Source organism: Equus asinus, chromosome 28 (genome assembly GCF_041296235.1).
Source record: "Equus asinus isolate D_3611 breed Donkey chromosome 28, EquAss-T2T_v2, whole genome shotgun sequence".
NCBI lineage: Eukaryota > Metazoa > Chordata > Mammalia > Perissodactyla > Equidae > Equus > Equus asinus.
The window spans coordinates 21,906,134-22,049,396 of record NC_091817.1 but is presented as its reverse complement, the minus strand read 5'-3'; the positions used below and the strand labels follow the sequence as shown (position 1 = coordinate 22,049,396).

Below are 143,263 nucleotides of genomic sequence, written 5' to 3'. Positions count from 1 at the left end.
CAATTAGCGGACAACAGATGAAATCTAGCTTTATTCCACAAAGACAAAGGCGGTCACCTGTTGCTTCAGGCAGCACCAATGGGTGATGTCAGTGTGTGAAGATTATGGGGAAGTCTCAGGTGGAATTCAAACATGATAGGACCCGAAAAAAAGTAAAATGGTTTTAACAACCAGCAAACCAATGGCGCATGATGAACTTCGTCAGGATCACCGCAGCCCAGGTTTCTCCACCTCGGCGCTGGCGCCATTTGGGGCCAGCGAATTCTTTGTTGTGGGGGAGCCGTCCTCTGCACTGTAGGATGTTTAGCAGCATCCCTGGCCCCTACCTGCTAGATTCTAGCATCACCTTCCTCCCACTGTGACAACCAAAAATGTCTCTAGACATTGCAAATGTCCCCTTGGGGGAGCGGTGCAGAGTCGCCCCAGTTGAGAACCACAGTTGTAGCCAGAGCACTCTGTGTCGTGTGCTGCAGGGGACACTGCTGTTGGGTAAGCTGTGACAGTCAGGTGACAGTAAAACTGAACCATCTGAGCTACAGCCAACTCGGGGTCCCAGAGTCAAGAGCGTTTGCAGACAGAAGCACGACAGAGGAGCACGTGGGTCCGGGGAGGGCGCTGCTGAGGCCCCTCCTGTGCTGCCCTGAGAATGGACATGCAGCGTGAGGCCTGTGCACGAGACTGCAGGGGGCAGGTTTGGCTTTCAGAACAGAACCAGCTTTCCAGGGGCTTTGCATGCAAATCGCGGCTGCCGCGTGCTAGTTATGAACGATGATGAATTACTCTTCGTTGCTCCTGAAGGCAGGTCTGCATCAGAGCTCTAGCTCCATGATTTGAGATATATAAGCCTGGATTTGGGGGACACTTTAAACAAGGAAGTCCATTTCCATACCCACGACCGAGTCAATTACACCCTGGGAACAGGGTCTTGGAGGCAGGATGCAGAGGGCTTGACATGGCTCCCTCCTCGGTGGATTGCCGGATCCCGCAGGGAGGGGAGTGCGGCTCCTGGTGAGATGGGCCCACTTGACTCCCATTGATCCGTCTTCCACTTGTGACCCAGCCTTCAGCACCTGTGCTACGTGAGGAGAAGGCAGTTCTCTGAGAAGTCGGTGTACCACAGCCAGCCTCCGTTTCTCAGGGTAAGGAATCCATACAGCTTCATTGGGTCCCAGCTTTGCCGCCAGGCCCAGCTCGGTCTGTGCACGCGTTCTGCCAGGGCGTCCCCTCCTTACCCAAAGCCCTGTGCCGCCAAATTGCCAGAGCCAACGCTCCGGCCCCTGGTGCCACGGTCTGGCGGTGATACCGCCTCAGGCGTTTGTCATCCAACAGACATGTGGGCCCTCTGAGCCTTCCCAGCTGGCGGCCGCACAGAGCCGCATCGAACATTCGCTTCAGCAAGCACTGGGATGGGCCAGAAATCAGCCTCTTGTCAGCTGAAGCCACTGTCTACACGGCCCCCAGGAGAGCAGGGCGCTCTCCCCATGGGACACGAAGCAGGGTGGAAGGGGCGCTGGAGCTGAGATGGCTGGAGTTGAACCCCGAGGGTTCCAGACTCTGGCACCCCCAGGGGGTTCAAAACTGGTTCAAAACTTGTATGGCCACTGTGTGCCTCTGAGCAGGCCACTTCGCTCTCCACACCTCAGATCCTTGGCCTGTAAGGGGGGCTGATGATAGACCCCATCCCATAGAGCCTTGTGAGGAGTGGATTTGCACATGGAAAGCACTAGAATGTTCCTTAGCATTCAAGAAGCACCATGTAAGTCTTTCTTTCTTACTGCAACGCAGCCTCCAGCAAGTCACTTGTTCTCTGAGCCTCAGTTTTCCATTGTGTAAGGCGGAAACAATCTTGCCTTCTGGAGAGGGAAAATGAAATAAGAAAACACATCTGACTTGTTGAGTGCAGGGGCTGGCACCCAGCAGGTGTGCAATAACTGGCAGGAGCTATTTTTATGTGAATGAGAAAACCACGTCCCCAGCTTCCAGCTCCTCTTCCTCCTCGTCGCCTTGCTCCCGCTCGCTCTGCTGGACTGGAGGAGCAGCGGGCTGCTTCCAGCTCCTGGTCACGCCTTCCCGTCCACGGTCTGTGCAGGAAGGCGTCTAGCTGTCAGATCACTGTGCTGGGTGAGCCCAGAGAGGGTCGCCCCTTCCCACCACCTCCTTGGCACTTACCTATCCAGTGACAATTTCCATGGAAAGCGATTAGGGTGCTGAGCAAATAATTAGAGAATGGCTCCATTTTCCTCTTCCAGCTATGCAAATGTGCAGCTGGTCTCCGGTCCCTGAGCACACAGCGAGTTATCAGGAGGCAATCAAGCCTATCGCTGGGGCAGAGATAATGCCTTCTAATCGATACCCAGGGCTCCCAGCTACTCCCTCTGGGGGTCGGTTCAGTCCCCAACTTTCTGGATGACCCCGGGCCAGGACTTAATCTCTCTGGGTTTCAGTTTCCTTGGAAAAGTACTAATAATATGAGATCTCAAAACTGTGTTAGGACTTTTAGGAGCCAAAACAAAGCACAGGGCATGACCCCTCTGGTGTCATTCAGAGGAGGGTGAACCGGCCTGGAATTCAAGGGCCGTGGGTTCTGGCCCTAGCTCTGTGACCTCAGACAAGCCACCCCACCTGCCCAGAGCTTGTATTGCAGGTCTGTAAAATAGGCATGACACACATGAATCAGTTGTTTGTGTTCCTAGTTATTTATACTCTGCCTGCTTCCAAAAAGGATTTGAGACAGCTTGTAATCAGATGCTGTGAAAATAGACACGGAAAATCAAAGACCATGAGGAAGGAGGAGGAAGAGGCAAATATACCAGCCACATGGACCAACATAGTTTCTGTGGTTAATCTGACCCTTTTGCCTTGGATCCCAGGAAGCTTGGGGCTAAATTTATTATTCCGGAGTTACACAATCCAGACAATTACCTGTTCAAAGAAAATCCACTCTTACCAGTTGTTCAAGGGAGACAACCTTTTTCCTGGAATTAAACTCTGAAAATAATCAACAAAGATACCAAGCCTCAGAAAACGCTCTACAAATATTAGTCTTTACATTGATTCACTCAATAACTATTTATTGAGCAAGATGCCAGATGCTAAGGATGTTGAGGATAGGGGTGAACAAAGTGGCTGCCCTCACAAAGTTTATTTTAGTGAAGGAAAACATACGATATATAATAAACAATGCTAAGTAAATAAACAGGAAAAGATGAGGTAATAGGGGCAACTCCGAAAATGATAGGGTCGGGGGTGGGGAGGGTGACGTTACCTCGGAAGGTCAAGAAAGCATCTTTGTGAAAGTAACTTTTGAGCTGAGAGCTGAACGACAAGAAAACAGAAGCCTTGACAACATTTGAGGAAAGACAATATTCTAACAGAAGGAACAGCAAGTGCAAATGTCCTGGGGGCAAGGGAAGAACACTTTGGAGGAAATGAAAGAAGAGTGGTGAAGCATGAGATGAGGAAGAGACGGATATGAGATGAGAGATGAGAGGCTGGATCACGGGGCTCAGAGATGCTCACTCTGGGCTCTGCATTAAGATGACCTGGGGAGCACTCCAAACCATACCATACTCTGGTCCCATTCCTAGAGATTCTGATGCAATTGCTCTATGATGGGGCCCAGACCACAGTATGTTTCAAAAACTCCCCAAGTGATGCTGCAGAGGACCAGGGTGACAGTGAGTGATGTAGGGCCTCGTGGAAGTCTAGGAAGTCTACCCAAGGTGATGAGAAGCCACAAGAGGATGTTGAAGGTCTTCTTTACTGCTGGGTGGAGTGTAGATCGAAACAGGGCAAGAGTGGAATGAGGGAGTAGGTATGTTTAAGGAGCTGGGGGTACGTGGGGCCTTGGGCAAATATTTTTTCAGGGCCTCTGTCTATATAAATAATTTGAGTCATGCAAGATCAATGACTCAGCACCATTCAGGTGGCCAGAATTCACCAGATCCTGTGAGAAATACAGCGCTGGCTAAGATGAGCAACATGCTTGCCACGCAGCACTCCTGGAGCTGTGGCCAGGCCATGGGCCCCAGGATGACCCCATAGGAATGAGTTCTGGAGCTCCTTGGGGCATCTGGTCTACCCAGCGTGTGTGATGGGCAGGGACAGAGGACTGCAGAGCACAGAGGAGGAGAGCGATGGGGTCCAGCGTCTAAATAAGGCCCTCTCTGGACACCGCTGGCCCCAGCTGGTCCCAGCCCTAGAAGGGGGACTTCGACTTACAAACCTTCAAGAAAATGGCTCCAAAGCACAGGAGCTGCTGAAGCCCAGGGCCCAGAACAGGTCTAAGGACGGCATTGGGAGGGAGCACAGGGAAGGGAGGGGACAGACGACGGCACCCGGGTGAAGCGTGGGCAGAGTGTGGAGCAGAGTGCACGGATCCAGGAGCCAGGATCCTCCAAGGAGGCAGAGCCGGTCTCAGGGGCAGAACCGGTGACGAGAGCAGGCATCAGGACTGTTGATAAATATCTGGCTTTCTTGTTTGCGGGCACGTGGCAGAATCACAATTCTTTGGCCACCTGAACTTGTGTGTGGCCGTATGAGCAGCTTTGGCCAATCAAATGTGAGAGAAAGTGGCATGCTCCTCGTTTGTGCCCTTTCCTGCCTGCCTCTGAGAGCTGGAGCCTCCGGGAGCTGGTTCCCAGGCTGGCTGTGTTGAGCAGCACCCTCTCCCTCCTGCAGTGGACGTGCCCCATGGGTGAAAACCCAGCTTGGTGGTTGGAAGCCCCTGAGCCCGGGAGTGGGAGCTATTTGTTACTGCAGCTCAACCAGCCTGTGCTGACTGATGACTCTCTCCGGCCAAGGCTGGGATCTTGCCCACAGTCTCCTCTCGTCCCTGGCCCACTGGGGGGCCCTTCTCAGCTTTATGCACGGTGGCAGGACCTCAGCCCCACTGGCCAGCCATTTTCTGGGCCTTCGGTGGTCCCCGCCAGGAAAACAGGCCAGCAGCAACTGTGTGTGCGGCCCTCACCCCGCAGGCCAGCTGGGCTCAGCACCCCCACCCTGGCTGTGGGCTCATTAGATGAAAGTGCTATCACCTGTCAGACAAACTACTAGAACTGTGATAAATTAATGATCAAATGGTACAGTCGGCAGCCACTGTGCTGCCGCGGCTACTTACACACCGGCCGGGCGCTTAAAAAATGCAGCCGGCATTAAAGAAAAATCAGGCGTTGAAGAAAAATGTCACCCGGCCTTTCAAAAAGGATCTGTTTTAAAATGACCACAGATGGCTGGGTTTCGGAGTCTTTATTTGATTCTTGCTCTTTGTATTTTGTTTTATTGCTCACAAGGAAGGAAGGGGGCGGGGGCCTGGAGTGGGGAGAGGGCAGAGAGGGGGCGCTTTCTGACGTTCTCACCAGCCTCCAGCCTGCGGAGCTCCGACGGGAGAATTCAGCCGCTCTGACCAGCGCGGGGAAATTCTTCCCAGGGCCCGGCTGGAACGAGCATCTCAGCGGTGATTACTACACAAATATAATAGTTACAGTTTGTACTAAGATCGTTGCTTTCTTCTTTCATTTCTTTATCCTGATAGCAACATCCCCATCTGTCAGATAAGAAAACTGACACTCAGAAGTTACTGTGGCCAACGTTCTTTGACTGCTGACTGTGTATACATTACGTGCACCTCTCGTACAAGTGCCACCATAGCCTGAGTGGACACTAAGATGATCTCCATTTTAGAGGAGAGGAAAGGGGGGATCAGAGAGGTTAAGCAACTTGCCCACAGTCACACAGTCAATAAGTAGTAAAAGGAGGAACTCTACAGTTGTTGCTTGCTCCCGGGACCCCGGAATCTCATCCCTAGGGGCCTCTGGGGGGCAAGTTCCAAAACAGAAACAGGGAAAAGACTGATCTTGACTTCAAAGCCCAGGCCCAAACCTGGACTCCCCATCCTGATGGATACTTGTTACATAAATGTATAGGTTTCCTCTGTGAGTGCGTCAGCCCCGCTTGGCCCTTCCACCTACAGTTTTATGAGCTTAATTTATTCTTTTTAATATAAAATCTCATTACCTGAACATGATACCACCGCTTCCACTTTATCTTTGATATAAGAACAGAGAGAAACCTAAATCAAACCTTTAAATAAAGTCTATAATCATGCTGTACTTTCACTTGCTTTTCAAATTTCTAAACAAAATTAGGGCGAAATACCTGGAGGAGAGTGGTGTGGAAGGAGAAGGGGAGTCGGAGGGAGGGGACATGCACTCCGCAGCCACAGGGGACACAGTTACTGGGGGCAGGAGAGCAGCCGCCTGATGCCGGGCTCCCGCTATTCTCTGGCTCCCGGGCCCGTGTTCCGAGAGGGAATCAGATGCCGGCCGCCCCAAACCTGTGTGTGCCCAGGATTGATCTCAAAAAGCCATTTGCCTCGCCTTGATGTATTTTTCAAGGCATTTCCTAGCCGGCGTTAATTTTCATAAAGGGGAAATTGACGATCAGTTTAAAGAAGCACAGTCAAGGGTTTTTATTCCCCAGGAGCCTGGGGTCGGCAAGTCGAGGCCGAGGGGGATCTTGGGAGCTGAGGGTGGCAGAAGTTCCTGAGAGCCCCGTCCCAGCCCCGGAGGCACAGGTCTGTGGATGTGGAGGAGGGGCCTGCAGCCCATCAGCCTCAGGGGGCCTAGGGGAGGGAAGGGGCAGCGAGCTCCCAAAGCCACTTGGACGGGCCAGTGGGGGAGGGGCTGCCGGCTCCTTGGAGGAAGCTGGAGCTTCTCAGGAGGGAAGTCACCTGGTCCGACAAGCTCACGTTAGTGGAGGAGGACCCAGGCCCCCAAATCTGGCCACTTGTCTAAAGTGGCACAAATTCCACCAGTGTTGGTCACAGGAGCAGAAAAATGTCACAGACAAGGATGTAGTTGGACTGGGGGCTTGCCCGGGTCCCAGGACCCAGACCTTTGAATTTTAGCTGTGCTGCTTGCCTGTCAGGTCACCCTGGACAAGTCCCATCAGTGCTCTGGGCCTCCCTCAGTTTCCTCATCTGTGAAATTGGGATGAACACTCCCCACTGCACGTAAAATTACAATACCCTGTGGGAAAGCACCCAGCGCTGCGTCCACACCAGGGTGAGTGAGAACCACTGTCGGATCTGAGCACGAAGAGCTGGATTCCTTCTTTCTTTTCTTCAGCACGGCACTTACCTTGGGACCTGGCCGAAGTCTCCCCTGTTCCAAGAAGCCTTCCTTGATTGTTGATCATGGATCTAAAATTTCCACGATTTCGCTTTCTTTAGACCTAGGTAAATAGCATGCGTCATGGCAGCATGAAGGGAACAAGCAGGCTCTGGGGTCGGCCGGCCTGGGTCCAGCCCCAGCTCTGTGTGTCCTCACTCGTGACCTTGGGAAAGTCATCTAACCTCTGCCGCCTCAGTTCCTTTTCTATAAAATGGAAATTTTCTTTAAAACTCCCTACTTCATAGTTGTTCAGATTAAATGAGTTAATTAACGTGAAAGAGCTTAGAAAAGGTAGGAAATCTCGATAAGCGTTAACTAAGAATGTTATCAATATTATTGCTCTCATTTCTCAAAGCAGCTCAGACGCCGATTGCTCTGTGTGTTTGTGTGCCGTGTGTGTGTTTGTGTTAGGCTTGTGTGGGTGATGCTCTTACTGAAGCATCTTATACAAACAGAAATACAAACCAATCAAAATGCACAGCTCCGAGAATTTTCATAAAGTGAACACACCTGTGTAACAGATCAAGACGCAGGACATCGCCAGGCCCTCGGAAGAGCCCCTGTGCCCTCTCCCAGGGAGCAGCGGGCTCGTGGAGGACACGGCTAGAGTAGATAGAACGCTGGAGAAGCCAATGGGGTGGTCAATGTCACAACAAGACCTGAGCATGGCGTTAGATGGACAGAGCCGAGAGGGGCTGCAACGAAAGTCCTCACTGGCACCCCCAGGGACAGACCCCATAGGTCTAGGCTCTGTCTCCAACTGGCTGCCTCTCTCTGGGCCTCAATGTCCGGTCCACACAGAGGCAGTTGGTTGAGATGACCTCTCACAGCTCTAAGGCTGTATCATCATTCAGGTACTTAAGTATTTCTTGAGCACCTATTATGCTGCTCTAGGCACTTGAGATACAGCAGCGAACAGAGCGAACGACACCCATCCCTTCCTCACAAATTCTACCTTCTGGCGGGAGGGAACGGACAGTAAACAACAGACATCACGAATAAGTAAGTACCTGTGATTCCGCGATTCCAGAGGGAGCCGCCCGCCGCAGCTGTCTTCCTTCTCCGCTCCCCCATGGTCTGTGTCACACCAGGCCACAAGTGGCTTCAAAACTGATTTTCCTGAACCCTGTTCCCTGGAGTGTGAGCGTCAGAGTCTCTCCCTAAGGGGCTGAAGGTGCCGGGAGAGATTTTCCCATCCTCATCATTTTTTCCAATTTGTCCAAATGAGGACAAAATATTTCAGACACACAAAAGGGAGAGTCATAGAAATGAGCAACCCCAGCTTACAAGACAGCGCTGAAGCTCTTTGTCCCCCGCCCCGGATTGCATGGAGGGGTGACTGCTCCTGATCAGGGGCTCTGCCCCCACTCCTGTGCTCTGCGCATTTGAAGGAACCCCTTCCCACCTCCCCACACACCTGCCATTTTCCTGACAATGAGCAGTTTGCCTTAGGGTCCCCTGCTGTCTGCCCAGAGAGAGATCTCATCAAATGTATGGGGGCCTTGGAGAACATCCTCTCTGCAGGATGAAAATCCCGCTGCCTACCTCTCCCGCAGGTAGGAGGTGGTGAAGATGGGCTGAGCTGGGCAGATGCAGCCCCTTGCTCTGACCCAGTCTGGGTGGAAGGGCAGATGGGAGGCTGGTGGGTGGTGGAAACGAGTCAGGGAGCCCAGGAGAAGGCTGGCCTTAAATAGCTTAGGGAGGAGCCAGCTGATAGACATAAATGGTCCTCAAGTAACAGGATCGGGCTGATATTCCAAATACTTAACAAGGGCATTGTGCAGGCCCTAGAGGGCTTCTGGCGCATGTTCCGGGTGGCCCCTGCTGGGCCCGGCTTTCCCCTTGACTTGCTTGAATTGTGGCAAATCCAGGGATGCTAAGGGGGGGCTGGAGCCTCAGGGAGGGAAGGTCCTCAGATGCTGGAGATGGCAGCTATTCACCAGCTGGTTGAATATATTTCAATATTTTAACAACCAATGTGACCTGGGCTAGAATGGCAGAAAGAGCTGGGGGCCTTGATCACAAGGAGCTATCAACGGCCTTGCAGAGAGAACTTTCATGTAGGCCACATCCTTGAGTGCAGGAACTTCTATTCCATCCTGAGTATGAGGGTTCAGCTTTACTCACAGAGGGAGAAGGCGGTTTCCTCGACACGGGAGGCCGATCAGGTGTGGTGTGGGCATGAGCTCTCCAAGGCTGCAGGTTGGTGGCCCATTATCCACAAACTGATTTGTTGGAAACATAGAACGTTTTCTTTAAAAACTGTCATTAGTCGTCAACATTTCTAAATGGGGAAATTACACAGAGAAATGTGAACTCCTGGTTTCTCTTAGGAAATCAGAAGATGGGGCAGCTGTCTGGGCCCAGTGCCAGCCCCACCCAGGCGCGGGGACTGCTACCCCGGATGGTGTTCCCTCCAGGTCCCCAAGTCCCTCTGCAGCCCACTTTACTCATGTTGGTTTCCTGCCTAACCCTAAGTGTGCCACCTCAGAGAGAATGGAAAGAGAAGAGGATTTGAAGCCCGAAGATCTGAGCTGACGTCTTGGTCCGGCCCTGCCGGAGCACATGCGGCCTCTCGGAATCTCAGTTACTCCATCTGTAAAAGGCAGGTCACCACAATTTCTCATCCGAGGGTGGTTGGGAGGATCAAATAAGATTGTTCAAATCCCTGAGAGGCAGGACCACACGGGGAGAAAGAGCAGAGGCATCAAATCAGACTGCATTTAAATCCTGGATTTGTCCCGACCAGGCTGAATGCCCCTGGGCAAGTGCCTTAACCTCCCTGTGCCTCGATCTTCTCATCTGTAGAAGGGGTATGATAAATGGTCAAGCAGCTAGGCTGTTGTGAGCATTCTGTGCCTAAACACACACGAAGTGCTTAGCCTGGGGCTACATCAAATGTGTTCAAGAAATGTGCATTATTATTAATAGTATGATTACTATTCTATGACTTACTGTTTTTGTGCAGCCAAAACTTAGCCCCCTGGATGGGGGCAGGAGATGTGTCTGCAGAATCTCACAAAAGCAATCTCTTTTCACCCAGAATATTATCCCAAGGGTGGATGAATCTTAAGTTGGAAAATTTTGGTTTACAATCATTGTGACGTCAAGGAAATAAAAGCCAGTCCATGAATGATAATTCTCACGTTCCATGGGGCTCTTTTGGGGTAATTTTTATACAATTCTCCAAAATGCTCCTGGAATCAGAAAATCCGCTGGCGTAACCCCTCACCACTGATCCTTTAAACATCTTCCTAGGACGTCCTTCTGCCATGAGAAGACTATGGGGCTGTCAGCTGGGGACCAAAAAAACGGCTTAAGCCACCAACCCTGGGCATCTCCAGCAAGTGCCAGCGCTGTGCTGGGGAGTGAACACTGGGCTCAAAACCACTCTCGTTTTGCAGCAGCAACATGATGATGTCTCTCGAATTCTGCAGCAAAAGCGGGCTCCCTCCCCTGCCAGAAGAAATCGGAGGAGAAGGCATCTTAATGGCCCACCTCGGACAGGAATAAAACGAACAGGATGACAAATGCAGGTCAGGCACCGAGAGAAGTGGCCAAGGAGGGAAACCAATCAGACGCCTCCCTCCGTGATGAAAATCCATTCCCCTCCCTCCTCGGGGTCCCTGGGCCTACGGTGGGTGCTTTTGAAGTCCAGCCAGTGGCCTCCCAGTCTCCACTTGTTTAGCGCTTACTGCAAAACATGCCAGCCCCAGCAGTGTGGCCATTATCATTTTTGCCCTGGGAGAGAAAAGCAGAGATCTAAAATGGCTCTTGGGGATGCAAACGGGGAACATGTAAAATACCAAAGAACAGGAAGTGGGATCGGGCATCTCTTTAATTTGCCTAGTTTGTGGCAGCAACAGGAAGAGTTCTGAGCACCCTGGGCAGAAGAGCTGAGGGCACAGGGATGGTGCGAGGAGGGGTGGCGCAGGTGCGACAGTGCTGCTGGCCTGAGGCAGGATTCAGAAGGCCATGAAGAGCAGGGTGTTCAGAAACATCCCCTTCCACCAAAGCCGAAGCCACTCAGGTCACAGTCACAAACTCGTGTGCGTGCCCTGGCATCCTGTCTCATGAGGGTTGGGACGCAGCAGGTCTGGGGTTCGGCCCAAGCCTCTACATTTCCCACCAGCCCCCGTGCTGCTGGGGCTGCTGCTCTGAGCACCCTGAGTCAGCAGAGATCGTGGGGAGGCTGCAATCCACCATGACTTCCCTTGGCCTTCAGAGACAGCTTCCAACTCCTTTCCAAGGCTGGCGAAGCTGCAGTGCCCGCCACGGACCCCTCCTGGACTCACCGCAGCCCGGGCCCCTGCCCTGTCCACCTCGTCCCTGCAGTCCACACCCAGCCACCTGCACTGCTCGAGGCGTCTCGACATTTCCATGCTCTGGCTTTGCACATGCTGTTCCCTCTGCATGGAACCCCTATCCCCATCTCTCCATGTGGTGAACTTCTCTGCTTTCAGCTTTCAATGTGGAGGACTCTTCCTCCAGGAAGTCTTCCCTGACTGTTATGTAACTTTATGTGTCAACGTGACTGGGTCACGGGATGCCCAGGTATCTGGTCCAGCATTGTTCTGGGTGTGTCTGTGAGGGTGTTTCTGGGTGAGATTACATTTGAATCAGTAGACTGAGTCAAGAAGATTACCCTCCGCAGAGTGGGTGGGCCTCAGCCAATCCTGAACAGAACAAAATGCTGACCCCCCTGGGAGGAAGGGGCAACTTCTCCTGTCTGACTGCGTGCTGTCTGTGACATCAGATTTTTTCCTGCCTTTGAACTTGAACTGAAGCATCAGCTCTTCTTGGGTCTCCAGCTTGTCGGCTGTCGTGCTGGAACTGCCATCGGTTCTCCGGCGTCTCCACCGTGCCCCCACAATTGTGTAACGCAATTCCTTACAGAAACTCTCCCCCGCCCCTACGCTCCCTCTCTCTCTCTCCTTCTCTTTCTCTCCTTCTCTCTCTCTCTCTCTGGCTCTGTCTCCCACTCTTGCTCTCTCCCTCCCTCCCTCTCTCTCTCTCTCTCCCCCCTCTCTCTCCCTCTCTCTCTCTCTCTCTCTCCCTCTCTCTCCCTCTCTCCCTCTTTCTCTCCCTCCCTCTCTCTCTCCCTCTTTCCCTCTCTCTCACTCTCTCTCTCTCAGTTCTCCTCCTACGGCTTCTGTCTCTCTGGAGAACCCTGACTAGCTCATTGACTCGCCCAGGGCCTTCTCTCTCGTTCCTGCATTTTCATCCTACACCAGCAAATAGTCCTCTAGGCCTCCTGAAGAGCTGCACACCCAATAACACAGGCACCAGCCGTGTGTGGCTGATGAGTGCTGAAAATAAGAAAGCACGAACTGAGATGTGCTCTGATTATAAACTACGCATCAGCTTTTGAAGGCTTAGTATGTAAAAAGAACATTAAAAATTGTATTCTTAATTTATTGTATTGATTACCTGTTGAAATCCTAATAATTTTGATACAGTGGGTTAAATCAAATATATTATTCAAACTAATTTTCCTGCTTTTTTCCTTTCTAATATAATTACTAGAAAATATTAAGTTATGCGCACGCCTTGTGTTTCTATTTCTCTTAAACAGTGCTGCTCCGGAGCAAGGCACAGAGAGGACAGTCCAGACCTGACGGTGCTGGAAAGGCTGAAAGTGACTGGAAGCTCCCAGGTTCCAGAAGCTGACCTCCCTCAAGATGGCCTCATAATGAAATGATCTCTGGGCACAGAGTGGGGTCGGGAAATCGCAGCCAGCACCGGACCCAGCCTGCACCTGCTTTTGTAAATAAAGTTTTATTGGAACCCAGCCACGCGCACTGACCCATCTCTGCCCGTCTCTGACGCTGCCTCCATCTGCAGTGGCGGAGGGGAGGAGCTGCGACAGGGCCCGCCGTTCTGCAGCTTAGAACACGGCATCCGGCGCTCTGTGAGAGTCTGCCAGCCCCTGGTCTAAGGCAGAAAGGTCTCGGACACTGCAGCTCTGGGAGGCGAGGCCAGGGCTTGGGGGCAGCTCCGCTGTTCACTGCCTCGTGACTCGACCTGGGGCCGTGGCCCTCCGAGCCTCAGCGTAGTTGTCTGGAAAGTGGGACAACTGTAGTAGTTGCTTCATGGGTTGCTAGGAGGATGAAGGGAGATGCACCTACAGCGGCCCGCTGGCCGATACCTAAAGAACAACAGTCCATTACCGTGCGCCTTTGTCTGTCTGTTTGCTTTGCCTCCACCAGCCCTGAAGGGCTCTCCTTCTGCAAGACCGTTGTCGCTCCCCTGGCCGGCTCCTCCCCCAGGCCGTGAGTTTGCTGAGACCAGGAGAGTCTCTGTCTGCTTGTCCCTTGCAGCCACAGAGCCAGCGTGGGGGATTCTTGCTGGCTCCCTCGAGTGGACGTCCCTCCCTCCCCTTGGGCTGTGGACAGCTGAGAGGGGCCTTCTCGGAGGAAACTGGGTGAGAAGGTGGCGCCATGAGGGCCCCCCGACACTGAATTCTCCTCGGTGGTCTCCCATTTGGGTCTGGGGGCTATGGGACCTTGAGGGGCTGAGGGAGGCAGCCCCTCCCTGCAGTGCTTTGCCAGGCCTGTCGTGTCCAGTAGTGTCCACTCCAGCTCCTGATGGGGTGCCTCCGAGTCACCAAGGGACCCCAGCGGGCACCCGATGTGATGGAAGCCTGTTTTCAGCCTATTGATCTCTCTTGCCCAGAAGCCCTCGTTACCCTGGTGTGAAATGGCAGCTCTCAATGGCAGGGACCTCTTGGCCTCTCTGGCCGATGGGTGCCCAGCAAATTGCTCCAAGCCGCCAGGCAGGGAAACCAAAATAACTTCTCGAGACAGCCGGCCCGGCCCTGCTGGGGCTCTCGAAAAAGGGCTAACTCTGACCTTTTCTAACATTATCCGCAGCTTTTCTTGTCTTGCCTTTTTTGAAACAAAGATGAAGCTAGTCTCTAATTGATCTGTGTCTGCTGTTCTCAGCTCTTGCCTGGCAGCCAGACAGAGGGCCGGGGCCTCTGCCAGGGGCAAGCCTGGCGGGCGCTCGTCCTCGTGGACGGTGGGGGCCCCTGGCTCTGGGCTCACAAAGAAGTAACAAGGCCCTCTGCACACCAAGGGCAGCGGGGCCAAGGGAGAGGGGGTCTTGTCCCCATGGAAGTTAAAGCCAAACTCCCCTCTGCTTTCTAAGAGCCTGGGAATCAATTCCTGCTCTTCTGAGTGGACAGAAGAGCAAGCTGGCCTCTTACGCGCCCAGGTCTGCCTGGTGGTGTGGGAGTCTGGGGGGAGATGCCAGCTGCCCTCCCCCACACGTGGGGAGCACAGACCTGGTGGTTGGACAGTGTGAGTCCAGGCCCGCGGTGGGCCGGTAAAGGGTTGACAGCCAACTTTCTGGGACAAGGCAGTACCCCTTATCCGTGGCATTTACTGATACCCGTGGTGTAAATATTACCACCATGGCCAGTGTCAAGGCACCAAGGTGACTAAATGGATAGTTGGGAAAAGGTGCATGTGATCAGCTCTCACAAGCCATTACACGCAAGCCCCAGCTCACCATGGGCTCCAGCACTACCACGTGCTGCTCTGTGGCTTCAGGCAGGTCGCTTAACCTCTCTGTGCCTGACTTTTCTCAAATGTAACAAGAGAATAATAACAGTACCTACTTCCTAAGGTTATTATAAGACTTAAATGATAAATGCCTGGACAACATTTAGTGCAGTGTCTAGTACATCGTTAGCACTCAGTAACACTGGGGATAATTATTACCACTGAGATTACTGTTACGGTTCAGTTCAGAGAGGAGTTGGCAGAGCAGCACTCATGTATACACAGACATACGTATACATGCTCTCACTTAGAAATGGGTGCAGGATAGTGGATCCCTAACTTGCAAAAGGCCACCAGGAGAGACAAGTACTAGGTGGAGCAGTCTCGGCAGACTTCCTGGAGGAGGCAGGATCCGGATCTGGAGGAGGTGAGAGAAGAGGCAATGGAGAGAGGTGAAGATTGGGGGCCAGGACACAGAGAGAGGGACACATGAGGGTTCACAGATGAACAGTAGGAGTCAAGGAAGGAGAGGAGACTTTAGCAGAGGGAGCAGGCCTGAACCCACCGCTGTGGGCTTCTGGAGCCTCCTGGGGCTCCCATGGCAGGGCCCGGAGCAGCAGCCCAGGGGGGAGTCTGGAGCAGAGTGCCAGGGCCCCTCAGGGTTCCTGTCGCAGGCCTTGTCCTGGAGAACTGGCCTGAGCAGCAGGTACCGGACCCCAGACGCCCAGAGTGTTCTGAAGCGCCCCCTCCGCACCCGCGCCCCGCACGGCCTGGCGGCCCTGACTCGGGTAATTGCGAGTGATAATTATTGAGTGTGCACAAAGGCCTGGCTTGTTTTCTCCTGCGGGTGGGGCCCGGGGGCTTTGTTTGGGCCAGGGATTGTCGTGGGGCCTCTGTTTAGCCAGCACTGTCTCCTCTTTGTTAACATTCCTCACTAACGGTGGCTCCTCCAGGGCTGGAGCGGAGGGAGCAGGGCGGCACACAGGCCCTCTGCGCGCTCCCCGGGCCCCTGGGAAACCTCGGCCCTGCTTCCTTCTCGCCAGGCACAGGGGCACGGGGGGGGGGGGGGGGGGGGGGGGGGGGTGGGGGGGGGTGGGGGCAACAGCAGGCGGCTGCCAGGCCCAAAACAATCCAGCCCACCTGGCAGGTGCAAGGCCCCCGCTCAGGCCATCGCCCTAAACACAGGGCCCTTCCCGTGACCCAGTGTGGCCTGAAAACAGTCATTAGGTGTCACTTTCTATGGCGGCCCTCTCTCTCTTTGGGGCAGAGGGGATAATTACACACCTGGCCCTTCCCTGCCTTGCACAGCCCCCAGGACAAATGCTACCTAGGTCCTCTCGGCACTCGGAGCCCATTCCCACCCAGCACTTACACGGCCGACAAATGAATGTTTTCGCCTGTCCTCGGTTCACATAAATAGCCACAAATTCCTATAATTAACTACAGTGAGCTGGGCTGGGATTAAAACAAAGACGGGCTTGTTTACTGGGATGTTCTGAAACAAGCAATTTTCAACATTACAGTGTCAACTGCTGCCTCTGTCTTTGTTAAGCAAGGCTTCGGGGTAAGGGGGGCAGACGTGGATGGTGAGGGGCCCCGGCTGGGAGCTGGGAAGTGGTAGGGATGGCCGCTTCTGATGTTTCAGCCAAACACCCTTTGTCCATGGGTCATTGGACCCCTAAGGCCCCAAGACCCACTCAGCTACACGAGTGGAGCCAGGCACAGCCACGAAGACACTCTCTCCTCTGCCCGGATAATGGGGTTGGAGGCCCCCAGAAACGCTTCCTCCCTCACTCCTGGCCATTCCTTCCACCCACCCAGCAAAATTTCTGAAGTTTCCACCATTAGGTGTTAAAGTGGAACAGGCCTTTGGAGAGCATCGGGCCCAGGCCGTCCTTTCCCATACGGGGGAACTGAGTCCCAGAGAGGCTCTCATAGCCACCTGCTCAAGTGACACGGCCAGCTGGTGATCAAGCTGGACTCGAACCCGGGTCTTCTGATTACCACCGGGGGACCAAAACCAGGGCCCACGGGCCAAGACCGCCCAATGCCTGGTTTTTAATGGACTGCAAATCAAGAACAATTTTTTACATTATTAAATGGTTGAAAAAAATGAAAAGAAGGATAATATGACCTGGCATGTGAAAACTACGTGAAATTTAAGCGTTCATAAAAACAAAGTTTTACTGGAACCCGGCTTCTCATCTGCTTCCACGCGGCTCTGGCTGCTTTCGAGCTACAGCGCAGAGCCAGGTGGCTGCCAGAGACAGTGGCCCGTGGAGCCTAAAGCACTTCCTCTCTGACCCCTCACAGGACAAGGCTGCTGCTTCCTGCGCTGGTACATTACGTGCTGCTCTATTAAAAAAAAAAGAAAAAAGCAGAAGCTTTTTTTCAAAAGTTTATTTTCTGTTCTGTGGAACTCTTTCCTGAAACAAAATCTTGGGCAGACCCTCAGTGTGTAATGCTCATCAAAGCGGCCTCTTCTGTTCCGTTCAGCCGGGCGGGAGCGGGGTGACGAAGACCCCTGAGGACCCTTGGTGGGCTCCCTGAATAGAAGGACGAGTGTCTGAAACCCCAGATGGGAAGAGCAGTGGCTTATGCACAGCCGTCCCGTCCACAGCAGAGTGGGGGCGTCCACACGGCTGTGAGGAGCAGGTCTCCCGCAGACCCTGAGATATGAAACTGCCAGGAGACCTTTCGGATGGGGTGGCCTCACCCCACATGTGTTGGGCAAATGAGTTTAGCATTCAACAAATCTTCCTGATCTCCTCCTCGGTGCCAGGCGCTGGGCTTGGCAAGGAGGCTACCCAGGGGACCAGATGGGACCAGGTCCCGCCCTCACGGAGCTGACACTCCAGCCCGAGAGACAGCGGGAAGACGCCCAGTAGTTCATGTGAAGCAGTTACTCGTCATAAGGAAGAAAAATAGGGTGGAGCGAGAGTGGGAGCGAGATGAGGGTGGGCACCGGATAAAGGAGAAAAGGAAGGACTCTGAGGAGGGGACCTCTGAGCAGGGAACGAATGAATGAACGAATGAGAAAAAAGGAAAGGGGAGAGCAAAATCCAGACCGTGGACAGGGCTGGAGCAGGCTGGCCCACAGAGGCCACTAGACAGAAACCTCAGGGAACTATAGAGAGAAGCAGGTGAACACTGAAAGACGACCTTGAAAATTTAGAGATCTGTGCTGGGTAAGTGGTGGGGCCTGTGCCCCCTGAAGGCACAGTGTTAAGACCCCATGTCCTATTGCTTGGGCTTCTAGCCAGACACCTGCCAAAGAACCCAAAAGCCAGATGCTTGTCCCCATTGACAAGATCAGCTGTTGGAGGCACGAGGAAGTCAGTGGAGAAGACCCCAGCAGCCAGGCCCCTCGGCTCCTGGGGAAGCCCCACGAGTGATCCCCGTTTGCATCCTGCCACAGTGGCGTGTGTGCAGCCTGGGCTCTTGGATGGAACTCTCCAGCATCCACCTCCATATACGTCTATTTGTTCATCTTGATGATTTGCCTTAACGGTGCTGCCATCAAGGCAACTCAGCTCGCGGCAGGGTGACAAAACTCACAAAAATTCAAGGTGTTTAACAGCCACCCAGTCAGAGCTGTCCCCCGGGCCAGGAGGCCAAGCAGCTGCAGATGCGTTAGTCCGGGCAGAGTCAGACCAGGGCAGAGGGGCAGAGGGGTGAGAGGCGGGCCGACGGGGCGGGGCACTGTGAAAGCGAGGACGCTGGGAGAGTCTGCCCCAGGTGACCTCTGGGAGCCTTTGTCTCCACCTCTGAGAAATGGGCATGGATGGAGCGATAACCATACAACCCCTCAGGGTTGCCATGAAGAGCAAATGAGGGGACACATGTGGAGCGCTTCAGAAACGTGACGAGACGTGCAGGCGCGCCGCTGGGGCTCCTAACAGAGGGGGGTCCCGCCGGGCTGAGGGAAGGTCACGACCTATCTGAGTGGCAGGGGGCTCGTCAGACTGCGGGCTGTGGCGCAGAAACTGGGGCAGGGCCTCCGCGGCCAGGCTGCCTGCGGTCAAATCCTGGCGCCAAGACTTGGGGCTCAGGCCACTTGGGCCAAGTCGCCGTATTTCCCAGGACCTCAGTTTCATCACCTACAAAATGGAGATAATGATGGGTCTCGCTTCTCAGGATTCCTGCAGGACTGCCTGTGTCAGTTAATAAACGAAGCGCAGAGCGAGCCTGCTTCACAGTTCTTGGCAGGGCCCGTCTCTGCTCCCAGGGCTGGGGGAGCGGGGCTCTGAAACCCCTGGGTAGCTGGGCACACAGGAGGGGCGTCCTTAATGGGTCGGGGGGACTGGTTGGGGGAACTGGTGCTGGCGGGGACCTTGCTTCTCGCTTCTCCCCTTTCTTCTGGCTTCTCACCACACGGCAGTCAAAAGCTGGCTGGATCTGCTGCATGCTGTGGTTTTCTTCTTCACCCGGTTATTTGCTAATGCCGAGTGTACTGAGTGGCAGGCATTGGTCTAGGTGCGGAGGACAAGATGGGGATCGAACAGACCATGTCCTGCCTCGGGAATCTGGCTTCTAGGGGGGATGCAAGAAATGCGGACAAGGCAGACCGCGATATCATGCCGAGTGGTGACCGGGACTGGGAAGAAAAACAGAGCCGGTGAGGGGCTAGTGACAGTGCTGTTTCAGCAGGGGTGTCAGTGAAGGGCTCCTTGCAGAGGTGACGGCTGGGCACACCGACTGTCTCTGGTCCTCGGGCCCCAACCTGTACGGCGAGCGTGACACGGAGCCCTGAGCAGACTTTGTCTCTGATCACCTTGCCCACCTTGCTGCTGCCTTCTGGGAGAAAGGCCCCCTCCAGACCCTGAGGCATCTGTCCCCAGCAAGCCCCGGGGCACCTGGCTCCTGAGAACCAGTGCTGCCATCAGCCCCAAGGAGAGCTATTTTCTTATTCGGGCCAAAGGTACAATTAACAGCCTCCGCTTGGGCCTCACCCAGCCCCGGGGCCTCTGCTCACGCCTGACCGAAGGCAGGAGGGAGGGGACCCTCCCAGTACCCCTCAGTCAACTGCCAGGGCTATTCTGGTGACTGTTATTTGGGCAAGGAGTGGGCTAGTGGCTTGTGGGAGGGAGGACAGGAGGGAAGACGCTAAAAATACCGAGGCCAGACTGAGGTGACGGCCTCTACCCTCCCTGGCCCGGCCGCCCTCCCTGGGGGAGCAGACCCCAGTCCCTGTCGTCTCCTGGGGACAGGCCCCTGAGGGCTCAAACCCACCCAGGAGTCCTCAGGTTTCGGCTAATGGGAGTCACAGCCACCGCCAGGCGGGAGGTTCTAGGGGGTAGGCGACCGGCCGGGGTCATGTAGTTGGGGTGGAGGACAGACGCCTGGGACGTTGAGAAGCAGCTGTCAGCGGAGCAAAGGCAGCCCAGTCAGAGGCGTCCTGCTGAAAGCATGGTGTGGGGGAAGGCTGCACGATGGTGTCGCCTCCCCAGGCCCCTCCAGCCCTTTCTTCACTGAAGGAAGACCCCAGCCACCCCCCACCTGTGCCCCTTGCCCGCACATCTAAATCCCACAAGCCAAGGCCACCTCCTCCGGGATGGCTGAAGCAAGGCCCCCAGTCAGCTGTGCGCTCTCTCTGCTCTCCCATTTGCTCTACACGAGCGAGCCCTGGGGCCCCGAGCAGGAGGGCCCTTCTGAATCCTGGCTCAGTCACACCTTGATCTCGGGTGATCTCGGACACGCCACTCGACTCCCCCGGCCTCAGGTCTCTGGCTCTGACCACCTTGTAAACAGCCATCTGGGCCACTCCTCACGGCTTCCACCCGATGGGAGCTCCAACTGAGCAGGGTCCGCGGTTTACTCAGCTTGAAGGCCAAGGGCTACTGCATGAGCAAGCCCACCTCCACCTGGGGGGCTGGGACACATCAGGGGAGGGGACTAAGGGGCCCTTCGTATGGGGCTCTAGTCACTCATTCATTCGTTCACTCGTTTGTTCCTCTGTGCTCTCCTTAAAGAGTTTCTGAGTGTGCTCTATCTCCACGTGGGCGTTCCTCTGAGCACTCGGAATCCAAGGGGAGCAAGTCAATGCCCCACGTCCGTGCGGAACTTACGTTGTAGGAGGAACAGACAGACAGGCACCAATAAATGAACCCGTGTGTTTGCAGGTGATGCAGGCTGTGACGAAGAGGAAAGCAGCGTTAAAGAAATAGGGAGAGTGTGTGTGTGTGTACAGGTGCGTGTGTGTGCGTGTGTGTATATGTGTGTGCATAGGTGTGCATGTGCATGTGTGTGCATGTGTGTATATGTGTGTGCATAGGTGTGCATGTGCATGTGTGTGCAGGTGTGTATATGTGTGTGTGCATGTGCATGTGTGTGCAGGTGTGTATATGTGTGTGTGTGCATGTGCATGTGTGTGCATGTGTGTATATGTGTGTGCATAGGTGTGCATGTGCATGTGTGTGCAGGTGTGTATATGTGTGTGTGCATGTGCATGTGTGTGCAGGTGTGTATATGTGTGTGTGTGCATGTGCATGTGTGTGCATGTGTGTATATGTGTGTGCATAGGTGTGCATGTGCGTGTGTGTGCATGTGTGTATATGTGTGTGTGCATGTGCATGTGTGTGCAGGTGTGTATATGTGTGTGTGTGCATAGGTGTGCATGTGCGTGTGTGTGCATGTGTGTATATGTGTGTGTGCATGTGCATGTGTGTGCAGGTGTGTATATGTGTGTGTGTGCATGTGCATGTGTGTGCAGGTGTGTATATGTGTGTGCATAGGTGTGCATGTGCATGTGTGTGCAGGTGTGTATATGTGTGTGCATAGGTGTGCATGTGCGTGTGTGTGCATGTGTGTATATGTGTGTGCATAGGTGTGCATGTGCATGTGTGTGCATGTGTGTATATGTGTGTGCATAGGTGTGCATGTGCGTGTGTGTGCATGTGTGTATATGTGTGTGCATAGGTGTGCATGTGCATGTGTGTGCATGTGTGTATATGTGTGTGTGCATGTGCGTGTGTGTGCATGTGTGTATATGTGTGTGCATAGGTGTGCATGTGCGTGTGTGTGCATGTGTGTATATGTGTGTGCATAGGTGTGCATGTGTGTATATGTGTGTGCATGTGCATGTGTGTGCAGGTGTGTATATGTGTGTGCATAGGTGTGCATGTGTGTATATGTGTGTGCATGTGCATGTGCATGTGTGTGCATGTGTGTATATGTGTGTGCATAGGTGTGCATGTGTGTATATGTGTGTGCATGTGCATGTGTGTGCATGTGTGTATATGTGTGTGCATAGGTGTGCATGTGTGTATATGTGTGTGCATGTGCATGTGTGTGCATGTGTGTATATGTGTGTGCATAGGTGTGCATGTGTGTGCATGTGTGTATATGTGTGTGCATGTGCATGTGTGTGCAGGTGTGTATATGTGTGTGCATAGGTGTGCATGTGTGTATATGTGTGTGCATGTGCATGTGCATGTGTGTGCAGGTGTGTATATGTGTGTGCATAGGTGTGCATGTGTGTGCATGTGTGTGCATAGGTGTGCATGTGCATGTGTGTGCATGTGTGTATATGTGTGTGCATGTGCATGTGTGTGCATGTGTGTGCATAGGTGTGCATGTGCGTGTGTGTGCAGGTGTGAGATGATTAGGGGGCTGGGAATGGTGACCAGGGAAGGTCAGATTTGAACCAGGACTCCAAGGATGTGAGAGCATGAGCCCCTGAAATACCTGGGGAAGAGCATCCTGGGAGCGGTCCGGGGCAGAGGCAGCCGGCACTCCCCCTGCCCCTCTCAGCGCCGGCTCCCCAGGGCGGTCCCCTCTCCCCTGTGAGCCCCCGTGAACCTTCACCCTACAATTACCATCCTCTGCCCAGGGCTATTTCCTGCAGACTTGTAAATAGAACCTCTTTCAGCTCCACACACATTATGGTTTGTCTAAAACGGTGTCACAGGAGCCAATTTTCCTGAAGGACGACTGATGCCTAGAGGTAAGGTTTACGGAGGATTCCCGCAGGACCCCGGCCTGCCGGGGACCGAAATGAGGGCCTGGGGGTGACACGACCCCGCCAAAGCCACTCACGTAGCCAGGTGGACCTTGGGCTTCTCTGGAGTGGATTTTCTTGGGGACACGGAAATAAATAAGATGGTTGGGCCACAAACTGACCAGCACATCAGGGCGGGGCCGCAGCTCAGGCTCAGGGAGTGAGAGCAGCGGGGAGCTAGGCCCAGCTCCCTCCTCTGCACCTGCTCACCCTTTGTGAGCTGACGCCAAGGCACCTGACTAGCCAGCTGTGACAGGTAGTGGCCATCTTGCAGAAGTGAAGGAGGTTTATTACCAGAGAGAGGGAAGAAGCACAAGGAAAAGGCCAGACGGTTCCAAGGCTTCTCCACCCTCCACGCCGCCGATGGTGCTGCCCAGGCTGCCGCAGGCCCCGATGACCGGTGCGGATGGAGAACCGGTCCCTGCTCAGGGGAAGCAGCCCACGGGCACAGGGCTTGGCGGAGTGGAAAGCAGGCTGGACGGGGCCCCATGTGAAGTTGGGGTTGTCATCTCCACGCCACCAACGAAGAAGCTGAAGCCCAGAGAAATGTCATGCGTTAAATGCTCAGTCGCACGTTTGCTGAGTGGCAGAGGCGGGATTCAAACCCAGGCCTGCTGGACCCCAGAGCCCACGAGGCCTCCACACTCACGGACACCTGGAACCCTGCCCCCGCTCTGCCTTAGGACGTCTGGGCAGGGCCCTCTGACCAGGAGCTTCTCCAGGCCGTGACCTTCCCGCAGCCCCAGGGGAGCGTGCCGCGCAGCTCTCTCCAGGGCTCAGGCTTGAACCCCACAAGCAGTGCTGGCCGCGTTGGCCCAGGTCCCTGCCGCACTCACGCTTCTATGAATAAAGGTTCAGAGAGCATTTTAGGAACCAAAACCACCTAGTAATCTTCACTGTCTTGTCGCTTTTTTTTAACAAAACAAAAAGCTTGAACAGATGTTCAAGGAACAGCCTAACTAGAAAAGTACTCAACTTGGGTTATTTAAAGAGGACTCAGGAAGCGGAGGTCCAGGGCCAGGTCCTGAAGCCAAACTGACCTCTAAGTCAGTTAGCTTCTCGGAGCCTCAGTTTCATCTTTCACCAAATGAGGAAGGTGTTAATATCCACCCTGTTAATATCCCATTTGCCTCGAGGATGAGAAACAAGGCAAAGCGTTAAGAACACAGCTTTTAGGATCAAACACACCTGGGTCTGAATTCTCGGCTCCACCATTTCTAGCTGTGTGACCTCGGTGGTTGAGAGTGCCCTCTCTGGGCCCCAGTTTCCTTAGCTACGAAAGGGAATTAACAATCCTTGTCCTGCCTCTCCTCCGGGCTGAGTGTGAGGCTCCTGAGCAGCCCCTGAGTGTAATGCAACGCAGGGTTTTCCTCCCCCTCTGGGGACTTTTAGTTGTTAAAGGTTTATATGTATATATACGGTAAAATCATGACTCACTCACACAAATATAAGACGAACACGTGTCAAAGATTTTACTTAACTCATTAATTAAGGAGGCAATTAGTAAGATACTACAACTGTTCAAAGGAGAATTCAAAGAACCCGCACACGCGGGCAATCGAGAAAGCTGAAATGAATTTACAAATAGATGCAAAAGTATCCACCGACCAACCCACAGGCATTGATCAACTGCATTCCTGACCAAACAAAACTTATTTGCATTCCCACGGACAAGGACCATTAGAATTATTATCAGTTTCTGCAACTTTCGGAGATGAGAAATAGCTCAAAGACTGAGAGCTGTGGAATCATCCAGAAGGAGGAGAGGACACACAGCCACTTTGTTTTCTGCCTGTTTCAAAGCCTTTCACACTTTCTCCCAACACAGTGATGGGTCCCTGCCCCCACCCGCCTCCCCACTCCAAAGCAGAGTAGAAGAAGACGTGTGTTCTTGACCCGCTCAAATCAAGTGGCAGAAAATTTCATCTTAGGTGTCAACTTCAGTGAATAGTAGCGACTTTCTACAGGGCTAGATGGAAAAGGTTCCAAAACTACTCAGCGCGGACGAGAACAGGTCTGGGCCAGGGTGAGCGGTGGGCAGAACTCTCCCATGACCCTCACCCCTGCACCTGTGACTAGAAAGGCCCCCCTGTCACAACCGGAGTCAAGTGCTGCAAAGGAAAGAGCCACCAGAGGGAAGGTGCCTGCGCCCCTGGATTGTAGGAGAAACTTCCAATCGGAGACACTGGACATAAGTGAGAAATAAACCTTTTTCTTCATTAAACCACTGAGAGTCTGAGGTTTACCTGTTGTAGCGCTGGTGTTACCTTACCTTATGCAACCTTTACCCGTCTGGATTTGAAATCTTGCTTACTTGCTGTGTGATCTTGGAAAGTGACTCCACTTCTCTGAACCCTGGATTCCTCAAATGCACAAAATGGGGATTATGATACATTCATCACAGGATAGGTGGGAGAATAAATAAGGAAGTGGGTATGGCAGGAGCCCACCCCTCCTTTCCGGGAGAGACTTAAAATCAAAAGCATCTGCTAGGAATTGGTCTTCTCCTCCTGGCTTGCACAGACAGACCTCTTTACGGTTGACATGACACTCTTTATAAGCAGGAACAGAAAGAGAGAAGTGAATGCTTCTAAGCACAATAAGCCTGGGGTGGAGTAAACTGACTGACTCCAAAGAAGATGAATGCTCGCTGTGATGGGACGGGCTGGCTTTGCGGGTGATCTAGAAAGAACGTTGGTGCTCATCTCTTGGGTGGGAGAGTGAAGCAGAATTGGAGGGCCCACCTTCACCCTCACTCACAGCACCTGGTCCCATCCCTAGTTCCCTTCGGGGGCTTGAAGTGGCTGAGCTGGGAGGGCCCCCAGAGGGGGCTGTTAGGGACACAGGAAGCAAAGTGTGGTGGAACCCCTTTCTCTTTGTCCTGTAGGAAGCAGAGTGTGTCGAGGACGGGGTGCGTTCACCATTTTGAAGAACTTGGAAATGCCTGCATGTAGGGAGACGTAGAAATGTAAGGGAAAAAAGTGAGGAGTCAGGAGGACAAAGATCATCCACGGCAAGGTGGAATGGAAGGAGCTGTAGTGGACCGTCCAGGGAAGGTCTGAGCTTGCAAAGGCCGTAGTGGGACAAGGGAATGACCAAGCCGGTCATCATCCTCAATCTTTATTTCTGCACCATGTCCTGTCTGAGAAGTAGCTGACCCTTCATTAAGGAACTCCAGACGTTTATGCTGCGGCCCTGATCCTTGGGTCCAGCAGAGACTGCAGAGGTGGGGTGGCCAGAGGATGTGGCCACTGTCTCTGCCCCTTTTCTTCCCCGGGCTCTACATGTGACATCACCACTGGTTATCAGCAGCCAAGTGAGACTCATGTCCTGACAGCAGGTAGACGAGACCTTGAGGTGCGAGAGCAAGACCGAGTGCCCTGATGGGCTCCCTGCTGTGGCTGAGGACCCCCTCCTTCCTCTGAGTTACGCAGACATGGAAGGGCCTGTGCATGGTGGTGGTGATGGCACTTGTTTGCGGCTGTATGTGCTCAAGCGCTGGCACTGCTGTGAAATTAGCAAGTGGCAGGACATCAGTTCCCCTGCATGTGAGCCCAGGATGCTTGTACAGAAGTATAACATCTAGGGTAAGGGAGGTGTTGACCCTGCACTGATCAGACCCCATCTGGGGTGCCGTATCGTCATCGGCACCATCACTGGCAGCAGCAGCATTTCCACCACCGTTCTCAGCATTATTCTTCATTATTACGACTTTAGCACCTGGCCCAGGGTGGATACAGAACCAATGTTGTCAGATGAGTAAGAGGATGCATAAATGAGGAAACGGGGGTGCTGTCGGCTCTGGCAGATGCAAACATATACGTGTCTTCTTCCCAGATAAGAACCAAAAGGAACCTGGCTGTCTGGGGCCATGGGACCGATTGCTTCTGGTACCATAGGGTGACAGCAGCATGTAGTGAGCATACTCGGTCCCCGAGCTCTGGCGTTTCTGGCTCCGTGATGAAGAAAATAAAATGGCAACATCCCTCCATAGTGAGCTGCAGGGATGTTTCCGAGGGAAAGCAGAAGAGAGGATGAGAGAAATCGGGTTCCAGCCCCCACTACCAGAAATTCCATCTCCCTATGTCTGTGTCCATTTCTACAGAATGGAATAACAGCACTCCCTATTTCCCAGGATCGTCCTGACAGTTCAGTGAAGGCAGCTATGTAAGGCACGGCCCTGAGTAATTGCTCTCTGCTGTCGCTCTTAGTTCTCCTGTCAAGTGTTACTACTCATCCGAGGATCGCTGAGCTGGAGTCGGACCCGGGAGCTCGGAGACATCGGAAGTAGAAATCTCTGTGTGTGGTCATGGCCCGTAAGAGCTCAGATGGCTTCACTGTTCATGTACATGCCTCTCCCCACTGCAAATTCTTGAGATTAGTCCTGGTGTGGTGGTTAATTTTATGTGTTGCTTTGGCCAGACTTAAGTGAACACTTGTTAGCTGTTGCTGTAAAGGTATTTTTTTACTTGTGATTTACACGTGACTTTGAGTAAAGCAGATCACTCTCCATAATGTGATGGGCCTCACCCTATCAGTTGAAGACCTTAAGGACAAAGACTGAAGTTTCTCAAAGGAGGAATTCCACCTCCAGATTGCAACATAGAAATCTGGGTTTCCAACCTGTGAACCCAAGCCTGCAGTACCAACTCTCACCTGAATCTCCAGCCCGCCAGCTCACCCTGTGAATTTTGGACTTGCCAATCCCTGCAATCATGTGAGGCAATTCCTTAAAATAAATCTCTCTCTCTGTATACATACACACACACATAGGCTTGTATATGTGTATACACTTATATACACACACTGATACACTTGATCTCAGCCTGGATGGCTTGGCAAAACCCACAAGTTGGAAATGCCCAGGAACCTGCAGGAAGCATTTGGTGCTCAAAATGTGAGGCCAGAGTTGAGCTCTGAACCCGCATGAATGCTGCTGCATTTGGAGAAATATGGGCTAAAATCTGCAGCCTCTGCCTCCTTCCAGTTGCATCCCCTAACACGATCCTGTGGGAGAGACCGTGTCCCTGAGCCACCTGCCTTACAGGCCACATTACCTGCCTCCGGGTGAGAGGCTTGCTTCCCACGTGAAGGTGGCCGGAGCCCTCAAAGCAGAAAGTTGAGTCCATCTCCTGAGAACTGCAGGGCCCTCCACAGACGTGGAGACACACATCGCTCCTGGGTTACAGCCTGAGAGTACCTCTCAGCAGGGCAGCCCAACAGCTCCAAAGGTGTCTGTCATCCTGCTGAGCGCCCTGGCTGTTGGAGGAGGGGGTTTGAGAACTACGACATTTTAAATTTAAATACTCAGAATGCCTCACTGGGAGAGTCGGCCAACTGTGAAGTGGAAATGTGCTCGGCAGTCAGAATGATTGCTCCTGGGTGGCTCTAAAGTTTTGTACTCCAGCCGCCAAGACGTGCTGTGTTTTCTATCAGCCTTCCTTGCTGGTCACAGAGACTCTGGCTTAGCTGTGCGAGTCGCTGGGAGAAGCATGGGATTGGAATGACTTGGACTGGAATTTGAGTCCTGCATCTGAATTTTGCTAGCTGTCTGACTTGGAGCAAGGTCCTCAAATTCTCTGTACCAGAGTTCTTTGTTGCATAAAAAGATGTAACAGCAACTGTAATGCCTATCTTACTAAGTATATCAGTCAGGACAGGCTAGGTCATGCTGCATAACAAACAACTTCAAAATTTCAGTGTCTTAGAGCAAGGTGATTTATTAGCTCACTCACACACACATGTCTCTCATATGTTGGCCCAGAGCTCTGCTCCAGTCACCTTTATTCACGTAGGCCAACAGAGGCCCCATCTGTGATACCACTGGCCATCATGAAAGGTAAAGGGAAAGTGGAGAATTGCAAAGTAATTCTGAAATGCTTCCACCCAGAAGGGCTGTACTCATTGATCTGGGCAAGTCACAAAGCCACACCCAGCCTTAAGGGAAGAAGGAAGTGCAGTTTCTCTGTGTCTGGACAGGGAGAGAACTGGGCATGTTGTTAAGCAGGACTAATATCCACCATGTCAAAGTCTGAGGAGGAAGAAGCATGTGAGAGAATCCCTTAGATCACAGAAGATTCTGGAGACTGTAAAGAGTTCTCACATTCATTTCTATTCTCAGAATATTCTGGCCACTGGGACGACCAGCTTACAACTAAGAACTGTCACACATTCCAATGTCATGCCTGCTTTTGTATTTACGATCACATCAGTATCAAGAAACACAACTGTGGTGTGGTGACAGATAAAAACTAGACTATTGGTGGTGAACACGATGCAGTCTATAGAGAATCTGATACATAATAATGTACCCCTGAAATTCCACAATGTTATAAACCAATAACCTCAATAAAGTGATTTAAAAAAATACAACTGTGATCATCAAGCGCTAAGGAGAAAAGAACACACAGAAACTTAAGATGAAAACATGCATTAGTGCTAAATTAGTGCCAACTGACAAATATATTACGGAATGTTCCCAGAACTGAAAACAGCATCGGTGTCACAGCACCATATTCTTATTTCAAGTGATGATTTGGTTTCAGTAAAAGAATATTATTCTTCATCCTAAATATTTTCATTTTAAAAATTTGGATATTAATATTTTAAAATTTGTGTTACTACTCCCTTAACAAAGTTTATATTTAATTCATCAATATTTTTGCATTATATAGCTGTATAAGAGCAATAAGCTAGTTTTATATTTGTAATTTGCAGGGGATACACTGATCTGTTTGTCACCCAGAATTTGAACTCCTTTCCTATGACAGTAGAATCCTCATCTTACGAATCAGGGTCTACTTCCAAATGGAGAAGCTGAAAATACCAGCAATTTGCTTTCCCAGCCTCCCTTGTGGCTAGAGTATACTTGACCTGGGTCCGCCAATCAGATGCCCTCTCTCCAGACTTTGATCAGAACTCATAATGGAAACAAGGAGAAACCCTATGCAGGACCATTTCAGGGTGGGTGGGCGGCTGTGGAGCTGCTGCAGCCGGCCCAGCACGGGTGGTGTCTGCAGAGACAGCTCTGGCATCTGTGCCAGTGGTGGCCTCACCCCAAGCTCTGTAGGACGAGTTCTGCCTTTTGATTGGATGTTATGAGGCCTCCTCCTTGTTCCCTGGTCTTCAGGGAGAGTCTGTTAGCCACTCCACATCCTTCATTAACACATTTTCTATTTATGTTAGCCACCATTGTCTTCTGCTGTCCGTAATATACATATAAATATTGAAGTGATGTTAAAATAAAAATAATCTGTGTGAAACCTCAGTGTCCCTCCAGAAGGATTGGGTACATAATCTAAATGTGATAAGCACCAATCTCATGGGACTCTTATTTTAAAGTGGAAAGACAGGATGTGATAGCGGAGGGAACCTGCCAGGGTCCCACAGTGGGTGAGGAATGGGGTCCAGACCAGGACCCAGATTTCTTGCCTTCAGACCTCCAGTTCCTTCCAGTGAAGCAGCCCAGCTGGGGCAGTGCTGGCCTGCGCTGGACATACGGCAGGTGGGGAGGACCTGAGGCATGAAAGGGCGCTGATAATGGAACCTAGTTAAACATCTGCACCCCATAGCTGCTCCTCAGAGCATCCTGGCAAGGGGCACCTGTGACTGGCCAACCAGGATTGCTGGCCATGGCCCCAAGAGCAAGTAGGGAATCAGGGGGCAGCCCTTGCTCCCGGAACCGCCAGACGACTGCCCCTCAGTCCTCCTGTCAATAAGCTGTTGTGCCTGAGAGAACATCATAGCAGCAGGCGCGCCATCCTGCCCTCTCTGTGCTGGGGAGGGTCTGCAATCACTCAGATACGCTCGCAAAGGGTGTGCATCTCCTGGAGCCGTGTACAATCTCTGTGGACTTCCTGCTCCTCTCGCTCTTCCAGGGCCGGGGGCTTGGACTCTCCCCCTCCAGCCCCAGCCCTCCAGCTTCGCCTGCGAGGCCGATGGTGAGGCACACTCAAGAGAACATCACTGCAGAGACTTCCCCACCCACAACTCGTGCCACGGCTGCGGGCTTAGTTAGACCGGGCGTAGGGCGGAGAGGGGACAGTGCAGAAAGGTCTCTGCCCGTTGGTCCCTGCCCAGACTTTCACTCTGCCTGGAATTTCTCCACCAAACAGCCAGTCCTTTTGGTAAAGCGTGGCTCTCATAAGTGCCTGCTTAACAACCTATATCTCTGAGGACACCAAAGGGACTTCCCCAGAGGAAGCCAATGGTTCAGATGCATAAAAAGAGCATATTAAAGAGCAGATCTGGCCAGGCGCAAGCTGAGCAGGAGCGGGTGAGTGGTCTGGACAGGCCCGACCTGAGTCTCTGAAAAGCAGTTCTTTGCACCCACCCCTCGCTGTGAGACCTGCGGGCCCAGGAGCTGGTATCAGGGAGCTGCCGCAAAATGAGGCGAAGCTGTGAAGTAGCCAGAGCAGGAGCCAAGGAGACTTCTGGCTGTGGGGAAATCTACTGATGGTGACAGGACAGGACCCGGCATCAGCCACTTCATCTCCATGTGCTTTAGTTTCCTCCTCTGTGAAATAGGGGTGAGAATTCTACCAGTCAGCACAAGCGAGGTTCTCCTGCAGTAACAGACAACCCCAACAGCTCAGTGGCTTCCAATAACTCAAGTTTATTTCTCACTCACGCGACAAGTCCATTGTGGGTGGGCGAGGAGTTTCGGCTCATTGTATTCAGAAAAGCTCCCACCTCAAGTGTTGCTGGTTTATGAGCTGGAGGGGAAAAGAATGATGGAGATCTTGACCCAGCAATCATGCTTGGGCCCATAAATAACACAGGTCCCTTCTGTTCACACTCATTGGCCAGAACTGGTCTCCTGATCCATCTAGCCGCAGGGGGCCAGGATGAGCAGTCCTACCGCATGACCTGGAGAGGAAGAGCCAGAAACAGTTGGCAACTAGCATTAACGCCTACCATAATCATAGAACGTACTTCTAGGGTTGTTGACACAATTAAATGAATTACATTTGTAATACGTTCTATGTAAGTATAGGCTATTCCTATTATAATGATGATGATGATGATGGCGAGGTTCATTATCAATAAGAATATTAAAATAGGACCCAAGTAAACTGTCAGTGAAAGAATAATTATTGTTCTAAATTACTATTAAAGTACTAGAAAATTTGATGTGATGTCAACAAGGGTCAAATCCTGGTTGTGCCACTAATTGCTGTGTGATCTTAGGAAAGATGCTGTCCGTCTCTGAGCTTCTGATTCCTCTTCTGTACAATAGAGGTCTTGGGCTCATTACTCAGGAATGAGCCTAGGGGGTAGGTAGGGTATAAACAAAAGGAGTCAGGGGGCTGGCTTTGGTTCACTCACAATTGCTGGGGTGGCATGCACCCCTTGCTGTTGAGTTCAGGAAAATCCTTGACATGGGAGCTGTCTGCATCAGGCTTATGAATCTCAATCCCTAAATTATGGGTGACAGTGGCTTCTTAAAGAGGAAATGAATTGTTGCAACACAATCCAGCCATGTTGTATCGATATGATTAGCTAGTTATCCACGGAGTGCAGTAATTTGCTTTGATTTTTAAGTATCCGTTAGCAGCCAAGTCCTAATGAGGCGGCTCTAAATTGATTAGATGCTCCGAGATACAGCACGGTTCACAGATTGCTTCAGAAACTGTCGCGATCCTGAGACTAGCATTTCATTGGATTTAATGATTGCCGGAGAAGGTGTGCATCCCAGCCAGATACAATCACATTTGTCAGCATGATCCTTTTAAGCACAATTCAATTAAAGTGTTATTCTCTAATTTCATTAGACCCAGCACCCAGAGCTGATGCAGGCCCCCGATATTGTGTTAGGAGGGGAATGCGCACAATTTCATTTCCCTAATTGGAGTTTAGTGATCTAACACGCTTTTCATATCTTAATTCTTGGGATAATCTCCGGGTTTTGCACCTGCTACAATGCCTTTCATGGAGACGAGGAATCAGCACTTGGTCACGCCTGGAGTGGAATCGCTGGGTCACATCTGCCTCATGGAAGGGAATTTGCTCCTCTGGATCCTTTGCTGTGACCTGATCCTTTCCCATGGATCTTGGCCTTGACTTTGATAAGGAGCATCTCTAGCCTGGATATGATCAGCTTTTCCAACCAGGCTGGCAGTCTTAGGATGCAGGTGTGGGAGGACGTGGGCCAGTCTGGGTCTCAGCTCCAACGTGCATCCGTCCATCCACTCAATCAATACTCGGTGGGTGCTGGGCACTGTGTCAGGTGTGGAGGGGACAAGCATGACCAAAGCAGACATGGCCTCTGACATCACTGTAGGGGAGGAAGACATTTCCTCTACCCACTCTGGGTTCTTCTGGCTGGAGAACGAATTAAATTCACATGAGACAGAGTAACAGGAGAAAATTAAACAAAGCTTTATAACGTGTATACATGGGAGAAGCTCAGGCAACCTGAGCAACTCACCAAAATGGCTGAAGCCTCCACTTTAAATATCATCTTCAGCTAAAGACAAAGGAAGATGTTGGGGGGGGGAGGGGAGTCACTTACAGGAGATTACCAGAAAAGTACAGTAAACAAGAGTCAGGTTATTACACAGACTTGAGTCCTTGCCTTCCACATTGATAAGAGTTTCTAGAGATAACGTCATCCCCACTTCTTCCTGGTACAGAGAGGAAGGCACCTTTACAGATGGAGATTTCCTTTATGGTGTAAATATCTCTTAACAAAGGGTAGGTAAATTCAACTTTTCAGAGTTTCTTTCCTGTCTGCAGTATTTAAAAGTAACCAGCCCAAAATAATCCTCATGCCAAAGAGACATATCATGGGGTGGCCAATTCCAGTCCCCCACATCACGGGACCGATCTCCAGGGTGCTGGGGAGAGGGGCTGGGGAGAGAAGGGTACCACAGGGCTGGGGAGAGAATGGTGCCACAGGGCTGGGGAGAGAATGGTGCCACACAAAGAAAAAAACAATCCCCACTGTACAAACCGATGTGAAGGGGAAGAATCCTGTACCAGAGACCTCTTCTTGTTCTAGGCTTAGTGGTAGGGAGGGCCTCTAAGGATGAAAGCCAAAACTCTAAGGTGTTTCCATGGCCTGAAGATCCTGGACAAGGCCCAAGGGGAGAGCCATAAAGCCCTCAGGCAGGACCCTCCCTCTGGCTGCGGCCCGACCCCCTGGCCAGGACCCATCCTTCAGATTCTGGGCAGAGCCACAAGGCGGGAAGAAGCTTAGAACATTTGTGGAGCCAAGAATGGGTCGTTTAGTTTAAATGAAGTAGAAAGTGTGAAGAAATTGCATTAGGGAGGCTGGTGGCGGCCAGACCCCATAGGATCTTACAGGTCTCAGTTTACATCTGTTGTTCCAACGTCCCAGTGTGGGCGATAAATTATAACGCCACCCACTTTCAGGTCAAGGTGGGGAGGAGCATTTTATTATTTACATAGACATTGTCTAGATCTGCAGGTGCATGGTGATAATAAAAAAAGGCAAAGTTTTAGTTGGTTTCCTTATTGTTTTTACATTCTATGCAAACAATGAACCCCTTATTGCCGGCCCCTGGGGCAGACCACTCCCGTTGTCCTACCCCCATTACCACACTTGGTATTTTAATTTTTGTCCTGCTGGAGTGACACAAGTGTAGCTTGCACGGCTGGAGCCCCAGCACCAGAACAGCGCCTGGCACATACTAGGCGTGACCTTTCTATTTTTTAAAGACGGCTCTGGCTTCTCCAGGGGAAATGGATGGGAGGGAGGCAGGCGTGGACGCCAGGAGGCCAGTGGGGAGGCTGTTACGTCTTCCAGTGGGGAGATCGCGATGGCTTTGACTAGAGGGAAGCAGCGAACATACTGGGAAGAGGACAGAGCTGAGACCCAGCACGTGCTGGCTGTGCGACCTTGGGCCATTCACTTAACCTCTCAGACCCAGTTTCCTCATCTATAGAATGGAGATATCTGTTTCCCAGAGTTGTCCGGAAGTGATTTGGCGCCATGCTGGGGACAGAGCATGTACCAGAACTTGGGCTTTTGGTGAATGGATAAATGCTGCCTGGTTGGTGACAACTGCATCCTAAGCAGTGGAATCATGATTTGCTCCTGACCAGTTTCTCCCCGTTGGGAACCGAAGACCTTTAGGCTTAGCTAACGGGGAGCTAAGGAAGCTTGCGCAGAGTCACCCCGAGCCTGCAGATGACCCTCTGCCCAATCGTGGGCCTCAAGAGCTGATCAACTTTGCCATGACTGAGGGCAAACTCAGTCCCACTTTTGGGGGTGCTCAGAGATGAGTCTCAGCATGCCGGAGGGGAAGGACCAAGGAGGTACTGAGTCCACTTCCCTCATGCCACAGATGGGGAACCTGAGGCCACACGTGAAGTCAGGGCAGAGACGGCTATTTCAGACAGCACTTCCACTCTGATAGAGCACTGGCCTCACACCAAATGGGACCCAGGAACCCCCACTCACCTCTTTCCACAAACAGCCACATTCCAGAGGGTCCTGCTCTTGATGATACTATAATGATAAGAAAAACAGCTAAAAGGTACTGAGCTCTATGCACTCAGCTCTTCTGTGCATCATCTCATTTCATCCTTTTGATGGCACTGTGATGGTGTCCTTTTCACAGATGGGAAAACTGGGGCTCAAGGAGGGAAGAAGCTTGCACAAGGTCATCAGCCAGTAACCAGCAGAGCAGGATTCAAACCCGGCCTAGCTGGCCCTTAACCACCGGAATGAACTGCCTGATGTCATGAGCCTTCTCCCCATGCCCACCCCTGCCTACAGGAGAGATGTCAGCCTCATCCAGGCTGAGGAGGACATCTAGAGCCCTGGACCCCACACACACCTCCTCAGCTCTAGACTGGCCTAAGCTGGTCCAGCTCCAATCAGCTTTCAATGGCAGGATGCCCAGGGCCACCCTCCATCCTGACACAGTCACTTCTGGGACCTGGCCTGGCCGCATCAGCTGGTGCTGGTCTCTGTGGAGATATAAAACCCCAGCAGTGGTCACAGTGAGATAACAGGCAAGGGAGCTCCTCACTGAGCAGAAATGGCTTCCCATTGCACTCGGAATAAAAACCCAAGTTCTTTCCACGGCCCACAAGGCTTTGGAAAATCTGGTCCATGCTCCATCTCCAACCTCATCTTGTAACTCTCTCCCCATTACGATCTCCAGCCACTCTGGCCTTCTTTCTGCTCCTCCCCCTCCTCTCAGTACCTTCCAACTTGCTGAACCCTCTAACTAGAACATTCTCTAACTAGAACATTCTCTATCTACAACATTCTCTATCTACAACATTCTCCCCCTCCTGATCCTCTTTTAAATCTGAACTCAAATGTCACCTCTCAAACAGATTTCTCTGACCAGCCAATTTAAAGCATTCCTCCACCCTTGGCCCTTGCATCTATTCTGTTATATTTTTCTTATAGCAATTACCACTATTTAAATTATCTGATATATGTATTTATTGGCTTATTTATTGGCTCTCTCCCCTGACTAGAATGTAATTCTATTAGGGTAGTCCTAGTCTGTCTTATTTATTATTTTATCCAGTACATACTACAGTACCTGGTGCATAGTAGACAATTGATAAATATTTGTTGGGTAGATGGATGTGTGAATAGGTGGATGGTTGGATGGATAATGGATGGTTGATGGATGGATAGATGGGTGAATATGTGGATGGATGGATGGATGGATGGATGGATGATGGATGGACGGATGGATGACGGATGGACGGATGGATGACGGATGGATGATGGATGTAGATGGGTGAATAGGTGGATGGATGTCACAGAAAGAGCAGCTATGGAACCATAGACCATCAGGCCTAGAGTGATCCTCAGAAAGGAGGTCTAGGCCTCTCATCTTTCAGAAAAATAAGCTGACGTCCTGAGACCAGAACAGACTCATCCAAGTCAGGAGAACCGAGTTACAGCACTGTCTTCGATTCTGAACAAAATCAAAAACAAAACAGTGCTGAATAACTAGAGAAAGCCTAAGTGGTAAAATGGAAAGAGCACTGGGCTGGGAGTCAAGCCATTTTGTCAAACCGCCTCTTGCACGCATTCAGATATCCAGCCTCATATTCCTTAATCAACTTGGTTCTGTCCCACATGACCACCCCCTGCCTAGGCCCCCTGGCCAGAGGACGGCTCCTGACCCAAAAGCAGTGAATCCAATGAGTGACCAGAGACTCGGCCTAAAGACACAGCAGACCCACCCCCTTCCCTTCCTTGGGGTCTGGCCCAGGACACACCGAGAGAAGGAAGCAGTGGCAGAAACACTGGGTGACGATCAAGAGCAGGGTTGCAGACTGGAAACTGTGAGCTTGTTTACCTTGGTCTTCAGAATAAAAGCTTAAAACTTGAATTAGTTGCTAAAGTGTAAAGATCAGACATCATAAAATTCAGATATCCGGTTTTGCTTGAGAGATCAGAAGATTAGCCAATGCTGAGCCCACATGCCTGCTGGGCAACAGGTGGCTGGCACTGAGCAGCCACTGCCCGGTGGCTGTCACTCAGAGTGCATCCAGGAAGACAAAAGCCACTTCAGGAATTCAAGAGAGGGAATTTAATGCAGGTAGTCAGCTACAAAGGTGTTAGAAGAGCCAAAAAAACAATGAAGAGGGGCCAGCCTGGTGGCATGGTGGTTAAGTTCGCACACTCTGCTTTGGCGGCCCAGTATTTGTGGGTTTGGAGCCCAGGCACAGACCTACACACCGCCCATCAAGCCGCACTGTGGTAGAATCCCACATACAAAATAGAGGAAGACTGGCACACAGGTTAGCTCAGCAACAATCTTCCTCAAGTAAAAAGAGGAAGATTGGCAACAGATGTTAGCTCGGGGCCAATCTTACTCACCAAAAAAAAAAAAAAAAGACAACAAGGAGGAGGTAAGGTAATGTTGAGATTAGCAACTGGGACTAGAAGGACAACGGGAGGAGGTGTTGCTGTCAGAGATCAGGAAGGAAGACCACCAGCAGAGGCTAGGATCATGGAGGGCCTGACCTGCAAAAGCTGGGATGGTGGGGACAAGCGTCAGCCAGTGGAAGGAGGAATCACGGGGGAGATACAGCTGCTGCTGGAGACACCACCCCCAACAGTGAGAGGGGCAGAAATACCCTGGCTTCTCCCTTCTTCCTGCCCCCAGTCTCCAACCAGCAACTCCTGTAGGCTGAGCCTCACTGGAAACCGGGTGTTAAAGGAGCATGGGCAATGTAGTTTACAGGGGTCCACACCTGCGATGCTGCACACAGCAGGAAAAGGGAGGCGGGTGGAGCTGAGAGGGAACAGGTGAGTGACCAGTCACCCTTCAGATGGCACAGATGCTGGATAGCATCACTTTGCCACCTGGCCCACTGGACCCATTATGTTAGCTGCCTGCACCCCTGGGCAAGTGCATTTGTGACCCGTGTGTTGAGAAAGGACCAAGAAGCCCAGCAAGGGCATGTGCAAGTTGATGTTTTAAGGGAGCAAGAACTCTGAAAAAGTGGAGGAACTACGTACTTTCCGGGAGACTGGAGACGCAGACCCCCAGCAAGCCTCCAAGGGTGGGAGAGCAGCTAATCCACGCACTCCTGACGTAGGGCCGGAGCCTCCCTTCCATGCCTATCCTTCTTTCTAGGACCTTCTCTGGCCCCTGCCCATGTGCCCTCCGTGACGTGAGGGCCCTGGAGTGAGGCTGTTTCCTGACCCCAACAGAACCTTACTGGAGCAGGCAGCTCTGTAGCACTGCTTCCAGTCTCAGAACATCTTCCCGGTTCTCTCAGTTGAGTTTTGTGACAATGTGGGAAGTGGACAAGCAGTCATCTCATTTCACAGATGAGAAAAACGAGGCCAAACGACTCTAAGGGCTTGTTTAGGGTCACTCGGGGAGTGGCTGGCCCAGCCGGGACCAGCGCCCAAGTCCTGACTCTCCCAGTGTCATCTCCTCGTCACCTTCTCCGTTTTCTCACTGACCAGGGTCCCCTCCTGACAGCTCACCTCCCCTTCTGCCTCCGGAGGTAAGACTTGCTAGTCTGAGTCTGTCAGAACGATTTGGATTTTGGTTAAAAACTAGGAACTTCTGCCCCAAGCCACCTAACGGGAAGAGTGAAGAGAGGAGAAGAAATCTTTCAGAGACAGAAGGCAGTGAGAAACATTTTCCTGGGAGGAATCGGTAATAACGAACACTTGCCCAGGTGCAACTCTGTGCCAGACGCTGTGCTAAGTGCTTCACGTGAATTAACTCATTTCATCCTCCCAATAACCCCATGAGGTTGGGGGTGGGAGGGGTAATAGGCAGATGAAGTATCTGAGGCACAGAGAGGTTAAGTAACTTGGCTAAGATCACACGGCTAATAAGTGGTAGAGCCAAGGTTTGAACTCACAAGGCCTGACTTAGAATCTTTGCTCTTAACGTGCATTAGCTCATTCAGCTTCCTGACACTCCGGGAGCAGGGTGCTAGCAACACCAGCCTTGTAAAGATAGCGGAACTGAGATTTGAGGAGGAAAGTGATTTACCCAAAGTTTAGGCCTTGTTAGCAGCAGTTAACAGGCTTGTTCCACTTGGGTCCAGGCCAGATGGCACCTCCCATAGCTCACATCTATCCCGCCAGGAGGGAGATGTGAGATGGTGGGTACTGACAATAACTGGCATTGACCGTGTACTCATAATGCCTCAGCCACTGTTCTAAGTGCTTCCAAGTATTAACACATCCTTCCAGGAACCCCATGCAGGAGGTACAACCTACCCCCATTGTACAGATGAGAAGACTGAGGCCCAGACAGGTTAGGCAGTGTGCCCAAGATCACACAGCTGCTAAGTGGGTGGAGTCTGGCTCCAGAGCCCTCCTGCTTTTCGATGGGGGGAACACTTGCTCCCGACCCTCAACAGCAACAATGAATGGCTGCGTGCCCTGATGCAGCCCAGCTCAGTGTCGGGAGGCACCCCAGCTGGGACATCAGGGACCCCGGAACAAGCGGCTCCTGTTCGAGGCTCCCAGGGGCTGGGCTGTCACTAACAGAAACCATGGGATGCACCCAGTAAGAGATACTGCTGGCGAAGGTGCGCTGTTGCTCTGCACAGGGGTGATCTCACCATCAGAAATCATTAGGGGTCAAGTCTGTCTGTGAGCCAGGCTGGGGACCAAGGCAGGGGAAGTGGGCAGATGAGAGGGGGACTATTAGAACAGACAGGGAGGCAGACAGACCAGGGGAGTGGGAGGGCTTGAGAGAGAAGGGGAACTCTGAGAGACATATTGAAGCAATCGGAGAAAAGGAAAGGAAAGAAAACAATTTTTTTTCTTTTTCCTTTTTTCTTCCCAAAGCCCCCCAGTACATAGTTGTATATTCTTCGTTGTGGGTCCTTCTAGTTGTGGCATGTGGGACGCTGACTCAGCGTGGTTTGATGAGTGGTGCCATGTCCGCGCCCAGGATTCGAACTGACGAAACACTGGGCCTCCTGCAGCGGAGCGCAAGAACTTAACCACTTGGCCACGGGGCCAGCCCCAGGAAAGAAAACAATTTTGAGCCAGCCCTTTTTAATCTCCCCTCCCCCAACAGCCCTCGTCTCACCCCTGTTTCCCCTCTCCTCAAAGTTAGTGATTAAGTTACCCCATAAATAACAAATAAAATGAGATGGGCGTCTTGGAGAATGATTGGGGGAAATAATTAAATAATTGTCTTTGTGAGCACTGGCCAAATAAAATGATTCTGACCCCTTTTCATCCCAAGATGGGGCCGGGTGGTGGGGGAAGGGAGGGGGGCCAGGCCACAGGCCTGCTGGTGGAATTACCTCTTGGGCTCTCTCTCTCCCACGGGTGGTGAAGGTTCGTTTCATCATCACATCTGGCCATCCTGGCTGGTAAGGGCTCACGGCAGTGATAAACGACGGGTGGTTCCAGGAAGGGCAGCAGAGGAATAAAGCAGGCCTCCAGCCTCCGTCCCCAGGTGGGAGCCTGGATGGCAGCCCACAGGATGACAGGGAGCCCAGGCCCCCCTGAGACTCCAGCAAAATCTGCAGCCCTCTGCCCCACCGTTATAGGTCAGGAGCGTCTGCTACCCTCGTGGACCCCAGGTAAAGACAGGTTCCCCCCTAATTACGCCCCCCGAAAAGAGCCAGGCGGGAGGAACAAGCTTATGATGCTGCTTGAGTTTCACTGGACTCAGGCAGAAAGGTGAGCTTATCCCCCCAAAAGAGCAATTTTGATAACACACTTTGCTCGAGCACTCTAAATCCGAACCTCAGAGCTCCTGGTTGCACGCCTAGTCACATGACCAGCGCCTGTGAAAGTCTTTGCGGGTCATGAAGGTGGGTCTTCTGGTTGGTCTGTGTATTTTATAGCAGCAGAGCTGAGGGCAGCTTCACAGGGTCTTGCTGTTTCCTGCTTGGGTGTGGCGGCCCCACCCATCCTCCCTCCCTGCCTCCTTCTCTCCCTTATTTCAACATGTTTACTGAGCACTTACTGTGTGTCAAACCCTGTTCTAAACTCTGGGAATACAGCCCGCCACAAGACAAACGAGGTCCCTGCCCTCATGTAATTTACATTCTATAAGAAATTACAGACAATAAACAAATCCACGAACAACAATACCTTAGTCTTAAGCCCTAGGGAAAAAAATGTACAAGGGTCGTGGGGTGGGGCAGGGTGGGGGAGCAGGCAGGGCGGCACAACGAGGTTGCACAGTCAGGGAAGGAGTCTCTGCGGAAAGTCTGTGAGCAAACAAAGGAATGCCAGGACGGTGAGGTCAGGCCAAGAGGATGAGCGGTCAGATCATGCAGACCGTGATTTTACTCTGGGTGGGATGGGAGCCGTCTGGCTGCTGTGTGGGAAGTGGACATAGAGGCAATGGTCCAGGTGAGAGATGGGCCAGGTGGAAGCAGTGGAGATGGTAAAACTGGGGGTTCCTGGATGTATTTGGAAGGTAGAGCTGGCCGGACCTGCTTAGGAATTGGAGAAAGAGTGGATCATCCTTGGATGATGGCAGAGTGAGTGCTGGCTGAAGGGAATGCAGACCCTGCCTCGGGGGCAGACCAGGAAGCCCTCACCCTCTAGCTCTGGTGGGCACCTCCACTACAGGAGGGCAGGCTGAGGTGAACACCTTGACTTTCCACCTTGACCTTCCTCCCAGAGCCTCTGGCGGCCGGCGGAGGAGAAGGCGCTCCCCAGGAACACCTACTCCCGCCACCCCTGCCGGGGGCCTCTCTGCAGAGCGTTATCACCCGCTTTTTTGCACATGGAAACAAAAAATCTGCCTTGATTTCCATTGATCCATCCTGAATCAATGCTTTTAAAAAATCTCACGCACATTTGGCTTAAGAGCCAAAGCATGCATTTTATGTTTTGACATGGTGCCATCGATCGCAGGCACGCGTGTGTGCGCGCCCCACCTGCCGGAGCCCCCCGCCCACCCCGGCGGCCAGCTTGGTCGCAGTGCGTCCTTAATGGCCTTGCCCCCTCCTGCACCTTCGATGCCTCCCCTGGCCCTCAGCACGGGGCCCTTTCTCGGGTTTTCTGAAAGGATCGATGAGGCGCTGCGGCCTCCCGCTGCTGCCCGTCACTCACACTCTGCCATGCCATAAATTATGTATCTGCCTCTCCCCCCCACCCCCACCGGCTCTAATTTCTATTGCGTTTGTCGATGGCTCTTTGATGGTTGACCCTTCGGAGCCTCAGAGGCAGGGGTGCAGTTGAACTTTAGTGAGGACGAGGGTCAGGGCAGCAGGCTTAGGACGCAGGGCTGTCACGGGGGCAGAGGGAGGCGGCAGCTGCAGGGCTGTGATTGGAGGAGAGGGGAGGGGCTGGGGCCGGGACCAGGGAGGGCTGAGCTGCTTCCTGTGGTCCTGGGACATCAGTGGAGCGAGGGTGGATCGGGTCCCACCCTCCCAGCCTAGGAAGAAGGAACATATTTCTGGGGGGAAAGAGAGAGATTGAAGGTGGCTTAAAATGTCATCTCCTGCTGGGACTCCTACCCCGGCCTTTAGGCCAACAAGGAATTTTGCCAAGACTGGGGCGAGCCGAAGCTCGTGAAGATGGGGTCGCAGCATCTGTTTGCTGAGGAGTGGGCTTTTCCCCCTCAGGAGGCTCCGGACCACCCCCGCAGAATGCTGAGGGACGTGTCGGAAGAGCAGGGAGCTGGAAGGCCGGAGGCCCAGCCTCTGCCTCTCATTTACTGTGAGGCTAGAGACAAGTCCGTTCCTTCCCCGAAACGGGCAGCCGGAAGTTCAAAGTAGCTGACACTCATAGCAGCTACCAATTATCGACCCCTTAGCACGTGCAGTCTCAGTTCATCTTGACAACAACCTGGGGACAGTCGCAATCCCTGCTTACAGATGAGCGACGTGAGGCCAGAGAGGTTAAGTCGGTTGCCCAAGATCGCACAGCTAGAAGTGAGGGAGATTTGAACCCAGGGCTGCCCAGCTCCAGCTGCTGTGCTCCTGGTCCCTCTGCCCGCTCCTGTCGTGGTTGCCAAGGCCCCTTCCTGCTCTCTTCCGCTTTGATTCTCTAAGCGTCAAATCCCCTGGCCTTTGCACTCTAGTGTCCCCTGATGTCCCTCTCCCCTCGACCCCTGCCCTCAGGGTCTTCCCCAGCTGCACTCCAGCCGGCCTCTCCACCCTGCGTCTTCTCTCCCCACTCTCCCTCTACAGAACCACCATGCCTGCCTCAGTTGATGTGACAATGGTGGCCAGAGGAGTGGTACGTTTTCCCCACCTAAGGAAATTTCTGAAATGAAACATAGAAAAAGAGTCAAGCCAGAGGTCCAATTTATAATCTCTGCCTTGCGGTGTGACCTAGGGCAAGTCCTTTCCTCCGTGTTGACCTCGGTTTTCTCATCTGTAAAATGGGTACAAGGTAATGGATGTTTTGTATACCTCATAATGGAGGTGGGGAGGAGAGAGAGAAATGGGATAATTCATCAAGATCAAAATAGAAAATGACTGAGGAAGTATTTTGAAGCTTTAAAACATCATACACGTGAAACAGATTGGTGCAAATACTTATGCAAGCACAAAGAGTGCTTTACTCTCACTCCAAGGGAGGAGACTCGAGCAGATGCTCTGGGTGACACTGGAGGGGAAGCTAAGGCAGTGTCCAGCTCTGCAGCCACAGTGACCTCTGTCTCCTGGCCTTGGGGTTCCCCTGAGGCCTGGGGCAGCTCTTTGGACAATGGACAATGCTCCAGGCTGGGAACCATCACAGTCTCCCCTAGCCCCATTCCACTGAGGTCAGTGGATCTTGTTAAGACCGAGACCCAGCTCTTGAAGGGAGCCCGCAGAGCTCCCAGGCTCTGAGCTGGGATATCTGTTATCTCTTCCAGAGAGGAGGGCTCTCCAGCCTCGGGCTGAGAACCAAGCCCGGGGACCCATCAATTTGATATTCATTCATTTTATGAAGAAGTTCGCATGTATAAAGTACTTGGCACAGTGCCTGGCACATAAAAGGTGCTACTTAAGTGCCCGTCTTCATCATTCATTCATCCTTTCACTCACTGTCTAGCTCACTCCATCACAGGCTGGTTTACAGAACTCCAGGGGGTGCCATTCCCATGTATGCAGGGGCCCTGTTCATTCCCTCTCTGAAGCCAGGCACTCGGCCTTTGGGCTTCACCAGCGAATAAAGAGAGGCCCCCTACTCCTGCCCCCACAGGGGTCTCATAGTCTGTAGCAGAGGAGATGAAGATACCTATAAACATCCATAATTCTGACATAAGGTAGAAAGCGAAAAATAGCCCCTACAAGAAAAAAATAGAAAGAGGAGGAGGAGGTGGGAGGAGGGGATCTCAGTTGCCTTCCGGGCTTGGGCAGGCAAAGTCAATAAGGGAAGAAGCATCAGAAGTGGAGAAATCCAGAAATCCTGCCCCACCTGCAGGGGGCAGCAGTGACCCATCTCCAGACAGCTGTGTCCGGGAAGGCGGAGCTAGGATTACCAGGTCTTCTGACTTTTTTTAAGAGAATCAAGAAATCCAAATTTTTTTGTGCTATATTCTGGTTTTTAAAAATATAGTGCAGGTCAATCAAAAGGGCCACCAGTTTGCAGCTCTGGTTTGAGCTCTACAAGAAGAAATCAATTCCTTCCCAGGGAAGGCTTCACGATGGCGTCTGACCCTGACCTTGAAGACTTGGAAAGATTGACATGCGGAGATGGGAAGAAAGGATCAATAGTGACCTTAGAGAGCATCCAGTTCATCTATTTCCTTTCACAAATTAGGAAGCTAAGGCCTAGGGACTGGGTCCTTTTGGTGGCTAGTTAATATGGGATGGGAAGTGGGGAAGAATTTGGAAGAGCAGGTTGGAGACAAATTGCGGAGGACCTTGAATGCCGGGTTAAGGAATCTGGGTTTGAGTAAACATGCATGCCTTAGAGCTAACACTTCTGAGTGCTTTCTATGCCAGGCTCCAAGCATCATCTCATGTAATCCTCACAGTATGATTACTACCATCCCCATTTTGCAGATGAGAAAACAGGCTTAGAGAGTTTCACAAACTTGCCTAGTTCACACAGCTGGTGAGTGGCAGAGCGGGTACTCAGACCTAGGCCTTTCTGACCCCCAAGTTTGTGTCCTTCACCACCACGTTCTACTGCAAAGAAAAACAGAGCAGTTGATCTTCGAAAGATGCTCCATTGCCTATGCATATTTTTAATTCTCTAACTCGTTTCCTGCCAGAGCCCTGTTTTGTTTTATCGACTTGAAGATTAGGTTTCCACATTTCTTGAGGAGTCCCTCCCCGCCCCTTCTTAAACACAGCTGTCTTTGGGGGTGGGAAGGAGGAGTGTTTTAAATGGGAGTTGTTTAACTAATTGCCAATTATCTCTGAATAGGGTAGGGTTTCCAACAGCTGTAAGGGATTTTGGTCCCCATCCATTGCCTACTGTTGCTGGTACTTGGAGTATGTTGAGATATTCTTGGCCTCTTGCTTCAAAGAGACAAACCAGGGCCTCACCCCTCCTCCATCCATGCAGACTGTCTCAGCCCTGCTCAGGGGGGCACCGACCATTTCTGACTATAAGAAGATGGTTCCAGACTCACTCTGAGTGCGAGTGGCTTTGTACTTGTGGGGGCTGAATTCTCCCCAGGACTTTATCCCTTCGCTAGTATTTCCCCATGCAGTTTAACATCTCTCTTGTCTGGAGGGTTCTTGCTTAAATAGGAGACCCGACTTTACCTCCTCCATCCTGAATCTAGCAGAAAGCTCAAAAGAAAATCTTCTAAGATGAGATGCCAGAAGACCCCAGTGTGATGGGTGATGTTAATTGTCCCTTCTGGCTCTGTCTGCTGGATTCCTGGGAACAGGCCGAGAGGCAAACCTTTGTAAATGTTAATCTCCTTATGCTTAACATATCACACTGTCTTTGAAGTTCCCAAACATGTTGACTCCTATCTTGGTTGAGAGTGTGTGGCCCAGACAGGCCAAATGCTTGTTTTGTCTTTCGTCTTCCTCCAGGAGGGCTCAATGATAATATGTTCACCTCCAGCTGAAACATGCACAAGTCCCTCTTGAAAGCCGGGTTGTGGGGCGGGGACAAGATGCAGCAACACTCAGGGCCACTACACCCCTATCCCCAGAAACCAAACTTAATTTGCGACATTTTCTCACCCAGGACCCACTGGATTCAAATGGATGACCCTGACTCTTACAAACTCCTCCCATGTTATAGGAAGGGGAAAAAAGGAAAGATTGTTAAAAATCCATCCATATTTGTATGGTTTAGATAATACTAGTTGCTGTAACAAATAAAACCCAAAATGTATAATGGCTCAAATACAATGGGAGTTTATTTATCCCTGATGTCAAGTCCAAAAAGGATGCTCCCGGTTGGAGGCAGCTTTCCTCCAAAGGATGATTCAGGAGCCCTGATTCACTCCATCTTGCGGTCCTTTCCCCTTCAACGATGGTCTCCCAGGTGTCTGTGCTCATCTGTAAGGAGCTGTGGAGGGAGAAAGAGAGGGTGGTGAAGGCACACCCATTTCTGAACTGCTGGTGCCTGGACATGACACGTACCACTTCCTATCACATCCCGTTGGCAAGAACTAGTCACATGACTTCATCTAGAAGAGAGGCTGGGAAGTACAGGCCTGGCTGGTAGCTGCTTCCCCCCGGGCAACCTATACTCTAGAAGTGGGAGCGCAAATCTTTGGCAGACAGTTAACCTCTCTGCCACATCCGGGAGCCGTGAGGAGATCGCTGTGATACAGGAGGAAGAGAAAGTAGTTGAGTTGGAGTCAGAAGACATGGAATTGATTTTAGAGTCTGACTATGTCCTTTTGGGTGACTCACTTCACCTTTCTGAGCCTCGGTTTCCCAAATCTGTAAAATGGAGGTAATGCAGAATGGGAAGAGAGAATAAGGTTGAGCATAGGATGTCCTGTCAAACATTCTACCTGTGGTTGTCAATTCAGTTTGGACCTTATAGTATTTCAGGAAAAATGTGATATAGTTGACAATTTATATGGATTTCAACTTTCCCTGAAAAAAAAAATCGAAAGAACTGCCAACACTGGGTCTGCATTCCTGCGTGGTGACAATTAGCTAGAGCTGGATGTAGAAAAGGTATCGCTCTGCAGTTCCCTATAGGCCCACCACCCCCATGTGCCTGCTTCGCCCACCTACATGGCCTGGCTGTCCCCCGTCGGCAGTTAAGTTTAAGACTCCTGAGCTATATAAGTGTCATATATGTTAATGATGATGATGACTCTCGAGCTTTAGGAATGTTTTACTTCTGCTTTTCTGCTTTCCAAAGAATGTAGTCATGGCCAGACCTCCACCCCAGCTACAGAATCTTGTGCCTCAGCTTACTTAACTGATCAGCTCCAGAAATTTCTTATTCACAATGAAGGCCAATGTATATAATTTTTTTAGTTGTCAATTTTTTTCATCTTGGCAGAGCATTATGTTGTGATGCTCTGGATCTTGTTAATTTTCTGGGTCTTGTTAATTTACATAGGATAATGAGTGGGAATTCCTAGAGAAGGTTTTATTCCAGAACTCAGAGTCCTGTGAGTCCAGGAGTGTGATTAGGAAGTTGGCCTGCTGAGGCCAGTGCTGGGGAGGATGACTGACTGACAGCTGTGATTGACTGGCACTGCTGGTGATGCCAGGGGCACAGCTTTGTCAGGGCAGGCTGGTTATCTCCTGCCAAGGTCCACTTGGATACCACTGGGAAGGCCATAAATGAGCAATCATGGAAGCCTTTTAACAGTCTGTTGACAGAAGATAAGTTAAGAAATAGAGTTATATAAGACTGCAGGGCAGAGCAAGCAGCAATGGGAGAGAGAGGAGAGAGAAGGAGGGGGAGGAAGGAGGAGGAGGAGGAGGAAGAGGAGAATAATTCTGAGTATATTTATATTATTCAGGACAGGCTAAGTTATGCTGTTATATCAAATGACCCAAAATCTCAATGGTTTAAAACAACAAAAATTTATTTCTTGCTCATGGTACATATCCATCGAGGGTCAGCAGGGGGTCTCTGCTCCACGCTGTCCTCAGTCTGGGACGCAGGTCGATGGAGCCTCCGCCATCTGGAACATCATTATGGGAAGGAAAGAGAGGGAAAGTGAATCATGCACTGACTTTTAAAGAGCCACCTGGAGGTGACACGTTTTCCTTCCTTTGCCCACAAAATTGCATGCCATGCCTCATGCAGAGTGAGTTGGGAAGGACAATCCCAACATCGGCCCAGGAGGAGAAAGACTGGGACGTTTGTGAACAGCCTTCATATCTACCTCTTAGAGCATCCTGGGATTCCGGATCTGGAAGGATTTGTAGGCGTTGGGACTCTTTGGGTTGCAAAAATAGAAGGTGAAACTCAAACTACTTTAATAAAAGGGAATTTATTGACTCACAAACCCAAAAGTCCAGCAGTAGATCTGTCTGTCTTCAGGCAATGCTTAATCCAAGGGCACAGAATCTCTAAAATCTGGTCCCTTTCCATCTCTCAGCTCTGTTCCCTCCCATGTGGACTTCATTCAAGGTTTCATAATCCGGGGTTCAAGTTCAATGGGAAAAGAAAGCCTCTCCTTCTCTTCAAATTTAATAAAAATTATAGACCTCAATCTCACTGGCCCAAATTGGGTCATGTGCACATTCCTGAACCAGTCACTGTGTCTGGGGGATGGACTGTTGGGCAGGCCTAAATCATATGTCTAGTCCTGGAACCAGAACCAAATAAACTTCATCAAAAGCATATGGACCTGGAGGAGAGGAGAGGTGGTTCCCGAGGGAAATTCAGGATACTGGACTAGAATAAGTGTCCAAAAATACACACAAATAAAATAAGACACGTCCACTACTGGATGTAGAGATCCTCCAACCCAGCAGTTTTCCATGTGTCATTTTGGAGTCGTGCTTCTGGGGCTGCCAGCGAAGATGAGGACAGGGTTCCTGCACTCTGTCTCCCTTTCAGCTAGAGCCACTGTGCTTTGTCTGTTAGATATATTAGGACTCCATGTAAGATTTCTTTGGAACCAAAAAAGGGAGTCCTTTGCTTTAAAAAAAAAAAAAAGAAGAAGAATCAGGGGCATTAAACATCACTGATCTTTGATCCCACCTCCTCATTTTACAAAAGAAGAGACTGAGATTCAGAAAGATTAGTAGATGTCTCCTCATATCTCATTGGCTAGAATCAGTCACATGGCCACCTAGCTGCAAGGGAGGCCGGGAAAGTGAACATCTGGCAAAGGAGACTGGAATTATCCCAACTGACCTAGGCATAAATGGTCCATCCCCTAGGGCTTGGCACATTGACACCCTAAATAAAGCTGGGGTTCCTTCAGGAAAAAAGAAAGAAGCGAATGGCTCTCAAGGAGCTGTCAGCCATGGTGGTATGAGTCTGATCTCACTGAAATTTCCTTAAGGCTAGGACTGGGCTTTATGCCTCTGTTTATTCCTCCAGTGGTCTGTGAAATGTGCCAGCAATAACCTCCTTTAATCTTCTCAACAATCCTATGTGGCAGTGGGTCATACACTAACTTTTAAAGTGTGTCCACCTGGAATAGACTCATCGCTATATTGTGTCCCATTTTACAGATGGATAAGCTGAGCCTCAGAGGCGAATTAAATACTCAAGGTCACACAGCTGGTAAGTTTTGCTTATCCCTTACTTTACACCTTTAGCATAGAAAGGGGCAGAGGACTGAGGAGGAGGGAGCTTTAAGCACAGACTTTTTACTACATAGGCGTTGACTGTAGAAAGATGGGAGTAGAGAATGAGAACACAGGCGTACCAGGCAGAGGCAACAGGATGCGCAGAGGCCCAGAGGCAAAATAGCGCCCAGAGATGGCAACAGCTTTACAGGTTTAGAGCATGAAGTTTGAAAGAGCATCGTACTCAGGAGTTTGGACCATATGTGAGGACAGTAGAGAGCCATGGAGTATTTCCAGGAGGGGAGAGTGGTCTATCTTTATATGCAGTTGTCTATCTTCAGTAGGGAAACTCAGCTCACTGCAGGGAGCGGGACTAGAACTGGAATGCCACTGAGCAGGTGAGCGATGATGGGGCCTGGATGACAGTGACAGTGGTAGGAATGAAGGGAAGTCGGGATTCAAGGTAAAAACTGGGCACGTTGATTCCACCAAATCTGCATCCAGATTTGGTGACCGGGGCTGACAATTTGGAGAAGATGGGAAAAGCTGAGACTGGCTCCCAGGTTGCTAGATGGTGGGGCCACTCGCTAAGGGGGGACACGTGGGAGGCGAGCATAGAGGACAGGAACCCAGGCAGCCTGGCTCCCAGCCTGCACCCTTAGTCACAGTGAGCTCTGACTCCCCTGCACTTGTCATCCACCAGGGAAGGTCAGGACTCAGCACTGGGCCAGAGGCATCGCAGGGCCTCCAGTAGAGGTGAGGAAATCCCCTCCCTGGGTGTGGGTACACCAGAAGTCCCCAGTCCTCAAGCAGCCTGCAAAGAGCACTGGGTGCAGCTGAGCACTACCAGCCAGGAGCAGGAAGGGAGCTCATCCCTCACCGGGCTTTAGAGCCGCAAGGGGCCTTTGCTCCTCCCCTCCATCCGAGGGAAGACACCTGGACCCTCAGGTTCAGCTCAGGACTGACAGCGTGCCCGAGACAGATCCTGCTGGAGCTCTGGCAGGCACTTCATTACTTCTTCCACCCGTATCCTCAGAGAATCACCTGGTGCTCTCACTCCCATTACCCTGAAGCTAAGACTCTGCCTGGCACAGTGTTGAGGGAAAGGGTAGAAGGATAAATGATTTAAACACGTGACAAACTCGTCTTCAAATTTGCCTGGAAGAGTAAATGCCCCTGAATAGCTAAGTCAAATAGTTTTTTTTTAAAAAAAAAAAGCAAAAGTAAGGACTGCCCTACCAGATTTTAAGACACACTGCAAAGCCACAGCAAGACAAAGAGTATGGTACCGGCTCCAGACCAACAGACCAGGACAGCTCAGAACCAGATTATACATGCAAAGATGAAAGATCAGTTCAGAGCTCACAAAAATGTGTGCTTTTTGGAATTATCTTGTTTCCAGTCCCACACACAGGCCCTCAATATGTGACCAACGAACACATTGGCTTTGTGGGCAGTGCTAGAATGAATGACTTTCTAAAGCACCCCACAGACATGCTCACACATATCCCACCCAAACTCCCGGGACACAGATATTATCATCATTAATTTACTGTGGCAGAACTGAGGCTCAGAAAGGTTAGGCCACTTGCCCAAGGTCACACAGCTGGTACATGGCAGAGGTGGGACATAAATCCAGCTTTTCCTGACCCCAGAGCTGGTGCACTCTGCTGCCTCTTCCTCAGCAGCAGCCCCACATGGAGAGGAAGCAGTGTGGGCTGGAGCCATACAAAAACCCTAGAAGCCTCTAGAAGCACTTGAGCTCAATCTCTGAAGGGCAAACGGATTTAGACAGGTGATTGGGATGGGTTACTCTAAGGCAGAGGAAGCAGCTGGGAAAAGGGCTTTGGGAGTGACTGTTCAGCCAGTGTGACCACAGCACAAGACACCCATGGAGGGTCTGGGAAGACAAGGCCACAGCGGAGAGTGGACACAGAGAGAGAGGAGCTTTGAACTACACAGAGAGGAGCTGGGACTTTACTCTTTCTGAAATGCAGCTTGATTTTGTCACTCTCCTGCTCCTCAACCTTCCAATCGCTCCCCTGGCCTCCGTCTCCAGGCTAAGAAGGGGAGTGTGTGTAGATGGAAAGATGGGGGGAGAGCCTGGAGACACAGACCCATGAGGAGGCTGCTGTCACCGTCCAGGAGGGAGAGCACAGGGTGTGGAGGGGAGGGGAGGGTAAGAGCATGCAGTTTGGGGCCGGGTTTTGTGACGTGCGTGCCCCCACCCCACCCCACTTCCTACACTGCCCAGATTGAGGATCACGGCTTCCCTGCAAGATCAAATAGCATTTCAAGCTTAGCGAATAGCAGGTACCTTGTTCTACTCACAGCAGGACTGAGCCAGGAGCAGCCAGAAGAACAGCTAAGGTCTAAAGCAGCAAAGAGCAACCAGCAGCTCCCTCCCAGCTCCATCGAGGCACAGAAATGAGAGGCAGACATTTCCAGGTTTATGTCTCACACTGACACCTACCTAGGCAAATAAAACTTTCAGTGCCTTAGTTTCTTCATCTGTAAAATGGGGATAAGAATAGTACCTCCTCCATAAGTTTGATGAGGCATACTGAGATGATGCGTGTAAACATACACCCACTTTAGTACAACCACTGGCATATACCAAGAACTTAACAAGGTAGCTATTATTATAGATAACAAAATAATTGTTTAGGTCATATGTTAACCCTTGAATGATGCAAATAGCAGCTTTTAGCCAAGGCATTGGTGCTGGAATTCTCAAACATCATTTATTTTACCCCTAAGATGGAGACACGGGCCTTATGACTAAGAAATGTCAGATGAAAGAAAGTCCATTCCATTCCACTCAAGAAGTTAGGAATTGTCAAGCCTCCTGCTATGAAGATGGCTAATTATAAAAAGAGAGAGAGAGAGAGAGAGAGAGAGAGAGAGAGAGAGAGAGAAAGAGGAGAGAGAGGGAGACGCACAGATAGTAAATAATGAAATCTCACATATTTCCCTGGTTTGAAGTACTGACTGCTATAAAAAAGAAAGCAAAGGAAAGGAAAATCTGTTCTACCTCCACAAGCCCCTGCTTGTGTGACAGAAGTCCACAGTGTCACCCCCAGGACTTATCATTACTCAGCAGTTTTTGGAATGAGTGATTGATGCAATTAAAGTGATTGGTAAAGAAAGACTCAGTTACCAAGGAACAGATGAGTCAGCAGAAAGTTTAAGTAATGAAATAATGTTCCAAGGAGTGATTCTTAAAATAAGCTTTTTTTTTTTTTTTAACTCTAGACACCTTAACTATTGCTGATCAGCAAAAAGATGTGAGGTAGTTGAGAAGTGGGCGAAACACACTACGCAATTTTAGAAATTCTCAGATGAAGTCACTTTCAACAACATCAAACCGTATTTATCAAGTAATAATGGTAAGAGCTTACATTTGGAGAGTCAACCATGAGTTTTGGTGGGCTTTGGTTACATTATCTCATTTAATCCTCAAGTCTGAGGTAGATACTGTTAATATCCCTGTTTATAGATGAGGACACTGAATTTCAGAGAAGTTAAGGAACTTTCCCAGGGGTGCACAGCTAGGCAAATGGCCCAGATGGGAATGGAATTCAACCAGTCTGGCACCAGAGTCCACCTTGTTTAGATTCTCCGTCATTTGACCTGGCTCACTAACACACCCAAGATAACAGAGTACGGGCAGGATTTGAACTCACATCTGTCTGCCGCCAGAGCTGTTTCAAAATTCATATTTCTGTGAGAAAATACAAACAAGCATGTTGGCTTGGGACCCATCCATTTGTTTTCATTCCATCAACATGTACTGAATACCCAGGACACACCAGGCTTTGGGCTCTACGTTGGTGCTGCAAAGATGACTGGGGCTAGGAGACCGCCAGGAGGGGATACAATGGTCCATCCACAGGTGAAAAGCTCAGACTAGTGCAGGGGAGGGAAGGCAATCCGACGGGATCCCTCAGAAAGATCTTCGGGATTTGGGGAGCGAATGCATGTGGGGTATGTTTCTAAAGTCCTTCCAGTGGGTGGCCAGATGAAGGAAGGGAAGAGGTCTGGGCTTGGGGTCAGGGTAGGAATTGTAGGGGGTGACTTCAGTTTGAACACATTGGGACATTTTGAATTTGAGTTGCTTGTGGCCTGGAGATACACATTCAAGCCGTCGGAGGTGTGGCCCAGAGCAGCGGTGAGAGCTGGGGCTGGATGCTGAGGCAGGTGTGCTGCAGCACCACAGAGGGTCCTGGCAGGCCTTCCAGGGCAGGTGGGGGAGGGCCTAGCTGATCAGCAAGCTATGCCGGAGGTCCCCGCCCAGGGAGAAAAGAGAGCCGAAAGGGACAGGGTCGGGGGGTGGCTTTGAATGACATTACAGTCAGGAACCCAGCAGCCCCCTACTCGTCAGCACTAAACAGTCAGCGCATGTCCCTGTGGTTGGCCTCCAGAAGGACTGCAGTGGGATGGGAACCCCGCACCTGTAAGGGACTGCTGGACAGAAAGCTCTCACAGGGAGATGGCACCCACCCTCTCAAGCAGCACCCCCCCAACTCGTCTCCGAGCTGGAAGCTCCAGCCCCCCTCTCCCCCTGCAGAAGGAAAGGATAAGGACTAGAGTCCTCTGTGGTGTCAAAAACCATATTGGGTGGCAGGTCTTGGCCCCTTACCCCAGTGAGTGAGCCCCCAGACAGGACAAAAGGGTCTGGCCCTGCAGAACGAGTGGGATGCAAGGAACAATAGCTCAGCAGGTTTATGAAATCCTCCCATTTTGCCCCCTCCAAGCACGCCCTGACATGAGGGTTAGAGCGCAAGGGATTTATTAAGAAAGGGGCGTGCGGGAGCAGGGTGGGGACGCGGAGGCAGCCACACTGGCTCTGTCCCCAGCCAGCTGCGCCATCTTGAGCAAGTTGCTTCACCTCTCAGGGCTTCAGCTCCCCTCTCTGTAAAGTGCGCAGTTACCATCTTTCCAAGTGTGCTAAGCACATCTCCAGGGAACGCGGACGATTCTGGGTGGTGGAGAAGTGACGCTTGCGTGGCCCACATGACTTTGAGGGCAGCCTGCAGAGCTGAAGGAGTCGGTCTAGGGAAACCTCGAGGGGCACACAGCCCCTGAGAGATGCCAGTCGCCTTCAAAGCCCAGGAGAAAGAACTTTATTGAATTAATTGGTTTTTCATAATTGTTTTCTGTTGATGGCAAGTGATAAAAGATTTTCACTTACAGTGGCAGTCTAAATATTCCTTTCAAAATTAGTAAATGGTGACAAAATTCGAGGGAAACTCTTCTGTAAATAGCAATTTCAATATCAGAGGCTATGATAGGATGTGGAGGGTGGGGCTCGAAGGAGTAAGTTTTGAGGAACATTCAGCAAAGAAACGGCTCATTCCTCGCAGTCTTGAGTGCTCTGGAGCCTTCCCAGACATCCCTCCTAGAGGTTCTAGGACCTGTCAGGCATTTACCAGATTAAAAGGGAAAATTAAAAAGAAAAAAGAAAGGAAGAAAGAAAAAAAAATCTGGAGAGAGAAAGAACTCCACCGACCAAAATAAACCAGGCCAACGATTTTTCTGCCACACTCTTCCTAACAGCAAAGAGGTGGTGTTTATTCCAAATGAGCCCTTTTCTCCACCTTGCCACTAATCCACTTTTTTATGTGATCCAGGAAAATCAGTCCTCAACTACCAATGAACATCTTTGCACGTATGAGTATTTGGAAAAAGAGCCACCTATGACCACAGGGTTTGGATTTAGATGTTGGATACAAATAGAAGGCACACAAAACTAACAAACAAACAAAAAAAACCTTGCGGTTTGGATCTAAAAAAAAAAGTCTCAGAAATGACAACTATGTGGTAAGTCTGATGTCAAACCGTGTTCGCTGGGAAGGCGTCTGGGCTGTTCTGGAACCGTGAGGGTATTTGGAATCCGGGCTAACAGATGTCTCACTCTGTTTGAAAGATGTCGAGATGCTGTTCCTAAGGGCCTGTGGGTTCCCCTGGGGACAAAAGCCACTGATAGTTTTACAGAAAAAAATCCCCAAGATGACGACCATATATATAACACAAAGACTCAAGAAAAGGGTTGAGGGAAAAACAGTCAGGCTGAGACATCAAAACAAACAAAAAAAGAAATTCACAATGAATGCATGAAAGACCCATGATTCTGGGCCTTGCCCCCAACCCAAATCTTTGTTTGACAGGACTTTCTCTGTAAAATGATGGGCAAAGGAATATTAATTTTTGCTTGTACTATATGAGATAATTGTGGGTGGGCAGACAGTGGCTTCCAGCAGGAGAAATGAGAAATCTTTTCAGATAGCAATTATTTAGGGGAAAAAACCACTCCCCAGCAGGGGCAGCCGTCCCAGTGCCTCCTTGCTGCTGAGAGTGGGGAGGGCTGGTCCACTCCTGGCTCTTCCCTCATCTGTACTTCATGCACGGAGTCCCAAGGAGGCAGCGGGCCTCCAGCAGCATCCGAGGAGGGCTAAGATGTTTCTTAGCCCAGCCTAAAAATATCTCCCTTGACAGCCTGTCACAGTGTCTGAGATTCCACCATTATAAATTCATTCCTCTCTGTTAAGGCATTTTGTTTCAGGAGCTCTCTGTTGAAATACAGATATCCTGGAGAATTGAGCTCGGGTGAGGCAGAGGGAGAACGCCGCCTAGGAGTCAGGAGACCTGGGCTTCCGATCTGCTTCTGCCTGGAAACTCACATGTGAACTTGGGGAAGTCGTTTTCACTTTCAGAACCTCAGTTTCTCCACTGGTTAAAAAAATAAATAAAAACAGAAATTAAAGGAGAGATGTGGGGGTCAGAGAACACTGAGATCTCTGGTTTCAGGAGGAAGGGTCTGCTCCCTCTTGGGTTTGTGCTGGACTCTGTGGACTCGGCCACTAGATACCCAGCATGGCCAGGAGTGCCAAGGGACTGGGGGGTCTCCAAGCCAACCAACCCAAAGGGCAGGTTGAAGAGCATCTTACTTCCCCCTCCTCTGAAAAAAAAAAAAGACCCCTGCTCCTCCATTACTGTTTGACATCTCAGCAAATGGCACGCTCTCCACCCTGCTGCACCATGCCCCTGGGTGCTCAGGCCCAAGCCACAGACGCATCCGGAACCCCCCTCCTCTCGTCTCCCACTCCAATCCATCAGCAAAGCCTGTTGTCTCTACCTTCAACAGGTAGCCTGAACCTGACCACTTCTCCCCACCCTCTGGCCACCACTCTGGTCCAAGGCAGCATCACCTCCTCCTGGATTCTCTATCAGCTTCCTAACTGGTCCCTGCTGCTCCTCATGGCCTCCCTCCCTGAGTCTTAGCTCCTCATACCTGAGAATGCCTTTGAAACATAAATTACATCCTGTCACTCTTTTCAAAACCCTCATTCTCTTCCCCCTCTCTCTCTTATCATAAAACCCAGAGATCTCAGCAGGACCTACAAGACCCCATACAACCTGGCTTCGCCTTGGCCTCATCCCCTCCCATGAAGGTCTCCCTGCTGTTGCCCAAACCTGCTCCCACCTCAGGACCTTTGCACTTCCTATTCCTTCTACCCAGAACTTGCTCTCCCCAGATATCTGCCAGGCCTATTCCCTAACTTCTTTCAGGTCTCTGCTCAAATACCACCTCCCTAGGGACACTTCCAAGACTGCCCTCGCTAAAAGAGCACACGCCCTTCATGTCCTTACCCACCTTAATTTTTCCCTTAACACTCATGACCTGGATATTGGGATAAGCCGTTATCACACTGGGTTGTCTTCTTTCTGTCTCCCCCTCTAAAATGTAAGCTCCCAGAGGGCAGGGACTTTGTGTTGCTTATAGCTGCATCATCCATCGGCACAGAAAAGAGTGCTTCTGGGATATCACAGGTGCTGAATCAGTACATGTTGGAGGAAGGGAAGGGAGCAGCTTACGTGGAATGGCACTGACATGGAGGCCAGCCTCAGCATTCCACTGGAGAGGTCAGTGCCGGGGTCTTTCCAGCAGGGCGGGGTGTCCTGGGGGGTCAAAGGAAGAGCCGACTGTTGGGAGATGAGGGGCGGCACTGCGGGGGTGCAGGCGGGGAGGTAGAGTCCCAGCTGGACCGATAAGTTCAGGGGCTGCAGGTTCTGGAAGGAGACCAGGGGAAGGAGTTGAAAGGCCCTTGTGGACAGATTCCAAAAGACAGAGCCACAGACCAAGGGGGTTATGAGCAGGAGGAGCTCTGAACTGTCCTGTGGACTGACCTGACATTGGATTCTACCCCCAGGCAGGTCGAGTCATCTCCAGAAAGCTCAGCTCGGATCAGGCCTCTCCCCTGTCTAACAGCCTCCCCAGGCGCCCCAGTGTCTTCCCATCAAGCACCAGGGAGTGACGTAGCCAGAGCAGGCGGAGGGTAGGAGGGAAGTGCTAAGGGACATCAGCCATTCTGGTGGGATTCTCCCCAAGTCAGAACCCAAATCCTCTGTCTTCAATGGCTACCGCTTACCCAGGGCCTTGGCTAGTGTCCACAGTGGAGTCTTAAGAGAGCATGACCCTAATAACTATACTGAAGGGCAACTCTGTGCCACCCACTAGTTAACACCCACCCCGTGTTAGAGATGAGGTTCAGTGAGGTCATTTGATCTATCCAAGACACACAGCTTAGTAGGTTGCAGAGGTAGGACCGAGCCACCAAGGCCCAAGCACCCAACTAGTAAGCCTTAACGTCTCTGGACAACAGCGCACGTCTCCATCTCCACGCTGCCTGGGGTGCTCTGGTCACAGTCAGTCCAGAGAGGCCTTCATCCGCTCAGGGCCTGCAGCCACCGGAGCCCGGGCCTCCCCCAGGCCTGAGCAGCCGGCCCGCAGGGGGCGATGGCGGCACGGCTGGAGCCTGCGCCCCGAATCCGGGCCCTTCGGAGGAAAGCAGCTAAGGTCAAGGAAAGCGCCCCGCGTCCACGCCTGATGCTGGGGGAAACCCCTGCAGGCGCTGAGCCCCAGAGGCCGGACCCCAGCTGTGACGAGCTCCGCAGCCAGGCCACGGTGCAGCCCAGAGCTCTCCAGCCCTTGTTTGATGAGCAGCGGCCAATAAATTCATTAATCATCATTTTATGCCTCATCAAACCCCCTCCAAGCCCCTCCATGGGAGTTACACAAATTAGCCCCTGAAAAGACAGTAATTTCAGTTTAGCGAGGTAAGTGCTTTCTGATGGGCTCCGCGCACGGAGCTCTCCTGACAAGCCAATCCATCAGCGCGTTGGGGACTGGACGTGGCCGGGCCTCACCCGGCCCTCCCAGCCCTGCCTGACCTAGTCTCTGGGGACTACCTGGCGAGGGTGTCCGTCTAGGGCGCCCCCATTCCCAGGCTTCTTTGCACCCATGCTCCGCAGGTCGTCTCGTCCAGCCTCTGGTCCTCGCCCACCCCGACCTCCTCCTCAGACCTTCTGAACAGAAGAGAAACTTCGCGGGAAAAACCGAGGCCCCAAACTGGCAACGAACTTGAGGGTGGCGGAGGAGGACGCGCGGGCGCTGAAGTTCGGCACTCAAGCCCCGGGGAGGAAAGAGCCAGGCAGCTCTTTATCCTCTTAATGTCTGGATGTCGGGGTTCCGCGACCCCTTGAAATTATTGAAGGGCTGTGTGTATTGCGTGCCTGCATTACAGGAGGGAGGGAGTTATCCATGGCTTCCCGCGGATTCTCAAAGAAACCCCAGGCTGCAAAAGCCGGCCGTCAGGGAACAGAGAAGAGGATCCTTCCGTCTAAAGAGCGGCTCCACGGGGCCCTAGTGGCCCACGTGGACGCGCCTAGTGTTTTTCATGGCCCTCACGTCTTTCTGAAACCACCACCTGGGGTGAAAGTTGATGCCTGGGGAGGTGAGCAAGAAAGGCTTTTCTATCGAATGGGCCCGGCCGGAATGGCTCCAGCACCGGGAGTTGGATAAGAAAGGAGAGGGGAACAAGCCGGAGAAAATTGTGCGAGGGGTGAGGTATTTGCAAGCGCTAAGCCAACGCCGCGTCATCTCCCTTTCCTGTCTCGGTGCACAGAAGGCGCCACGGGGACCCTACCTGGCGGGCAGGGCCCACGCAAAGGAGGTCGACGAGGAGGCACAGCCCACACCGCGCTGGCTGGCCAGCGCGCGCCGGCCGCGGAGAGCTCGAACGCCGAGCACGGCGCATCCCCTTCATTAGCTTCCCCTCCACGCGGCGCTGCATGCCTCGGAAAATAAGTTAGCAAACGGGGAGCCGTTTATCTCTTTTATCTTGGGGCCTGATCCAATTAAATAAGTGCACATTTACATTTGCATCCATCAGGCGGGAGCGCTGAGAGCCCGGGGTTTGCTCGGAGCAAATAAAAGCAGATTTCACTGGGAAAAGTGGCGTCTGGGCGCGTCGGGCTCGTCCGGGAGCCGGAAACGAGCGCGGCGGGGCGGGCGGCCTTGGGGACCCAGGACCGGGGCCTGTGGCGGACAGGAGGCCAGAGACCCTCCAATGGCCGGGAGGGGCCGGCCAGCGCAGGGGATGCAGCCAGAGCTGCATCCCCGCCCCTGAGGAGATCATCTTTTAGGCCACAACCTGGGCCCCGCCTTGTGCCCGGGATCCAAGTCGCATTTAGCGCGAAAACGAACAGGAGACCAGCTCCGGCCCGGTCACAAACGGAGACCCGCGGAGTGGGTCTAGGGACAGTCCTGCAACTTTGGCCAGTGTGGGAGGAGGGCAGGCGGCAAGGTCCCAGTCAGGCCCGATTTTCCTCCTGGTCGATGGCGGAGTGGTGACGGAGGCGAAAAGGCAGGCCACGGGCGCGCTCCTGCTTTCCCCCCATATCCCTGCACCAGAGGGAGACCAGTTGATAGCACCCGTTAGCGCATCTGCGGGGGTGAAGGGGGACGCCCAGGGGAGCACCTCTTGCTTTGCCACGCCGACCTCAATAAAGGTGCTTTCGAAATAGGAGGGTTTGAAGAATTGGAGAGTAGTTTTGTTTGTTTTTCCTTTGCCTATAGATGTCCAACCCACAGCCCGAAAGACAGAGACGGTCTTTGGGGGCGCGGTTGCGCTGTAGACCTGGGATGCGCCAAACCGCAAATGGAAACGGCGCGGGGTCCAGAGCCCGGGCGTGGACAGGCCGGCAGAGCCGGAAGCGCGTGCACCTGAAGCCAAGCGGAGCACCGACGCGCCGCCCGGCTGCGCACGGCTGCGGCCCCCACCGGCAGGCTGTTCCCGTCGTCGGCGTATTTCTCAATTGCTTGCCGCCCGGTTTTCGAGGCTGTGCCAAGCCGTGGCAGGAATCCGTAGGGTTAAACCTGTTCTAGTCGCGGGCGCTGCTCTCCAAATCCCCAATGCTAACTGGTCCTGGGTCCCGGGCCGCAGCGAGTGAGGTGACAGAACAGTTTAAGTCTGACCCCTCTTGGGGTTCAGAACTAGAGCCGGGCGGTGGGTGGGGGGCATAGCCGGGTCTCGCCCAACTCCCGCTCTCTGTGAACCGCGTGGCGCCCGGGGCCCAGTAGGCGGCGCCCTTCCTAAACTGCATTGGCGCCGGCCTCCCTCTCGGGAGCGCAACCACATTCCTTTCTCTTTGGGCGCTTTGCAAAGCGCTATTCGGTGCTGGTGCCTCCTCCAGCGTTGGCAGCTAGTTGTGGGGGACAGGTGGGCTGGGAGGCACGGCCCGTTCTGAAACCGCACGCACGACCCTCCCCTAACCTTCCAGGCTCGAAGAGCTGCGCGCACCACGCGGAACGAGAGGCCCCGAGGCGTTTGCAAACCAGGAGGCCTCGATGCAGGCCCCGCACCCAGGCGGGGGAAGAACATTTCGCACGCTGGCACCCCGAGCCAAGGAGTGGGAAGCTGAAGGCCCCCTTCCGCAGCCTCACCTCAATGTCCGCGTATGCGTCCTCGGGACCTGGCTGGGGCTCCTCGGCCCCAAATCCCATGAACTGATTGGGCCCCGCAGAGAGGGGTAAGGGAGGGACCCAGCGCGCCCCCAGTTTGGCGCTGCCTCAGGGGGCTGACTGCATAGACCCTACTCAGTGATCCTGCAGCCCCTGCTGCCAGGGATTCAGCGCCTCCTAGTCCCTGAGTGCCAAGCTAGGCGCTCCTTGAGGGCCGGAACCGGCGCAGCCAAGCGCAGGTGGCAAACGCCGGCGCAGCCCCAACACTGAGGTGTCTCAGGCGCTGCTTCCCGCAATTTCCGCGCGCCAGTCCAAGCCTAGGAAAAACTCCGACCCCAGTGCCTCCAGGACACATCGCCTTCGAGATGGCCCAAGACGCGGCCAAGCGGAGGCTCGAGGCGGGATTTGGGGCTGTAAAGACACAAAACTACTTCTGGGATTAAAGGCGGGAGGCAGTTCTTAAATGCCCGAACCCCGATCTGCCCGGCAGGCCTCCCCCAACGTGAGAAGTCTCTAGACACCAGAAAAGCCACTGGCCACCGCAACCCAGCTCCGCAAAGGAGAGAACCTGAAACTTAATTGGGGGCTTGTTCTCAAGATGAAGTACGCAAAGAAAACCGTAGACCCTGCCGGGGCCAAGGGCGGAAGGATGCGAGCAGGGGGCAGCGACCCTGGCACAGCCTGCCAGCCCCTGGCGGTTTCGCTCCCAGCCGGGAGGCTCCTCGCGCCGCCCCTCGCTGGGGAGGACCGCTGCGGGCTCCCCGGCGCGGTCCCCGTTCCCAGGCGGCCCCCGGGCGCTCGGCTGCCAGCCCCGGGCTGTGGCGAGCAGACTCGGGAGGCCCGCGCCGCGCCATTTGCATATTCCGGGGAACACAAGGAGGCCTGTAATTTTCTTTTCAAAATCGTTGGGCAGGGTTTAGGGCCAGTGCTTCCAAAACCCCGCAGAGCTGATGTCGTCCTTAAACTCTCTCTTAAGAGAAGGGGACTGGCCTATTCTTCTGACTTTTCTAGAAGACAAGGTGACTCCTGGGGCTGCATATTCAACAGGGGGGAAAAAGCTGATTGTGAATGAGGCTGTCAGGGGGTGGACGGAGGGGGCTGGGGCGCGGGGGGTTGGGCGAGTCATCTCTGGAATTCAATTGTTTAAAAAAATCATTTATAATTAAAGGGACAAAATAAAATACGATCGTCTCATGCATATTTAATCATTCGCACTTCCAGCTTTGAAATCATTTTCCCTGCGTGAATTTTCTCACTAATTTAAACTCTGAAGTCGACTGCTGTTCGCAAAAACATCTGGACAATGCAGCTTTCAAACTTCTTTAAATTCGTATAAGCTAAAGGAGCCCCGTTGCAGGTTTGAAAAAAAAAAAACTAGCAAAAGTAAAAACTCCGGTGAAGTTTGGGGTGTGTTTAAAAAACCAAGTAGGGTTAAAGTAATCTTGAGTACAAATGCAAATATGTGCATTTTGATTTAGCCTAATTAAACCAGTGTTATGTGCAAACACATTCTCTCTACACTCAGGCTTGGGTTTAATAGAGCAAATTAATTCCCCGCGCTGGACTAAGTTTTTGCTGGAAACCCTCCCCTCCCCCGACCACCGAAAATTTCCCACGAAGTGAAACCCGTCCGCGGTTCCACATCTTGGGCGCAAAACAGAGACGCGAGCACGGGCAGTGCTGGCGGGCCTCGGCGCGGGGCGCTGCCTCCTCCTCATTTGGGATTGAGACGCATCCTGGCTTTTCATTTTGAGATGAAATGTGCGGGATTAAAATGAGAAAATAAAACCTCAAAAATACTTTCGTAGCTACTCGGACTCGCATCTGACACGAGAAAAGTGCTAAAGCGACGACAAGCCTGCTAGAGTCCACAACGTCCTCATTATCTAGGCAAACGTCCTCGAACTTTTGAATGCCACTTGTCCAAAAAGGGGCCCCTGGTGGGGGGGCCGGGGGGTTCTCTGGGTTCCTGCGGGCCTCCCCACGCTTCCTCCAAGCGCCTGGGGCGCCCCCCCGCCCCCCGCCCCCTTCCGCCGTCTCTCTCTCCAATCTCCGAGTCTGCAAAGTGCAGGCTTGTAATTCAGGACAAGTGTGACACCTACCTGTGAAAGGGGGGAACCGTCCCCTCGCTGGTCCCGCAGTTCCAGCCCCGCGGCTGCGCGGGGCTCTACGGGGCCGCCTACCACCCGCACCCTCGCGGATGGAGCATTTACTAACTTAATCAAATCCAACGAGGAGATCAATGCCCAATTTTGAAGGGGTAGAGAAGACAGTGATTTGGGAATGCCTTCTCCTTGGCATCCCCTACCGCTCCCCGCTCGCATTAGCCCACAGCACCTTTGAAATAGTAATAAGGGCTAAATCCGGCATAAAATCGAACTCATTAGCAAAGTTCACCAGCTGATTGCTTTGCATAAAACACGACACTGATTGGAAATAATTAGGTTAAGCGATGGAGCTCGGGTGGTGCGTGTCCCTAGCTGGCTTTGCCATCTTTTCTCCCTTCTGGGCACACACTTGAGTCTCTCTCCTCCTTCCTCCACGGTCCAGTCTCCCCCCAGCAGCCCGCATCAGTGATCCAAATCTGCACTCCGGGCAGCGCCAGGTTCCCGGGAGCTTGCAGCCTAATTATGGCCTCCCCCTGGCACACTGAGGTCCTGTAGAAGCTTCGATTCTCCACTTCGAAAAAAAGTTGCAGTTCGCACCTTTTGTCCAAGGCGACGGACAGTTTATTGAGGCTTCTAAAAAGTAATGAGTGGCTCTGATTATGTTAAAATCTCTTTTAATTAAATATTTTGCATTTTACAAAGGCGGCTGCAGTTTCTTTGATTTTTTAAATCTAAGAGTATAACCTGTTTCCTTTCTGTAATAATACTTTAGCTCATACCCAGAAAAATCAATAGGTGTAAAAAATTAAATTAAACTTGTATTTTTAAACTATGAAACAGTTTTGGGGGAAACACAAATGTATATATTTATATTACAAAAAAACATTAAATGCCTGTACAGGTGTCTTAATTTCATAATTTACTTCAAAGATACTGAATTATCAATTTAAATACAAAAATGCTACATTAAATATACAGAATAAGATTTAATACAAACCTTTTTTTTAATTTTTCTTTTCGGTTGGTTAAGACATTTTTCTGCGTGTGGAGATGTTTACATTTTTATGTCATTCACCTCCACGAACTATAAACTTTTTAATAGGAGGGGGAGTTTTGCTTTTCTCTCTCGTTGATGGAAAAATAACTGCCAAGGCCATGTTTTTTAATAAATTAGGAAAGTCCTGGACCGACGCAGCCCGCGTTAAATGTCGGACATACCTTTCTTCAATTCATAGGGAGAGTCTTTGCACAGGTCTAGCTGGGACTGGCTCCGCAACATTTTCGGGTCTTTAGCCAAAGCGTCCGCTCGGTTCAACACGGTCTGGTTTAATCCATTGAAATGCGAGCCCGGACCGGTTGTGGGGCCTGGCCCGGGCCCCGGGTGGCCATGAAGGTGTCCGAAGGACCCATAGTTCGTGTAGCCGGGATAGAAGGGCGCCGTGTAGTAGAGGGGCCGGGACAGCACCGTCCCGCCTGGAAAGGGGCACTGCGCCGAGGGCGAGCGCGAAGGCGCCGGGGCGGGCGACGAGCGGCTGCCTCCCAGGGCCTGCCCCGCCACGGGCCCGGGGCACGGTGGGCATGGAGAGCCCTCGCTCCCGCCGCCCCCGTCCTTGACCTTGTCCGAGGATGTGGCGATCTCTGCCAGAGACCACAGTTTGGGCTTGGCAAGCACCGCCTGCGGCGGCGGCGGCGGCGGCGAGTGTATGACCGAGGGCCCGCCGGGCCCGGGGGGCAGCTCGCCCGCGGCGGGGTGCGGGCCCGGAGCCTGCGCGCCCGGCGGGTAGTGAGGGGCCGGGTCCTCGGCCAGCCGCGAGGCCGCCGGCCCGGCCGGGGAGGGCCCGCCGGCGCGGGGGGGCGCGGGCAGCGCGTCGAGGCGGCCCTCGGACGGCGGCTCCTTCGAATCCGAGTCGCTGAGGCTGCCCTCGGCCTCCTTGCCGGCGGGGGTGGGCGGCCCCTGCAGCCGTTCGCAGCCCGAAGCCGCCTTCTGCTCCGCTCCTCCTGCGGGCGAAACCCAGGCCGTCAGGGCGTGGAGGCCGCGCGGCGGGGCCCAGGTCCCCGCCCGCACAGGCAAAGACCCCTGCCCCCATCCTCCAAGCCCTGTGCGCCCCCTCGTCAGGCCCCCCTGTTCCTTCTTACTCCCGTTCAACACTCCCTTTCCCGTGTCCACCAACCTGCTTCGGGACCATCGGGGTCGCCCTTGTCCTCGGGCTTCTGGGGCTCGTCCTCGTCGTTCTTCTCCAGATCAATGTTCTCCTCCTCTTCCTCGTCCTCGCTGCGGTTCCGCGGCGTCCACGTCATCTTGTTCTCCTTCTTGAGGCGCCGGCGCGCGTTGGCGAACCAGGTGGACACCTGGGTGAGGGTCATCTTGGTGATGATGGCCAGCATGATCTTCTCGCCCTTGGTGGGGTAGGGGTTCTTGCGGTGCTCGTTGAGCCAGGCCTTGAGCGTAGCGGTGGCGTCTCGCGTGGCGTTCTTCCGGTACGCGGGGTCCCCGTAGGGATACGAGCCCAGGGGCGCCGCGTATGGGTGGTACCCCAAGGAGCCTGCCATGCCCGGTGTATGGTCGTAGGGAGAGCCCTGCAGGCAACAGGCGAAGAGAAGGTGAGCGTGGGCCGTGGTCCCCAGTGCCACCTGGGCTACCCAGGCACACTTTCCCTGCGCCCAGGGATCTGCCGGCTGCGAGGCCCCAACTCTGGCTTCCCCCGAGGTAGGGCTGGCGGGCTCAGACCCAAGGGGAAACCCTCCTCCTCCTCCTCGGAAGGCAGCGGGGGCACCAACTCCTGAATCTGGTCCTTCGGGGGCGCTTGAAGTCCTCCTGGCCTCCGCGGCACCCTGTTGGTCCCCGTCTGCCTGGGCACGTCCGTCCCCCGTGCGCAGATCCGGCCACCGAGGCCAGGCCCTCCACCCAGAGAGAGGCCTGGGCAGCGGCGGCGACTCTGCGCTCCGCGCCCGGGTGGCTGCACGTTAGGCGCAAGGCGGGAGAACAAGGGAAGTCAAGGCATTTTTTCCCCCACAGAGAAAGGCAAACGAAAAGCTAACTCTTGTCCCGGGACTCCCACCCCTCCAAAAACGTTACCCAAAACCGAAGCCACGGCGCTTTCCCAGAAAGTGTACCCGGCCGAAAAATCCCGGATGCACCGCAGCGCGGCCGACTTTTCAGAAATTTAATACCTCCAAATCGGATTGCGAAGATAGGATTACGGATTTGCAACATTTTGGAGGACTAATTAAAGGCGAGGCCAAACACATTTACATCGACTTAGCACGCTTCTGCTCAGATTTCGGGTCTATTTCTTTTGAGCTACTTTTCCAAAATGGCAAAACCAAAAAAATTAAGTGAAATAAAATTTGCAGGGCGGCCTGGAGCTCACGTTTGAACCAAACGCTGCTCTTTAATTGCAGCGAGCTCTCCCCAAAAACCCCTTTCAGCCAACTCAGCGACCCGAGCGAGACGCGGCTCTCCCCTCCGAGCAACTCCTGAGCCCGGGGCCCGGGCGACGCCGAGCGAGACAATCGCCCAAGTTTGCAGGGGCCTCGAGGCCTGGCGGGGCGGTCCGGGGGGCGCCGAGCCCGTGTGCCCCACAGTCCCCGCCCGCCCCGCGCGGCCCCCGCAGCCCTCGCCCGCCGCGGCGCCCGCTCACTCACCACGTACGAAGAGAAGGCGGCGGCGGCGGCGGCCGCGGGGTCGGCGCCGTACTGGAGGTGCGAGTTGTAGCCCGGCGAGGGCGCCGTGAAGGCGGTGGAGCCGGCGTAGGGCGAGAACGCGGAGCCCGACGACGAGCGGCCGAGCTCATCCGTGCGGGGCCCCGAGATGACGCTGGTGCTGTACGCCGGGCACGAGTAGAGCGCCAGCGAGGCGGACGGCTGGTACAAGTAGCCCTGCGGGTAGGACATGGCCACACACGGGCATGGGGCGCGCCGCGCCGCGGCCGCCAACGAGCCGGGCGGCGCCCTGCGAGGGCGAGCGGGCGGGCACCTGGCCTCCGGCTCCCCCGGGCCGCCGCTCCTCGGGCCCCGGCTCCGGGCTCCGGCCCGCGGCGCCTCCTCGCTCGCTTCCCGCGCGCCTCCGGCTGCGACCGCCGAGCCCGCTCCTCTGCGCGCCTCGCTCGCCCCGGCTGGGTTTCCCCCCCTCCCTTGCTGCTTTCTCTTTTTCCCCCTCGCTCTTTGCACTGGGGGGCTCTGCTTTTGGCTTCGCAAAGGTCCTGCCAAGATGCTAAGTTGGAAATTGAGGATTCTGACGCCTTGTGCGCGCCTGAAGCTCCTCCTTCCCGGGGTGTAGTCGGTGGGAGGACTGGCAGGAGCCTCTGGGCGGCCGCAGCCAACCCGGCCGCCAGGCGCGCCTTGCCCTCTCCCTCTTCCTCTCCGGCTCCCTCTCCCGCTCGCTGGCGCTCCCCTCGCCCCTCCCTCGCGCCCGCCTCTCCTCCGCAGCCCTCCTTTCCCCCCTCCTCTTTTTCTCCCCCTCCCCTCTTCTCCTCTCCCCTCCCCTCCCCGTCTCTCTCGCTCTCTCTTTCTCTCTCTCTCTCTCAGACTCTCGAGCGCCGGCCCCAGGATGACAATCACATCCCAGGCGCCCCGATCTCTTCCAACTTTCCTCCCCTGCTCATTTGGGGTGGAGCGGCACTTCCGACGCACGGCGGGCCCTGGTCGCGGGTCGGGCCGCTCCGAAGCACAAAGGGACCGAGGCCGCGGACTGCGCGCCAGCGGACGCGCTGCTCTCTCCTCGCCACAGTAAATCACGGAGTTAGCGGATTTCTTGTTCGCCAGGAGGCTGAGCTCCAAGACGGATCGCCGTCCACCCGCCCTGGCTTCTCCCCACAAGCCAGGGGGCCCGAGAGCGAGTTAGAGACCCGGAATGAAAGTCCCTGGGAGAGCCGGATGGATGCCCGCGTCCAGAGCGTAGGGAGTCCAGGATGACAGTCCTGGGCAGCCAGCAGCAGCAGGTGGGCGAGTGACAAGGCCTTGGACGTTTGCACGTCGCGGCCCAGCCTCCTTTCCACCAACTCCCTGCCAGATGGCGAGGGAGAAGACACCGGGGGGCCTGGGAGTACAGGGGTAACCTATTTTTTTTTAGAGGAGAAGTAGTGGCAGGAGCTGCCAGACAACGAAGCAGCTACACTGGAGTAGGTCTCCGGACCCCACTACACCCGCTCCCGCCCCGCCGTGCCTCGCTGTCTGTTTTTCAGGGCTTTCCCTCCGTAGCTGGCCCGGCCAGGCTGTGGTGGCGGTGGAGGGAGCGGGCCCCCTTCCCCTTCGCACTCTCGCACCCGCCCACGCTCCACTGCAAACACTTCGCCGAGCAGTGCCCAACCCAACCACTGTTTGTTCAGCGAGGCGCTGGCAAGGCAAACACACACAACTGAGTCACAGGCAGAGCGCTTGCCCACGACGGCCACGCAGTTAGAATGCAAAACAGACCCTCTGCGCGCCTCTCCTCCTCGCGCCGCCACCCGCCACAGAAGCCACAGACGCACTCGAACTCCGGGACAGACAGGGGCGCTGGTGAACCAGGACAGGGGTTGGCACAGTGTTGGGCACTCCGCTGGAGCTCAGTATATCAGGGACATTGTGGCCTTTCATGGTGGGGTCCCGCGCACGCTCAAGCATGACTCTACACAAAGTTTCTCGCAATGGCTCCGCAGATGAGATACGCTTTATTTCCCGAGCCCCAGACCCCGCACCCTTACCCACCCCGCACCCTCGCACTCGCTGGGCAGCGCGACTTCACGCACGCGCGCTGACTCCTCCCCGCCGTCACTCCTCCAGGCTCCGCCCCTCAAGCGGACTTTCTCCGCGAAGCTCCTGGTCCGCCCCGCCCCATCCCTCCCTACCTCCACCTCTAATTGGACGCTGGCCTCGATTGGCCCCGCCCTCCGGCGACGTAAGTCCCCTTCCCTCCGAGTGGTAGCGCCGAGGGGCGGGGCGGGGCGTCGGCGCGCTATTGTCATGGAGACGGGAAGCCCGTGGTGGCTGCGGCGGGCACGGCCGGGCGCAGGCGGCTGCCAGTCGGCCGAGTGGGCGAGGCCGCGCGGCCCGGACGGCCCGAGCGGGAGGGAGCGCGCCGCCGGCCGGTGGCTGCTGTCTCCCGGCTCGGCCCAGGCCCGGCGGGCGCGGGCAGCGCCCCAAGCGTGTCCTCCCTGCTCCTTCCTCCCGCCTCTCGCGGCCCCTCCGCCCGCAGCGCCCGCCCTCGGCTCCGCCCGCCGCCGCCGCCGCCGCCGCCGGCGCAGCCCCTCGCGGTAACGGTCGGTAGCGGCCCGCGCGCGCCGCCCGCCGGGAGCTCGCGCCAGCCACGAGGGAGCGTCCGCGGCCCGCGGCCCGCGCGGCGGAGGAGAGGTGAGCCCGCGTCCCCCGTGCCGGCGCATCCGCGTCCCCGCGTGGCCCCGATGGACGCAGCCGGGCGCCCCGTGGGCACGGCCCGCGGGCGTGCAGGGCGGGCCTCTCCTGCTGTCGCGGTCCCCGGGCGGGCGCGCGTGGGCGTGTCCTTTCCATCCACGCGCGGCGGCTTCACCCTCTCGGCTCTCGTCCAGGATGCTGGTTTCTGAAATGGAGCCATGGAGGTTTGTGCCACCGAGAATCCGAGTCTGTCACACAGACATCCTCATTACATCATCCTGCCACTCTGGGCCGCTGGGCTCTGCCCCCCTCCCCTCTCCCCCACCCCTTCCTTTTTACTGTCTTCTTTTTGGTGTCGGGGAGGACTGGAGAGAATCCTGAAAGATACTGAAGCATTGAGAATTTATGGTTGTGTTGCTGTGGTTGTCACCTCCGCTCTACGTCAAATTTAAGACTCATTTCTTAAGGATGTCTCTATTTTCTGCTTTATTTGCACATTGATGGCTCTGCTGCTCGGCTGGCCCCGGCCGCCGGCGTCTGAGATAGACTTGTGTTAATACGTGAAAGGGAAGAACTGATCATTAGCAGGCAGACGGGATTCAGATAGCATCTGGCGGGTTTTCTCCGTTTTCATGTAAAAGCTTTCACGTTTTTGCTGCTCAGCACGAGGTTTTAACTTTTTATTTTGGTAGTGGTGACGATATCTTCCCCTCTCCGCCTCTTCTTCCCAGTTTGTCCATCAGCTTTCCCGTTTGGGAACCTGCTTACTTGTTAGCAGAAGTTCCCTGGGCTCTGATCACTGAAGCCTTCTCCCCAGCAGAGGTGGGAGCTCTCTTCTCTCGTATGCCAGGTTACCAAAAGGACTGTTTTTTTTTTTTTTTTTTTTGGCTTAGTATTGCATTTGTATCTTTCTGAACATTTTAACTTAGACTAGGGATAGGTATGCCCTGGTTGTTTTTAACGTAGGACTTCAAACAATTCTGATTTTTTTTTAAACTTGCTAAGGGTTTATTGGTTTCTCATGTCTGCAACGATCCAATCATGCACAACTCTTAAAATTTAAAGCTTTCAAATAAGATCCACAATTGTATTGCCAAGACATGGCTGAGAGCTTGCCCTTGGAGTTTTGGCTGTGCAGTTGTCATTGTTTAAATCAAGTGCAAAAGAGGTTATTCCTGTTTATTTAGTGTAATAACTGTTTACAGTTAAAACTTTAAAGACTCATAAAAGTAGGGCTGCTGTATTTTACAGATCTCATCCTCCTTGTGGGAGAGACACACCACCACCCTAGGAAAGGCAACAGATTGTTCCTGTCATATCGCTTTGCTGTTTTGGCGTGTACTTAAAGGATTATGATTGATAAGGCTGTCTTGCCAGAGAATGTTGACACAGGTGTGCATCGTTATCTTAATTAAGATCCTGAGAAAATGTTGTCTATAAAATGGTGACATAAGAAGGGCGGCATATTTTTGTACAGTTTTGCTTTTGGAGAATTTAATTACACTCGAAACGTGTCTTTGAGCTTCCAGATTTTGTGAGCACTTTGGCAACAGGACTTTTAGAGAGAAATGATAGTTTAATGTTAAGCGTTCTGGCATGTACTAATACTACTTGTGGCTTTTTGGCAGTGCCTTTGTCGGCTTTCTTTGTGCTCTATCTTTGTGGAATAATGGTGACTAATTTAGAAAGAAAAGCAGAAGTAGGGCAGCATGTTATTAAGCAAACGTTTAGTAGCGTTCAGAGTAAATCTAAAGAGGAAAGCATGCTTAATGTGCAGAAACAGGGACACAATAAAAAGGAAAATATATGAGAAATTTATGCCACTTCATTTTTTGGAAAGCAGTCTCCTGGAATGTTTTAATGATCTAAAACAATTTCTTTTTTCATATCATCAAGTACCTAGCTACCTTGTTTATGGAGTGCCTTGTTTTTTATTTCCAGAAATAGAAGGAAACTGTTTTATTTCTTCCAAAATATTATTCTGCCAATTTGAATTGATGAGCAAGGAAAGACCGTGCATTTAGCCTCTTATTAGTATAGGGATCTGAATCATAACCTGGGCGAGCACTAAAATAATATTACTGTCCTGTCCTTCAAATCTCTGAATGCAAAAACAATAGCAAGACGGATGTGGTTGATTATATTACCGTTGGCTTACCCAGCACCTAATACCCTTTAACATAAGTATTGCGTTAAGATTTCCCCCCTCTCTTTGTAGCTCACGATTTCCTGGAAGCTGGCTGTCCATCAGTGTGTATGTAAGATGTGTGAATGTTTTTCTTTAATATTGAAACTTATTGTAGCAAGAGGAAATGAAAGTGGAGGAGGCCATAGGCGTATGATCGGACAAGCCAGGTGTGGAGTCACAGCTCATTTGTGAGTCCAAGGATAATTAGCTGGCTAGAATTACATGGCAGACCAAAATCAAAGAAAGACTTATTTAGATTTGTTTGGTGAAACTAAAACACGAGCATTAATTTTGAGATAATTGTTTCACTTATCCCCCAGCTCCCCCATCAACCTCTTTTTCTAGCAGCAAAGATCAGCATCCTCTGCTGTCATCCATGTAGTATTTTCACATTTGATGTGCTGTGTTCAAAGAAATGAAATAGGGAATATGAGCTAATTACCTATCATCTGTTTTAATGAATAAAGCCAAATAATTGTGAATATATTTTTGCATTATAGAAATCCTAGGAAAAATTTGTGTTCTCCAGTTGATAATGTGCAATTAAGTGAAATCATATGCTCCTGAGTGAATTAAACATGTTCTTTAAAATAGAGTATGAAAACACTATCATATTTTGGAATAATGCTTTAACTCTGAGATAGCACAGCCTGTTTTGTTTACTGGTACCTCAGTATCTTTGTATATTTCCTTCAATTTCTACATTGTGTTGGCTTCTGTATTTTTAACATCTTTTTAGTATAATTGTTAGCCGTTTTATAGAGAATAATTGTTCTTAATAGACTAGCAGCTGATGCAACTCCAAGAAGATATAAAATCTTGGAATTATTTTTTTTCTCATCCAATAATGACTCTGATTTGCTTTCACAGCATTGCTGTAAAGTGTGATACTCGTGACTTATTTCTGCATAAATCTGCAGTATTTTTATAGCTAGAACATACCTAAGTACCAGTTCAGCTTGGCAAATTAACTTAGAAGCTTCAGAATTGAAAACCAGTATATTCTAATGTAGTTTGAGTTTAAGTCTTTATTAGTAAGGATGCACTTAACATTTGTTCGGGAGAAGGGAATATAATTTTCTCCTGCAGTTGTCATTTATATAATCCATTTTTCTAGCCTTTTCTCAGGCTAATGATATTCCACACCTTGATACAGCCTTTATTTGTTTATTTGCAGTAATATGGAGTGATACCTTGGAGAAAATTAGATTAGATATTCATATCTAGTATCCCCAAAGTATTTAACTAGTCTTCTGTGTTTTCCTTAAACAGAATAATTTCCATTTTCTGTGTAGGTGATAAGTATGATGCTTCTATAATATATTTGGATGTTTTCAGCTAAGTTCACTTCTGGACTCTGGGGTTCCTCCAGATGTTGGCTGAAATTTGTCCTTGCACCTCCCCAGGCTCCTCCACAAGTGAGTGTGTGCACATGATGTGCTGTGTGTGGAGTAAACCCAAAGCAACGTCCGTGTTGGTTTTACCAAAGTATTTATGTTGGTAATAGGGACTAAGTACAGAATGTAGAGATTGTCACTTGAGGCCTTTGATTATTAAAATTTTATTAATGCATTAAACAAAGGTTCCATAAATAGAAAATTTTTGATTCATGGAAATCCAGTGAATAATTTATTTTTAATGATATTGTTGGGAAGTGAAATTTATAAACTCAGTGCTTTTCATAAAAATCAAGACTAAGGTTATGATATTTTATAGAAACAGAATTGTTACTTAAAGGAAATAATCTATTTATACCAAATTACAGTTTTTGATTATTTTCATTACCCAGTTCTTTTAAGAATAAATTTAGTGGGAGTATCAGCTTCAGTCATAGGCACCAAACTCTCTTAGTGACGGAGTGCCCAGGTGTGTGTAAAACTTGTCATTTCTCATCAAAATAAGGTGAGATGAGAAAAGCTATGAGAAGAAATTACTTTGCAGAATATTCATGTTGTCTAGTGAGGAGAGCAAGGAACTGGGTGTAGTGATAGAGAACATTTTGTTAAGTAAAAAAGATGGTTGTATGGCCAAAAAAAGTAATTTTATGGAAGCCAACTCTAGTTAGTACAGCCTGCAGTAGACCGAATGCTTCTCTGTGAATACTTTCAGAGGCGTTAAGGTGATTTCTAATGTACTGGGAAGCAAGGCGTAATTGTTTTAAACTAGTTATGTTCCCTATCACTGAGTCATATGGAGAAGAGGTTTCACGTCTGACCAAGAGCTCAAGCATTACAGCAAGTTAGAAAATATACAGCACAGATAGAAAGAAAATATTAAGCAGTGAGCAACCTGATTTCTCTTTGTTTGCCTTTAAGCTCAGTCTTTTTGTTTTGAACCACGTGTAAAGTTGAATTTCAAAGACAGGAAGATTGGGGGTTTTTTTCTTCCTAAGGATAAACATAGGAAAAAATCTAAACATGTAAACAAATTGGTTGAGTTTTTTATCTGTTGTCCACCAAAATTTATTATTCATTCATATTTCATGTGTATTAATATTAATTCAAAGTATTAAAACTAATTCTTTTAAATAAAATAGGTGTGGGGTTCCCCACTCTTTTGAAAATATGAAGAAAACGTGCTTTCAACAGTAATGGATTACGGTTGATTAATTGAGAAGGTTGTACTAAACGTTCTCTAGTGGAAACAGCTAGAGTATGCTTTTTGAGAAATGTATCATTCAGGAATAAATCAATTGAAGTATTGGTAATTAAATTGTAATTCCGTGAAGGAAGGAAGTGGTGGGAAAGATGAAGCTAACTATTGCTGTTTTTCTTTTTAAGAACCTACAGTTCATAATGGAGCTACTGTACTGGCTGTGGAAGGAGGAGATTCTGAAGATAGGGAGGTAATATTATCTCTTTTAAAAGAATTCTTTCCTCTGTAATCCCGAGCCTTTATTACATATAAGAACTTTATCTAGTACACAGCAGTTTCTTTAAATTCGGGGTATGAAAACGGTGTGATTTTCCCGCACGGAGTTTGTGAGCTGCTTCTCGAGGGCTCTGGGCTGTGTTGGGAGAGCTGAGGAATCTCATCTAGGCGTGCTCAGCACCCTTAAAATAGCTGCTTTCTGAGAACGCGGCCTGTGATCGAGGCCCGCGCAGTTCTGCTGGCGTTCCTTTCCGCCTGGTGGACGTACGGTACGTGCAGCTAGCGTGTTGCTCAGCCGTCCTGGTCGCCCTCCCAGGCTTCGTGCCTTCTCTGGGGGATTGCGCTCTGCAGGGCCATTTCCTGGCGGCCACAGCCAGACTCTGAGTGGGAGCCTTGGTGGTGGACAACTGGTTGCAGAGCTCTGCCAGGGAGTGAGCTAGGCCCAGCCTGGGCGGCTCCCGAGGGCTGGAGGCCGGGAGCTGGTACACATGGTGCTTTTCCGGGTTCACAGCTTTAGGTCCCTGTCCATTTTTCGTGTCATCCTGGGCTACGGTGACACTTCCCTCTCCTCTCGCTGGGTTGGCTTGCTGCTTCCTTTGCAGCTGTCACCAGGATTCTCGTGGAATGGAAGCTGCTTTATTCTGGACGATGTCTTTGATATTTACCCATGTGCTTTTTCAGTTTCAAAAACCTAATGTTGGTGTTAAAGAATGAATCTAAGAGTCTTGAGGAACAACAGTTACGTTCAATTTGTATCAATAAGAAAAGCTTTTATCTTCTTATGCTATGTCGCCATATTGCATATGCAGGTTAAATTGAAAACAGAGTAAAACCCTTTTATAAAAGACCAATTACTGTGTCTAAGAATGTTTATGCGGGCTTAAATTGTGTACTGGTATTTATATCTATTTTTTTTCCTTTTTAAGAAAAACAATATACTTTTCTAGTAAACAAAAATAACTACTCCCTGAACTGTATCTATTGGATGGATATTAATAGAACAATAAAGGGCTTCATGGTGTCTAATTATACAGTTAGGAAATGGTAAGCAATGTGGTGGCTAAAATCAGTTTCTTCCATTCAAAAGGCCAATATGCATTTAAAAACAAAAACCTTCGGGAAAAAGACTCTTTAAATCAAATAATGTTTTTGGTTAACACAGCAGCAAGGGGAAATATACCAAGCTCAAATTCTTTCATTAATGCCTGGGCAGAGGTTATAAGCAGCTGAGGAAGCCATTAAAGTGGAGCCTAGAAAAAATGATGATATCAAAGTGATTACTTGGAAAGCAGTTTACATTTGCAAAACAATTCAATATTATGACCTTGACCAACTTTTACACCTCATATACTTGGGTTATTACTCCAGCTTTTAAAATATCAGTCTACGGTACAGCTTGTGTATGGAATGCAAGGGTACTTTCGAATTGACCAGGTCTTGCTGGTCATCTTAAAATATGCTACAATATTGCAAAATTGAAATGTAATGTGTATTAATATAAAGAAAGAATAAAATTTAATATCTGGGTAACTGAGACCTTTAAACCTACTTTAAAAGTATAATCTTGACATCTATGACACTATCTTTTGTCTGTGTTATATAGATAGAATTATAGATATTCTACAACCCAAGTGTCTTATTTATTAATTCCAAATTTTATTCTCTATAATGGACTTTTAAAATAAAAGGTATATGTGCTTTAGAGAGTCAAATTTTGAGTCATGGGCTGATTTATTAAGCAGTAGTACATAAAAAATCAGCTTTGATTAATTTAGGACTGTGAAAGGAGGCAGGTAAAACTGTTTTCAGCTGGACTTTACTAATGCAGCAACCATTTAAATTAAATGTTTGTTAACATAATAGTGATGGCATTTTCTCCTCCCCCTCCTTGTGGTTTTGTACAACTAGATGTTACAGTGGCAGTTGCACTGACTGTTAAGTGTTTAAATGATGACACCATTATGTGAAGTGATTCTGAAATGAGAGATTCCAGCCAAGCATTGCATCTGCTCCCGTCTCCTTCACGTCATACTCTCTGGCAGTACAGATTATGATTGATTTGTTTGTGACAGATTGTAGGAAACAGTCATTGATTTTTCAATATTTTACCTTAAAATTATTTACAGTTGTAACCATGGGGAGGTATTTCCATGGGCTGTCAGCCCCTGAAAGACTAGGATAATATTCCCTGCTCTCTGACAAGACAAATTACCTGTAATGAGTGCAGTAGCTGAAGGGTATACTTTTATTTTAAAATATGTCAATAACCCCAGTGACTAAACGAATATTGATTTAGCATAATGAAGCCTGAGTAATGTGAAAATGAGCTTTTTCAAGGAGCATGGTAAAGACTTTCTTTTTAGCTGGTTCTAAGAAGCTTTTCATTCTTTTCAGCTAGCTGGTGGAGAGGAGTCTTCTGTGCAAACCATCAGGAATGATAGGTTGTTTGTGATAACCAGGGTCCAAATATTTTGCCCTTGCTTTTATCGATTCTTTTTCAAATCTTATTTGGAGTCTTACTTTAGTCATAGAACGGCTACTGGTTTGCTTGATCTTATCTTTAACTGATTGAATATTTTTTCCATTTCAACGTATTTTACATTGGAACCTCCAGTAATGAATATTAAAATAGAACTATATGTACAGTCATTTGTAGATGACATAGTAATTATCTTAAGACATCTCAAATGGGTTATTGTAGTATTTAATGTGCCGTATTTCATGGTGGAATAGTCCCCAGTCCCGGGACATCAGATTGCTCTCAGTGGGAATGAAGATTAATGTACTTACGTCATGATGTTTTAGGCATCAGTGCATGTTTTTATTTTTGTCGGAATTTTCTCCCTTTTTTAATGTAATTCTCAACTTTTTATGGATTAAGATCCCAATACCTAAGGTCCTTCAAATGAGAATGATAGGGAAGTATATAGCTTTATTTTATAGTCCCTCAAGGAACCTGAAGATTCTATGCCTGAATATGTATCTCCATATCTAAGTCGGTGAGGACAAGATAGGGTAAACGATGCCGGTGATATATAGCAGAAAAGTAGGCATGTGAGCAGGATGTCAGACTGACGTTTCATGGGAGCCTAGCATATTTTATAACTAATAGTAATAAAATCTTACTAAAAGCAATAGGTAAAGTCTCTTTAGAAATTAAGAATGAGTTGTGATTTAAAGGAAATTCAGATGGCTCCTTGTGAGTGCTAGTTCTCTTGGAGCGTGGCATTGGACATGTTGCAATAAAATGAAAAATATAAACATACTTTTAATGGAAAAAAGGATGAACTGTAGAACAAAAAATACTGTTTTCTTTTTCCCCGGAATTTGCCTAAGGGCATGACACAGACGCTCTCTGTCCCTCCCCTGCTTTCTGTCCTGCAGGAAGCTGGCTGCTTGAGCAAATCTCCTGGTCCCCTGGTTTCAAATGCTGTGGGAGTTCATTTCTTTGTCGCCCCTCCCCAAATCCTTTCCCTTTTTCTATGAAAGGATATTTGAAAATAAAAATATGAGGGATGCACCATCATCATATATGAAACCGGTAGCCCAGATTCTTCAGCCGTTCATTTAGTGTGTAGTTCTGAGTGGATGGAGCGTCCACAGACCTCGCCCAAGGAGCAGGCCCATCCATAGCTAGCCCTGCGGGAGAAAAAGGGACCAAGATTTTCCCTCAATAGTTTTTTAAAATAAAACAAATTTCTTGAGACAAATCCACGCTCAGGAAAGCATCTGTGTTGTCATCCAGTTTATCTTGGAGTAAAATAATAACTGTGTTACAGTCAGCACCTCGTGACCCCATCGTTCCTTTAATCCCGTGTGTTCATTTCACAGTACATGTGTAGACCTATTTACGTGAATTAAATTTAATAAATGTGTAGATAAAGTAAAGCTTTTTCTGGGGAAATTCTTCTCTTTTGGATACTATGCCCTTCTCCGTTTCTTTTCTCCCCTTGAAAAGAATGTCCTGCCCTTGTTCTCCTTTAGGGAAAAACTATTTATGTAAAGTGTTTTTAAATCATGCAAGTTATTGCCTGGGGTTGGTTAAAACATTTATTTTTTGAAAAGGAGAAAATGCCCTCGTCTTAAAAGTCTTTCTTGTATTTGTATCTATTAAGATAAATAGTTGACTTTGATACGGTACATACCGATCTACTTAGTTAATTTTTTTCCAGAATTCATTTTACTGTGTTTGGTCTGACCTCCGATGATAACTTAATATAGAAACAAATTAGCATATAATTCTATTTTCCACGTGACCTCAGCCAGTTGCGGAATTGTACCACCACTTTTGGGGAGCAATTTGATAGTTTATGGAGACTGTAGCTTTAAGTGTTTGCAAATGTTCCGTGTGCCCTCACTAATGTGTTATCAAAATGTTTTAAAATAAGCATTTAGAGGAAATACTCACCCCTATTACGAAGTTATTAAAATGCCTCCTAAAGGTAGCATTTTTAATTAGTGTACAGAATTGATTAGTGATTTGTCTTCCCCTAGCATGAAGCAGCGCGGCGAAGTTAAGTGCGGTTGGTGAAGTATAAGATATTAGGGATTGATGGTGACAGTGATCGTGACAACTAAATGGATTTTTTTTTTTCCTTTTAGATTCAGCTATCGGTCTTTGAAATTTCCTGTGGTCTGTTCATTCTAGATGCAAAGGACATGGAAAAATCAAGTGCTCAAGTGGTTTAAATATGTTTGGATGTTCCTATTTATAGACTACAGCATTTTTCCAATTAAAATCCTCAGTTGTCATGCAGAAGAAGGTTATGTTTTTCTTGATCACCACTTTTATTTGAAATGCTTAGTATTGTAGAGTATCACCATTTTCTGTTTTAGTCAAAAGTATAGAAAAAATTAAATCAATTTTATATATTGAATTTTTTTCTAAAATGTCTTTATTGGATTGAACGAATGTTTATACCTGAAAAAAAAGGGTTAAAAAATGCCTTTCTCCATCCTAGCAATTCTTCTGGCAATCTGATATTATTAGAGTAGGTTTAAAATCACCTTCTAACATGACTCTGGTATATTCTTGGGAGAAAAAAGACTTGAAAGGCATCTGTATATATATTTTATTCTCCATATTAGTCTCCCTGGAATAGAACATTTTTTCCTGAGACAAATCTATTAGCTCAACTCAGATACCAGAAAAAATTGCCCTAACTGGCAGAGCATTTGTTATGTGTTTGAATGTTTGATTTACATAAAGAAGGTTGACATCCATTTCTTTCACAGAGTTCTTACATTTGGGTAGAATAATGCCAGGTTGCCTTGCCATTGAGAAATTCCTTGTTGTGGCCTTTGTGGCAGCTGTAGGAACACGGAAGGACTCCTCTGTGGCAGGCAGGCCTCCGGCCTCTGTGGTGTGAACACTGAGAAAGGGGTCTGTCTGGCCGGAGAGAGCCCCTGGCGAGGGAGCTGGGCAGACTCACAGATGCTGATGACGCTTGTAGACGCTGCTGGGAGTTGCTGTTTTGTGAGTGACCCAGATTGTACTTCATCCACTTCTGTAGTTTTTACAAAGGGTCAAAGTGCTGTGATGAATTCTTAAGCTCAGATCTCAATGTGGCAAAATAAATTTATTAGGCTAGAGTATTTCTGTTTTTATTTTTAATTAAACTTTGTATTTTGAGAGAATTATAGGTTTCACATGCAGTTGTACTAAGGAATGGAGAGGTCCCCCTGCACTTTACCCAGTTTCCCCCAACAGTAACATCTTGCAATATCTAGTGTAATATTACAGCCTGGACGTTGACATTGATACAGTCCAGATACAGAACATTTCCATCACCACAAGCACTCCTTGAAGTGCGTTTTTAAATGCGTACTCCCTTCTCTCCTGCCCCCCCTCATCCCCTCCCCACCTTAACCCTAGCAACTACTAGTCTGTGCTGCATTTCTATAATTTGTCTCTTTAAGAATGTTATATAAATGAAATCATATAGTTTGTAACCTTTTGGAATTTTGGCTTTTCTCAGCATAATTTTCTGGAGATTCGACTTGCCTGTATGAAGAGTTTGTTCTTTCTCAGTGTTGGGTAGTATTCCGTGGTCTGGTTGTCCCACGGTTCGTTTAACCGTTCACCATTGGGGCTGTTGGGAGCTTCAGTGTTGTTTTTGGGTTTTGACTATCATGAATAAAACTGCTGTAAACATTCTTGTACAGGTTTTTGTGTGAATGTAAGTTTTCATTTCCCTGGGATAAGTGCCCAGGAGTGCAGTTGTGGCTCATCTGATAATTACATAGAGAACTGCTTTTTGAAACTCGCCTTGATTCTGTGTGTGTGGAAGCGGAGACAAGGAGGACATCCACATTTTTGTGGCATTTTTACTTTAACTGCATTTGTTTATGATTTTAAAACATACAGACTATCTTAAATAACGTGTAGCCAGATATCCAAAAACATTTTCCACAACCTAGATTCTGTTCTTATTTTTGAGTAGTGCTTTTGAAAAAAATTGCTTCTTTTTTGGGGTAAAATGTTTGTGTAATGGAATAAAGGGAGACATACACTATAGAAAAGATGTTGCAAAGCTGACAGGTTACTTGGAAAAACTGGGGGATTTTCCAGGTGTTGACAGAGACCTGACATTCCAGAATGCCTTGTGATAGTTTCTGAATTGAGAGACTAGCGTTTGTCACTGTCCTCTCCCCCATAGTTTTTGTGTGTAGAATTAAGTCATTATCTTTACAATTTGTGTTCAGTAGAATTGCATTTAACGCTCATTTAGTTCAACTCTATACACTTAGTAGGAAAAAGAGGGAAAGAAGAAACGAAAAGTATCTTTTCCTAGTATGGCTCCTGAAAATGCAACTACTTTACAGATGCTTAATGGGAGAAACGGCTTATTTCCAAACCTGGAAATTATACTGTTATGCTTACTGAGACTTAGTGAGGTATGTACAAAACCATCTGTGCTATATTTCTAGGGAGACCCACTGGAAAGATTTTCAAGGGTAATTTTTACTCTTATTTTCTACCATATATATTGACTTTAGAACTCTCACTGAAGATGCAGTTCCATTTCTTTTTTAGAAACATTGGATATCATTAGCTAGTTATGGTGATCTTTCTAACAAAAGCCAGTATTATCAATCTTTAGCTTTTTTGAGTGAGACACTAGGCTCTTTCAATCTTTCAATGCTTCTAAATGTAATTTCACCTTTAGCCCATTGTGGTCATGACCATAGTGATATAAATGACATAAGATAATAAAATAGTCCTTGCTCTTAAAAATGACCTAAATAAAAGATATGTGTACACTTGGAATCTTTAAGTATCAGTGGTCACTGGTCATTAAGCAGCAATGGAAGCGCCCCAGGTTCCAGCAGTTCTGCACTAGGAGCTAACAGTAAAGAAGAGCAACACAGCCCGTCTTCTCTTAGCCTGGTTTTCATGGCTCTTTGCTTGCGGGGTGGGGAGAGGAGAAAAGTAAAAAGAAAAAGAGAGAGACCAACATGATTATGTGTTAGTACAAATCCAGAGCCTTCATGCTTCAGGAGAGAGACCAGGGAGCTGGGACTCTGGAGCAGGCCTCACAGAGAGCGGCAGGCTGGAATTCTGCAGGAGCGCTGTGCGCCTGTGCGATGTGGAGAGGGCGCCCATCGGAAAGGGGAGATGAGCTGCAGTGTGGTTGGTTGGAAGTGCAGTGGAATCTGGTCTGGCTAGAATTTCCTGGGGCATCAAAGGGCTATGTCACTGCCCCAAAGTATATTTAACAGCTTGCTATGTTTTAGGAACTTGCCAGAAATGCAGCAAGCTTTTTTTTGAGTAATGTGTGAATTTAAATATGTGGATTTGAGTAAAAAAACAAATGGATACTCTTCCGCCTAAAACTAGGGCTTGGAAGTATATTTCAGGTAATGAAGCTCGATCTGTTTGTATGTGTCTATGTATAAGACAGAATATTATTTTCCTCCTTTTATGTTTGATAAGGAATAAGATGTTTTATACTTTTCTGGGGTCTTAAATGCATTATCTATGAGACCATAATACTTTTGAAAATTTTTGTTTATTTTAGGCGTAAAATAACAAAAGAACTTAAAGTTCTTTTGGAAGAGCTCCAAAGTTAAAATTGCAAGATCTCATATAGATAAAAAGTTACCTAAAGAATAGTACATTTGTAAGATTATATAGAGAGCTGATGGCTTTGCTAAGAAACTATTTTGAGCAACCTAAAAAAATACAACTATTTCTGTGCATTTTTCTTAAAGTGTTCAAGGTAGTAAGAGAGAGAAGAGCCTTTTCTAAATATGCATGCAATTTTAGGGGCTGAAGTAGGAAGCTCTAATATGACCGAGGTCCCTTTAACTTGAGACCTTGGAAAAAGGAAGAGATGGAAGGGTCTATTAGAGTTTCTTTGAATTTATATGAATCATAGATTTGACCAAAGTGGTTACAAAAGGCATCAAAAGTAAGATAATCGGGATTTTAAATGTAATAATATCGATTCCAATATCCTCAACTCTATGGCATTGCCAATGAGGAGGCCAAAATGCATTGTGTTTTGTGAAAGGTTGGTGACTTGAAAGTTCAGAGTGTATGTAATGACCAGGCATTGTGGAATCATCTTGTAATACTGTTTAGCAGTTAAAAAAATAAAAGGAAAAGAAAACGGTGCAATTTTGGACAGTTTTTTAAAAAAAATTTTACAAATCCTGCAAATCATAGGTTGGTTACCAGTAGACTTCCTGACTCGGCCGTGATTGCTGTATTCTCTGTGTATTCCTTTAAAACACCAGGCACTTTATAATTTTGTCTATAATTGTTTATGTATATTTTCTCCACAAAATGTGTTTAGGGCAACTTATTGCTGAATTACCTTAACCCACTTGCCATCTTTAAACTTCGTGTATGAATAAGTGTCAGCTGCAAGACGCGCTAGGACACTATGTAATTTTTTCCAGGAGCCTTCTTATTCAAAATACCTTTCAAACTCAGTGCATAAAAATAACATGCTACTTCCAGTTGCAGGCTTTTGAAGCTGGAGAAGACTTGTTTTTCACATGAAGAAACTGAGTCTCAGGAAGATGAAATGACTTTCTGTTAAGTGATAATGAGGATCTTTAGACTCCAAAGCAAATGCTGCCAACTTGAAGATGCTCGTCCCCAATTCTGGAAATTCAATTTACAGATGCTTCTATCACAATCCTATTCTTAGTAATGTTTTATTCTATAGACGTCAGAAATAAATGTCTACTTGCCATCTGTACGTGTCATACAAACATTTTGGCTCCAAATACAAGTACAAGTAACAAGTTAATATGGATACAAGTAGCAAGTTAAAGTGTATTGATCTCAGAACTGAGTTTTAACCAATAGAATGTTTCGTTTATTCATTGCTATTTCTGCATACCTGCTGTGTTTTAGCATTGTGATAAATCTGGGAATTAAATATGAATGCAGCATATTTCCTGAATTCAGCAAAGTGCACTTTGGGCTCAGGCCTGGAGGTGAGATGGTGAACAGCATGCCGTGTTTGCCCTTGTGGAGCTTGGAGCTTTAGCATCTACAGTGGAGACAAGGCATACACAGACCATTTCAGCACAGCATGCTGAGAGGGAAAGGCTGGGTGCTGTGGGACCACGGGGGCACAGTCCTAACCGAGCCTGACAGAGGGTGGGCAAGGTCAAGGAAGGCCTCCCAGAGAAGGGGGCATTGGAATTGAGCCCTGAAGGAAGAGGGCTTCACACGGGGGAGCACAGGCCAGGCACAAGGGCCAGCAGGGTGCATTTGGGGGTCTGCGAGGAGTTTGGGAGCTGCAGGAGGGATGCGTGCAGAGGTGGGAGAGAGAGAGGAAAAGGGGCCAGGCTGCAGAGGGCGTTCGTGTGCCTGCCGGGGAGCTTGGGCTGCATCTTTCCTTCGCCTGAGGAGCTCTGTGCTGAGAGATACCACTTTTGGGTGGCGGGTGGGATGCAGTGGAGGCCAGCAGGCTGGGACGGTGAGAGACCAGTTAGGTGATCTTTGCAAGTAATTGTTCAGGTGAGAGAACAGTTGCCTGAGCCGAGAGAGCGGCCAGGGGAAGGGGCGAGGCTGTGGGATTGATGGGGGACACTAAGATGCGGGAAGTAAGACGAGTGAGGACTGGTGACGCACGAAGGTAAAGGCGTCCCGTGTCAACGAGGCTGTCCAGAGGCCTTCAGCAATGAGGTGGTGGCGGTGGTGGTGTGAGACGGGGAGCCGAGGAGAAGCAGGTCTGATGGGGAAAAGACACTCTGTGGGCGGGGCAGTTGCTTTGGAGGTGCTGCTAGAATATCCAAGGGGCTTGCAACTCACAATCTAGCAGCAGGCCGGGAACATTCTTTCGTATTGGTGCAACTTTTTTTTCTCTTAAAGGGCAAATTTCTCAAAAAATGTGTTTTCTTTCATTGTTAATTTTTTATTGTTGTATGATGCAGTTGTAATTATCCTGTGGAAAGAAAGTCTGAGATGAACTGTTCAATATTACTGGGCAGGGCTTTTTTTGAAAAGCATAGGTTCAGAAGTGTGTAAAGGAAGGAAAGTGAGTGTTCCTAGCTGTAGTTGTCCCCAAACATGTCAGTGAATTAAGTGCACTAAATTTCAATTGTGCCTGGAGATTTAAAGAGAGAGAGGTGACACATTTCCAAGAAAAAAGCTCTGGAGAATGTTTTTGTTTTTAGAAACTTGATGAGTTTGAATTACAACATATACTTAAGTGATTAGTATGGACTGTTACCTGGATCTTATTACCTCAAACATTCATTCCATAAGTACTTACTTGGCACCTACTAGGTCTTAGGTACTAGACAGTGTGGGCCACAGAGTAGAGGCCACAGTGGGCGTGGTCCTCCCTCACAGAGTTTAGAGTCTAGCTGGTAGATTAGAAATCCTGAAGGTAGCTTTTTATGATATTCCTGTCTGTGTCTGCTTAATATAATTGACATACCTCATGAGGACAACTTATGACTCCGAAATCCCATAATAGTGAGCATTTATACCTCCAGAGGACACTGCCATGTCCACAGGAGGAAGAAAAAGAAAGGGTCAGGGCTCCTGGGACTTTCTGCCTGATGAGGTGGGGCTGGTGGAACTGTTCCTCATGGCAGGAACCTGGAGCGGGTGTGGACAGTCGCTCCTGGCTATTCCCGAAGGGCTGAGAAGTTAAGATGGTTTGGTTGCCCAAAAGGGTAAGGACAAAAAGAGTTGAGATCGAATACGCTTGTTTTAGAGTTAGAAGGAAGTTGAAACTTGGTACTTCCTTCACATTTTGACTTTGAAAACCTTGACATCCATTGAGAAGCTGAACTATTGCAGACTTTTGATTTTAAAACCAAATTAGATCATTTTTTGAGCAAACCACAGCACATTTCTGTACCGTTTCTGTGCCCAACCTTACTTACCACTGTCCCTCATTTTTCAGGGGAATGGGTATCCCTTCTCCTGTCCAGCTAACCACTTGTTTTCTCTTTTCCATTTTCTCCTGATTTCTTAGCTCTCTTCTGGATCTTAACATCCCCGCTCTTCATTTCTCTTCCTCAATCACTCCAGTTCTACAAGTGCCCTCTAGACCTAGTCTCTCCCTCTAAGCGCCACTCGGAATCTTTTCCTTCTTAACTGCCGAGCTTGCAGAAGGATGCGTTTGTAGAAATGTGCTTATGGTAGCTTTGTCCACTCTCACTGGCCATTCGTCCCCATGCCCTCTGGTCTTCTAGTTATCTAAAGGCCTAGATCTCGCCCGACCTAACCTCTCTGTGCACGTGACAGTGTCCTTGGCTTCTGAGATGCTGCTGTCCCTGGGTTCTTTGGCCCCTGACTGTCGCTTTTACAGGTTCCCTCCCTTGGTGTGCCCCTCAAAGGTTGCTGCTCTCTGGGGCGCTGCCCTCTGCTTCAGTACTGCTCCCTTGCCTGAGCCCTGTCTCAGTTTCAGCTGTCTAGTGGGACAGCTCCTGATCACCCCTCCGCTGTCTGTTCTGCCCTGAGCCACCTTCTGTCTCTGCCCTGCTGAACATTTCATCTTGGTTCATGGCATCACTCTTGCCCCAGTTACCAAATCAGGTCAGTGTTACTCTCATAGACTCTACCAGGTTAGGTCAATTCTTTATTCTAAAATTTCTCAAAATCCCCCACCTTAGTCTGTTCTCAGAGATACTTGGGGACACAGGGTTGAGGAATCAAGGTCTCTGTACCTCGAAAGTCCACAGTCTACAGTGCAACTCTAAGTGTGGTCCATAGACTGTGACAGAACACAGCTCTTTACTTTGATAGACTTTATTTTTAGAGCAGTTTTGGTTCACAGTAAAAGTGAGAGAAGGTACAGAGATTTCCCAGATATCACCTGCCCCACACATGCACAGCCTCCCAATAAGGAGATCCCCCACCAGAGTGGTACATTTGTTACCATTGATGAACCTACATTGACACGTCATCATCACCCAACGTCTATGGTTTACGCTATAGTCCACTCTTGGTGTTGTACTTTCTGTGGATTTGGACGAATGTATAATAACGTGTGCCCACCATTACAGTATCGTGCAAAATAGTTTCACTGCCCTGACGATTCTCTGAGCTCCTCCTATTCATCCCTTCCTCCCACTAATCCTAGCAACCCCTGATCTTTTTCTTTCTCCACAGTTTTGTCTTTTCCAGCTGTCATATAATTAGAATGAAACAGTATGTAGCCTTTTCACATTGGCTTCTTTCACTTAGTAATGTGCATTAAGTTTCCTCCATGTCTTTTTGTGGCTTGGTAGCTCATTTCTTATTAGGGCTGAATAATATTCCATTGTCTGGATGTACCACAGTTTATCCACTCACCTAACGCAGGACATCTTGGTTGCTTCCAAGTTTTGAGAATTATGAATAAAACTGATATAAACATCTGTGTGCAGGTTTTTGTGTGGACACAAATTTTCCACTCTTTTGGGTAAGTACCAACAATCGTCATTGCTGGATTGTACGGTAAGAGTATTTAGTTTTATAAGAAGCTGCCAAACTGTCTTGCAGAAGTGGCCGTACCACTTTGCATTCCCAGCAGCAATGAATGTGAGTTCCTGTTGCTCCATATCCTTGTCAGCATTTGGTGGTGTCACTGTTTGGGATTTTGGCCATTCTAATAGGTAGGTATTGGTATGTCATCATTCTTTTAATTGGCATTTCCCTGATGACATATGGGGTGGGGCATCTTCCCATGTGCTTATTTGCCATCTCCATATCTTCTTTGTGGAGATGTCTGTTGAGGTCTTTGGCCCATGTTTTGATTGGGTTGATCATTCTCTTTTTGTTGAGATTTGAGAGTAGTATGTATGTTTTGGATAACAGTCCTGTATCACATGTGTCTTTGCAAATGTTTTCTCCCAGTCTGTGGCTTGTCTTCTTATTCTCTTGATGTTGTTTTTCACAGAGCAGAAATGTTTCATTTTAATGAAGTCCAGCTTCTCAGTTCTTTCTCTCATGGATCATGCTTTTGGTGGTATGTAAAAAGTCCTCATCAAATCCGAGGTCACCGAGATCTTCTGTTATCCTTTAGGAGCTTTATACTTTTATGTTTTACATTTAAGTCTGTGACCTATTTTGAGTTAATTTTCATAATAGGCATAAAGTCTATGTCTAGATTCCTTTTTTCGCATGTGGATGTCCGCTTGCTCCAGCATTATTTGTTGAAAAGGCTCTCTCTGCTCCATGCTTGGCCTTTGCTCCTCTGTCAAAGATCAGTTGACTAGATTTATGTGGGTCTATTTCTGGGCTCTATTCTGCTCTGTTGATCTATTTGTCTGTTCTTTCACCAATACCACACTGTCTTGATTACAGTAGCTTTATAGTAAGTCTTGAAGTCGGGTAGTGTCAGTCCTCCAACTTTGTTCTTCTCTTTCAATCTTGTGTTGACCCAAAATAGGGTCTCTGGCCTCTCCATGTAGACTTTAGAATCAGTTTGTCAGTATCCACAAAATAACTTGCTGGGATTCCGATTAGGATTGCATTGAATCTATAGATCAGGTTGAGAAGAACTGACATCTTGATAATATTGAGCCTTCCTGTCCATGAACATGGAACATCTCTCCATTTATTTAAGTTTTCAATTTCTTTCAGCAGAGTTTTGTAGTTTTCCTCATATAGATCTTGTATATACTTTGTTAGGTTTATACCTAAGGAATTTCATTTTGGGGGTGCTAATGTAAGTGATATTTTATTTCTAATTTCAAATTCCACTTATTCGTTGCTGGTATGTAAGGAAGCAATTGACTTTTATATATTAAACTTGTATCCTGCTATCTTGCTATAATTGCTTGTTAGTTTTAGTAGTTTTTTGTTGATTTGTTCAGATTTTATACATAGATGATCATGTCTTCTGTGTGCATAGTTTTATTTCTTTCTTCCCACTCTGTATACCTTTTATTTCCTCTTCCTGTCTCCTTTTGTTAGTTAGGACTTCCAGTAAAATGTTGAAAAGAAGTAGTGAGAGGGGACGTTCTTGCCTTCTTCCTAATCTTAGTGGGACAGTTTCTAGTTTCTCACCATTAAGTATGATGTTAGTTGCAGTTTTTTTGGTAGGTGGTGTTTATCAAGTTGAGGAAGTTCCACTCTATTCTTAGTTTACTGAGAGTCTTTATCATGAATGTTAGATTTTGTCAAATGCTTTGTCTGCATATATTGATGTGATTTTTTTTTCGTTAGCCTGTTGATGTGATGGATTACATTAATTGATTTTCTAATGTTGAACTAGCCTTGCATACCTGGCATAAATCCCACTTATACACCCATGGTGTATATTTATACACCCGTGGTGTATAATTCTTTTATAGGTTGTTGGATTTGACTTGCTAATATTTTGTTGAGGATTTTTGTATCTATGTTCATGAGAGATATTGGTCTGTAGTTTTCTTTTTTGTGATGTCTTTGGTTTTGGTTTTAGGTAGTGCTGGCCTCATAGAGTGAATTAGGAAGTATTCCCTCTGCTTCTGTCTTCCAAAAGAGACTGTAGAGAATTGGTATAATTTCTTCCTTAAATATTTGGTAGAATTCACCAGTGAACCCATCTGGACCCAGTGCTTTCTGTTTTGGAAGGTTATTATTTATTGATTCCATTTCTTTCATAGATATAGGACTATTCAGATTGTCTGTTTCTTCTTGTGTGAGTTTTGGCAGATTGTGTCTTTCAAGGAATTTGTCCATTTCATCTAGGTTATCAGATTTGTGAGCGTGGCAATCATAGTATTCCTTTATTAGCCTTTTAGTGTCCATCAGATCTGTAGTGATGTCTCCTGTTTCATTTCTAATACTAGTGATTTGTGTCGTCTCTCCTTTTTTCTTCATTAGCTTGGCTAGAGACTTATCACTTTTATTGACCTTTTCAAAGAACCAGCTTTTGGTTTCATCCATTTCCTCCTTTCAGTTTCATTGATTTCTGCTTTACTTTTTATTATTTCTTTTCTTCTGTTTACTTTGTATTTAATTTGCTCTTATTTTCTAGTTTCCTAAGGTGGAAATTTATTTTATTGATTTTAGATCTTTTTTCTTTTCTAACATATGCATTCAAGGCTATAAATTTCCCTCTAAGCACTGCTTTCCCTTCCTCCCACAAAACTTAGTAAGTTGTGTTTTCATTTTTTAGTTCAAAATGTTTTTAAATTTCTCTTGCGATCTCTTGTTTGATCTATGTGTTACTTAGAAGTACGTTGTTTAATAGTCAAGTATTTAGAGTTTTTAAACGATTTTTCCATTATTGGTTTCTAGTTTAATTCCACTGTGGTGTGAGAGCAGCTTTGTATGATTCCTATTCTTTTAAATTTGTTAAGGTGTGTTTTATGGCCCAGAACGTGGTCTGTCTTGGTAAATGGTCCATGTGAGCTTGAAGAGAATGTGTATTCTGCTGTTGTTGGAAGAAGTAATCAATAGATGTTCATTATATCTACTTTATTGATGGTGGTGTTGAGCTCAAATATGTCCTCACTGATTTTCCACCTGCTGGGTTTATTCATTTATGATAAAAGGGTGTTGAAGTCTAACTGTAATAGTGGATTCATGTATTTCTCCTTTCCGTTCTATCAGTTTTTGCCCCAGTATTTCATGAATCAGTATTTCCTCTGTTGTTAGATGAATACATATTAAGGATCGGTATGTGTTCTTGGAGAATCAACCTCTTTGTCATTGTGTGATGCCCCTTTTTAGCCCTGATAACTTTTCTTGCTTTGAAATCTGCTCTGTCTGAATTTACTATAGATACTCCTGCTTTCTTTTTATTGGTGTTAGCATGGTACATCTTTCTCCATCCATTTGCTTTTAATCTATATGTCTTTATATTTAAAGTGGGTTTCTTGTGGACAACATATGCTTAGGTCTTGTTTTTTTTAATCCACTCCTGCAATCTCTAACTTTTAATTTGTGTTTTTAGACCATTGATGTTTAGAGTGATTATTGATATAGCTGGATTAATATCTACCATATTTGTCACTGTTTTCTATTTATTGCCCTTGTTCTTTGTTCCTATTTTTGTCTTCTACTCTTTTTCTGCCTGTTATGGTTTTAATTGACCATTTTATATTATTTCATTTTCTCTCCTTTCTTAGTGCATCAGTTACACTCTTGTTTTACTTTTTTTAGTGGGTGCCCTAGTGTTTGCAATATACATTTGCAACTAATACAAGTCCACTTTCAAATAACACTGTACTGCTTCACAGGTAGTGCGACTACCTTATAATAAGAAAGTAATCCTAATTCTTCCCTCTGTCTCTTGTGTCTTTGCTGTCATGTATTTCACTTATATGTATGCATACATAAGCATATATATATGCATACGCAATCAAATATATTGTTCCTGTTATTGTTTTGCAAAAACTATTATCTGTTAGATCAATTAAGAAAAGGAAAATCAAAGTTTTTATTTTACCTTCACTTATTCCTTTTCCAATATTTTCCTTTCTTTGTGTTTATGTTTAGATCTGAGTTTCTAACCTATTATCACTTTCCTTCTCTCTAAAGAACTTTTGTTAACATTTCTTGCAAGACAGCTTTACTGGCAGTAAATTATCTCACATTTTGTCTGTCTGAGAAAGTGTTTCTTCTTTGCTTTTGAAGGATAATTTCTTATGGCACAGAATTCTGGATTGGTGTTTTTTTTCTCTCAACTCTTTGAATATTTCACTCTACTTTCTTGCTTGCACAGTTTCTGAGAAGTCAGATGTAATTCTTATCTTTGCTCCTCTATTGTAAGGTATGTTTTCCTCTGCTTTTTTCAGGACTTTTTCTTTATTTTTGCTTTTCTACAATTTAAATATGATATGTCCAGGTGTAGTTTTTTGGGGTTTTGGGGTTTTTTTTTGCATTTATCCTGCTTATTGTTCTCTAAGTTTTCTGGATCTGTGGTTTGGTGTCTGACATTAATTTGGGGGAATTCTCAGTCATTGTTGCTTCAAATCTTTCTTCTATTCTTTTTCCCCTTCTAGCATTCCCATTATGCATAGGTATGCCTTTTGTAGTTGTCCCACAGTTCTTGGATATTCTGTTCCAGTTTTTTCAGTCTTTTTCTCTTTTTAGTTTTGGAGGTTTCTACTGCAATATCCTCAACCTCAGAGGCTCTTTCCTGAGCTGTGAGATTTCTTTCCTCCGTGTACTAAGAAGCCCTTCAAAGACATTCTTCATTTCTGATACAGTGTTTGTGATTTCTAGCATTTCTTTTTGATTCTTTCTTAGAATTTCCATCTCTGTGCTTACGTTACCCATCTGTTCTCACATGCCGTCAGCTTTATCCATTAGCATTCTTAGCATATTGATCATAATTGTTTTAAATTCCCATTCAACATCTCTGCTATGTCTGGTTCGGATGCTTGCTCTGTCTCTCCAAATTGTGTTTTTTGCCTTAGAGTGTGCCTTGTAGTTTTTTCTTGGCAGCCAGACACGATGTACTGGGTGAAGGACCTGTTGTAAGTCGGCCTTTAATATGTTGTGATGGGTGTGGGGGGAGGGGAAGCGTTCTGTAGACTTAGGATTAGGTCTCGGCCTTTTAGGGAGCTTGTGCCTCTTGCCCGAACTTCACAATGGCTCCCTTGTCAGATATGAGTTGACTGTATATGCTGGGGTTTATTTCTGGGTTGTCAATTCTGTTCCTTTGGTCTGTTTTTCATGACAGTATCACACTGTCTTAATTACTACAGCTTTATGGTGTAACTTGAAATCAGTGCTGCCTCCTGCTTTGTTTTCTTTCTCAGGATTTCTTTGGCTATTTAGGGTCTTTTGTGGTTCCATATAAATTTTAGCAGTATTTTTTTCTATTTCTATAAAAATTGCCATTGGAATCTTGGTAGGGATTGCATTGAATCAGTAGATGGTTCTTGGTAGTATGGACATTTTAACAATATTAATTCTTCCGATCCACGAACACAGGACACTTTTCCATTTACTTGTGTCATCTTCGAGTTTTTTCATCAGTGTATTCTAGTTTTCAGAGTAGACACCTTTTGCTTCTTTGGTTTAATTTATTCCTAAGTATTTTATTGTTTTTGATGCAAATGTAAATGGGATTGATTTCTTTTTCAGAAAATTCATTATTAGTGTATAGAAATGGTACTGATTTTTGTATAATTTTGTATCCTGTAACTTTACTGAATTCATTCACACAAACATTTTTTATCAGCCTGTGACAGGATAAATACCAAAAATAAGAGAGAGTGTTTAGAAACTTGTATAGCAATTTGACATTGCCATGATATCCACGTGCAGGATTTTGTATTTTACAAAAATACTTGTCTGCAGAAGATTGGAAATTAGAAACAAGAAACAACAAACAAGTGGTCCTTCGCTACAGATAGATGGAGTAGCGTGGGACAAGGAGGCAGTCGAGAAAAATGATTTGGGGTGGAAATGATCCCATTTTTGCTGTTGTCCAGAGGTTCCCTGAGTTCCCCAGGGAAGACAGTCCAACTGCCTGGAGCGTGGAGGGAGGGCTGCTGAGGGGTTTCCAGAGTGGACATGGCGGGGAGGGTACAGCAGGATGGGGGAGCACATAGCCATCCCCCCCCGACTCACCCCTGCTGTCAGAGCTATCTACACGGAGATCTGACCATACCATGCCCTTGCTTAAATCCTTTAGAAATATCCTCCTGCCTAACGCTCCTCACTTCTCAGCACCATACACAAGAGTACTCACCGCCTGACCTGCGGTCTCCTCTGCTTCGTTCCCACCTCTCCAGGGTCCAGCTCTCACACAGCCAGCGGCTGCTTTTCCTGGAGCAGACCCCAGCATGCACTGCCACCTCCATGCCTACGTACCTGCTGCCTCTTCTGTTTGGAAGGCCCCCCCCCTCCTCCCACTGTTGTCTGGTGAAACCCACACATCCTCTACCATCTTCCTCCTTGGGGCTTTCCTGTACTTGACGTCAAATGAACAGGAGGGGCAGGCCCAGGTGCTCGGTCAGTGTTGAGTGAGTGTGGAGCTGGAAGCTAGAAATTCATCCACACCTCTGATAATTTCATGGCCCTGTGTCTTCAGTGGGCATCCCACAACTGGAAAGGGGGTGTGTTTTAGGCCATTAGGTAGGAGTAACTACCAAATAACAGTGATGCTGGCTTCTGGACGTCTCAGGGCTGGGGAGACGGGGGAGAGGCTGTGGTTGGGGGTGGGGGAGGGTAGCCATCCAGGGTGGAGGCAGCTTTCCTGGGGTTCCCATCCTTCTCAGAGAGAGACCCTGGAAAGTAGGGCTTGGCAAACTTTGTCTATACAGAGCCAGATAGTGAACATTTTAGGCTTTGTGGGGCACGCAGTGTTTGTTGTAACTATTTTGTCATTGCAACACAAAAGCAGCCATAGACAAGTGGGTGTGGCTGTGTTCCGATGACACTTCTACAAAAGCATTCTGATAACATTTACAGGCTGTGGTTTGCCAACTCCTGCTCAAAGGAGAGACAATGGACCCCTTCTTCTGCCCTGTCTCTAAACAACCTAAGGCTTACCTTTAGAGTTTCTAAATCTCTAGAAATTTTTTCCCTTCCAAAATAGCATAAACAATGAGTAATCTGCCACTACTCGCCCGTCAGCTGCAGAGGCCTGAAATGTCCTATACGAGTGGAGTGTGTTTGTAAAGTTCATCCTCAACCAGGTCTTTATGAGACAGACACATGAGATTATTACTATGAAGCTACCTGGGGACTAAAGCCTTGCGGTGGAACAGCTGTGTGATGTCAGCAGCGTCCTGCTGTGTTTTGGTGGGCTGTGTGGATTTTGGAGCTGGAGAGAGTAGACTATAGCTTTTCCTAAACTGAAATGAGGCTAGGGACTTGGAGGGTCCCCATGTCCGTGGTCTGGAGTACTGTCTGGACTTCACAGCCACGGGAAAAACTACAAAGGTCAATAGAGTAGTAGGCAGTACAGCAATGCATAAATTAGGCCACTAGACAGTAAAGGCATATACTTGATAAAATGCTCAAACCGGATAGCCATGTCAATTAAAATCTCCAACAATGGAGTTCCTAAAACCCTGACATAACCAGCACCAAGGAAGGAGATGAAGGAAGCTTGCTGATGATACACACAGCCTTTGTCACCTCCTCCTGCCCTCGGGCTCCATGGAGGCCACCCTGTTTCCCCAAAGTCACAAATCAGGACATCTTGTGTGGGCCTGATGGAATGGGACCCCTAGACGCGATGCTGGTGCCAGGGGAGCTGTGAGGCCGGGACTCCGACTTTGTCCTCTTCATCTCCGGGTGCTGTTCTGAGTGTCTTCAGATGAGCCACATTCTCCTACTCTGAAAGCCAACCAACACGGGACGTTATTCGCCCAGCACCTTTTGTCCCCAGATGCCAAGTCAGGTGTGCTTTATAGCATCAGTGGAGTGGTTTCCCTCACAATCTCAGACTCCTCCCTTGCTCTTTCCTATGTCTTAGATCTCTGGACACCTCCAAGAAAAGCTGATGATATTCCTGCTGTCCACCGTGTTTTATTTATGTGACATCCAAACACTTACAAATGATATTTAAGTTCAGCAACAGTTTAATGAGCACTGGCTATATCTTTATGATGTGAAATGGAGTAAGAATGGTGAGAATTCCTTGATCGTCACACACATGCATAAGCTAGGCTTACTTTCCAACAGCCTCTTTTCATGAGTGTAATATATAATTTTATGAAAAGGGTAGAAGTTGGCAATTTTATACCTCTTTTCTCACCATTTATCTTTGGACATTTAGTTTTCGTCTTGAAAGTCCATTTTTAAGTAAATTTATTGTCAATTTTGAAGAGGACTAATTTATCTTAGTTTATTCTAACCTTGTGTACTTTTACGTTTGAATTATTTACCGTGGGTTTGGTTACTGACCTATTTCATTTGTCTTTTTATGACATACATATTTTTAGTGGAGACGCTTAGGCTAAACTATATTTATACCACAGTGCATTACCCATAAAACTATCTAACTACAGTAAAACCACGATAATCTGGAACTCTCAGGGAGTGGGTTGTTCAAGATAACCAAGTTTTAAGAATTCACATTAACTGTTTGTGATGCAAACCTTGTTAAAATGGATCATGCCTCTCCCTCATCTTGAAAACAATGTATCAAGTCCCATCGACCGATTACTCGTGGTCATCAGAAAGAACTGCAGTGTCTAACTCCCCTCTCATGAGAGGACCTGAGGGTTTTGTTTCAGTTTTTCTGTTTTTTTAGTTCTCATTGGCATGTCTTAAAACAGTCCTGTTTCGGGGCCGCCCCGTGGCCGAGTGGTTAAGTTCACGCGCTCTGCTTCGGCGGCCGGGGGTTTCACTGGTTCGGATCCTGGGTGTGGACATGGTACCACTCATCAAGCCACGTTGAGGTGGTGTCCCCCATACCTCAACTAGAAGGACCCACAACTAAATATACAACTATATACTGGGGGGATTTGGGGAGAAAAAGCAGAAAGAAAAAAAAAGAAGATTGGCAGCAGTTGTTAGCTCAGGTGCCGATCTTTCAAAACAACAGTCCTGTTTCTTCAGTTGCTGTTAGCTGTGTCTCCCACGGGCCCTTCCTGCAGTCCTTCGTCTGCCCTTCGAATTGCACTTTTATGCTGCTGTGGACCTGGAGACCGGGTGCTGGAGCTGGCTAGCATGCAGGAAGGCAGGGGAAGCGACTCCCAGGGCCCCCTGACCAGTCACATGGCGCAGTTGTGCGGTAACTTTCAAGGAACTCTTGTCTGCCTGAAAATGCGTGTTCACTGATGGGTGGCTCTGTGTGTGTTTCAGCCAGTTGGGTGTTCAGTTGGGGAGATCCATCGTTAACTCCTTTCCTCAGCGTGCTTCCCTGCTCTGCAGAGCTCTGCAGAAGCCGACTCCAGCAGGACCCGGAGCTCTGGCTTTGTGTGTGGGAACCAGGCAGCTGGTTGAACACTCCCTAGAAAAGAAAATCGGGTTTAAAACAGGCCTCATTTTAAGCTCATAGTCTATTAAACGATGCCTATGTTGTGATGATACCCTGCTCACGCTCCTCCTCTTCTTTATCCGTTGCTGCTTTTTCCTTTTTTAATAAAGTGCTCAAATATGTTCATTTGGTTTGTAATTGATTGGGACTAAAGCTAAAACCTTAATTCTAAAAAACAAATCTCTAGTCAAAACCGCGGAGTTCTTATGACTCTCATTTTTTCTTTTTTATGCACACATTATAGATGCGCCATACATGTTTTGCATTAGGTTCTTTGCATGGTAACAGAGTGCAAAATGCTCTGTTAAGTGTCCTGGCAGATGAACGTTAGGCTGGAAGTCCTGGTTATCTTACATTCCCAAGGTACCTTACAGCTTCCCCTCGGTTTCCAGCGTGTTTTCTCATCACATCTCATCTCATCGGAACAACACAGGGATGGTATTGTTCCCACGTCAGAACCAGGAGACGGAGGTGCAGAGGCCCAGTGACTTGCCCAAGGTCACACCGCTGTTAGTGTCCTCAGCACTGAGCCCGGGTCCTCTGCTTCCCAGACCAGGGGGTTTTCCCCACTAGCCCCTAAGAAATCGTGTTAGTGAGTAATAGGGTAGATTTAGTTCTCAGTGTGCCCATGGGGGCTGCCAACCCCTTCAAAAATATGAAGTGCCCAATCATCCAGGGGAGAGGAGAGGAGGGGACCCTGATCCATTTTGATCCTGAGGGGAAGTCTGTCGTCTTGGACTAGCCATGATCTTGCCGCTCTAGACAGGGCTGGGACTGCTCATTTGGGGTCTGAAGACAAACTGGTCAGGTGGCTGCAATAATTTGGGGACCCTGGGACTAAATATAGTGGCTTTAGTTATTACGTAGATAATTGTCCACTGTTTTGAGAGAACCAAGTACTGTTTTGTTTGATTGTGTTTTGGCCACGTGTTAGTAGTCAATTAGTGAAATTATTATTTTTCAAAATTAGTTACTTATTAAGTGTTTCAGAATAAATTCTGATCCATTTCTTAATGCAAACAATATCTGTACCACTTGTATCTTTATTTTTACTTTTAGATTTTACAATATAGCTGTTCTTTGGGCTAGAAAAAATAGTCTTTGGCAAAAATAATTTGCACAACTGGATTTAATATGTCATTTACAAATTCTATGTCTTTTTGCTGTAAGATTTGTTAATGATAGGCTATATTAAGCCATTGTTCTTGAAGATCTATTAAGGTCTAATAAGATTTTACAATACATATAGAATGTTTAAATAAACCTTAAATTTATATTTTTATTTTCATCTACATGAGTGGAGGTGTATTTGCTCTTGGACTGGAAATTGCTTCTTGAGAAGTCAACCCAGCCCCCAAATTCTAAAATGTTCTCCTTACCCAGTTTAGTTTAAAAAAAAAATCAGACATTTAGCCTGATCTATTTATATTAACAGACTGGTACTATCCAGTTAATCCTATAATTAAAGTTCATTTCTCAAAGATGTTACTAAAATCTTAGAAATATTAAAGATTTAAACCCTAAAAATTGGTATGGAAATGATTAAATTTTCCCTATTTTTTTCCCTCTCTCCCAGAGTGATTAATTTCACTCTCTGAGTCTCACCCCGTGAGCAGTAATGCTGCTGCCCAGAGGCCTGGTTCGGTGAAACCTGTTGAGAGGATTGTCTCTGTTGGAAAGACAGCTGCCGAAAAGGCATTCCCTTTCTGAGCATGGCTTTTAGATTACAGCCAATCAAGCCTCAGAGCTGGAGGAACACCTGTCAGAGACGTTTTTCTACAGAGATGGTCTCTTTAATCAGATTTCATTGCGCTTCAGAAAAAGGTTCATTTTAAAATGTGGGTAAAACGGCATCTGCTTTTATGATTCATCCTCGCCAGACTTTTAAAGCTGAAAAACCAATTTAGAGCTTATTTATGACATTGTTCTACCATAGAAGGAGAAACTGCGACAAAGTGTTTAAAAAGGAAGCACTTGCCCAGACCTTTGATTTGTAACTTTCGCTTGCGAAAGAGATCTCAACATTTATCTTTGAACTTTTTTGTGTGAATGTAATTAAGGATAGGAATTCTTAGAGCAAACTTTTAAAATGTTTAAGCTAAATTGTGGATACATGTACTGAAAACTGGGAAAGTCTCCTCTGTTGCAGTGTGTTGCACTTATCTGTGAACAATGCCAAGTATTATTGATGCTGACTGGTGTTTACAGGAACTCGGCTCCACTTTCACCTCCGCTCTCCTCAGAGGCACCGTGAAGTCTGTAAAATCCTGGTCCTTTCTCACATCTGCAGACTCTATTGAGTGGAACTATTAGAAGACAAACCTCATCTTGCAAACTGTAATTTAATGGTAGAACAGTGTGCGGACCGGAATATCAGTTAATTTTCAAAACATTTTATTCTACACCAATTAGCTAGGTCCTGGAGGGCAAAATGACAAGAGGTTACTCGTTCACTATGTATTTAATTAATTGAAAAATGCTCAAATTGCTTTTACAGTTGTTATTAAAAAGTAGAATCAGTGTTGCCAGTGCTCAACCATAATTGGAACCCCGGGGAATTAAATATTTAGCATTAGTAATGTAACAGCACTTAGGACACAAATTTCTATTTTCGTAATGAAAGCTATACACTGTGAGTGCAAGTGGCTAAAACGACAGCTGTGACAAGTGAAACGGCCTGGGATATTTCAATAAGACACCTCATTGGACAGCAAGTCTTACCGCATTACTCGTTTGTAAAAGATCTGCAAGTTTAATTCCCAATAGAAACCCGTTACCCAAGTATTTAGATTTCTAATTGCAGGCAGGATGAACAGTTGGGCAAATGTCTTGCCATAAGTGGCTGCAACGTATAGTGCTTTCTAAATAATCCGCTGTAAGTTCATGCCTTTGTCAATTTAAAAATAGCGGGACTGTCAGGGAATACAGATTGTGTTTGTTTTAAGTTTAATTACATTTTAAGCATAAATGCTTCCAGTGTTACAATGAGAAAAGTTGGATATTGGACTCTAATGAGCAGCGGCGGTAGACGGCTAGAGACCCTGAGGGATTCCCTCCGAGAATTAACTGGATAAAAGTACTTGGTTAGGATACCGTTGATGGCTGAGCTGTTCTTAAAACCCAGTTATAGAGCTGTCTCTCAGCCCTGTTTTTCATTCTAAACAGGCCCTGTAGAGACTTTAACAGCCGCCCGTTACAACTGTTCAAGTTGTCAAAATGTATTCTATTACTCCACTAATAAATAGCATTAAAGGGTATTTGACTTCATTTCTCATTTTCAGAGGGGATCAGGTTGATAAACACAACTGGCTTAAGTTGGCCTTACTTTAATTTATTTATGTCGTCTCAGTAATATCGAAGGTCTCTGGTTTGAACTTTGCAAATGTTATTTTCCTGGGGATGTAAAACTTACAAAATATTCTGGACAATGGAAACAATTAATGGAGGCTATTTGTCAAAGAATCTTTGTCCTTGAAAGATGTCTGACTTTCGCATTTTTAGTTCGCATTCAAAGTACTTGAGAAACCAGAGCTGAACTGACATTCTTTGGAGCGTAACTAGACTAAGCCCTTTGCCCATCACTCTGTCTCTTCTTGAGGAAAAACATTTGCAGGACAAGTGGACTTCTTTTCCTCCCCATTGTCTTTGTGTCGGTGTTTTGAGAATTTATTCTAATTGATAATGAATTCTTTTCTATTTTATTTTTTGTAATTTTTAGGACAATACCTGCTTACTTTAAAAGAAAAGAGAGAAAAGAACACTGTGGAAGTTTATTTGATAAGCTCTCCTTTTCACCCTCCCCCAAGTCCTGCTTCCCTCCCTGGTGGTCCGCTTTGCTAACAGTTTCATAACATTATCAGATGTTTATAGCATTTTCTGTGCGTATTATATATTTGCATAGACACATATTTAGGTGTATGTAATCCATATAGTGTATTTAAAGAATGTAATTTGGCTCATTTCATAGAAGTCTATGACTTGCTTTTCTCCCCACTTAATTTATCATAGACATCTTCTTATCTTGGTGCCCAGATCATCCTCATTCTTTTTAACAGCTAATTGTCATTCCAAATTCTGGAGGTATGAAGTTTATCTATCTGTTGCCTATTGATGTCATTTAAAGTCATCTCCATTGTCTTCCTATGGCCAGTAATGTTACAGTGAACTTCAGATGATGCCTAAGTTGTGTTTGTGGAATGTATGTGTGCATCTTTGTGCATGCGTCACAGTAAAATATGGAACTAACATTTACTGAGTGATTACTCTGTGCCAGGCGTTATTCAAAGCACTTCACATACATTAACTCACTCCATCTTTACAATAACGAGTTAAGATGTATTATAATCGCTATTTCACATGTATTATAATCCCTATTTTCCCTTCTCAGGGAAGCTGAGGCACAGAGAGGTTAAGTAATTTTCCCAAGGCCACGGGAATCAGCAGATCCAGACTTCAAACCCAGAAGCTTTGTCACACTGCAGTCTGAATTCTTACCCAGCTCAGTGTGTCTGCAGAATACCTTGTTTTTTCTTGGAATTTGCCCTTCTTTGTTAGGGAGTTTGAATGTGGTTTCATATATTTATTGCCATGACATTTCTTCTGAGAAGTGGCCTGTCCATGTCGTCTTTGGTCATTTTCCCGTAGTGCTGTCTTCTTATCAAATTACAAAAGATCTCTATTGATGATGGCTCTTGGCTCTCTGTTACATTTTATCAAGTATTTTTTTCTAAGTCTGTTCCTTATATTTTTACTTTGTTTTATGACCAAGTTTTGCTTTATGGATTGAGATATAAAGAAGTCTTTTCCTACCCCAAGATTATAAGTATGTTTTTCTACATTTTCTTCTATTACTTTTTTTTTTCCAAGTTTTGATCTTTAACCCACATGGAATTTATGTGGCTTGTGGTATAAGATAAAGAGCAAACCTTTTATTTCCAGTAACATCCACAGTTTCTTTTGGTAAATTCTCCACTTTCTTCTCCATGGTTTGAAATATGGCCTTTGTCTAATGCTATATTACACCTATATATGTCTCTGGACTGCCAGTTCTTTGGAATATTCCATTTATCTAATCCTGCAACATCACTCTTTTTGTCGTTATAATTAAATGTGTTTAAATCTTTAAAAAATTTTTTTAAGATTGGCACACCTGAGCTAACATCTGTTCCCAACCTTCTTTTTTTTCTTCTTCTTCTCCCTAAAGCCCCCCAGTATATAGTTGTATATTTTAGTTGTGGGTCCTTCTAGTTGTAGCATGTGGGATGCCACCTCAGCGTGGCCTGATGAGTGGTGCTAGGTCAGTGCCCAGGATCCGAACCAAAGCAGAGTGTGCAAACTTAACCACTTGGCCACAGGGCCAGCCCCAAATCTTTTAAATTTTTTAAAATAGTCTGTATCAAATACTCTTAATCTTAAGTTAAAAAGTAATACATATTTATGTTAATAAATACAAATAGTTTAGAAAGGTATAAAGAGGTGGTAAACAGAGATAACCATGTCCTATTCCCAGAACTTGTGAGTACGTTACCTTACAGGGCAAAGGGGGTTAAGACTGCAGATGGCATTCAGGTCCCTAATCAACCAGCCTGAAACAGGGAGATGGTCCTGGATCATCCAGATGGGCCCAGTGTCATGACAGGGGTCCTTCAATGTGCAGGAGGGAGACGTAAGGGTCAGTATCAGAATGAAGCAACGTGAGAGGGTCTCAACTCTCCCCTGAGCGTGGCCGACTGCTGGCTCTGCCGTGAGGGAATGGAGCCATGAGCCAAGGAACGCCGGCTGCCACCAGATGCTGGAAGAGGCGAGAGACAGATTCTCCTCCGGAGTTTCCAGAAGAGAACAAAGCTCTGCCGATACCTGGCCTTTGGTCCAGGGAGACCCAGCTCGGACTTCTGACCTCCAGAACCATAAGACAATGAATTTGTGTTGTTTAAACTGCCAAGTTTATGTAATTTATACAGCAGCAATAGAAAACGAATCCCAAGGTGAAAAGCAAAAAGTCTTCTCCGTTTTCTCCTTGCCCCTCTGGAACCGCACACCCCGGTCCAGTCCCGACAGGTTATGACTCTGAGTGATTTTGTATTTTGGGGGCCAGGGGACGCTCTGCAGAGATTTTTATGGTATGCTTTGACATCTGTTAAGGGAGTCTCCTGTCTTTTTTCAAAAGAAATTTTAACTTCTTCTACATTTGCTTTTTCAGATCAACATTTGAATCTGTTTGCAAATTCCATTTTAAAATTCCTTCGGGGGGCCGGCTCCGTGGCCAAGTGGTTAAGTTTGCGTGCTCCGCTGCGGCGGCCCAGGGTTTGGATCCTGGGCGTGGACATGGCACTGCTCGTCAGGCCACATTGAGGCGGCGTCCCACATCCCACAACTAGAAGGACCTGCAACTAAGATATACAACTATGTACCAGGGGGGTTGGGAAATAAAGCAGGGAAGAAAAAAAAAAGATTGGCAACAGTTGTTAGCCCAGGTGCCAATCTTTAAAAAAAAAAAAAAATTCCTTCAGGGTTTTGATTGGGAATACACTGAATTTATAGATTAATCTGGAGGAGGGATGGATAACTTTCTAATCCTGACCGCTTGTGATAGCTCAGAATAACAGCTAATGAATATTTTTGAACAAATGAATATGTGCTTTGTTTTATTTTTGGAGAAGAAAAGGGAGTAAATATTCTATTATTTTCTAAATATTTTTGTATTTTCTTGAAATGACCCATTTCACTTGGATTTTTCAATTTATCACTGTAAGGTTCTATATAATATTTTCATTCAAAAATCTTTCCCATATCTGTAATTATGTCCACTTTCTTAATCCAAATGTGGTTTAACTTCATTTCTCCACTTTTTTTCTTTATCAGACTTGCCAGTTTTATGTTACTGGTCTTTTCATTTTAAAAAAGATGTTGGTTGTATTGATATATTCTTTTTGCAATTGTCTGATTTTCCTTTCGTCTTTATTCTTCCTGATACTTTGTTTTAGTTTATATGATTAACTTTTTCCTGGGTCTTTTGGCTGAATGTCTAATTTGTTTCTTTTTTAATCTCTCGATTTTTAATAAATATTTTTAGGCGATGTTATCCTCTAAATTCTATTTTAGCTGTGTCTAGTAGTTTTTATATATATTGCTTTCATTATGTTTCATAACAGAATAGTGCATAATTTTATACTTTTATTCTTTTCTAACCAAAGAGGTATTTTGAAAAGAGCATTTTAAAAAATTAGAGCAGTAGTTTTGGGGGGTAGGGGAAGAGCTGTCCATTTGTTGTTCATTTCTAGTTTTTTTCTTTTTTCTTTTTCATTGCAGCTAGACAATACAGCCCATATGATGTCCACTTTGGGTAATATATTGAGATTCTCTGTGCAGTCAGTTAATTTTTGCAAACATTTCACACATGTTCAAAAAGGGCATGTTCTCTCTTTGGGAAAAGTATCTTAAGTGTGCTTTAGTAATGAAGCTTGTTACTTGGGTTTTTTCAAATATTCCGCATTCTTATTTTCCATATACCTCAACTGTCGGTCAGAACACTGGTCAGAAGCTCCCCTGTACTTCCAAGAACTTGTTTATATATTTTGATGCTTTGTTTTTTCTCGGAGTGAAGGTTCGGGTCTACTGTATCTTCTGGTGCGTTGCACGGGTAATTGATGTAAAATGTCTCTCTTGTTTCCTTTCCCTGCGAAGGAAGTCTTTGCCTCAGTGTGGCACTTCTTCCTGTGTTAGACTCACCGCCAGAGCTGCCTCATGACTTTCTTGTCCTCCCCGTTTTGGAGGAGTTGCTTCGCATTTTCCTTGCTTCGCCCTCTGCTCTAGCCCTCAGCAGGGAGCCTTCCCCGAACCCATTTGTCCTTCCATTTGGCGAGCAGTTCTCAGCGGCAAACACTGCAGGTGCAACCCGCTGTCCCGGTGGTGAGGGTGGGGTCTCACAGGCCGGCCACACTAGCGGGAGCCGCAGGGCCCAGTGGGGCCAAAGTGGAGGCCCGCGCTCAGCGTCAGGCAAGGCCAGGCAGGGGTGGCAGGACACTGGGAGTGGGCCTTCCTGCATGTCGCATTCTAGCTGCCGCATCTCCTCCCCTTAGTCCCAGCCTGCTAACAGAGCCCAGTGTTTTCCGGCCGGTCTTTCTGTGATCTTGAAAGATAGCCCCTTGCCCGCTCTGGGTCTTTCATACTCGTCATCTCTGAATTCGCTCTTTCCCTGCTCCGTTAAGAAGCACATCCTTCATTTCTATTGTAGTTATACCTATACATTTTGGGGTTGTGATTTACTCTCTCTGGTGTTTCAATTAATCTATTTCTGTCTTTTTTATTTTTATTTCATCAAGCTGTCAATGATGAATTGTTTAACCATGAAATAGCACTACAAGGCTTATAAAGAAAAACAGGAGGTCTTTCGCTCTCCCTTCCTCTCTTCCTCTCTGCTCCTCAGAGGCAACCCTTAAAAAATTTCTTGCTGTTTCTTCTGGCATTTGTCTTCACATTTCTAAATAAAATGATTTCTGCTGTTTCTTTGGTTATCAGTTATAGCTATGTTTTATTGACTTCCCTCATGACATATGAGTACGTACCTTTGTTAGTTTACCATCCCTAAAGCTCTGAAACTTTATTTTTCCAGTATAATTTTTGGTTAAATGAGGATTTGGTTTTTACTGCTGGGCAAAATAATGTACTTATACTTCTCTAATCGTTTAAAAAAATTTCTCGAAGCTAATAATGGCTTGTTTCCATATTTGATTAGTTTCTATATGCTTCATCAAATCCGTTATAGACTATCAATTGTTTCCAAACAGTTATATGTATCAGATAATAATTTATCAATTCTCTTCTGGTTATTTGGTTTTTCTTTTCTAGAGAACTTGCTCCAGGAAACTTTTTTGTCCTTCTCCAATTTGGATTGATTGCTTTCTTGCTTTGCCACTTGATGGTCATTCTGAAAGTTATCTTTGTGTTTTCCTGTGTTGGATTCCTCTGTTCTAAGTATTATATCTTCTTTTCTTGCTTTTTGTTTTCATGGAGCACATCCTTCCACAGCTTTCTACAGAAGTATGCATGAAAGTAAAATGTTTTCATCTGAAAATGTCTTTACTGTAGGTGTCACACTTTTCTAAGAACTCTGTCTTACTCCTCCTGTTCCTGTTCTCTGACAGCCTGTTCTTGTTCTATAGATACACTATCTCCCCTTATTTTTCTGAAGTTGTTAATATTTTGATTTCGAACACTGTTTTCTTTCTCTGCATGGTCTCAATTTCCTCCAGGTCCTGTTTTTCTGTTTAGGTCTTTCTCTTTCATGTTTGGGGATCTCCTCAAACGTCTTGTGGTCGTTAGCGATAATATTTAAGATGAAGGTGGTAAGAAGCTGGTTGGAACCTCTGCGTATGTTTGTGGAGTTGTTGGTGGATGAATTTCACTGCAGGATGGTCAAGTGGAAAGCCAGTCTTGGCTGTGGGGGACTCTTGAACTCCTGGAACTGGAGGTCTCTCATTCTTTAGGTTCGAGTCCCAAATCTTCTATTTGGGAGCATCACTTAGCTGCTGGCATTCTGGAGGCAGGAAAGAGGGAGGGGTCAGTGAGCTCCCCATTCGGGATGCTCCTTTCTCAAGCCCTGTGCCTTGCTCCAGCCACTCTCTATGCCTGGTATCTCTAAGCCTAAAGCCTCTAATTCCATTTCTCCTGCCTGTATGCCTAGGAGAGGGGAGGGGATCTGGGAGCTGACTGCTGCACACACAGACTTTCAGCCCATGTCCAGGTTAGCCCTCATCCCCACTGACACCACACCTGGTTCCTCTCTCTAGGTGCCCTGGCCTCATTCTTATCTTTCTTTCTTCTACAGAACTTAGCTTCTAGCTTCCTTTGCTCTTTAAAGCCAACTTATCACTTCTCCATCCATTTTCTGCTTTCTTAAATTGTTTTGATGTCCTTTCAGATGATTTTGATGTCTTATATGCAATCGTGTCTTCTTTCATCTTTTTCCTTGTGTTCTTTTTTATTTCTTTGTAATAATTTTAGGGGATTTTAGAAAAGAGGAGAGATTAAATGTATATAGTTCATTCTCATAGTTAATTTTCAACTACTTGCCCCCATATTTCAGAAATTCCTTTAATGTCTAATTTGCTGATGGCTCCTTCCTTGCTTACATGCTGTCACGGAAGTATCTGTTAATTTCATCCACCAGTTTAAACCGGAAGTTAATCTTGAGTGAAAGTCTGCCATGACTGCTTATCCCCACCAGAATAATATATTTATTCAAACAGTACAAAACATATTTTCAAACTTCTTGTTTCAAAAATTTTTAAACGTATAGAAAATTTTCAAGAGTAGTGCGATGAATTCTTGTATACTCTTCACTTTGGTTCACCACTGTTTCACATTGTTCCCTTTGCTTTCTGTCTAACCATCTCTCATTGATTTCATGACCTCCTACCCCCAGGTACATTCACAGTACAGATATCAAATTTAGGAAATTTAACATCAATACAAGACTATTACCTAATATCTAATTCATAATCAAATTTCACTAGTTATTCCAATAAAGTTTTTTATAGCATTTTCCCCTAATCTAGGATCTAATTGAGGGTTATCCTTTTCATTTGTTGTCATGTCTCTTTGGCCTTCTTTAATCTAGAAAAGGCTTTTTAAATTTTTCATGACATTGACATTCAGAGTGGGTCCAGGGCAGCTGTGTTATAGAATGTCCCCCCGGTTGGGTTTCTCTGTTGTTTCCTTATGATTAAATACAGGAAAACCCCAGAAGTGATGCTGAGTTCTTCTCAGTTCATCACAACAGAACGCACACGATGTTGCTTTGTCTCCATATTAGTGATATTCATTTTGACCAGTGGTGTCTGTCAAGTTTCTTCCAAGTTTTCTCCTTGAAATGAATAAGCAATCTGTGGTGAAATAGTTGGAGTCTGTGCAAATATCCATTGTAACATAACTTAGTAGACCTTATTCTAAAAAGAGTCGCCCCTGCTGGAGTCCTGAATTATACTGGCGTGGTTAAGATGGTTATAATACACATTAGAGTTCAGTCCTACTACGATGTTGTGCTGAAGCTAATGGATAGGCCCTTTGCGTCTGATTCTTGTCTACTGATAACTAAATTCACACCTGGAGGGTGATCTTTCCCCTCTCCTGGCGCCACCGTGTATGGTTCTGCAGGTGTGTGACGCACCAGAACATTGTTCATATTGTGGACATGCTGGATTTTGTACATTTATCTTCACAGTTTTTCAGCAAATGGAAATAAAACATTTTGAGAAAAGGGGGTCTTTTTCTAATTTTCACAAAGTACCCATTGACTTTAGATGTGGGGAGTGGGTTATAATCCTTTCTTCCTACCAATAAAGTCAGGGATGGTGTTTAAGTCCATAGCTTAGGAACGTCAGTAATGTTAGAACTACATGACTGAGGCCAGGAAACATGGGGGACTTCTGATGGGATGTGCTGGCTCGGGAGATGGGGAATTAGAAGATGCCCCATCAGGGATTTAAGAAAAATTATTAGAGAAGAAAAAGAACAGATGTGTGCACAAGCAGAGAAATCTACTTTAGATCATGTGTTGGTCTAATCGTTGCAGATGTAATAAATTTCTAGAGAAAAAAACTTAAGCCCAAGAAAATGAAAGCAGGTTAGAGTCAGGGCCATGAAATTCTTACAGCTGAAGCATCTCAGAGGAAGTCATTTTGGGTGAGAAGTGGGAGAAGAACGAATGTGTCCAGGGAAAAGAGGACTAGTTCAAAGAAAATCTATTGGAATGAAATCCTGGTGAAGGGTCTTGGTTGGGTCCCCTTGCCTTAAGATGAACAGTAGGGCCCTGGAAGCAAGGGCAGCCCTGCGGCTCAGAGAACATGCTTTGTTTTGTTTTCTGAGTGTTTTGCTCTCTAGTCTTGAAAACACACAACTTCATTGTGACTCAGCAGTTGAGAATCTCCATCCCTCTGAGTACCACGGAGCGTTGCCTGCCGGCTGGTGGTAAAACATACCCCCCGTCAACCTCAGCACCTCTTCTCTAAACAGCCTCTGCCAGATCTGTGCTCTCCTGCAGCTTACATCCTGGGGGGAGAGAGCGAGGACACACAAGAGCACAGGTGAACCGGATCATTGCAGATAGAGATAGGTTATAAGCCCCCCTGCCTAACCCTCTTGGCGTGCTCTGGGTCTTGCTGGCCTATGGCTGGCCTGGTGTCTATTTCCAGTTGCATAAATAGTTTATATGTATATCCACCCCTTCTGCTAGTTTGTAAATACCTCAGGAGCAAGTTCCACCCCTTTGAAGAGTGCTGTTCTCACGGTGCTGTATATATGCACCGTGTGCTCCATCTATGCTCAATCGTGGAGAGGACGGACAGGGCAGCCCCATGGACAGACTCATGAATGGAGACTCAGACCTGTGCTGGCTGGCTCAGGAAGGAGAATTGACAGTCACCTAGTAAGCTTTTTTTTTTTTTGGTCTTAACGCATGCCAAGAAAAAGGGACTAATAGGACTAAATTTCTTAATTGCCTGTAATTAGAGTACAACTTAGAATTTCTGTACCTGTCAGTAGCTTGAATTCCGAGGCAGGGAGCTGTGTAGCGACTGGCTGTGGACAAAACAAGTGAAAAGGTAGATGGCAATCACGCCCTCCCCACTGCCGCCAACGCTCTCTCCCTTTCTGAGTCGATGCAGCGAAAGGGAGGCTTGTAATTTTCCAGTTGAGAAAAGCTCTGAGCCCTCTCGTGATCTGGGTCTAATCTACCTCAGTCTCATTACAGACAGTATCTTAGTTAAACTTGTAGGTAGCTGGGAAGGTTCTGAAAGTTGCTGTGTGCTTGTGCTCTCAGAGCTCTGTGGATGGGCGAGATGATCTCCATGTGGAAGCTTCTGGAAGGAGGCACCCTTGACTGTGGATGCCTCTTGAGCCATCCCTAGGTGTTCTGCAGTTACTGATTGACTTTTCCTGATCTTCCTGGTTCCCTTCCCCACCTCTAACCCTTATGTTCTCTTTGCCTGGAACTCTCATCTCTTCCTTCAGGTCTCAGCTCACTGACACCTCCTCAGAGACGCCCTCCTGGATCTCCATTTTCTCTATCATGTACTGTCTCTTTGCCTTTCTAGGCTGCAAGCTCTGTCTTTTATCACTCTTTTTTCAAATTCTGGTACCTTCTTGATACATATTTGCTGAATGAATAAACAAGGTTAACCAAAGTGGGGCCAGATTGTTCTAGACTGGAGGAAGTTTTCCTTCTGCCTGGCCTGGAGGAAACTGCCATCAGAAGCACCTATGTTGCCTCGTAACATGCCAGATCCGGACCACATGCTGCTTTATGAAGGCCTGAAATTGGGATCCATGTGGAGAGGAAGATTCAGTCTTCTTGTCACTCCCCCCACATCTGTGTTCCAGCTGTGATGACTGAAGCTCTGTCCCTTTCAGAGAAAAGTGTGTAGACTGGAGTTCTGGGGCTGGAAATTGATTCTCGATCTCAATAATGAAAGCTCATGTTAGTGACCATTTACTCTGCCAGGCACCATGCTCCGTGTGTAATACGCATGCTCTGTCTTAATCCTCAGACAGGCGTAGATTGTCCCTGTCATTTCTATTTTTAAAAGTGAGGAAACTGAGGCTCAGAGAGGACGAGCTACTCACTGAAGTTCATGGGATTCATGAACGAGAGCACTAGGCCTTGGACCCGGTGGGTCTGTCTGATGCCAGAGCTTCTGCTGGCATAGTCGTGTTCTCGGTTCTCTGTGGTGCTTTCCTCCCTCTGTGTTTCCGCATCACAGTATCACTGGCTGGAGCTACAACATCTCGGAGGAAGAAAAGATCACAGAGGTCGTCTGTCTGGTCCCACTCCTGCCAGCCTTGAGGAGAAATGTAAGCCTGACATTTCCAGCCATCGATCATCTGCAGAGTGAGCACCATCACTTTGCAGTCAGTTCCTCACGTGGAACAGTGGAATCTGCAGCTTACCAAGGTGGAGAGAGGCACAAAAGCCGGCCCCAAATCGTTTTTGGCAAATGCTCACAAGCCCTTTGTCCACAGGATAAAAGAAGCTATGCTCTGGAGTAACTTAAATATTAAGTAGAGTACTTAGCCCGGAAAGACACTTTGGGGACTTACTCTACAGATATTTCCTTCTGACTTACAATTAAGGTAAAACACCGAAGAGCCCAGGCCAGCTTTGCAAGTCCTCTGTCCCACTGGGCTTTGTGTTAAATGCAGCCCTCTCACAGCCTGAGGTTGCAGACTCATGGGACAATGTGGAATAAAAACAGTAGGACATGTTCCAAGATTTACCATACAATACAAATTGTGGACTAAAATCACAAGATGTTTCTCCCCACTCTTTCCCTCAAGTTCACCTACTCCCATACTTCCTTAGGTTTGAAAGGATTCGAGGGCAAGGAGAATACCATCGAAGTAAGTAGATTTCCCTTCCTGGTGGTGTTTCTGTGGCTGCCCCACGTGGCCCAGTGTTAAGTAGCTGAACATTGCTGCTTGCTGGCAGCCAAAGTCAGCCCTCACCTCCTAGGGAGCTCCTTCTGACTTCAAAAAGCATTCCATGGGGTTGCAGGGGAGAGGAAATGGGGGACAGGCTCCCCACATGCGCTGCCTGAATTCATTTTCCGTCTTTGCGCTTCCTGGTAATTAGAGCCATGCGGGAGACAGAGGTGCAGAGAATTTGAGGCATTTCTCAAGGTAAGGTGCTAGAAACCTCAATCTTTGACTGAGAGATTGCATTCTCCCAGAAGCAACATTTTTAAAGCATAAGTAAATGTAATTTCAATTGGGAAGTTTCATATAGCAGATGCATAAGGTACACTGAATCAGTTAAGAAAATGCGTGTTACATATGAAAGGTCATCTCTGCATCTCTCAGGGCGAATCAGGCCCTTGGAGTGTTTCCTACAGTCTGACAGCTCTGCTGGTGACAGGCAAAGCTAGCCTGAGAAGGCGCTGCTTACAGGATGGCACGAGAAATGTGCCGTTTACAAACCCTTTCTGTGCGTAGCTGGAAAGCGTGAGTGAGGCGGGAGTAAACACCAGCTAGCCGGACGCCTCCTGATCCGGAAAATCGTAGCCGTGGCTGGCCTGTCAGATGTTTGAATTTTTTTCTTTTGCTTGTTAGAGTTTCTCAGAGCTGGAAGAGGTCTTTGAAGTCTTCTAGATAGTTTTCCATATCAAAAATAAAGCAACCTAATCCTTGTTTTGTTCCACTTTTATATTTTGAATGAATATAGTGATAATGTGATAAATTAAGTGATAAGTGAAAATATAGTGATAAAGATAATGATTAAAAGTTTTTAATTTGCAAACTTCTGGCAGAATTTTTAGCACAGTATAATAAGTTACTGCATGAGCCTACTTACTCCAACCGATTTAATAGAAACATTGTCATAATTTGTTAGATTAAATGAACAGTGATAGACTGAATTTTATTTTAAAATGTAGTCTGTCAAAAGATATTTATTGCACACCCCTGTGTGTCCGGAATTGTGCTAGACACTGTAGGCATCAGGGGTTTAGCATTAACTGACCAACTTAGCACCCTGAAGACCCCTGTCCCCTGTGGCAGTGGCACATTCTGAGCCTTGAACGTGCCTCGGTTGTGATTATCTTGGGGAGGAATGGGGGGGCCCCCTCTCAGGGGCACCTGCTCTGTGAGTTGTTCCACAGCCATGCTGAGCTTGGCTTGAGTCAGTCTCTCTGTCTGTGTTTCTGTCTCTCTGCCCGTCTAACCCATGGGGTGGACTGTGGTTGGAGTTGGGCTGGAGGTTTCCCTGTGTGAAGCTAATTGGCCCATTTGAGGCTTCAACCCAGAGTCTTGGACTTCTTAGCACCTTTCTTTAGACACCTGGGCTTGGCACTTCAGATGCAAATGCTCACTGTCAGTCATTAGGAATGATGCCCCATTTCTCCAGGGGGCCATGGGTTTGGGCTGGCTGGCTGCAGCATCAGCACCAACTCACTCTTACAGCCTGAACCCTGGTCCTCGATGCAAACAGAGTCCAGGCATTATGGGGCCAGTATGTCCCCTCTCCCATTCCAGAGACAGCTCAGTGGGCAACACATCCCACAAGCTAGTCCACCCCACGATAATATGCAGTTGTTGGGAGTTCAACAATGCCTAGAGATTACGAAGCCATCGATGCAAATGTGTGAGCCACAAACCTATTTTTTGGTGGTAAACAAAAGGCTACCATGGTGACTTTTTGAGGAAAAACTTATCTTTCTCTGAAAAATCTCTGATTCTATGGGTTAATCAACTCTAATTTTAGAAAAACCTAAAAAATGGTTCAGCTTATGGCCTTTGTTAACTCAGAACAATTTTCTTTATGCTCTTAAATAAGCTCAAATGTCACAAGAAATATATGTATAAAGAAAAACATTTACTTTTTAGGGAATTCACAGTTGCTGACTTAGAGTATTTAAATATAAATCTGATATTCATAATAGCCTGAATCTTTGATAGGCCTTAAATTTGAAAGATGAACGTCAGAGGGGCCCGTTAGCCAGTTAGCAGATCCAGAATAGTGACTATGCAGCACACTGACTCCTGTCCTCCCCCCGTGTTCTAACAGCCGTCCCTAAGCCACTGCGGCCCTCTTTTCTGAGCCCAGTGTGTCGTCAGAACCTTTCTCAACACAAGTTCAAGTCAAGTGACTGGAACTGGCCCTTGAGATGACATTCCTACACCAGCTCTGCTCTAGGTGGCTTCATTCAAGGAAACTTCAGCATGCTACCTTCTGTGGCCGAGTGGTTAAGTTCACACACTCTACTTCAAGGGCCCAGGGTTTCACCAGTTCGGATCCTGGGGTTGGAACTACTCGTCAGGCCATGCTGAGGCGTCCCACGGAGCACAACCAGAAGGACCCACAACTAGGATATACAACTATGTCCTTGGTGCGGGGGGGTGGGGGAGCGGTCTGGGGAGAAGAAGGAAAAAAAAAAAGAAATGGAGGTCCATAGAGGCTGAGTCATTGGCCAGATGACGTTCATGCAGCGAGCCCAGCATACCATTTATATGCTCTGGGTTTCTTATGCAGCTGTGTATGTCAGAGATATAATTTAGTTAATGGGGTGAGTTTTAAAAGGCCCACTGAAATTTCTAGATTCCTTTCAAATGAGGTGTAAGTAGCAAGGTTGTTAATAGAGCTTCTGCCACTTAGGAGCTGTGGGACCTTGGGCAGGTTTTCTCCTCCATCACATGGGGATTTGAGAGTACCTACCTGACCGGGCTGTTGAGAGGAGGATGGGGGGCGATCTATATAAAGTCCTCACAACGATGTCTGTATGTAACAGGTATTAAACATGTTAGTGGCTATTATTATTTCTGGTTATCGTTATTCTGAGAAGAATGCATTTTCAGAATGGGACAAAGTAATTATTATCATTACATTTTAGCATTTGAAAGTGTTATGACATGCTGGATATTTGGATCTATATATTATCACAATTTTAAGTATTATCATTTTCAGTATGTCATTTTATGTTGGCATTGTGTCAGAGGCTGGTGTCATATGTCAAAAGGGATTTAGCTCATTGGCTGTATGTCATAAATGTGACACAGCACTGAGAATCAGACCAGCAGTACCTGTTTTTAGCGCATGTTGGGCATACCAGCGGGGCGTTCCTGGGAGCTGGGTGACAAGCTGAGCTGTGGGAGCAGCTGAACGATTTTCTGGGGAGCCCTGAAAGACCAGAATAAGAGATGATAATTGTTCCCTAAAAACCAGTTTTCAGATGACCCCACCGTGAAATGGCACTGCAATCGTGCCGCCATGCAGAGGCCAACACTGGGCAAATGGCCCGTTACAGAAGGAGGTCCCGGGCGCCTTTGTTGAACGCTGGAAGCCGGCTTGTCTTCCTAAACAAAGCCACTGTGCTCCTGCTCTTCTTTCAAGAACAAATTGAAGGCAAATGAAATGAATTAAGAATATTAGAAATGCTTTTCTATCTTTAGGTTAGGTGGGCTATTGGAGAATACTTATATTTGGTTATTATTTTGTGATTATTGCTTTCGTATTTAGAGAAAATAATTGAAATAAATGGTTTAACTTACTTAGCTAAATTATTTTCATAAAGACACAATGCAAAATTTATATTTTCTTATTATAAATTATTCGTAATAGAAGGCCACAAGTGAAAATATGGAACTGTTCAAAACGAGTATTTTTGTCATTAATGAGATGCTTAAGGGAAGCTAGGAAATTAACCTAAAAGTTTTGTATTTCTATCCCACTTCTTTGCAGTCACTGGAAAAATGTCAGTTTCTAGAAAGTAGCACACCACTGCCTCTGGAGAATGCTGGGCACCGCGCCCCACTCAGTTCAGCTGGATAAATGCAGCTTGATGGCGGAGAGGGTGAGCGCTGGGTTTAAGGCCTAGTGCGTCAGAGGACATGGGCGTGCAGCCTGGAAGCCAGGAAATGCTAAGGTAATGTGATTATATTACCTAGTTCCAGGACTGCATATATTCCTATTGGAATATTCCTGATTCTTTGTTGTTCCTTCTTTCACCTGATGAGTTAAAAATTAATCACATTGCATTTAAAAATGTAGCATCTGACCCTCAAATTAGACATAAATTGAGTATGTTTGACCAAACTAAGGGCAACTTTATCACGTAGTAGTTATACCTATAATAGCACAACAAATTAGCAGGATATACAGAAAAACAAACAGACAACGTCACCATCGAAAAGTTGAGTTCATTGTTCGTGTGAAGTATTGTTGGAATTTGCTGGGTTTTGCTGGCTGCGGGTGTAAGCCCGGGAAAGCGCTGTAATGTAGCTCTGTCCAGGCATCTCACGGGGATGCGACTGCTTGGGGGTGGTGAGCAGGTCTTTCTGAGCAGATTCCCACCGCCCATGGCACCCTGAGTGTCATGCCCAGAGCCAGCGTTTCTCCCTATAATAATGGACACGCCCACGGGCACGCTTGCTCACACCATGCAGTGCTTCATTCCCTGAAGACCTGCTGTGCCCTTAGCTGAGAAGCCTCTGCAACGGCCCAGCAGAGAGGGAGTCATGGGCTTAATGAAAAGAACCACGCAGCATTCGTTGAGTGTCTGCTATGCCTTAGACCTTTTACATGCGTAACTATTTAATTTTTGTGGCCACACTGTAGGGTAGATATCATCCTTATTTTACAGACAAGGACGTTGAATGTGGCAGGGATAATTCTTTGTGTTGAGCAGGAACAAAATGGGACTGTAATTTTGTAAAGACTGTACTCCCCAACTCCCTGGCAGTTAGCTTGGGACCACATGACTAGTTCTAGTCAGCGGTAAATGGAATTGGCGTGTGTTACTTCCAGAGGGAACAAAGAAGAGGGGGTGTGAGGGCTCCACGCTCTCTCCTCCACTGTCACAGCAACCTGGGAGCCACGTCTGGAGCCGGCAATGTCACTAAATAAGGCAGCCTGGATTACTGAGTCATCACGTGGATGAGCGCCCCCTGCTGAATCACCCAGTTCACAGAGCACTTGAGGTAAGTAAAATTAACCTGTATTGTATTTAACCACTGATGTTCCAGAGGTTTATTTGTTACTGAAGCATACCCTAGCCTGTCTTGACTAATACATTGAGTCCCAGAGAAAATAAGTTAGCTGGTTATGATGTCGTGGATGCTGGTCTAGAACTCCCACACACATCTATGGCTGCAGAGTTCCCTTTATCATTGCTAATGTTCTCTCTCTGGTTAGGACAGGCAGGAGGGCTGAAGTCCACTCTGCAACATTTTAGTGTCCCTAGAGAATGCTGGCATGGGACATTACAGTGTAATTTTCTTTTTTTTTTTGTTTTTGTTTTTGTTTTATGGTGAGGAGGACTGGCCCTGAGCCAATCTTCCTCTTTTTTTTTTTCTCCCAAAAGCTCCAGTACACAGTTGTATATCCTAGTTGGAGATCATTCTACTTCTGTGTGGGATGCCACCACAGCATGGCTTGATGAGCAGTGTGTAGATCTGCACCCAGGATGCAAAGTGGTGAACCCCGAGCTGCCAAAGCAGAGCACACAAACTTAACCACTTGGCCACAGGCCCGGTCCCTGTAATTTTCTTTGTCTTCTTCCTCCTCACCAGCCTGTCAGTATTGGTGAGAGGAAGCAAGTTGGTGGCTGGATTAATGGATGTCCAAATGATATTTATTCCCTTGCCATTTTTTTTTTTTTTACCAATTGCCTAACTTACCAAATTAGGTGTAACTTAGGAAACAAAATAATTGCCCTTCTTGAGGGATGGTGACCAGATGACTCACTCTTCTTTGTCCAAAGGCTAGATGGTTTGACTCGAGCCACTCATCTACACTCACGGGCTGGATCCATCTCTTGACCAGAGAATGCACCAGAGGCCTGAGTGGGGTAAAGGGAAGGAGTCAGAGCCCTGGATCAGAGAAATGGCATGTGAGATCCATGTGGACCTGAGCTTATAAAGTCGTAATTCCCCAGAGCTTCTTCACGACTCCAAAGAGTATCATGCCGGTTATATGGTGGGGCCAGAAAGATGGCTCTGCTGCCCAGGATGGATTATACCAGGTTTGTACACAGTTATTCAAGAAGATTTGGTGATTTGTACTGGACATTCATTCACGTGTTCATTCATTGCTCATTTTTAATGTTTCTGAGTATTGAAAAAAGAAAGATCAATAAAACCAGCGCCCTTGGCCAGCAGTAGCTCACCATCTTGACACTGAATCGGACAAGTGAACCATAATAACAGAGCACGAGAGATAGTACACTTTGTAGAGACAAGCGTGGATTGCCATGGAGTGCCACTGAATCGCCAGAGCAGCCCCCTGATCCAGCTGGTTTGGGTGTGGGAGAGTCAGGAAGGTCTTCCCATTGGAGCAACCCCTGGGCAGGGTCTTGAAGCCCAACTAGCCCAGGCAAAGGGCTGTGCACGACATCATAAAGTCAGGGTTATTCTGACCTCAAGATTCTCTAGGGCAGCTAATCCTTAACCTCAGGACCTTGAACCCACACAATCTATGGCTGGGTCTCAGGAGTGCTATAAAACCCCTGCATGGACCCAGAATTTTGTGTGCAGCTAACTTTTTCTGATCATACTCTTACCAGATTCCCAAAGTTTTCCATCACCTCCAAAAATGTTATCATCGTTCCTCCAGAGGACACAGCAGTTCTTTGGGAAGTCTAGCTAATTTGTGGTTGAGAAATGTGCTTGCCTGTGGAAATTCGATGGTGAAGATGAGTTCACGGAGATTAATTTCCCTCCCAAGAGTTTTCCCAGATATTCTTACATTGGGGACTTAATTAAACAAGATGGCTTACAATCTCAATGCCAAGGCATTGCTTGCTCACATACCCACAATGCCTGCATGCACACACGTGCACACATGCACACTAACATTTCTAGAAAATTCGAAAGATAAACACATAATTAAAATTAAAAGGCTTTCTCCCACCTCTCGCTCTTCCCACATAGGTGAATGCTATTAGCTGTTTCTTGTATTGCCATTAAAAAAATGTGTATCACATACCAATATACAAATATTTTTATGATTATGAATGAGCTCGAGCACCATCCCACACATCTATTCACTGTTTGTGTTTTTACTTCTGTGTGTGAATTACCTCTTCATATCCTTTGTCCATTTTTCCATTGGGTGTGTCTTTTTCCAGCTGAATTACATAAACCCTTTGCCAGTTAGGGAAATGGGCCTTTATATGTTGCAAATATTTCCCCCAAATTACCTTTTGTCTTTTGTCTTTGTTTATAGTGTTTTTGTCTACCTTAAGTTTTTAAATTTATACATATTTAACTTTATCAAAACCTGGGAAATTTATTGAGAGTTAGACTAGATCTCAAGCTCCCTTCATGGGTAAAGAAGACCCTATAAATACGAATGACCACAAAACCTGGAGGAATGCGTGTCCAATGGTGGATTTGCGTGACTTTAGCGGGTGGGTGAAGGCCACTTCTGTTGTCAAGGTCTTTCCGGTGATTCTCTCGTCTCTCCTCTGAGATGCTCTCCTCGGTATTCTAGCAGCTAAGCAGTTGATACTGCAATCAAGATATGATTTTCAAGAATGTCTTTATTACTGTCAGAGAAGTCCTATGGTTCACTACAGTGACTGACTTTGTAAAACCCAGTCTCTAGCACCACGCCTGGCACTCAGAAATGTGCTGGATGAGTCTATGAATAAAAGGAACTTGATTCATGAAGGGATGGACTTCTCTAGGAAGTTTGGTGGGCTCAAAGACACTCTAAGACTTTTCCAGGGGCAGGAGAAGAAAATAAGAAATTGGAATGAAGACGTTGAATTACTTTGAGGTAGCTTTCAAATAATTTATGATACAGTTTTAAGCTTTTTGTAAAACATAGATCATCATACTTTGTGAGCTTCTACAGCTATAAAACTTAAACTATTAAAGAAAACTCCATCATCTAATGACAGAGCTTCTCAAAACCTTGATATGCCAATGAATCACCAGTGAGCTTGTTTGAATGCAAATTCTGATTCGGTTAGTCCTGGGCTAGGGCAGGACTGAGAGTGTGCATTCCCAACAAGCTACTTGTGCCCAGACCTCACGGAGGCCAGGCGCTCAGACACATAGCTCCTGGACGTTTTCCCCACGCCTGCTGTCTTCTGCTTCCTTTCTTCTTCCTTCCTTCCTTCTCTTTCTCCAGGCACGTGATCCGATGGTATTTATGTACTCGCGTACACATGCTTTATATGTGTCTTTATATTTCTAAAACATTAATTGAGAAATAGGCCATTGTTACAGAAACCACAATGTACTTCATGCAAAACCATTGGGTACAAAGGCAAAACATTGACAAATTGGTACTTTCTTGCTTGGTCACGCCTGATTTAAGGAAATGAACCCAAAATTGGCTATGTGAATTGGAAATTGACTTCAACCACATTTAAATTGTTCTCTTTAAAATATTAGCAGCTGAGTGTGTAAACCAATATTTATTTTCTAATCAAAGGTTTGCGGCAAATGGTTTATAAATGAAAGAAATGAGGGAAGAAAGCTTTGAAATGGTTCTAGTAATAGAAATGGAAATAGGATGTTTTCTTTCTCTAAATGGCAGACACAGGCCTCAACTAAAATTCATCCTGCTTTAGAAAGAGGAAATTGTATGAAAAACTCACCACTGTATAAAGGTACGAGGCTAGCACCTCTGCCTCTAATCATCGTGAGTATTTTCCGGTGGAAAAAAGTTGAAGCTCCAGCTACATTAAGAGAGAATCTATTAACAGAATAATTGTATGGAGAGGACCCCTTAAGAAAAGCTTCCAGAACTCCATTATCTTAACTGTCACTCGCCACTCCGAGTTGTCTTGGTGCTGTGTGTTTTCACGAATTACCCGAGCTGTTTGTTTTCCCTTTATCCGTCATCGCGCTGTCAGCGGGGCCATTCATAACAACTTTTGGCAGCTCGTCAGGGGAGTTCAGAGCTTGAAGAGGACCCTATCAGCTCTCACACCTCATTGTGTGAAACTGTTTACCAGCATGGCCTTTTTCTGTAAATATTACGAGCAGGGCCCTGAAAGGGCAGATGTGTGAAAACAAAATGGCCTAACTGTGTAGGGCCTGGGCTAGATGGCAGATCTGAGTTGGCTGAGAATTTGCAAGTCCTTGTGTTTCCTTTATTCTACAGAATAATACCTAGTCGCCGGTCTTGAAGTCTTGTGTATGCTGGCTAATTAGACAATATTTAATTTGACTTCACATTTGTGTCAGTTTGGTGAAAGTGAGACTTTGTAATTAGGGAGTGCGGATCGGGTTTCTGTCACAATTCTACTCCTTGCTGTAATTTAATGCACACTTTTCCAGTGCATTGTCACACTTGATGTGCTGAGTGCCCGCCACCCCCCATCTTTTATGCTTCACTAGTAACAAGGTGGCCCCTATTATACAACCAACAGCAAATGGACTCGGTCTCCTGGACTTAACGGCCTGACGTTTCTGCCAGATTCACCCATCAGAAATAATTTGCCATTTGAAATGAATGCCAGCAACTCTCCATTGAAGCAATATCACCAACCTGCAAATGGCTATGATTTTTTTTCTGTCTTTATTTTCACTGAAGTTATATATGCACAGATTTTTAAAGTGTCAAATAGTTCTAAGTTTTGTGGAGAAAAATAGAAGTCCCAGTTCCCCCTCCCCAGAGGCAACCACTTTCAACCCTTGTGGCAAATTTTTTAGAAATTGATTTCACAGTGAGAAAAAGGTTGTTTCAGTTTGCCAGTTTTGGGATGTTATAGAAACGGAACCGTTGTGACTTGCTTCACCCACTTACCATCAGGGTAGGTTTTCTTTTAATCACTCTTTTTTAAAACCAAGGTATAATTCACATACAATGAAATGCACAGATTTTCAATGTAGTTTTAACAAATGAATACACCCATGTAAATGTTCACCAAACTGTGGGGCATTTCCATCGCCCCAGAAAGTTCCCTCATACACCTTTGCAGTCAGCCCCCTCTAGGAAGCAGTCAGTTTCCTTATTTCTTTCATCATAGATGAGATGTACCTGCTCTGGAACTACTTTATGGCATGATACAGCGGTGATCTTTTATGTCTGGCTTCTTTTGCTCAGAATGACGTCTTTGAGATTCATGCAGAAATTTATTCCTTTTAGCTACCCAACAGTATTCCATGTATGAGTATACCATTGTTTGTAAATTCGCTTATTGATGATCCTTCCGTTTTTTCCAGTTTTGAGCTATTGGGTTGTCTTTTTATTATTGCTTTGTAGAAGTTCTTGTATATTCTAGATCACAAATCCTTTGTCAGCAATAGGCTTTGCAAATCTTTCTCCCGGTCTGTGTCTTATCTTTCCATTTTCTTAATGGTGTTTGATGAGCAGAAATTTTAAATTTTGATTATGTCCAATTTATGATTGTTTTTACAACTAGTGATTTTTGTGTCTTAGCAAAAAAAATCTTTGCAGATCATGCAGATATTCTCCTGTGTTTTCGTTTGGAAAACACTGAAGCTCTATAGTTTCAGATTTTACATTGAGGCCTCCTATCTCAATCTAATTTTTGTGTATGGTGTGAGGTAGAAGTCACGTTTTTTTCTTTCTTTTTAAAATTTTTAATATGGATATACAATTGTTCTAGAATCATTTGTTGCAAAAACTTCCCTTTCCCATTGGGTGTGTGTGCCTTTGTTGAAAATCAGTTGACCGTATATGTATGGACGTATTTGAGGACTTCATTCTGCTCTGTTGACTTGTTTATGTCTGCTTATGAAAATAAGACAGTGTCTTCATTGTTGTGGTCTTACAGTAAGTCTGGAAAGCAGTAGTATAAGTCTTCCAAGTTTGGTCTTCTTTTTAAGGTTATTTTTATTATTTTTCATCTTTTGCATTTTCATACACATTTACAATCAGCTTGTTAATTTCTACTAAAAGCCTCATGGAATTTTGATTGAGATTGCCCTGAATCTATTTATCAATTTGGGGAGGAATGACACTTTAGCAATGTTAATTTTCCCTTTCCCTATATGGTTGAAGTTTTTATTTAGTATCTTTCCATGCAATATTTAGTAGTTTTCAGAAGACAAGTCTTACATATCTTTTCTTAAATTTATTTTTTAGTAGTTTATGTTTTTCCTGTGATTGTAAATGAATTGTTTTTTAACTTCATTTTCTAACTGTTTGCTGATAAAAAAATCAAAATAGAATTAAATTTTGTATATTGACCTTGATTCCTATGACTTTCTTAAATTCACTTTTCAGTTCTAGTAGTTTTTTTGGGTAGAGTCTCTAGGATTTTTATACAAACAATCATGTCAACTGCAAAAAAGACAGTTTTGTTCCTTTCTTTTTAATTCGTATGCCTTTATTTTTTATCTTACATTGTTGTACTGGCTAAGACCTCCAGTATATTGTTGAATAGATGTGGAGAGAGTGGACATCTTGTTCCCTAACTAAGAAACATTCAGTATTTCTCCATTAAGTATGACATTAACTGTTGGGAGTTTTTTTGTATATGTCCATTATGAGGCTGATGAAATTCCTTTCTTTTCCTAGTTTTTTGAGAGTTTTTTTCATGAACAGGTGTGAAATTTTGTCAAAAACGTTTTTGTATCAATTGAGATTTTTTTTTTCTCTTTGATTCTGTTAATGTGTTGAATTACAACTATTGATTTCATAATGTAAAACCAACCTTGCAATCCTGGCACAAGCTCCGCTTATTAATAACATTTATCCTTTTCATATAATGCTGAATTTGATTTTTTAATATTTTATTGAGGACTTTGTGTATTTATTCATACAGGACATTGGTCTATAATTTCCTTTCTTGTAATGTCTTTGGTAGATTTTGGTGTCAGGGTTATGCTGGCCTCATAAAACAACTTGAAAAGTGTTTCCTTCTTTTTTCTCAAAGAGTTTCTGTAAGACTGATATTAATTTTTTCCTTAAGCCTTTGATAGAATTTGTGAGTAAATCCATCTGGGCCTGGGGTTTTCTTTGTTGAATGGTTTTTAATCATGAATTCAATTATGAAAATAGATATAAAACTATTTGAATTGTTCTATTTCTTCTTGTGCTAATTTTGTCAAGTGTGCTTTTCAAGACATTTGTCCCTTTGTTCTAAGCTATTGAATTTATAGGCATAAAATTGTTAGTGCTTTCGTCTTCTTGGAGAAATGACTCCCTTGTCATTCTGTAATAAGCCTCTTTGTCACTGTAGTATTTCTTGTCCTGAGCCCACTTTGATGTTAATAAAGCTACTTCAGCTTTCCTTTGAGTAGTGTCTGCATGGCATATCTTTTTTCAATCCTTCCACTTTTAGCATCTCCAAGTCCTTATATTTATAGTGGTACTTCTGGAGGCAGCATATAGTTGGTTCCTACTCTTTATCTAATTTAACAATCTCTCTTTTAATTTGTGTGGTTTACATTTAACGTGATTATCGATATGGTTGAATTAAAATGGACCCTCTAACCAGCTATTTCTATTTGTTCCATTTGTTCTTTGTTTCTTTTTTTTTTGTTTTTACCTTCTTTTTGATTAATTAAGCACTTTTTACGATTCAATGTTGTTTCTAGTATTGTAATATCATGTATACCTCTTTTGAAAAAAATTAAGTAGTTGCCTTAGAGTTTACCATATACATCTTATTAAATCAAATCTCCTTTCAAATAATACTCTCTTTCGTGTCTAGTATAAGAACAACTTCTCCTTCCCATTCTTGTTCTTTAGCTGCCACATATTTACTCTTTCATATGCTAAATACACAATACTACTATTTTTGCTTTAGGTAGTTATCTTTCAGAGCAATTAAAAGTAATAAAAAATGAATTTGAACTTTGTTTAGCTTTAGTTATTCCATTTCCTGTGCTCTTAATTTCTTTATGTAGGTTCAGGTTGCTGTCAGCTGTTGTATTCCTCTGCCTCAAGAAGTCTCTTTGGCATCACTTACAGTGTGGCTCGACTGGCAAGGAATTCAGTCAGATTTGTCTTTTGGTTTTGATTTTTGGTTCAGGAAAGTCTTTATTTCTCCTTCCTTTTTTAAAAACATTTTTACTGGGTGCAGGATTCTGACTTGATGGATTTCGTTTTCAGCTGCAGAGACCATTCCATTGCCTTCTGGCTTGCATAGTTTCGGATGGGAAGTCTACTGTAACTCTTACCTTTATTGTTTGTTCCTTTCCATGGGATGTGTCTTTTTGCACTGGCTGCCTTCATCATTTTCTCTTTGTCTCTGGTTTTCAGCACTTTGAATGGGATTTTCCTATGGTGTGGGGGTTCTTTCGCAGGAGGAGCTTTTCTTCTGCTTGGTGTTCTTTGAGTGTCTTGAGCAGTTGTTTGATATCTGTCATTCACTTTAGAAAATTCTCACATATTATTTATCCTTGTCTTTTCTCCCTGGCTTGGCAATTACACACGGGTTAGATCTTCTGGTGCTGTCCCTTATCTCCTGGATGCTCGGTTGCATTTTGAGCCCCACCCTCCCTCCTTGCCCACTGTTCTGCCACCAGTGCCAGAACTGTTATAAACCTAGTTTCCAAGTGTGTGAGGGTCTGACCAAAGAGCTTGTGTTGTTGTTGTCTCCACTCTTCTTCTCCAAACCCTTGTGGGTTTATCCCTTTAAAAGATTGTTTTCTGCCAGGACAGGAGTGAAAGTAGATGCCTGTGTGCAATCTTCCATCTTTACCTGGAAGTCTAATTTGAGTTTCATTATTTAAATTAAGCTTAAAATTAAGGACTAAATTTTCTACTATCTTTGAAATGAACTACTCTATTATATCTTATTTTCTCATTTTAAAGGATGCTTGAATTCTCAAAAATAAGAGAAAAGAATCACAAATAATAATAGCTAACATTTATTGTACACTTATTGTGTGCTAGTGTTGTAAATGCTGTTCTTGTATTAACTGACTTAGTTCTCACAGCAACTTTACAATATAGACACTCTTATTATTCTCATCTTTACAGATGAAGATAAACTGAGGCACAGTTAGATTAAGTAATTTGCCCAAAGATGCAGAAACAGAAAATGACAGAACTTGGCTTCTTAGCCACTAAATTCTAACTACCTTCAACAAATGGGAATAATCTTTGGTCTTGGCCTCTGCAGCCCTTCCTGCACTAGTGTCACCTCTCCAGGAGTCAGTCTGTTAGTTAGCAAGTACATACCTAGTGTCTGTTACGTGCCCAGAATTTTTTTGTTCACTGCAGTGGTATAAAGAAATATGGCAGGGCTGTTTCCTTGAAGGAGTCCACATCTCTCCAGAGAGAAGGCCCCCGCACATCTGAAAACCAGCTTTATGATACAGAGTGGTGTTCACTGGATCTAGATGCTCAGGAACCACGGAAAACACGTTAAAAATGATGGTGGTTATTCAAGAATTTGCTTGGTTCCTGCATTACCCATACTGCTTTTCACTTTTCCTTTTCCCTCTTTTTTGCACCTTAATTCTTAGCTATTCTACTGTTTGTAAATACTTCTTTCACAGAGCTAAATAAGAGGATTGTTTATAAGCTCAAAAGATCTTTTTAAAAGTTTAAAGTGGAAAGAGTCTCAAATTCTTGGTCACAGTGACGTGTATGTGTGTGTCTGTGTATAACTTGTAATGTACATATCAAAAGCAACATATATATCCATATGTCTATTTCTATATATGTACCTTTTATCCCAACTATCTTCTTTCCCCGTCAAGATGGATAACTGAGAACTAAGAAGTATTAGCGTTTGGTGTTCCCTAGTATTTCTGAAATAGCTGTGAGTTAAGGAAGCCTTTAACAGATACAATATTATCTTTAGATTTGTTAGCACAGTCTCTGACTCTTAAGAGGCACCTTACAAATATTTGTAGTTTCACTGATTGAATGAATGCAATTGAAAGGATCCCAATGTGAATCTTTTTATAAATAATATAGAAAATCCTCATGAGTTTGTTCTTAATTTGAAGAGATTTTCTTTTTTTTTTTTTATTTTTCCTTTTTTTCCCCAAAGCCCCCCAATACATAGCTGTATATTTTTTGTTATGGGTCCTTCTAGTTGTGGCATGTGGGATGCTGCCTCAGCATGGTCTGATGAGCAGTGCCATGTCAACGCCCAGGATTCGAACCAGTGAAACCCTGAGCCGCTAAAGCTGGAGCACTCGAACTTAACCACTCGGCCACGGGGTGGCCCCTGAAGAGATTTTCGTAATGCAATGCACATCAACATATCTTAGGGAGAAAGTTGCCAGGAAGCGCCAGAGGATTAAGGGACTGGATTCATTCTTAGCTTATGACCACCCCCTTGCCAGTGCAGTCCCTGGCAGAGAGTAGGCACTGAATAAACATTTGTTGGATGAAAAAGTTACTCATTTGACATTATTTACTCTGATGCTGAAGGAAGTCTGTGTGCTACCTAACAACCTATCCTGAGAGTAGGTTGTGCTCAGTAAGTATTCAACAAATGGTAAATAAACAGTCATTGTTATGCAGAGATTTTGGGAGTGGAGGCTGAGGCCATTTGAATCTATAAAGAATCCTGACAAGAGTCGGGAAACCTAAAGCCGAGGTGTCTGAAGGCTTCCTGCGTTTCTCTTCTAGCTTTAAGAAATTCGAGTGACATTTGTATGGCAACATGGGCACGTGGAAAGAGATGGGAGGAGATGGGAGCTGGAAGTTCTTTCCACTTTTAGAGAAATGCCCTCTACCAAGGATTTATGCAACAGGGCGGCATAGGCCCACCCTAGCAGCTCAGGATGAAAACAGCCAGAGACAATGGGATATGACACAGTAATGAGTTCTCATTTGTCACGTGTCAGCTTGCTGATATGGTCTAAGGAGATGGTGTTCAATAATTCTTAGAAATTATTTACATGGCAGTTCCTCTTACAGTTTTCAGAGTACCTCCACATGCTCTGTTTTAATTTCCACCACTGTGCTATGAGGAATCTGAAATAAATATTATCATTCCCATTTTATAGATGAGTAAATACAGTCTGAGAAGTGAAATGACCAGGCCCAAGGTCACTCAGCTACTCAGTAAATGACTGGACTTGACCCAGTCCTCACTCCGGGTTGATTCTTTTTGTCCATGAGACGAAGCAGCCACTTTGTTCTGCAGAATCCATCTATTAAGTGCTTGCAAACGTGCTAGACCCTTAAGAATTTGTGTTTATAAGATCATTTAGCAATCAGTAGCAGCCACTAAAAGAGGCAGCCTGTTTTTTAAAAACTTATTCTCTTTTTGGTCCCACAGGGAACAAAGTTTGTCCTCCTGATACAAACAATCTGGAATGATCAATAAGGAACCATCAGTGGTCAATAAGGACACATCCACGGGCTTTCATTAAAACACTCTGAGTTTTCAAGGACTCCTGGTTGACTAGAGGAGGCCGTGTGGTTCTGATGAAGCACGAGGCCGTGGATATTTGGAGCAGTCACTCTGTGCAGGGTCCAAAGCTGCAGAGCAGAATGACTCAGGACAGACAGCAGGGGAACTCTAGAAGGCGTAACCTCCCTGGCAGATGAGGTCTTGATGGATGACTCCTGATTATGGAGACCTTTTCATTTACATTCTGGGTTGTTACCAGGAATAAATCCTACTGTTTCTAATTAATGCACTCATTGTCTTTGTTTTGAATGGAAAAGAGGGGAAAATATATTGATACTTCTGTAGCAACACAGGAAATATGCTTAAACCGGAATATCTTTCTCCATCACAGGTAATATTAATCTTTACAGTTCTCCAAAGTAAATAATTATTGTATAGTTGGCTTTCTATTAGTATGGATTGGTGGTATCCTTTGTGAGTTTCCAGGAGACAATTTGTTGCAGGAAGCATTCTCTCGAGAAACCGTTCTTAAGATTATTGTCCAATTCCTCAGTGAAGAATTAGGAGCCAAATTGGCTAGGCTAAACACACAACCAGTTAGCAACAGGCTGATCTCGTCCTTCCGGGACTCTTAGCTGTCCGAGGACGGACTGATGAGGCCACAGAGGGCTCCTTGTCCAGCGAGTCCTCCCGTGGGAGGGGAGCAGCCACACCACAGCCTATCCTGAGTGAGCCCATCTTGTGTATTTCCAAGTTTACAAGTCTGTGAGCCTTGCACACGCACCCGTTCCTCTGAGGAGAGGATGATGCAATGACGAAGGTGAGGATGGCATGGCCACTGTGCCGCATTCTCTGAATAATCTCCTTTCGTTCCAACAACAACAATGGGAAATGAAAAGAATCTTCACGTTTTGAAACAAGAGCTTGGACAGACGATACAACTTGTCCAAGACCACAAGCTATAAATGGCGAAGTGAGGACCTGCCCTAGTTCTGTCTGCCCCAGCGCAGCGCTTTCTGCCATCGCCTGCACTGTCTCTACCGAAATAATGGCCTCCCTGTGGTAACCGTGAGAGGCTGGAAACGGGGGCCTGAGAGAACTTCTAAATATGAAATTATAACTCTTTGCCTGCTGAGATTCCCATTTTTAAAAACCAAGAGGAAGATTATATTAATATATTTATTTAACACTTATGTACAATATTTACATTTACAAAATGCTTTGTAGTGTAACAGAATGGGCGGACATTTTTATTTGGGCATATAATTGTCTTTTCGTTCATATTCATTTATTCCTTTGATTTATATAATATGCTCTCCACTTGGTCTTCTGAGATCATGTACAATGGTAACAAATTTAAAATAAGATTAATAAAAGATTATTTCATATCTCTCATAGGGAAAACTGACGAGGGCCATTCCAGTCTCTGTTCCTTATAAATATTATGCAAAAGAGCATAATACCGTCCCCAGAATACTGTCTGTAACACTCGCTGTGCTTGTTCATGGGGCTTTAAAGACATACTTCGCTCCTATTCGCTGTTTGTTGTGTGGTATTCGCTTTTGCCTCAGGCGCTCAGGGTGCCCAGCATCCGGATGGGTACAGCTGTGAGTGACCCGGCTTTTCGTCATTGATCACCAAGCAAAAATCCCCCAGAGAACGTTCTTGCTGACCATCCCTTCTGCCGGGAAGTCTTTTTCCCCAGATGGTCACCTAAGGGCCACCTTCTCTTCATTCAGGCCTCAAATCAAGCAGCCTGCCCTGGCCCTGGGTCCAAAAGAGCTCGTCAGTGGCGTCCCCTGGCATTCTTTTATTTTCTCTTTAGCACCTAATACTCTGTGTTAAGAACTCTAAGGTTCCAGAGTTTGGTGAGAATGGATAAAAATATACATTGATCAGCTAACGTGTCATTTTTAAGTCACTGTGATCTGCTTCACAATGAGTCCTGTAAGCCCTCCCTTCGGTGGACAGCATGCTGACAGCTCCCAGCGCGCCCCCTGGCTTCCTGAGGACTCGCGCCCTTGCTGTGGAGGCCGTGCACAGGTGCAGCTGGGAGCACAGGCCTGTATTTGGTCTCCTTACACTTTCTAAATAACTCGTATATATAATCAGTAGATTAAAAAGTTATTCTCAAAAAGTAGTTTTTCTCATCCTTGTACGCATGTGTGAATACTAACTTTTCTTCTTTAAAACTTGCAGGTAGGTGCCTAACCAGACTGGGGTTTAGAAAGGCGACTGTGGAGGCCTGTCCTGGGAGGAGGGTTGGGGCAGACTGGTTAAGTGGTTCTCAACTCAGGCTGCACGTTATTAATGATATATCCTGCCATCCAGGGCCCATCAAATCGGGATCTTGGCGGGCGAGCCCAGGCACTTGTCCTTCCTAAAGTGTGCCAGGTGATCTCATTTGCAGACCGGGGTGAGGACCGCTGGATCAGCAGGCTGCTAGTGGTCCCCTCTTAAGAAAAGTGGTGACAGGGTGCAGGGGTCAGCGGCCGCCTTCCCCGCGCCTGCCGGGCAGAGGCGCCTGATTCTCATCCAGCTCTGACTGAGCCTGGGAAGGGCTCAGGAGCCACCCTCTCCTTGTCGGTGGTTTCTGGAACTAGTCTTGCTATCTTCACCATAGTGTCCCATGAGCCCAGTGGTGCCACCACGGCACCCACTCTTTGGTCCTGGCCTCCTGTGTCGATTTCCCGATTGTTCTGCAGCTTCCTCATGGACCCTTCCCCCAAACTTCAGCCTGCTCGTCTGTGCCTGGCTACTCTTTGCGTAGCTCCTGCCGAGTCAGGGCCTGGTCCCCCATGTCCAAGCTGCTGGCTGGGGTCCTGCTTCAAACAGATTGAACCACCCGGAATCCCAGTGGCGTCTCCTTCCTGATTCTTCACCGCCTGGCGACTCCTGCTGCTGCCGGGTCAACCTCCTTGAACACGGCCCCTCAACTAGGCCTTTGAATTCATGGAGGAATAAGCCCCACCTCTTTAGCAAGAGGCCTTGCAAAGTCATGTGGCAAGGGGCCTGAATACAGGGGAGGGTGCAAAACGGGGGCCATTAATGCCATCAACTGCAGATGGGAAGCAAACGAGGGAGATACTGACTAAGCCTTTGGGAAAGAAACAAAGTGTGTGAACCTCAGCCATAGAGGGAGTTTCATTTGATCTGAGGAAATAAGGTGTGCCCGGTGAGAAAATAACCACTGTGATCACGCTGCCATGAAGCGTCCAAAAGTTTGGCAACTCAGATGTGACTTGAGAAAGGTGTGCACATTATTTAGATAAGTTAATAGTGGAAACTTCAAGTGCCTCTTACAAGCCTGAACTGGGGGAGAGACGGGGCTGGGATTGGATCCTGACAAAGACTGGTGGGCCGGCATCAGCATCGCAAAGCTGCCTTCTCCCAGGAGAGGACCGGGCGAGGCAGGGCTGCAGTGACCGCCGCAGTTGGGGTATCAGAAGTGTCTGTGGACTTGGTTGTTCCAGGTGCACTCAGTTCATCACTTCGCTTCTGGCACAGGAGCCTCAACTCTGCATCTCCCATCCTCCGGGCGCCTGGGCGGATGGTACTTCCTTACAGCCTTTGAAGTGTGAGGGAGGAAGCTTCATATATGACTTCCTTGTGGAAGCAATTAAGAGCCACCGCTCTCTTTTTTTGTGGTTTCTTCCCCTCTGACAGTGAACTGTCAACCTTGCATTGAGATGGTAGCATCAAAAGGTGGTGGAGCCCTGGGTCCCTGAGTGACTAAACTGAGCACAGCCAACTGTGGACCCACGTTGAACAGATAGCATAAGAGACGTAAACTTTTATTGTGCTAATAAATAACATCGGGGGTTGTTTTTTATTGCAGCAGAGCTTAGCTTATCCTGACCACTTCAAGGACTTTCCCCATGAATGAGCCCCTATAAAGGCTCCAGAACTTTAAAATTTACCTCTAGTCTGGTAAAATAGGGGGAAGTAATTTTTCACCACTGAGAGGGAGAAAGTTCCTGGCACCACCTTCCTATGCTCATCCAAGGCGGAAGACTCAAGAGGGTGGAGAAGTGGTGCTTGTTGACTTCCTGCTCTGGACCAGGCACTGCAAGAGATGCTGTGTGTGCACTCAACCTCTAGAACAGTATGGCTAAAAGATTTTGATTTTTATATTATAGATGGGAAAGAAGAGCTCAAAGAGGTTAAATCACTTGCCTAAAAATCACATAGCTAGTGGATGTCAGAGCTGGGACCAGAACCCAAGTCCATCTGACTTCAAAGTGGATGTCCTTTTCCTATAGCGCAAACATACAAGTGATGAATTTTTAACCCCTTTTAGCCTGTTAGTATTTTACTACTAACCATAACCTCTAGAATAATCTTTAGTTAGATCACCCTATTATTCAAAGCTATTATTCTGAGAATTTTGTTTTTTCATTTCATCCAGATTTGTTTTTACTGATCTTTGACACCTGAGGTGCTACGAATCTGTGTTTGTTTAAACTCCAATCAAACACGCTCGTGTTTGTTTTAATTTGGAATTTCATCACCGGGATATTTGGAAATGCTTCCTCTGTGGCCACAGGTTTTAACAGATGTGCGGTTTGCCCTCTATGGCGAGGATCTCAGAGGAGGGAAACAGAATGAGATGTACAGGGAGCAGGTTTACTTGTGAAGAGGGGAGAATGAAGGCTGGAGTCAGTTAACAGGGGACCTTTGGTCCCTGGGATCTTTTCAGACGCCGTCTTCGCCACCCCTAGAAACCTAGGACGCATCTGTTTCCGGAAAGCCCCAGGGATCCCCTGCGCCTCGCCACACTCAGGCGCAATCTCCGTGCGAAGCCACGCCTCACCCTCTCCGTGTGCTTGGGGTGGTTCCCTTGGCTTTTCGACCGCAGCCAAGGTGCTCCATGCAGAGATCGGCGGAGGGCGGGTCTCGGCCTGCATTCTCGGACTCATGGCATGACTTCTTGACGGAGAGCCAGGATTTTTCTCAAGTGTAACAATATTAATTATCAAGTCACTTTAAAACACGTGTGATGTATGTGTGCATTTATTTCACACGAATGGTATAAAGATTAAATACTTAATGAAGCCATTTTTCATATCAAGGATATATTTGCCCTACGCCTAGATATATCTCTCCCTTCTGTTTCTCATGAGAAATATAGCTATCTTTATTATGTAATCAGTAATATATCATTCCTTCTAAGCAGGATCTAATTTTAGCAACATGATGAATGGCCCAGGAATATGTTCCACTGCCCTCTGCAGAAAGGAATATATATCAGACCTGCTCAGGTGTGTGTCATTTCTTTATATTGGGAACCTTCAGCTCCCCAAGTGGCAGCCTGGGTTTTTCTGGCTGAAAGCCCCAAGTTCTGTTTCTGTTTCGGCTTGTGCAGACACCGTTCGGAAACGGCCATGTACGAACAATAACCAGGTTTGCTGGCTCCAGCCGAGGAGGTATGCTGCTCTCCTGTGCCTGGGTTTATTGCACCAGCTAGAAAATGACCAACTCGGTTTTTTCTTCACTTCATTTACGGGCAGGATCTGCTTGTCTAAGATTGCACTCGAGTCCCCGACAACCATCTCCCATTTTCTCCCATTTTGCCTTGAAGCAGGAATCACTTCAGTTTGACGAGCAGCATGAGGAATTAGTAGCTTTGTTTTTCTTGAGCTTCCCAGGAAAAAAAGTTTGCTTTCTTTCATGCTACCTGAGTTTCATAGCTGCTTGTGCACATTCGTAACACCTTGCATCTTGATAATGTCGTAATTTTAAAATTGTTTGAATTCATTTTTAGTTGATCTATAAGACAGTCAAAGCAGTGCTTTATCCCCACTTTGCAGAGGTGAAAATTGAGGCTTGGAGAGATTACATGACTTGTGCAAGTTCTGAGATACGGCCCGGTAAGGGATAAAATCTAAAACTCCGTATCATGCTACTGCTTATGCTTAATATTTAGTGACATCTATATAAGATGAAAGATAAAAGTTAGAGGTGTTTGTTTTTGCAACAGTTGTATGTGTAAAACTCTGAAATTCTTTGTGTAACTACTATATTTGTTGATTGTAAGGTGTCCTTTTTTCTCATATTCGTGTCTCTAAAACAGGGATACATTTTATAATTAATAGGGTATCGTAATCTAGTTGGCAGTGTTTTTTCTTTCCTAGTGGTCACAGCAGAGTGATTTTTAAAATGTCCCAAATCTTCACCCCCTCTGTCTCCATGCCCTTTGCAATGTCATTTTGCAACTCCTCCTGTCACAGTCAAGCTTATTTCCCCATGCCTTGAAAATGGGTTGGCCTTATCGTTATTTATTCTTATAGACGGTGCTTTGGTGCCCCACCCGTTCCCCTTTGCCAGGACCACTTGGGCCCGCCTGACTTCCACGTGCACCTGCGTTTCCCTTCGTGAGGGCTGTCTCTGGCTGCCTGCTGTGATGCTTAAAAATATGGTCACAGGTGCTTTGACACTCCTCCTTCCTCTCCTCTTGAACATGGGCCAGACTTCTTGACCTGACTCGCTTCTCTCAAATAGAATGTGGTGGACATGACAGTGTGACTTTCAAGACAAGGTCATAAAAGACACTGTGGTCTTGCTTTCTCTCGGATCACTTACTTTGGGGTAAGCTATACACCTTGTCCTGAGGACACTCAAGTGGTCAAATGGAGAGGTCCACATGGTAAGAAATTGAAGCCCCCAGCCAAAATCTGGCACTGACTGGCCACCCATGTGAGTGAGCCATCTTAGAAGCAGAGCTTCCAGCCTGAGTCAGGTTTTCAGATAGCTAAAGTCCTGTTGGTTTCTTAACTCGTGCAGAACCCCATAAAGCAACCTTATGAAGAACCCCAAACCAGAACCAACCAGCTAAGCTATTCCAAAATTCCTAACCTTCAAAACCAATATGAAATAATAACTATTTATTCTTGTATTAAGTCACTAGATTTGGGGATAATTTATTGCACAGCATTATATAACTAAACCCATTCACTTGGCAGGATGGAAATGTTGGCGAATTACCTCTGGAAGCATCCTTCAACCAATGACATACAGTAGTTTGTATAAATACCACAGCTTCTTCACCCCTTGGGTAGGATAACTGAACTTCCAGAGTGTCCCCCCGGGGGATTAAGTTCCATTTGCCCAGAATAGTAACTCAACTGGTAACACTCTTTATTGGCCACTTTCCCTTCCCTGTTTAACTTCTTCACTTCCTTGCTGGTGTTTCCTTCACCTTCCATATTAATTACTTGCTCTCAAGTCAATGCCTCAGAATCTCCTTTGTTATGGTAAGGAGAAATGCAAACTAAGTCAATTCCATGTAATCAGTTGCCAAGTTATGTGCATTTTTCATTTAACATTCTCTTTTCATGGTTGCAGTTCAACAGCATCAATCTGAGCTAATGCAAAAAAAAAAAAAAAGACAACAACAAAAAATCAACTCTCCCACTTCACACATATATAAATGTTGGTGAAAATATACTCCCTCCCCAATTTTTAATACAGGTTGAAACTCAAAACCAAGAAAAGAAAATCAAGTGCCAGAACAAAAGAGAATACCCAAAGTTACAGTAGTAAGAGGGAGGTGAAATGAAAATGCTCACATGTGGATCAGGAGGAGAGAGAGTTCTTGGCAGCTGAAGCTTTGAAGCTCTGTGAGCAGGATCATGTAGCCTGAGCCCCATGAGTGCCAGGAGCAGGAACCGGGGTATCTGCATAAAGCCAGGGGTCCTGAAGAGCTTCTCTAGTGTCCTCTGAGTTGGAGACAAGAAACTATCCACTAGCTTAGGGGAATAACAGGGAAACTTGTAATTTTCTTAGGCCGTGAGAGTAATAGGAATCACTCAAAAGAAATGGGAATTTGTGCCACAAGTGATATAAGGTCTGAATTCTTATTATTCATGTGCTATAGGGACCCAAACTAAGAAATTATCCTAAAATCTTGTACAGAAGTAGTAATGGTAACAACACCCCACAGGGATGCTCTAGAGCATGTGAAATTTCCATGGACTCCGCTTTCTCTCTCATCTCCGTAAGAAAGAATCTACAGAAACAAAAAGGACAGAAACCATAGGGAGAAGTCAACCACAGTGAAGTTGAGCTAATAAATGCAACAAACAGAAGAATTTGCATCTCAAGAACTAGAAATAATAGAACAACAATCTAAAAAAGGCTTTAAAATAAGTACTTTAAAACATTTCAAGATATGAAATAGTAACCACAAACCAAGAATAAAACTATTTGAAAACAGGTAGATTTGAGCAAAACATTCTAAAAATGAAAAATAATTGAAATGAAAACCTAATAGACCAGTTGAATGGTAAAGTAGATATGGCTGATGAGAGAATAAATGAATTGGAAGACAGATCTGAGGAAATCACCCAGAATATAACACCAAAGACAAAGAGATGGAAAATATAAAAATTGACCAAATGGAAAGGTCCTACATATATCTATTAAGAGTTTCGTATGGAAAAAACAGAGTAAGAAGCAAAGAGATAGTCAAATTTCCATTGTCTAAGACATGAGTCTTCAAATTAAAGCAGTACCAGGTCCCATCCAGTGTAATTAAAAGCAAATCTACTTTTAAATACAGTAGTTTAACTGCAGAGTCTCAACCTTAAAAACTACCAGAAAGAAAAAACAAATTACCTACAAACAAATAACAATTAGACTGAGAGCATACTTCTCAAAAGCAACAATAGTTGGCAGAACACAACTATTGTGAAACAAATGCAATTATAAACGTACAGGAGCAATGCACTTAAATTGCTGAGAGGAAAATGATCATTCCAGAGTAAGATAAAGTCAATTTTGGGCATCAAAAGACTTTTTTTGGCAAGTACTACTTTGTCAAGTAGTACGTGAAGATTTACCTTACCATGAAAAGAAGAAGTGACATGCAAGAAACATTTAAAAAAATGAATAATGTGTGGGTAAATATAAATAAACCTTCAATAGTAGAATTAAAAATGACTCCTTTGTAAGCATTTAAAAATCAGGTAGAAATAAATTTTTAGGTAATAAAACCATGAAAGATGGGAGAGCAGATCAGAGTTAAAGCATATATTATGGAGAAGGAGGTGAGTGGTACTGATTAATTCTAGATTTTAATTTAGATGTGAATATTAATTTAAGGATAGCCATAAAAGAATAGAGATAGAATGCATAACATGCCTACCAGTAGAAGAAACTTGGAAAGTGTGAACTGGTATATTAACCACCAAACCATGATAACAGTTTCCTCTTGGGAGAGAGAAGAGGTGATTGCAACCAGGAGGAGCTGGGGGCAAAGAAAATTTCAACTTTATCTGAAATGTCCTAAATTTTTAAAACATTTAGAAAACGAAATAAGTAGTACGTGCCTTGTATCCTTCTTTTTCCCTTTGCCTGTGAGATATGGTCCAGGCTTTTCCGTGGTATTTAAAGTCCCTCATAACCTACCCCTGCTCTTCCCAGCCACCTTAGCTCCCTCTCCAACTCTCAACACACATGTTCTATTTCCATCAGGCCAGTCGCCTCATTTTTCATACATCTTCTGCTAATTTAGGCTTCATGCCTTTGTTGTTCAAATCCTGCCAGTCCCTGAAGACCCTTCTTCCTGCCATCCAATATTGTCAATAGCAAATAGAGCTGTCTGTAGCACATAATACATAATTATATTCTGTTTAACTCTCTCTTATTTTTATATAGCTATCTTATATTTTATATCTCTTTTGTTCAGTACATTTCCCTTAAAAGATTACAGAATCCCAGCGGTCAAGAGCTGTCGTGTTGATTGTACCCTGTCCTGGAATCCCTCTGGCATGTTCCACAGCTCAGCACAGAGTAAATGCTCGGAACGTATGTGCTAAATTGAAAGCAGTCCCTCTGGTGGAAAGGCAATGGAGGAAAGGAAAGGAACAAAGGAAGTTTTGACCCTTCTTTGGTGGATAAATTGGACAGACAAAACAATAACATAAGTCACTTATTTGAAGGTTATTATCGACCTCAGCGATCTAGAATGTATTTGAGATTCAGAAAAATTCCATTAAGAACATGGGCTTTGGTGTCAGACAGACCTGTTTTGAGTTTCAATTTAGCCATGTTATCATTATCTTTATGACTGTGGACAAGTGACTTACGTAGTGTAAGTCAATTTCTTCACGTGTAAAAGGGGAAATAGGTATTACATAAGAAGCACCCAGCACAGCACATGGCGCGTAGTAAAAGCACTAAGTAAATATAAGCTGGGATTATCATTAGCTAACACGGATAAACCCAAAGCCGTGCGTGAGATAACCTAGCTCTCCTCCGTCTCCATCGCCAGCCCGTAAGAGAACTACATTCATCTGCCCTCCGGAAGTTAAATGTGGCCGTGCTGGTTTGTGTGCCAATGAAATGTAAGCATGAAGACGTATGTTATTTCCTACAGAATTTGTAAGACCTCGTGAGCAATCCACCACTTCCCCTGCCCTCCACGGACACTGTGGAAGTGGAGATGGAGCCTCTGTTAGCCTGGTCCCTGAGTGACAATGCTGAGGGGAGCCCTCCTGGAGCCCAAGTGCACACATACAATGAAAGAGAAACAAGCTTTGCTGTGCTAAGCCCCCCCGAGGCTTTGTAGCGGTTTGTTCCCGCAGCAAAACCAAGCCCGTCCTGACTAATATAATGCATTAAAGGTCATACATTTTCCCCCCCTTAGAAAAATCTACCTAAAACCATACCTTAGAATTCACTTGCTCTTCCTTAAAAATACTTCTACCCAACTTGCTTATGTGGTTTCCATCTCACAGGATGTTAGAAGCAAAACGCTGGAGGAGACGCCTAACCTGAAGCAGGCGCTGACCCCCATGAGAAGGGAGGACTGCTGAACTGTAAAAAGAAAAGTTAGGAAAACAAGAGAAGGCTCTCTGGGGCCATTCGGGACAGGTGGAATTAACCACGCTTCCTAAAAAGCCTTTGAAGCCATGTCTGTATCACAGCAATGCTCTTTCAGTTCATTATAGTTTTATTACGTTATTTTGCTTATTCATTTATTTTATTATACATTTACGTTTTACTACGCTTCTTTTTTTAATGCTTAACATCTCCCAAGCATCATGGGAAAGACTTTAGATATGGAGCAGGTCACTTGACACTCCCAGCATCTCTCAGAGGCGCCAGGTTTTAGTCCGTCCCTGTGGATGGGGACACGGCAGCATTCAGAGACTTGTAGCTGCCCAACGTTTCATGGTCAATAGGGCAGGCTTGGAGTTTCCTGTGAGCCCAGTCTGCCTAATTTCAGAGTCCTTTCACCACAATCCCTCGCCATGCATTAGCAGACGCCGTAGGATGACCCTCAAGGAAAGCTAAATTATGTTTCAGGAAAGTCTGTTTAAAAAGACTGAAAAAACATGTGTGATATTTTGGAAATTTTTCTATCAAAAAAAAAAAAGATTCAGTTTTAACAAGTGTTGGTGCTTCAAAGGGTATAAAGCTTGGGTTATCAGGAAAAGCCACATGTGGGAAGCAGTTCCCTCTGGAACGTTGTGAGATAAATGAGACAGTCTTGAATTTCAACGATCTTATAAATGCAACATGAGTGATAAATATAAATCTATTAAAGCTCTTTCATTTAGAACAAGGAATCTGTATTCTTTGACCATATAACTTTTTTTTTTACTGCGTCTTTCAAGCAGAAAAATATGCTTGCCATAGATGAGTCGAGTCCTTGATTCTTTACAACGTGAGGGGGGAGGGCCAGAGGTGGGGGCGGGGGAGAGGGAGGGAAGGTAAAGCGCTCTGTGGCGTCCAAATGGTTGCCAGAGAGGCCCCAGGTTGCCATTCCATCTCTGTAGTTGTTTCCTTATGCGAAGGATGGCTGCGGACACCCGGGGGTCTCGTTGTGAATGAAGAGCAGGGGACAACGAAGCTGGGAATCCCAGAGAAGTTTCAATCATTGACAGGCATTTGCCAGAAAGCATTTCTTATAAGAAAACAGCATTTCACTCCTTGCGGCCAGAACCACATCTCTAGGGCTCAACTAACCTGCTCTGGAAACCCACATTTCCCCCACGTTCCACAAACAAGGTTCCATTCTGGGTGGACATTTGATGTTTGCTTTTATTTTTGCATGACCATCCGATAGGTAAACAAATATGTTTGTCAGAGAACGGCAGCACTGTTGTTTAAATGTGTCAAACGCAGTTGCAGTTCTCTAGAGGGATGGAGAATGCAGGGTCCCTTTCTCTGAACTGTGTTTTCATCCCCTGTGACTGCAGGGGCAGCGTATTAACATAGCTTGAGAGCAGCTCAGATACGCCAGAAGGGGGTTGACTGCAAATGCTTACTATCAGGCTACTTCTGACAATTCCTAATGTAATCCATATCCTCCGCATACATTCTAGTTACACAATTTATGAGGTATAACAAGGGGAGAGAAGTGGGGCTGGGATATAATTGTGACTGATGTGAAACAGACATGTAGAATGAATGGCCTTACAACATTTTCTTTGAAGTTTGCTAAAAGCAGTAAAGTGATATTCACTATAAGTGAAACCTGCTGTTACAGATATCCACTGGCTTGGGGAACTTTTTCTTTTTACTTTATTTCTTGAATTTTAATTTGCCACTTGAAGTTTTTGAAAAATTTCCTTTCAATGTGCAATGGAAGAGAAAGAGAATAAAAATTGGGGAGCCCTACTGTGTGCTCATCGTGTGTCAGGCGCTGGACCTCAGGGCTGACTTAGGAGCCAAGTAGGCTCAGTGCCTAGAGCCTATGGAGATGTTTTAATTTTAATTTCTTTTGAGATCAGAAGAAAACAATGAATATAATAATAATATAATATATTAATATATTAATAAATTCATACAGTGAAATTAAAAATTAATATAATAATAATGATATAATAATGAGTCCCACAGGGATTATATTTGTCCTTTAACCCTTTTAAATGGAGGAAGGGACTCGTGAGTGCCAAGGGCCCACAGATTTCATAATGTGGCCCTGCTTGAGATAAATTACCTCATTTAATTCTCTTGAGTAATTCTAAAAGACTGGAAAACATGGGGAAAGTGATGCTTTGAAGACTGGAGAAATTTTCCTAAGGTTCTACAACTAGGACATGGTAGAACCAGGTCTTAAAACTACTGTCTAACTCCTTCCACTGCAGAAGAGTTTAATGTAGAGGCAGTTCTGCGTTGGGACACCTGGTGTTAGGAATGAAAAATGTCACTTGTGTATTTGGCACCAAAGGAATAAATGGAAAATCAATTCTGAGGTTGGCATTGTCCATGGTGTTTTTCCATACAATTTTGGAAGATGTCTAGAAATATATGTAACCCAGATGTCCCCAAGTTCACCAGCTTCAAGGTCAGGATTTCTCTATAATACTCAAATCATGCTCTAAGCCCCCACAGGAAGTCCAACCTTCATCCTATCCCTACCCCCTTCCCCATCTTTCTCTCGGGGCCTCTGGAGACGGTGTATGTGTTCCCTAACCAGTCCTGGCTAATATTTGTAGTCTCAGCTGGCAGCCTTTCACCAGATTTGGGAAGTCACTTTTGGGCAGGTTGCCACAGGTTTCTCCTCACACGTGGATGCATGCCCCTCCCTCTATTCCCCAAAGCACAGTGAAGACAGAGCTCAGACTTCCAACCAGGTTTTACTGAAGTCTTGGGGGTCTCAGTATTGCAACATAAAGGGCAACATATGACTAACACCTAGGTTGACCAAGCATCTCATTTTGTCTAGGACTAAGAGAATTCCCAGGAACTTTCAGTTTTAAAACTGGGACAGTCCGGGTCAAACCTGGACAAGTCGTTCACCCTACTAATCCCACACCTGTCTCTCCTTGAACCCACAGCCCTGACTTGACCTCCCTTAGGGCCTCAGAGAGAGAAAGAAATCTCTCCTCTGGTTTAAGACCAGCCTCCTTTCCTGCCTCAGTCTGATTAGTAACAGTCAGGAAACCTCATGGCCTGGACAAACCCAGAGGTCCACAGGGATGTCCTCAACTCAAAGTCATTGGGTCTTAAGTGATGCCGTGGATGGGACCCTAAGAGTCCAACTTGGGTAGCTCTGTACCAAACCCATGCGGTTTCTTATCGCAAATCTCTTGGCCCGCTAGAAGAAAGGGAGATGGGGCATCTCCATAACTGACAATCTCTTGTGAGCGATGTTTAGATTAGAACATGAACACATTTCTCAGGAACTAGAAGTAATTTTCATGCAAATATCAGTCTAAATCTAGATTTCAAGAGAAAAGAGATTTCCAACTCTCCAGGAGCACAGATCTGTTCAAACACCCACATTCATTACCAAATCCACAATGAGCACCTCAGTGGGAAGTACCTCTGTTTTGGCTGCTGTATGGACTCAGGACTTCTGCCAAGACCCTTGGGTAGGAATATGCCCCATATACACTGTTGGCTAAAACAACCTCCAAATTGGACCTGCCTGAAAAAAAAAAAAAGAAATTTCTTCCTACCCTAGAACGTAGCAGTGTTTATGATGCCAAAATGATGAGTTTCCAGTTTTGAAAATTTAAAACTTAGGACTACTAGGAACTCTGTTATATGTAGAATCAGAGGTTACTTGGAGATGACAAAATTCATAACGATGCAGTTAAGTGCAACGTGAATTGACAATATTTATCACAAAAGCTAAGAGGCCATCTTGGGCAAAGTGACCAGAAGTTTAATATTTCCAAGAAGGGAAGAGAAATCAGGGAAGTGAGACAAAATAAAGTTAAAAAGACTGATTCCTGAGGACTTCACACTGAGTTGGTAAAGCTACAGAAGGATCTGTCACGAGACTCTACAGCATTAACTTTACCATATTTGCATTAAAAAAAAATCACTATACCTTCTTCTATACCTTATCATCATTATGCCACCTGTTTCAGTTTTTTGACCAAAGATTATATGTATATGTTTTGCAGGGGGATGTTAAACTTGAAATTAAAAATTAAACAGTCTGTTAATAATTTTTCTATTACTCTGTGTAGTAAATGTCGCTTTCCTTTTATTTTTCTCTGTAGATAATCCCAAGAAATGGAGAACAAAATAGATGTTCAACTAAAATTTCAGGTAGACCTAAGAAGTTTTTTGTGCTGGGCCTGGATAGGTTGAGGAACACATAAATCCAGGGATCAGGGAAGAGTGGCATTAGAAAGCAAGAAAGTACAACTAGTTTTTGCCTTGGTGAGAAGCCAGAACTCCATAAGCTGCAAAGGTGAGATATCAGAGTAA

The 143,263-nt window shown here is 46.8% G+C and overlaps 1 protein-coding gene and 1 long non-coding RNA gene across 10 annotated transcripts; one reads left to right on the top strand and one right to left on the bottom strand.

Annotated features, from left to right (window-relative positions):
- Nucleotides 1–46,383: 46,383 nt before the first annotated feature.
- On the bottom strand, nt 46,384–68,006 carry IRX5 (iroquois homeobox 5). 4 transcript variants are annotated; one of them, XM_044761429.2, is made up of 5 exons: nt 67,263–68,006; nt 65,789–66,194; nt 64,836–65,615; nt 57,582–57,776; nt 48,146–56,435 (listed from the first exon to the last, which is right to left on the bottom strand). In XM_044761429.2, the coding sequence occupies exons 1-4, from the start codon at nt 67,509–67,511 to the stop codon at nt 57,631–57,633; spliced, it is 1,581 nt and encodes a 526-aa protein (XP_044617364.1). In that variant the 5' UTR covers nt 67,512–68,006; the 3' UTR covers nt 48,146–56,435; nt 57,582–57,630. The 4 variants fall into 4 exon arrangements, with proteins under 4 accessions (XP_044617368.1, XP_044617365.1, XP_044617364.1 ...); XM_044761433.2 differs by lacking the exons at nt 48,146–56,435; nt 57,582–57,776 and adding an exon at nt 46,384–46,548 and having other exon boundaries at nt 67,263–68,005; XM_044761430.2 differs by lacking the exons at nt 48,146–56,435; nt 57,582–57,776 and adding an exon at nt 46,580–48,139.
- Nucleotides 68,007–69,445: 1,439 nt separating this feature from the next.
- Nucleotides 69,446–128,371, top strand: LOC139042350 (uncharacterized). 6 transcript variants are annotated; one of them, XR_011499001.1, is made up of 8 exons: nt 69,446–69,947; nt 71,199–71,339; nt 73,474–73,553; nt 74,916–74,980; nt 115,576–115,759; nt 116,641–116,813; nt 117,596–117,856; nt 128,012–128,371. It is a non-coding gene; the product is annotated as an uncharacterized lncRNA (long non-coding RNA). The 6 variants fall into 6 exon arrangements; XR_011499002.1 differs by lacking the exon at nt 69,446–69,947 and adding an exon at nt 69,954–70,171; XR_011499003.1 differs by lacking the exon at nt 69,446–69,947 and adding an exon at nt 70,200–70,769.
- Nucleotides 128,372–143,263: the final 14,892 nt, after the last annotated feature.

Bases quoted from the DNA above. Each gene is read 5' to 3' on its own strand.
- IRX5 (XM_044761429.2), bottom strand. From the start codon at position 67,511: ATGTCCTACCCGCAGGGCTACTTGTACCAGCCGTCCGCCTCGCTGGCG. The intron at 66,195-67,262 runs GTGAGTGAGCGG...TGTTGCCTGCAG, and splicing joins CCGCCTTCTCTTCGTACGTG to GGCTCTCCCTACGACCATAC. The intron at 65,616-65,788 runs GTTGGTGGACAC...TTTCGCCCGCAG, and splicing joins CCCCGATGGTCCCGAAGCAG to GAGGAGCGGAGCAGAAGGCG.